Genomic DNA, 141,162 nt, shown 5'->3' on the forward strand with positions numbered 1-141,162 from the left:
TTCCTTACGTCACGGCACACTTGACTGAGATTAGCGAGGTGGCTGATGCTCTTATTAAGCAAGTCTGTCATAAGGAAAATGGTTCAGCGCAGGCTTTGCGGAAAAAGCCACGTGACTGGTGATTCTAGTCCTCGGGAAGGGAGAGAGACACAGGCGGGCGTATTTCAGAAATCACACACGAGGTGCTTATATCAGGCAGCCGTGATGCACAATTCAATTCACGGCCAGCTGAGTCTCCACGGCAGAATTGAGGGAGGCTGTAAACAGAAGGTAAACATGCAACGCTGTGAACATGAATCTGGGATGAAAAATACACACCTGATAAAGTAAATACCGTCTCGTTTTCACAATGAACAGCAAGCCTGCGTTATGTTTTGGCGGCGTGCCCGGGGAAACTGGCCCACTTCTGCGGCGCTCCGGCCTAATTAGCGCACAGGGCACCGACTCCAGCGGGTAACGGGAGCCTCATCTTCCCTGGCTGAACACCGACTGCAGGACAAATTTTCCACATCCGGGTAACAGGAGAGCGGCTCAGCGTTACACGGCGGGCTCAGGTAATCAATGGTCTGATCCCTTGACTTTCCCCATCACCAGAGTGGCAGAAGCACCTGCTGATACACAGACAAGATGTTGACACAAGTGGGGCCGCAGAGAAAATGAAATGGGAGAAATGAATGAAATGGTCTGGTTTTTAGGCTTTGAGGGCTGCCAGGCTCCTCTCAATACGATTATGTGACATTCAAACGCTGAAAGAGCAAACTAAAACATTCAACTGGGAAATTCTTCTATTGCATTTACTGAAACTGTAATCGACGATCAGAAATCAAAAAGACTATGATGAGGTCATGTGCAATGTAGCGGCACCTCTGCAGGCCAATTACAATATTGTCAAGTTATTCCAATGTCGGACCAAGTTATTCTCCAGCATGGAACTTAATCCTTAAACACCGTGGACCAGGGATGGACAAGCTTTTTGACTGGTGGGCCACAATGGGTTCTAAAATTTGGACAGGAGCAGGAGCAGATGGATGGAGTGTTTTGGTGAGCCGCCTTACAGGAGAAAAAGATATCATGGGATATGTAGAAAACTTTGTGTTACAACAAAATGTTTGTCTTTTAAGACCCACGGTATTTTAGCTCTTTATAGAAATAACTCTCAACATCAAAATGAATGAAATGCAGCTATTTAATGACTTACTTACAATTAACATAATATATTCAAGTTCGGCGGGTCGTATTAAAAAACTTAACGGGCCGCATATGGCCCCCGGGCCGCAGTTTGCCCATGCCTGTCCTAAACACTATAGTCGCCTCACAAACTTATGCATTCTTTCTTTCTGTCTCCTTTTTCCCTGAGCCAATTTCAAACATTCTGTAAAGCACTTTGGCAGTCTAACGCTCCGCTTACGGCAAAGCATCAGCGCTTTCCGAGTGGAGGAGGCGTGGATATTTATACAAAAGACGAAGTCTCAGCAGTCGGCAGGTCTTTTTTCGTCCTCGGGTTGTTTAGCGTCAACAGGCACGGACTCGCAGCCAGGCAGCGTTGATGAGGAGCATCTCTCTACACCGACTCTCACTGGGGAGATGCATGTTTCCATTAGACCAGCTGGGCAGCTATGACACTCACTTTGCATCTCCATCAGCAACACAGCTCAGGTTGGGGAGGTGGGGGCGTCGTCACCAGATTCGCTCCCCTCACCACCCGGAGACGTGTGGTGGCAACAGAGAGAAGAGCCGTGCGCAGGCCTCATTAGCACGTCGGCACAGGGACGGTGTAGGTGCAAAGACGGCGAGGACGTTCAGCGTCTCTCTGACGCTCCACCGATCTGTCTGAAGCTCTGGTGGGAATCTGTTGCAGTGGGATATTTTGGAAAAAACATTCTCTCAAGGCACTTCTCCCAGGAGGATGGTGAACTGCCATTTTGTGCTTAGCGTTGAAATCAACATGACAAATAAAGCACCTGGTCCCAAAAATGAAAATGCATAAGCATGCGGCGAGGTTGTTGGTATCTTTTTGAAAGTTGAGAAGTTTCATGAGAGCAGCATTGAAGGTGTGAAGACTAGTCAAGACAAGGGCAGGACATTACACGGCCGCTAGATATACCGGGTGGTTGGAAGGTGCTTTACAATCTCAAACACTCAAAGCATGAAGCGGTTTTTGCAATTTGGGATGCAGCTATTAGGTTTTTCTTTTAGGAGATTTAGGAAAATGCGAGAAAAACTGAGAATCTGAGAAAAATTTTCAGAACAGACGCTTAGAACAGGGTTACTAAGGCACTTTAAGTGTGAAGTGTACAGAAAGGTATTTTAGTCCTAACAATAATGTCAATGTCAATACCACTACAGACTATTGTTCAATGCACAATGTTTGTTTTATTTTTTATTAAACCTGCTACATACTGTATACAGATAATAAGCATGTATTAGATGCTGGACCAAAGTGCAGGACAAGGTGCTGAAATGAGTTGGACGCATCACAAACTTAATAAAAATATACTGGCTGCAGACCCTTCTGCTCCAAATGTAATAACAATCTATTGAGATGTCTACTGTTCATGATTACTAGACTGGCCCTGAAGCCAGCGTGGTTGAAAAGTGAAAGGATATGCTGAGCACATGGCAACAGCACTGCTGCGGCCTCTGAAAAAGCTCCACTGCATTCATTTGTGTGATTGGGCGTTATTAGCTGGAGCGGCGGCGCGGAGTCTCTGCCCGTTTGCTTCGCTGCCTGCAAAACTGGCCGATCGATCGATGGACGCTCGTCAGTAATGCTGCAGGTCATCAATGGAAACACGCAAGCGCATTTATGTAATCAGCCAAATGAGAGTTGTGAGGTCAAAAGGAAGAGGGAAAAAAAGAGAAAGGAAATATCACTTTCTCTTCCGCGAACGCGGCTGAAATAATATCCAGTGAGAGAACCAAGGTGCGAATCAAGTTTGAAATGCGTGAGCTGCTTGCTGGCAGCATGTGGCCTGGTTTCGGAGGGCCGGGCCGGGGCCGGGCTCTGCTTTCAGCTGCGCCCTGGGCAGCGCAGAGGGCAGCTCGTGGCTGGATGGCCGCAGCTGTTTCCGCGCGTTGACATCAGCACCGCAGCCGCTTCTTCTCCGGCCACGAATGCGAAGATATTACATTTCACCTTCTTTGGCCGTCGCTGCGTTTTAAAATAGTCCAAATGTTCCGAATCACGCAGTAAAAAGCACGCGCGCCCCTCTTCACCCCCCCCGAGGCCCACAGCGGGCCCTCCTCAGAGCTGCGACTCGGATCCATCGTCATCTCGGCGGCTATTATTATATATATTATATATTTAGGCCTCGATTGATGTTTCATACTGTATATGGCGACTTGAGTGTTTCCCACGAGGAGTCTCCACTGGGCCAAAATTAGAGAGTTGATTGGAAACTGTTGGTCTGAAGCAGAGTCGGCTGGGCTGCACGACGAATCAAAGTAAACATAAAAACGTTTTAATCGCGTATTAACCCAAAACATTTTCATCAGTTTACAATTTCCTGACAGAGACTCGAGCACGGGACATATTCCTCATGGCTTACTTTAAAAGAAGGAGGAAGAAAACACTTGAAAGATGACTGGAGGAAATCTTAGTCATGGCACAAATGCTCACAGGATGCAGATTGGTCGGGTCAAACAGAGAATCAGACGGGAGTTTTTCAAGGTGGCTCTGCGAGATTTTCCACACTTGAAATGTTGAAAGAAATCTGCGCAGTTTAGTGGATGGGTTCTAAAAAAAAAAAAAAAAAAAAAAAAGAGTGGCAAGATTTTCAGAGCGTATAGACAACACATTATTGTCATTTTTAAAGACGTTTGAGCCAGAAGCCCTGTGGGATTGTGGCCTCCAGTCAAGGCAACAAGGTGAAAACACTTCAAGCTCAAGTGGCTGCTTGATCTGGCCGTGGCCTCTCAGAGCAATTTTGACCCTTTGAACCTTGTTCAATTTTGACGAAGCTCGGCAAGTACGTCAGGACCGGTGGGGAAACACATTTTAATGCAAATATTAAAGCTCTGGGTGCTCCATAGCGCCACCTACAGGCAAAAAAAACAACCAAAATTTTCATGGCCAGTACAAATGTAGTAGAGGCATGGGACCAAAACCCATGCGTGCATGTGATCCTCAGCTACATTTCAATCTCTCAGGCCGAGTCTCCATCTTCGACAGAAAAGGCACAACTTGAGCTTGTTTGCAAGGCTTGTGCAAAATTATGCAAAAAAAAAAAAATTTACCAATTTTTAAACGTTTTCTCCCCCAAAGCCACAAATGTTGGGGGGGCGTGAAAATGTTGTTTTTTTTTATTTTTTTTTATCAAAGATTAAAGATGCCACTAAAATACAATTACGTAATTGACTCATCATTTATCCCTCAGAGACATCATCCTGCCTTTCTGGAGGTTTATTCATGGTCTAGTGTCTACTTTGTCACCCACTCCTTTGAATCGGGAGAGCACAGCACTGCCCCGGAGCCGCTCCGATGGACGGGGGGGAGGCGGGGGACTTTACATTGCTTCTTGGTCAGAGTGCACCTAAAGTTTGACAACAGCGTCACGAGCACCGGCGGCTATTTTAGCATTTTGTTTGAATAGAACTTGCGATTCTGACACGAATTGTGAACCCTACTTACTGGTACTTTCCGCTCAACTTTTGGCACATTTGTAATTGCAGAAATCCGGGAATCCGGTTGTTTGTGCTCTGTGACTCTTTTAGTGACGTCACGCTGAATATCACAACATTCCAGGCCGTTGCGGCACTGACGCAATCCGGGGGTCAATTTTACCCAATTCCACTGAGGTGTTTGACACAGTGCAGGTGACGTGGTGTCATCATTGGCCAGCGTTCACGAGTGGAAGACGGACAAGTTCAGCCTTTCATGTTAAAATACCACAAAGGTCTGTTTTCTTTTTCGAGTTCCCACAACTGGAATTAAATGTTGCATAAAGCTGATCGCACGGCGTTCCGTCCAGTTCACATCAACCTTTTCTTTTCTTCCCTCTTGTGTCTAACTTCAAAACCTAACCTGCTGTCACGCCACGCGTCCGCTCTTACGTTAACTCCTAAAGTGGCTGCTCTTCTTTTTCCCCCCTGCACGCTAACATGAAGGGACGGCAGCTTAATGGCCTTCTGACATAACATCCAACCTTTTGTGGCGGCTATACAATATGTGCATGTTTGCGTGTATGAGCCGAGCTCAGACACCCGGCGAATCTTGCCTGTATTGAGACGACTCGGGGCCACTCGACCCGTCGTGTCCAGTCCATAGAGGAGCCAGTGAGCGTCAACACGCACCGCCCGGCCCAGACACCGACCCTCCCCTCCCCTGCCCCACCCCGTGCAATCGGAGCCCGACTTGTTGCATAAGGTTATGTGGCGTCAGCCCTACAACTCGGGAAGATCGCCTTCCATAAAGGCTCCTCGAGATTCTGACTTTCTGCCATGTGTCCAGCTGGTGGACGGCGGAGATACTTATGCAACAACTTCCTGCAGCTCGTGGGTCTGTGCACACCATGAAAAGGCCATGCCTCCCCCCCCCACCAGCAAGGAGCAGATGGATGCGGATACAGGCCATGAAATATTGCTCCAAATTGTCCCAAAGCTCCTGCAAAGTCTATAAAGCAATAAAAAAGAAACAGGTTACAAAGCGGAATGATAAGAATTGACAAACGGCTGCCTGGAGCCTTGTGTTTGTCGCACCCTAATGAGTTTTCTGGATGGCGGCAAAACGCTGCCTGGCGCTTTCCAGGACGCGGTCAGGTCACAAGATCGTGAGATCTGGCAGAAGAGCGAAGGGGTTCTCCCAAAATGGGGAAGCCGCTGGAAGAACCGTGACGCTCTCTGCCATGTGATTGGTCGGGGGGGGGGAATTGGCCTGTGAGTGTTTTTACGCACAAACAAAAAAATTCTAAAAAGCACAGCAACAATTATATTCATATTTACATTACATACCTTCAAATTCCAAATTGCGTGATCATTGCAGATGCACAGTAACAGGCAGTGAAAGTGGATTTGAATATTCATGTGCATCCTAAGTCTGTTCATGGCTTGTGTTTCGCTAGATGGTATTTGGCTTAAAACAATTCAAAGGAACCAACGTAGTGCTCTTGAAAGTAAATATAATATAAATATAATTGAGCAGTACTACACTAACTTGAATCGGCGCATTGGTTTGAATTTGTGCACAGGAATTGTTTAACCTGGTTGAATCCAACACCTGCTCTACTGTCTTGCATTCACAACATTCACTTACCATTAGAGAGAAAACAAGCCACAACTGTTACTGTCACTGTTAACCCGCTGCACTACTTCAAAACGCCCAGAGACGGAGCTCCTCGCACTGCACCGCACCAAGACAACCGACGGTAAAGCAGGCGGCCTGGATGTCGCCTGTCCTTCCTCTCCTCACACGCCAGTCTCTTCTTATGTAAGTTTGCGACAAAGGCCCTCCTTCCCTAAAAAGAGCGTCTTTTGGTTTTTTGGGGGCTGGCGGAGCACTCTCGCCGCACCACTCTGAGCGGCATTGACTTTCCTCATCCTGGCATGTCATCCACCGCTTTGAGGGATGTGCTGGCGGCGCAGAGTGCTCGGCGCAAAGTGAGGCCTTTGTCCCCGGCTGTTGTCGGCAGCGGCGGCAGAAAGAAGCACTCAGGAGGGAGGCATCAAAACAACTCGGCCCCTCTATTCACGCCGCGTCCCCGGGATTCACGACTCGCCGGGAAGGCCCCGTGTTCACTTGTGCACACTTGCGTAAGGTTGTCGGCCCTGAAATCAACCAGAGGGCCGCTAAGCAAAGTCTACAAGTTGACTTTGAATATATAGCAGCTAGGAATGCAAATCATCGATTCATTCATTAATCGGTAGTTGGTTGACCTTATCGATCGGTTAACGATTAATTGATAAGCGGCGATTTTTCATGAGAACCTAAACTTCACAATGAAAAATGTGTAAGGAACACATTGTTTAACCCTTAAATAATGTTGAGGGATCAATGTGACCAATTCTTACATTAGAGAACAGAAAGAACACGCTAAACATTTATCCTTTGACTTTAAGTTGACTTCTAATGGGTCACATTTCAAAAAAAGTTGTTTAAAAGCAACTTGTTCTAGGCATACAGGTATGCACCACGACATTCAACAATTTTTTTCAATTATTTCAATTTAATCGATTAATTGATAACATCCCTAATAGCCGCTAAAATGCAAACCTAAAAGCGCTTGTCGCTAACTGGTCCCATATAATATCCATTTGCAGGTCCAGTGAAGTGGCCCCGTGCGATTTATGATCCCAAATACATGACACAGACAAACAGTGACGAACAGCATGTTCAGCATGTGGTTTCCTTTTTGTTGGACCTCCTCCACGTTGAGGAGGCAAAACCAAAGTGGTGTCCATCACCTGGAATATCACTAACCTGGAAGGTGTGTCAGTGAGGTATCAATGCCCTTTGTGACATCACAGGGGGCTGCTGAGGAGAAATCATTTCCTTCTTCAATCACATCCTGACATCAGCTGGATAAGTCGGCCTCAGGCACGCCCCCTTACATCTCCTCTAGAGCCTGTAGGTGGGGCTGCCGGTGACACGGACGTAAAAGAACCAAGTAGGTGAAGAAACTGCACGACTTGAAATGGAATTTTTTTTTCTTTTTAGTGCTCATGCAGCAGGCGTGTCCATGTTGCACTATATTACCATAAACTCTTGACTGCAGACAAGTATAAAGGTGCAAAGCCGTATTCATGACTGCCTTTCTTTTTTTTAAAAAAAAAAAAAACCCAAACACAAGCACACAAATTGTGCACTTGCTGTACTTTATTGTGATCAAAGAGTTCTTTTCTGTTTTTGTTGTGGTGCTCAATTTGATTTTAATTAATATACTTCTCAATATTTCAACTCTTATCTTGTTTGAAGACTCTGGGCAGCACCATTGCATGAGAGGCGCTACATAAAACAACACTATACCGTTATTATTAACATTACTGTCATTATCATAATCATCACCATGAACACCAGGGTACAGATGGACTTACTGAACAATAAAACCTTTAATTTTTTTGCCTTTCCATAGTTCAAGTTTGTCATTCCCACCCATTGCAAAAGGTGGCAAACAGAGTGAAGGAGTAAGAGGTAGAGCAAGTGTTCCATTCTCATTGTGAACAGTGTAAAAATTCACTTTTACACACCAAGGGAATGACCATCCAAAGAAGGCAGACTTTAAAAAAAAAAAAGAAAAAAAAAGGCCCTAAACTAAAAATTGAAAACAATAAACAGCAGCTTCTTTGCGGCATCGCTAGCTTTTCCCTTATTTATTCACAATTATAAATACTCCAAACTCGCTAACTCTCGATAAAGGTTGCACTACAGTGTAAACCACGGAGACGATGGGCGCCGGAGGGAGGAGATGGTGGAGGAAGAGGAGGGCCAAGTGTGGCAGTATGCGTCGACGTTGTGATAGTCTCTCTTGGTGAGATGGGAGACAGCCCAGCGTGGCTCGGGCCTTTGAGCCGGAGGGAAACCGCTATGCATAGTGAGGGCCAACAGAAGACACGCGGCTGCCGGACCAGCACCGCCACGCACTGGAAAAAAAAAAAAAAAAAACGGGAATGGGGCTCTCTTGGTCTGGCAAATGACGAGGGTTACGAATCTGGGGAGAAAAACAAACCAGGGCAGGGGCAGGCGAGCGGGAGGGAGGGAGGGAGGATCGCCTCTGTGTCTCGGAGGCCGTAGAAACCTGAGCGACGGAGCCTGACAGCACATCAGCCCAAAATAAGCCTCAGACTGTCGGCTGGCCCAGTGTGAGTGTGAGTGTGAGTGTGAGTGGCTGGGTGTTTGTGGGTCACACTGCATCAAAATAAATACCCACCACTCAACAGCGCTGCCAGGTTGGGACAATGCCATGTTACATTTAAAAAAAAAAAAAAAAAAAAAGGAGATTGTATTTACATTTTAACACATAAATTATTTCCCAAACATACTGTCTGTGTAATGCATAATAAAGACTCTGGAAGTGGAGAAAAAAAGAAGCTACGAGTAGCTCCAAAAAGAAAAGGAAAATTTCAAACAGAGCAATGCAGAAATGAAATCAACTCACGGGTGGAATCGAGAGGAGGAGGAGGAGGAGGAGGAGAAAAACAGACCCGGCAATTTGCGGGGACGATTGGCGAAATGGCACACAGAGGAAGGTGAAGTTGAGAGCTCCATTCTGAGACCCCGGAATTATCATTCAGGGGAACCACAATGGCGACGCCGACTTCCAATAGAAGGTAAAAAACCCATCCGCTAAGACTAGCACACGTACATTCGTACGTGATGCCAAAAACAAAACAAAACGAGAAACAACAACATGAAAATGCGTATGCATAATATAACTTTCATCACACTCACACGAAAAAAAAAAAAAAAAGAAATCCACCTTAACTTTTACGCAAAGGAAGTCCCAAAAAATTCATACAACATGTGTCACAAAGAATTATTGGCTGGCTCTGTCAGTTCTGGACAGAGAGATTGAAGTGAGAGGAAAAAGAAAGAAAAAAATAATAATAAAGAAACATATTTAACAAATAACCCAAAACACAGAAAAACCATGACGTTGGTTCAGTTCTTATTCGTCATGTGGATATTTGCACACACAGGAAGCTCGGGGGAGTGATTTAAACCCTTCCAGTGAGGGTTTGTATTCTAAACCACTCTCCAGTGCTGCTGGGCTGCTGTCAGTCCTTTAGCTCACTCCCCCGCAGTGTGTGGGTGCACCAGTCTGTCATTCCAGTGAGAGCTTGGATTTTTTTTTTTCTTTCTTTCTTTTTTTTCTAAAATTTTTTTTTAAAAGGTAGGCCATTGGTGCGGGTTTTTTTTTTTCCTTTTTTTTTTCCGAGAGGTCCCCCGCCTACCCTGGTGGTTGGAGGGCGGAGCTTGATGGGAGCTCATCAGTCATCCAGGACGACCTTGACAAAACTGGCCACGTCCGTCTCTTTGGCGTCGTGCAGGGTGAAAAAGGGATGTTGCTGCAGCGGAGAAATGAGGAAATGTTTTTTTATTTTTTTTTTATTTTTCGTGGCTTACAACAAATCAAGCAAAGTGAAAGGTAAAGCAAAAAGCAAAGCAAACTACTCACCATTAACTCTGTGTAAGCTGGTCTTTCATTTGGTTTCTTTCTTAAGCTGTAGGAACACAACGAAAAGAAAAAGTGAGAAAAACAATAAACGACCTGCAGACGTTAACGTAAGGCTGCAGCTCCACACAGGCAGCAAAGTCATTGCTTCTCCTGGAGAACACAGATAGAACACTGACCCCTGCTGTTCCAGCTAGGAGAACTGGAAGCACTAAAGGTCCAACATCACAAGCTGCGTTTCCATTACCCCAAGAATATCGCAAACCCAAATATCGCAATAAAAAAACTGGTCATAAAAACACCTACACTTCGAAAAGCCTCTCAAATATGCTTCTGACGCTCTCATGAGGTGGTTTTTCAGACGTATCCATATGGAGGTATATTGCAAAAGTGTCATGGAAACACTTTTTTGCATTTATGCGTCAGCGGACATGACGCTCGGGTTCACGTGACCAGTTCACTTCAAGTGAAAATGGCGCATTATGTTTGGACGAAGGAGGAGATTTTTTTGCAAGTGATCAAAGAGAAAAACATAACAACCATTCTTGACAGCAAACAAACGTAAACAAACAAAAGCAAACGTAATTCTTGTAAATCTCGGTACAAGATTTTTGAAATATAGTTTTTATTTTTGGAAACACGGTAATGGAAAAGCAGCTACATGTTGTCCAGTGTTATATTGTCATTAATAAAATTTTCCAGGAAGTGTGCGCGAAAACACTCGTTTGTGTAATATATATATGTGATGTCACAAAGGGCAGACCCACTGATACGTCCGTATCTAGCAGGTGTCTGCACCTTGTTTTATTTCGCGACGGGCTCGCTCACCACTGGGAGATGAAGTCTACAAACTCGGGGGAGAATCGGTCCGCCGGCAGCTGCGGGGACTCCTCGTCCACCACCTGTTTGAGCTGCTGGAACGGAGTGCCCCACGAGTCGTAGGGGAACTTCAAAATGGCCAGCTCGATCTGCGGAAAGGAAAGACCAGAGGGTCGGAAACGCTGCAAACCTCGTCTGTGCGTCCAAAGGACAGGGAGGGGGTTTACAATACATTGCGTTGGTTCCAGAGGCACCAAATCATGAGCTCTGTGCGGAGAATGGCCCACATACCAGATATCTTCAGACTGGAGATGATTAGAAAACTTCACAACTGAAGCTGCATCACCTACACTACCAGTCAAAGGTTTGGACACACCTGCTACTTCTTTATCTTTACTACTTCCTACACTGTAGATACATACTGAAGACATCAAATATATGACCAACATATGTGGATTAATGTGGCAAAAGAAAAAAAAAGTTAAATACCTAAATATGTTCTGTTATACATATTTTATATGAAGGGTGGCCATTCAAGATCATCTAAAATATAAAACTTGTTTGAGTTACATATGTGTTCATTCATAGTTTTGGTGCCTTGAGTGACAATCTGCAATGCAAATTAGTCATGAAAATGAAAGAAAAAGCATGAAATCAGAAGTACTTCACTGGTAGTGTAGGTGAACTCAGAGGACTCATTAGCTGCACAGCGGAGAAATTAAATGGGCATCAGTGCTTTGAAGAAGACAGAGAGCTTCACTCTGGCCGCCGTGCTGACTCACCATGGTGATGCCGAGGCTCCATATGTCCGACTTGACACTGTAGCCCTTCTGGTTAAGGTCTGGGTTGATGCGTTCGGGCTGAAAGATCACAAAGAGGGAAAGAATCACTGACTTTGCATCCAGAGGGTCATCAACAAGCAGGACACGCTGCTTCACAGAGGTTGGCTTTCACAGGCTCCAACTCTAAACTTCTTACACCCTCTACTGGCACAGGGGAGGCATTACACAACCTCCGCCGGGCTCTAGTCTGTGACTTGGTTCCTCTTGCTGCAGAACAAGGTATTCATAAAATTGGCTTCCTGTTTCAAATGCGACACATTTCTAGCAGGCAGATCGACTGCGTTTCACCGGAGCAGGAAAGACCCAACACAGACACTTTGCTTTAGTCAAAACAGTCTGTGCTGCGTTCGAGCTCTGATTGTGGGATTAAAGATGAAGTTGGGATGAAAATAAGAGTAACAAATCTGTCAGGTAACAAAAGAAAAAAGAAAAAAATCAGTATGATTGAGTGGACTGTGACTTAAGTGCTGAGCCCGGCCAAGTCATTTCCTCTCTCACCAATTTGGGCCAGAAATGACCAGCGATAAATAAAGATTTATCTCTGCCTGGACACGGTGAACATTTTAACGCTTTTAATGATTTTATGACCTTTAATGCTGCAGCTGACTGCAGCATCGAGGAAAGTGCAGGTAGAGATGGGCTTATCAAGTCTAACTGGCTGCTGGAGTGCAGAGAGGAACTAAAACAACCTGAACATTGTGCACTCGCACCAGAGCAACCACAAGAGCTCTCAACACTCAACCACGTTTTTCCTGCTCTTCTAAATACCTGGAATGTCCAAAAGCCAGGACTGGTTATTACTGTTTCATGTCTGCGTGAGCCCCCAACCTACCGCCATGTAGGGCTTGCAGCCTGCATCCAATGTCTTGGCCACCGAGTCCACCAGGTGGCCGCTGATGCCGAAGTCGCACATTTTCACTTGGCCCAGAGTGTTGATCAGAACATTGGAGGGCTTCACGTCTGCACGTACACACAACAGTGGGGCAGCAATGAGAGATGTTGCAAGTAGAGTTAAAATCAAAACAACAGCAGCAGCAGCAGCAGCAGCAGCAGCAGCAGCATTTTGCATCAAAGTTAACGTGCGATTACCTCTGTGTATCACCGACAGCTTACTGTGTAGGTGCTCTAATGCCTTGACAATCTGTGGAGCAAACACACTCTGGTTGAGGAAGAGGCCTAGTTTCACAACAATAAACGCAAGAGACCCAAATAAACATACTTGGAATTGGTGGCCGGCTGACACCTGGTTAGTTGAAGTTACAGTTCAATACATTTTCTCCAGTGCGGCCTGTGTCAATGTGAAAATTGAGGAAATACGACTCCACGGTGCATGCAGCTCACTAGAGCCTGCACCGCACAAACGCTGATGACGTGGCCAACGGCCTCGAACCTAATGAAAGTGTGCAGCGGCCGGTTGTGTGCGTGCACTGTGGACATTCATTTCAGAAACCACGGCTGAAGTGCAGAAAGGCAGCACTTCTTTAAAATCACAGCTGCTGCTGTATTACAAAGTTGCGCAAAAATAACACGTACAATTAAAAAAAAAAAACAACTACAACAATAGCAAACTGTTGAGTTGAGCAAGGCATGATGGGAGATGTGGGTGGTTAAGATTGAAAAAACAAAACAAAAACAAAATCGGTTTAGGATCAGGTTAACTTTGAGAATTCATTCACTGATAGATATTAGAGCTAGAACTCAGAATCCCAGAGAACAAAGTGATGTAGTCTCCATGCAAGGGCAACGACAGAACGTACTGCTACTGTAATCTTCCCCAAGATGTTCTCCTGGATGGTTTTGCCTTTCTCGATGACCTTCTTGTAGAATTTATCCAGAGACGTGTCCATCAGTTCCATGCAGATCCAAACGTCCCCCTGGAAACACGACGCAAAATTTATCCAGCAAGAAGGGAGATTGGCACACACACACAAACACACAGCAACAACTACAGACTATTTACAGGCAGATCCATCAGTATAATGGAAGTACAGAGTTTTGGACACTGGGCTGTGAGATGCTATTAAGGATTATTTTTAATAAAAAAAAACCCAAAATAAAACATTGACTGACCTCTCTGAAGAGGGCGCCATAGAAGGTCACAGTGTAGAAGCAGTCTACCGTCCGCATGCAAATATCCAGGTCCATCAGGAGCCTCTTCTGCTCCAGAGTGTTGACTGTGGCACGAATCCTCTGCAGAAGGAACAAACGCCACAGCAGCCGTCAGTAGCCGGCGTTTCCACTACGCCTGGAATTGCGCAAAACTTGGAAGAAAATTTCGAAAAACCTCTTTTTCAGATGTATCAATATAGAGGTACATTGCAAAAGTGTCATGGAAAAATGTTTTTCGCATTTACACGTCAGCGGACGTGGCGTACAGGGTCACCTGACCAGTTCACTTGAAAACAGCCAAGAGGAGGAGATGGAATATTTTTCAAATCTTTATTTAGTTATCGTCTCGTTTTAGTCAGAAGAAAAAGGTTGTTGACAATAGCTATAAAGAAAATCTTTCGTCAACAAAATGAACACTGCGGTAATGTCTTTTGACGCAGTTCAAACTGTGGCTCCGTCCCCATGTGAGGCCAAATGAAGCAGCAAATCCTTCACCAGCTCACCTTCACAGCCATGATGACCCCGCTGGGCACGTGTCTCATCTTGTCCACCACTCCATACGCTCCCCTCCCCAGCTCCTCAATCTGCTCCAGGTCATCTGCCAACACCACAAAGTTCTGGGCGAGCGGGAGAAAGGAGGACGTTACTGCACATATTCATTACGCTCAACACGTAGAAAATACACACACACAAAAAAAAGAGGGTGTGGATCTGACAGCTTTACCTGGTCTCCAATTTTAACACAAGCTTTTGAGTCGAGGTCTCGAGGGGGCCTGCCGGGTGTGAGGGAGAGAAAAAAAAAGAGAAACAATTATTAACTTAAATGATCCGAGTGTGCACCCGGCCTCTGTAAAGCCATGCAACCTCTGACGCTTGAAATTAGTGGTGGCACAAATTGAGCCCAGCTGTAAATGGACTGCAGAGGCGGTGCATTTCCTACAAAGTTATTATTCCAAAACATTGCCTTACATGAAAAAAAAAAAAAAAAAAAAAAAATATATATATATATATATATATATATATACACATATATATGTATTTGCAACAGCCTGACCAGGATTGACTTGGGGGCAAACTCTGAAATCAATTTAGGTGAATATTAAAAACGAAATATTGGAAAACGCATTGCTTTACAGTTAAGGAAAGTGCAGAGTTTCCCGCATTTTATCATTGAACATGTGATGCAATTTAAATCTTACGTTGCTGCAGGAGTGGGCTGTGCAAAGACTTCTTTGGCCAGCCTCAGCCCAGGGTTCTTCTTCTTCCCTGAGAGACACGAAAAGAAAGAAATAAGTAAAACAGCCTCCCTCGATTGACAAGTAATTGATTGACAATTAATCGATAATCAATTAACTGTTAGCATCCCTATGTGAGACCATTTTATCTTAAAACATACAGGTTTACCATGTGTTCAAATCATCCTATGCAAGCATGCAAATGCAATTGTGACAGATTTGTGTTTAACATGAAAAATGGATTCACGTCTTCACCCAGAAACTTCAAGATAACACATTCCGGACACCAAGTCACAACCACACCTTCACGTTATCACACTTCCGAGTCTGAATCTAATAAAAACCAACTCGGGTCAAGCTCAAAGCGAACAACCCAACTGGACTTCGGGGTCCAGTTATAACCGCACCTCTATGAAACGCAACACAAACACAACAACACGACGGTCAATTCCAGGGGGTTCCTGCCGCTGCAGGACGGCCGCTGCCTGCGATCATGTAAACAAGCCGAGGCCTCGGCGCCTCGGCAAAAATGGACTTTGCTTGTTTCCACCTGCCCTTGTTTGGCCTGTTGATAGGGAACCTGGGCTCCTCTTGTGTTTTGAAAGGCGTGCTGTCTGGGTAAGGATCAATCTCAGGCTGCCTCTGACACGGGCTGAAGCCGATGAGCTGTTATCTAGCTGCAGATTAGGTGTACTCAGAGCAGAATCCCTGCAACAGAGGCTGGCGGACAAAATGACTAATCGACAATGGTATGATGACTCAAATGGCGGTGTGTGTGTGTGTGTGTGTGTGTGTGTGTGTGTGTGTGTGTGTGCGTGCAGAGGACGGGGGTGTTCAAGAGAATCAAGCTTTTCCTTCCTGTCGAGATTTTTTTTTTTTTTTTGAGCCTCCATTGCTGCAATCACAGCCATCTTTTGCAAGTTGTCATATTTGTTTTCCCGCCAACACTGCGACTCCCCTCCTGTGTTCAGTCAGCGACAGTGCTCCATTCATGAACTTCACATTTCCCGGCAGGCCGCCTGCGAGAATTCCCACAAGCCGCCTGGCCAGGATGACACAGCCACCGCGGCCAGCAAGGAAACAAAACGTCTTCTCCCCACACGGCAACCAGCGTGTTCGCTCTTGTTGCAGCAGGGTCGTCACCGGGGAACAGAAGAAGAAGAAGAAGAAGAAGAAGAAGAAGAAGAAGAAGAAAAAAAAATCTCTTAACCCTGTGCATGCGTGTGTGTTTGTGTGTGTGTGTGTGTGTGTGTGTGTGTGTGTGTGTGTGTGTGTGTGTAAGCTTTCGCCCCTCTGGGATATGATGAGAAACAGTTTAGACCTGGCTGGTTATTTCCTGTTCTTGTCCTGCTGCACGCCAGGCTGGGCAATTACACCCCCCCTCTTCCTCCTCCTCCTCCCCCTCACCCGGAGGAGAAAACTGGTTTAATGCGCAAACAAGTGGCCTTCCCTTCAGAGCAGCGGCGGCTCTGTGGGGAAACTCAAAGTGTCGTGGAAACACTTTTTTTGGATTTACACGTCAGCGGACGTGACGAGTTCACTTCAAGTGAAAAAGCTAAATGTTTTGTACCCCCATCCTCAAAGTGGGGTCTCCAGGAGGAGATTTTACGAGAATTACGGCTCACACGTTTCACACCATTCAATGAAAAACGGCTGTAAACTGCAATTGCACTTTGTCAAAATTTTAGAAATGTCGCTTTTATTTTGCGAAAAACTGTAATGGAAACGTAGCTACTCTGGCCTTGTGTTTGCCATTCGCCACGCCGTATAGAGGAAGTCAGATTGAGTAAACCCCCCCCCCACTACAACCACTATCTTGATCAAGCTGGGAAGGAAGTGGGTTCCCCACAAGATTTCTGATTATCCAGCCGACTGTTGAAACATCAGACAGGTCCGTCCTTGCGCTCGGCGTCTCTAAAAATAGCTCCGACATTGAGTGGACAGTCGACGGCGGTCTCATGTGGCCGGCAGCGATTCAAGTGTGATTTACTCACTCACACACACACGCCGCGACAGAAATAGACGTTGCATTTCCTCCGCGTGGGATCAAGTATGAGCGCTCGGGAGCCGTCCGATGACCTGACGGGGGAAGATGAAGACTAAAGGGGCTTTTGTTCATGCAGCGAAATCGCAGTTGCATGCAACTGTGCAGGAAGGAAGAAGCTGGAGTTTTAGCATGCAGCTCAGCTTACCCCACCCCTCCTCCCCGTGCACAGCGCTTTAATTTAGCTCCGGGATGCATTTACAGTCGAGCATTAATGGACTTGCAATGCTGGCGGCCCCTCTCAGGTGGCAGCGACTGCAGGGATACAAATCAAAGGCAGCGCGACTGGACACGTCCGCCTCACAACACAACAACTGCCTGCCACGGACCCCTTTGGGAAATATGATGTCACCACACTGGGCCCGGCAAGCTCACTAGTCGGCTTCATGGGACCCTCGTGGTAGACGGGCCTGCAGCAGCCTACCTCTACTTGCGCCGCAGCTGGCGTGTGTGACAGGGCGGCGACGGAAATAATGACAAAGTTCTCAGAATCCCCTGGAAAGGGAGAAGCAGCCACTGCTGAAGAAATAAATCACTGGGAGCTTGTCTGATAAACATGCAAGATGCAACTGTGTTCTGCAGCCTTCCATTTCCCCTCCGTTGCACAGCGCCATTATAACCTTTGGTTCATTGATATAAACTACACTTATCGGTAAAAGCTGAAAATCCGTCACATATTAGGAGCGGGAACGCTGATAAAAACGTCCGCCGTTGCTTGCAAAAGTCCATTAGCAAGAGCAGCGGCAATTAAAAATGCTCATGTGAGCTTCTGCAGCCAGCGAGCAGGAACACCAAGAACAAAGCAGCTGGCTTGTGTCAAGCAGACGTGTTCGGAACAAGCCCTGCAAAAGAAGATGAAGAAAACCTACTGCTTTGATAAACATTAATGCCTTTGTGCAGCAGACGCTTTGCGGTAACTCAAGCAAAGCTGACTTTGATGCACGTTCCGAGCGCAACCAGCAGCCGTCGGGAAACCAGGATCAAAAAAAAAAAAAAAAGTCCTGTGGAAACCACCTCGCGGTGCAGAAATAACGTCATGCAGACAAGAATTTCTGGATTGTGCATGGGATCAAAGTGCCAATAGCTGTGTGGCGAGTCACCATCAGGAAGCTCCAGCCCTCAGAGTAGGTCCATATAGAGAAAAGGATGAGTCATGCACAGATAATCTTCCTCACCACCCCGATCGAGAGCAGTCAGCGAGAGGAGGGCATGAGCAGCAAACACACATTCGGGCCTTCACCTTGAGAGGCGCGTGCAAAGGGAGGAGGTGAAAAAAACAAAACAAAACAGAAGAAGCAACTTTTAGACAGGACACTTCAGGGCCCCCCCTGTTTTCCCTTTTTTTCCCCCCCTGTGCACAGAGCAGCAGGGTGTCTGCTTGCAGGGAGCGCAAACTGTCAACAAAGAGAGGAGTCTGCGCTGCCGTGTGGCTGCTGCAAGTCAAAACATGCCATGGTAGGCCAAAAGGCTGTGATTGCCCGGGCCAATCTGCACCGCCCTCCCCTCAAACAGCAGTGTGTGTGTGTGTGTGTGTGCACTCCCCACCATAGTAACGCTACTATGATTGTGTAACAGCACAAGCGGTGAACTTGAAATGTAAATTGACATCATCCTCACCACCACCATCATCATCGTCGTCGTGCTCGAGCGTTGTGTGTGACGCAGAGAAAAGAGCCTCGATTCCCCCCCACCCCCTTTGGTTCAGGATGCGCGCGCGCGCGCGTACGTGTGTCTTTTAACATAACAATGGGGCAACAGTTCTCACAAAGCGCAAAGTGATTGACTTACAGTAAGAGGCGGAAGCAAAGCCGAGCAAGGGCAACAACAAAACACACACACACACACACACACACACACACACACACACACACACACACACACACACACACACACACACACACACACACACACACACGGGGAATTCCTAACACTGGGAATGCAAGCGGTGGGATTCTGTTTACCATCCCACCCCCAAAGTTTTTCCTGCGCCACAAAAGAGGGGCTGAAAGCCGATGAGGACAACCGGAGGAGTCGAGGAGGCCTAAGAAACACAAACACCTGTAGTCCCGCTGCTGTGCTTTCTCTTTTAGCCGCCGTGAGAGACAAAATAGCACCGCCACGAGCAGAAGGGAACGACCTGGCTGATAATAACAACCTGGCGACAAAAAGACAAAGGGGGCAAAAAAAAAAAGGGGGGGGGGGGGGGGACGGACGAAAAAGTCCCCCCGTGTCCTGGAAACATGCGTTACCTAAACGCAACACGGGGAAGTTGACGCGGGGCGATGCGCGGTCAATAAAGGGGGGGGGGGGGAGAAGCAGAAATCAGTGGTTTAGCTCCGGGATAAAATACCGGCACACAGTCGGTAGAAAACTTTGCATGAAGGCAAAGAGAAGGAAGACATGCTGGCGGCTAGCCCTCCTCCTCCTTCCCTCCTTCACCCTCCTCCTCCTCTCAGACATGCAGCTCTCCCTCCACCTGGCAAGGTTACGTTGCTCAAAAGTAGCTAGCGTCGACGTCGTCTTTTCACTCCCTCCCCACCCCTCCGCTCACCCCTCCACTCGACCCGAATGTGCAGCCGTACGCGAGCGTGTGCGGTTTTGTTTTGTTTTTTTTTCACTCCGCAAAAGAGTGCGCAAACACTTACCTCCTTTGGACAGAGACATTTCCCCTTTGCTTTGATGAGGAGGGGGGGAAGGGAAGCACAAAGACTTTTGCCTTCTTCTTTTTCCTACTCCCTCCCTCCCTGCATCGAGCCCTACAGCCGCTCACGATCGGAGCAGGCTTCTGCAAAAGGAAAGAAGAAGAAGAAGAGTGGGGGGGGGGGGGGAGAGAGAGAGAGAGAGAGAGAAAAAAAAAACCTCAAACTCAAAAATCGGCCTCCGTGCAGCCCGCGAGCTTCGATCGGCGGCTGAGCGCGTTCAGCGATCGATGGTCGAGCGAATGCACAACTTTAAATGGAGGAGGCGCAGCGCGTGCGGCTCGAGTGAGTTTGCTAACAAAACCTGCACTTTTAGGGTGGCCAAAGTCTGACAGCTGAGGGTTCCAGCGACGACATGGCGTACTTCCTGTCTCGCGCGAGGCATTGTGGGGCGCGTAGTCCTGCGTTTCCTCCGAGTGCCGGGCCTCCAAAATAAAAGCGCAGGACCTCGTCATTTTTCAGTAGTGAGTGACAAATTACCGTGAAACGTAAATTTATTGTCTACATTTATTCCCGTATGTATAGACTAGCAGTCAAAAGTTTGGACACACCCTATGAATTTAATGTATTTTCTTTCATTCTCATGACCATTGACTTTGCAGTTTCTCAATGAAGGCATCAAAACTACGTATTAACACACATGGAATTAGGTAGGAAACAATAAAAGTGTAAAATAACTCAAACACGTTTTATACTTAAATAGCCACCTTTCATTAAAAGCAAATTTAGAGTCATTTAACATGTTTTTATTTACATACACGCAAAAAAGAAATTGCATGAGAAGGTGTGTCCAAACTTTTGACTGGTAGTATATAGCTTTTAATTTCATAACAACAAATATCAGTAAAAAGATGTAAAAACAGCATCATACACACTGGAACTTAAAAGTTGTTTTCCAAAGGGGAGAAATAAAGTCCACGCATACACGTATTTTCCAATGTCTTTTATTATTTTTTTTCTTATTGCATGTCAGGATGAGAGTTACATATCTTCAAGTCTTACACGATCAATTAAATTAAACGGCACAAAAACACGCACAAAGGTGGCTGTGATGCAGGCCTGCAAATAACCTACATTACAAAAGGAGCTCTAGTGATGGGATTGCACTTGCACACATTGTAAAATATTAAAAGAAAAATATGTTGCATGTCACGGGATTTAAGTTTTCTGAACTACAAAAAAAAGCAAAACAAAAAGAATTCTGTGATTAACTTCTGAATTGTAAAATTCATTGAATCAACAGCAAACATGTTTTATTTGAAAGCAAAACTTCTATAGCACCCATGCCAACAATGTATATAGCACCTATGAAAACACAATAATCACCAGTACATAAATTCAAGGAAAAATGGACAAGAAAATTCATGAGAAATGTGACTTTTTAAACCAGTAAGAATGGGGGGAAAGAACTTGGCTAACATTTGGAACACAAAATGAATAACAAAAAAGCAAGAATGGAGATGTCACAGACCTGATGCATAAACATGTGCTGTGATATGAGTTTACATTGGAATATGCATGTGGGATGGTGGTGAGGGGAGGTGTAATGGTGCCAAATTTTACTTCCTGGCGACAAGGAGGGTGTGGTACAGAGGTTTTATGACAATGTGCAGGTAGAGGGAGCTGTCGATCAGGTACTCAGATGACCGGCGCTGCAGGTCTGCATCCAGCAGGAAATCCCCCGCTTCCTCTGTGCTTTGGTGGAAATTGTAGACATGGCGGACCACCACCTTCCCCTGCTGCCTAGCCATCACAATCACCGTCTTCTGGAAACTCACGCCGGCAAAGTCTGGGCTGGAGGTGGCGGGCGTCACGATGATACGAGGCCGTCCTCCGTCGGTACGCGTGGGCTGCATGGCTCCCAGCTCGGTGTAGGTGGACCTGGCGCTGAGCGGCAGCCAGCGAGGGGAGAACAGAGCGTTCCAGGTCACTCTCTTGCTGGAGTCGTGGCCACTGGGTCCCAGCTGGGTCTGGAAGCTGAAACTGCGGTCGTCACGGGTGGGGTTATTGATGACCCAGGGGGAACCCCAGGAGGAGGACAGGTAGTTGCGGGGGGTGAAGATGCTGCAGTTGACGTCAAAGTACTTGGCCAGCTGGATGGGGGAGGCGGAGTGGAACTGGAACGCCAGATAGAGCAGGTCGCGGATGGACTCGTAGTACTTGAGCATGAGGGGGGATTGCCTCTGGAGGCGGAAGAGGTGCTGAGGGGGGATCATGCCGTATCGAACAGCCTTCAAGGCGCTCTCCACCGTGCCGCTGACAGGCTGGTTCTGGTTTATCCAGGCCTCCAGGGCCTCGTACAGCTCCAGCTCGCTCTGCAGAATGAGGTCGGAGCGCTGGAGCAAGGAGAGGAGCAGCTCTTCGCTGATGGAGCCCCATTCTCCGCTCTGCAGCACAGAGGACAGGTTCCAGGACAGGTACTGCAGGCAGCTGTCCCGCAGGGTCATGTCCCCCATTTGTAATGCATAGTTGTACCAGCTGATCACATGGCCTCCAGGCGACTCGCTGGACAGATGTTGGGTCATGTACTGGGTGAGACCCTGTTGCAGGCCCCACACGTGGTACTTGCTGGCTAACTTGTGCAGGGAAATGGCCTGATCCAGCCGTACTGAGATGTCACCACAGTACAGATACCTGCAAGAGTACGGAGAGTCAGTAGACGTGCTAGATTTTAATTCCCCCCACCCATCACTTCTGAGTCACTGTCTCTTGTTTTAACAGTCAGCCCAAAGCAGCAGGTGTAATTTTAGAAAACTTTACAGGATGGAGCGTTCTACTCCTCCAAAGAAGTGAGTCGCAGTGGTGAGTAAACACCGAGAGGCATCCTGCATTCCTCTCCACAGACTCACAGAAATACATTCGAATGATAAACAGTCCCACATTACAACAGAATTCACTTCTCGAAAGCTTTCTGATAATAATGGTAGAAGTCCATCCTTTACGTCTTTTGCTTAATGTGCTAAAACAAGTCGTTCTGAAAATCAGCCCTCTGTGATGTCACAAAGCTCACTCTGGTTGCTGGCAACAGTCCCAGGAAGATGTTTGTTCTGCCCTTTCAGACGACATTGCAGCTGCCTGGTTTGGCCTCTTTCCAGACATGTGAATGTTCAAAAAATGAAAAGCCAGTTTAAGCAGGAAGCTGATGCTGTACATTTTTGTGGGAAGCTGTAAACAGAGGGCTAAATGAACTGTTTTCAGGAGGTTGTATTTTTTTTGAATAACAGATTTTGTACATCTGTACTGTCGGAATCTGACTTGAAAAGCAAAGACCTGAGGATGGACGGTAACTTGGGACTTTCAACTCTGACCCATGACCTCGGCTGGGCGTCGGCCTCACCTGACAAACTTGTCAAAGACGGCGGCGCAGTCGGCCGTCTCGCTCAGAACCACGGCGCTGTTGTTGCGCGTGAGCAGCAGCTCCTCGAACACGTCGCTCTGCATGGTCAGCACCAGGCTGTGGGCCTGGATCACCTTCACCTCGTCCGTGCCGACGGTCTGCACGCGCAGCGCAACGTCGCTGCCGTTGCCCAAGGCCAGCAGGGACTCCATGCGCTGCACCAGGCTCATGGAGTGGTTGAGCACCGTAGCCCCGCTGTCCAGCGCCAGCTCCTGCTTCAGGGCTGCTGTGGAGCAATCAGCAGAAGGTTTCTCATCAGAGACACAATGATCATTATCTCGGAGCTGGAGAAATGAGGCCTGAAATTGCAAAAATAAATGAAACACGTTTCGTGGAGTTGCTCCGAGTGAGGAGGGGGGAAAAAAAAAATCCCAACTCATTATCTCTGCTTGGGTTTTGAGATTTCAACGTCGGCGAGATTCTTCTTCAACTTCAAATCAGATTTGACTCAGCGGGAAGCCTGCGATGCTCTCCGCCGCTCCGGGACTAAACCACAACTGATAGTACACGCGGCTCGGAGAAATGGCAGCCGAGCGTGTATCTTTATTCTGCGGGTATCAATGAGTGGAAGAAGGGAGCGATGAGCCAGGCAGCTGACTCAGACGTTTTCCGGTGCGCCGGGTTCTGAGAGAAGAATTTCAGGCACCGTATTGCAGGTGGCTGCCTGTGTGAAGCCCCCTTCAAGCTCGCACAAGTGCCTCAAACGAGAGCATCACACAGGAAAGACTCACAGGATGAGCAAGTGGCTCCATTCTGCAACCGGCACAGCCATCATTGGCCTATTAGTGCGCTTTAATGAGATGCTGGGAGGGCACACTGGGCTCCCCGGAATGCGTCACACTCCTCCTGCCTCTGCCACAATCAAGCACTCTCACTTCAAAGTAACCCTTTGCCAATTAGCCACCCGGCACCCCTGAGCCGGTGGAGCATGGAGGAGCGCGGAGGAGCGTGGAGGAGAATGGAGGAGAATGGAGGAGCACGTCAGAGCGTTTCCTGGCAAATGGATCGCCCAGCCAACAAAAAAAAGACACCACTTAATAAATAATCCATATGTTTTTAATCTTTCATATCAAAGGACCCCAAATTTAATAAGGAAATGCTTGCTGAAAATTATTGAAATGAACATTTTACGCACAACCCCTTACAATAGAATGGAAGGGGTTTGCACCCATGAGCAAATTTCTAATAAAACATGAACTGCCAGCAGTTGGGACGTAGGCTGCAGCGGCTCCAGATGAGGTGGTCGCATCATCTTGGGAAGAGTGGGAGAAGCCTCGTCTGTGTTCTTGCACTTGCACCGTGCTGCTGAGTGGGCACAAAGCCAGGCAGAAAATGGACTTGCCTGTCTTCCCAGTGCGCCTGGCGGACTGATAGATGAGGACGGGATGAGGATGAGAGGAGAGCGTAATAAACGTCGGTCCCTCTGCCCTGAGGCTGAGCACGACCCGCACGTTTGCGCTTGTGTGTGCCCTACTATCCACCAGCAGTGTGGGAGAAGCTCAGGACTCAAATGCAATCAGTTCAAACAATGATAACAGGTATTAATAATAATTTACATTAAAAAGTGTCCAAGGCTTTGAAGCTGATGTGCTCTTACCTCCTGTGACTGGGACACAGTGGAAGTGGAAGAAGAGGAGCAGGGAGCCCACACAGACCCGGGCAGGGATCCCTCGTACACACCAGCGCAACATTTCCGTCTCACTTGCGTCCTGCCTCTTTCTCTCTCTTCTTTTTTGTCCTTTTCTTTTTTTTTTCTAAGCCCCCCTCACTCACTCTTCTTCCTCTCTCTCCTTGACTCTTTGCCGCCGCCGTTGGGTGAGTGCGCTCGCAGAGAGGTGTGCTGCCTGCCCCGCGTGTGCCACCCCGGCTCCCTGTCCCGCACTCTTTATGTAGGACGCTGGCCTTCCCCTGGCGCATCTCGCAACCCCACGGGCTGCATTGATTGGTGGAATCTGGCAGGGGCGTTGCTATAGCGACAGCTTTGATTTTGAATTTCTCCCTTTTGGATGTAGCGTGGCATTGATCGGTGGCGCGGGGCCAGCCGAGGATTTAATGATTTTTTTTTTCTTTAATATTATTTTAAAAGTCAGGGCAGTTAGGCACTATTAACAATCGATATTCATACACTTACATGTTTTTTAATGGCAGCCGGAAATGTGGCGAGACCGCAGCCTGATTCCCCCCCTTTATGATATCTAGCACAACAGGCGCTACAATATAATTATCCAGTTAATTAATTACAGTCAGTTGCCATCGAGACCATCTGCCAAAAGTAATTGAGGTCCTAATATGTGTGACACAGTTCAGTCAATCAAATTTCATTCTCCATTTTGTTGGGCACCTGTTCCTGGGTGCAATTATCTCTCTGAAGGCACTCGAGTGGTGGGGTTAATCTCATTGCCCCCCCCGCGCTCTCAGTTTAACACAACTCAATCACACCCGTCTGCCAATCAGGACCCAGAGGAGGCCACAGTCCTGCGGCTGAACGTGTTCTTCCAGTCATGGGACACATTCCCCGAGTGAGCGGCGCCATGCCTGACAGAGTTTTGGCTGCTTGCGAGGTCCATACCATGGCAATCGATACGAGTCGCTAAAATGGCCGAATCGAGTCAGAACAGATTGCGTGACATGATCGAATCATACACCCAGCAATAATTCACAGTGACTGGGACAAAAGATGAGTTTGTGATGTGAAATGGCAGCGGGGCAACTCACACACACACACACACACACACACACACACACACACACACACACACACACACACACACACACAGTCTTCCCATTGTGGCTTCGGGACATAAGTGCCATTTATGTCTGCCTTTACTCATCCCCTCAGTCAGCATTGATCTGTCAGGCGGGGGGAGATAGGTCAGTCAATACAGAGATCCCTGCTAAAGTCCTCCCAAAAAACATGACCCCGGCACAGATCTCATGTTTTTCTCAAACGATTGCAGCCGACTGGGTCAAACAGGTCTAGGGTATAGCGCAAGCATTCGCCCCAGCCACTGGGGGAGAAAGGCCTGGACATCATTTTTTTTGAAGGATTGAGGATACAGTCGAGCCCCGAGGGCCTGTAGGCTGCAGTAAAAATGCAGAAGAGACATCCTGGGAGACGCCAACCTGAGCCGCTTCTATGAATAACCTGACAGGGTCTCGCAGAAGCGAGCCGCTGAGGTGCCCTAATGAAGCTGCTGGCCGCGATAATACGAACCAGACACGATGCGGGAGCATCTTTTCAGTGCGAGCCTGCTCTACTTGCTTCGACTTTCTGGAAGTGCATGAGAAGTATATGCAAGGAAATAGCATTGTGTTGAGCCTATTGAAGGCTGCACACACACACAGGCACGTCTATTTGAACATGGCAGTTAAGCCCCACTCCCCATTAAATCATGTTGTTGTTTGTGTGTGTGTTATGGACATGCCCTTCACTGCGGTCACATTGCTTTCTCCTTTGAGATCAGTTAAGACATCCGTGCACAGGACCATGATGCAAATGGGCAGATCGACCAGGACCATTGAGCGATCAATGCACCGCAGGGGGGCTCCATCACGCAATATAAACAGGAGGTTTAATAGAGGCTTAATGCCAGTGTCAGCTTCAGCAAGGTGTCCTTGGTGACCTGGCTGGCATTCGGTACCCAGAGGGGATTGGCTCGCTCATCACTGCTCTAAAACACAAAAAGGGAGGTCTTTTTACGCCGAGTGCATCGAGCAATGATCTCAGGACCCATTTAATACTTGTTTCTTAGTTCCTCTTCCCTCCATGGATGCCTGAGCGGCAGTCTCACATGATTAATTATCAAATTCACAGATCTTCTAACAAACATCCTATTTAGCCTTCTGTTGATAACCCCCTGGGTGTTTCAGCACACATTCCAAGAAACGTAGAGCAAGAAAAGCTAATTGGCAAATTAGTGAACCGCATTATTGGAAGAACACATGGTTGAAGTCAAATTTATCGAGAATCAAGGCAAGGCAAAGTCTAAAAATATTCAGATGAATTGCATTTTTAGGGTTTTCCACTTGTCCAGAAACAGAGCAACAGTCAGAGAATTGTGCGACGGTTGGACTGATCTTAGACTCCTGCAGCCTTCCATAAAATTAACTTTGGAATTACTTTAGTTTGACTGAATTTTGAAGTTTTCTTTTCTTTTGTAAATTATATTATATTGTATTCTTATTACAAATAGCATTTCATTTGAATGAAACATTAACATTTTGCAAATAATAAAAGTAAATGCAATTAAATAGCTAAGCAACAATGAAATCAGTGACAATAAATATGGCCAAAAATATTCACAGAGGAAGACAACAATTTCTACTCCTAATGTGTGTTTTCACTAACCTGACAACTTTTGATGCGAATCAGAATTAACCATCACTTACATTACAACTTCTTGAGAGCAAAAACATCAGCATCAAGATCTAATCTTTGTATTTGTTGCAGCAGTTACAGTGGGTTTTTTTTTTTTGTTTTTTTGTTTTTTAGCATTTTCTTTTTAAGGACTTATGAGGTTAAAAATCAACAGCTGTCAATTATATTATTAATCTAACATCTGTAGTGTAAGTCTGTCTACAACAAATTGATTTCTGTTTTGCGCTATATAACACACCAGCCCAGTCTCCCAGTATCAGCACTTTCCACCAGGTGGCTCTCCAAACTGGCAGCACACACTCTCCCCTTCTGATGTGATGACTGCAACATGCAGCTGACCCAAGTGCCATTCCAGTTTGCAGGGCCCTGCATTTATTTGTTAATGAAAATAATGTGAATAGCAGAATGAAAATTTCCTTTCATTATTTCAAACAGGCACAGGCAAGTCAAGGCATGTAGAGCTCCAAGTTGACTTTTATAATCATCCTGAAAATTATGGTTTATTTTCAACACTACTTCTTTATTTTTAATTGCTTGGTATATTCTTTGAGGACACTGATACTGGTGTAAATGTCTAATTGATATTTATGAAGCGACACTTCACTTTATTAGGGTTCCTTTCCCACTTTGGGTGGTTTAAATGTCGACAAAAGTCACAAAAACACTATCAAAAAGGCACATTTCCCCCCATAAATTACTCTTTGGAAGCACAGACATGACGCAACAATTAGGCATTTAGGAGTTTTGTTGCTATCACCAAACTTGGGAAAATCCTAAATCAGTCATGTCTAAACTCAAACTGTCTGTGATTTAAAACGGTTCAAAGCTCAGGCCGTGTCGCACAGCCTGGATGCTGGGGTGGAAAAGTGTCAGAGCAGAGATGAGTGGTCCCTTTGTTTGGACGTAAGCCGCATGCAGGAGATAAGTAGGCTGGCTGGTCCACCTAATCTCACAGAATATGCAAAGCTGCAAACGTACCGTGGAGCCTGGCCGGGATAGGCGGAGGAGGTGGAGGCGGAGGAGGAGGAGGCTTCTGCAGAAACAGCAGCAAAAGTGTAGCCGACACCTGCTGCACCGGTGAGCCCATCAGTAGGAGGAGGAGGAGGCGGTGGAGGAGAGAACCGTCCGAGACTCTGGCAGGATAGAAACTACATGTCAAGAGTGGATCTACACTGAATGAACGTTTCAACTCTGCCTCAAGAAGATTTGGACAGAATATCACTTTCCACAGCCAGAAGACTGAATCAACTTTCTAGACACCAGGTAAGAATATTTTAGAGGCTGATTTTGTTTCAAAGGTTGCTGGACATATAAAATAATACAAATGACAGCGTGAAAGATCATTCAAATTTGTTTGGTATTTTATTTCTCTCTCATTATTTGACAGCTAAATTATTTCTAAATATTAATAACAGTAATGTATATGTACATATAAGTACATGTATATACATATATATGTAGACATCAATTAACCATTTAAAAGTATGAGAGGATCTGAATTATAACACTCCTCAATTTGGTCACATAAATCCATCCATCCATCCATTTTCAATACCCGCTTCTTCCTGAGCTCAGGGTCATGGGCGTGAACATAATTAATATATATTAGATGTCACATAGATTACAAATGTAGACTTTATGTAACTTTAAACGTTTTTCTTCATTTGACCGCATGCAGACTTTTGGCCTTTGAATGTTGCTTTGCAGTGGCATGCAAAGCCAACTGTTTGCCCTTGGACTCGTGTTACGGGAAATCAGAAATGCAGATCTAAGCTTGTCCTATCCAAATGGTAAATTATTTTCATTGCAGCGTCCTGAAGCCATGGCCAGCGCTCCAAAGGGATGCGGCCCCAGCATCAGCTCCATATATTACAACCTGTGCGACCTCACGGCGGTGTGGGGCGTGGTGGTGGAGGCGGTCGCCGCCGCCGGCGTGGTGACCTCCTTTGTGCTCTTCGTCATCCTGATGGCCTCCCTGCCGTTTGTCACGGACAAGAGGAGGAAGGCCATGGTGGTCCTGCAGGCGGGGATTCTCATCTTTACGCTGGGACTCTTCGGACTCACCTTCGCCTTCGTCGTGTCCCGCTACTCCACCAGCTGCGCGGCTCGCAGGTTCCTCTTCGGGGTGCTGTTCTCGGGGTGCCTCGCCTGCCTGCTCATGCACGGCCTCTGGCTGGTGCTGCTGCAGCGGCGTGGCCGTGGACCCAGGAGCTGGATGCTGTGCTTGGGGACCCTCGGTCTGTGGCTGGTGGAGGTGATCATCAACGCCGAGTGGCTCATCATCACCGTGGTCAGGAGCCGGCCGGCCGCCGCCACCTCCGAGCTGCCCTGCGGCATCGCCAACGAGGACTTTGTGATGGCGCTGATCTACGTGATGGCGCTGCTGCTGGCTGCCGTGTTGGCGCCCCTCCCGTCCCTCAGGCATAAGCACAAGCAGTGGCGGCGAGACGGGGCTTTCATCCTGGTCACGGGTCTCCTCACTTTGGCCATATGGGTCGCCTGGATCGCCATGTACGTCCACGGGAACCGAGCGCTGGGGGACGCCGGCTGGGATGACCCCACTCTGGCCGTGGCCGTGGTGTCCAACGCCTGGGTGTTCCTCCTCTTCTACACCATCCCTGAGATCTGCCTGCTCACCCAGGAGGACCCCAACCAGGAACAGCCGCATGACGGCGATCACGTGTATCCCACAAGGAGCCTGGTCTACGACACCATCCTGAAAGAGCCGCAGGCCCCCCATCAGAATGTGTACATGGAGAACAAAGCATTCTGCATGGAGGAGGCCCCAGCAGGTACAGTGTGCAACATAGGCTGCGTTCAGACTGCAGGCAAATCTGATTCAAATCCGATTCCTTCTCCAATCTGATTTTCAGGGCTGACTGTCCACACTGTTTTTAGCAAGTGTCCAAATGGGATCTGGCTCTGTTCAGACTGGGCCACATTATTGGCCAATCTGACGGGTTGCTGTAGCAATGACGTCGGAGCAGAGGCGTCGTCCAGCGCGTGTAGTTTGTGACGTCATATAATTGCAACAGCGGCGATACATGACCTGGAGCTTGGCTTGAATGGAGCTATCTCCCCACACACCGATGATACAATGAGGTTCCTCCTCTGTCCAGGGACTGCTGTTTTCTACTTCTTCTGTCTGCTCCATTACGTTACAGCTCTGCCCCCTGAATGGAGCCCTCTGGTCTGGCCCATTGGCTCTTGCGTAGCATAGAGTGACGTGACGAACAGTCAAATCCGATCTGTCCTTTTTGAGCTCATCAGACTGAGACACATCTGTCCAAATGCGATTTGAAACTACCTCCAGACGATTTTGCAAAAATCTGAATGGGCTAAAAATCAAATTTTGGCTGGCAGTCTGAACACGCCCGTACTGTGGTCCAACACGATCACTCACACCTTAACTGGTGCGTACAGATGGGTCCCCAGCAATCCTCAATCAAAAGCACAAAATGACTCAGCAGACCTGCACTTTAATTAAATGAGCTGCTGGAGCAGCACACATGATCCCAGTGTGGTTTAACGAAGCAGCAGCATGCACAGCTAAATGGAGGCACTGCTGATCTGCAGTTGCATCGACTGCAAAAATAGAAGAGAAGCTTTTTTTGTTTAAGTTCTCTGGCAAATGCTTTAAAGAGTCAATAATGCTAACAAACTCTACTCTGTTCGATCCTATTTTTTTCTTTAAATCACAGTGTCCACAAACCCAGTGTCTCCATATGGTGCTTTCAACGGACAAGTGCGAAGCTGCGTGTACCAACCCACCGAAATAGCCCTGATAGCCAAGGGACTGACAAAGGTGAGTGTGTGACCGACATCCCACTGTTCGCCTTTAACACAGCCCCACATGAGTCAAATGCCCGTGCATCTCTGCAGATGGAGCAAGAAAGCACAATGATCCCTCGGGCCAGAACTCCATCTTTGAATCCAGGAAGCAGCTGCTCCCTGCCTCGCTTGGATGAACTGGCGCCGTCTTAAGAAATGTTACACTGCGAAAAGCCAAAGTCGATGGTTGCCATTGTGTAAACAAAGCTCCACCGGGGCCGGCCTTCTCCCCAGGGTTCTCCACTGACTGTCTTTCCCTCTACATCGACAAGGGTTGTGTGTCGACAACTGGAATTGGAAGGATTCAGCTGCGTTCAACAGGCCTGGAATATCAAATTGTCCTGTATCATCTCGCCCTCAACCTTATTTATGATCCCAAAAAGCCTTAGGTGTTCCAAATTATGCTCCACTGGAAAATGGAAATGATATGGGGCCTTTGAGCACAAGCCAACTCGGTTCTCTTAAAGCCTCATGTGACAGCAGAATATCCGTTTTTAATTTGGAGAAACTCCTGGGTTGAAGTCATTGCGGTATCGGGTGCAAAGATTAAAGGTCAAGAACTGTTACATGTGTAGCTTTTATTCACATACATGCATACATTGGAATTGATTGATAATTGTCCTCACCAAAATTGGTTTCCGATTTGATTTTTACAGCATTTAGGATTTATAACAATGTAATTTTAAGCCATTAAAGCTGCAGCGGTTGTGAGTCCTGTGTGTGTGTGTGTGTGTGTGAGTGAGAGAGAGACAGACAGACTTTGGGAGGTTTGTCACGCACCATCATGCGAAAGGAGATTTATGTTGCCTTTTTTTCATTTTATTGAAAGCGTCCATGAGGCTGGACTTTCTATGAGGTGTTTTGGCTCCCATGACAGCTGCTGCACACAGCAACACATGGGAAGCTACAATACCGGCAGAGGAAAATGTCAAAATAAATGAAAACAAGAGCAGGTGACGAATATAGTCACTGGACACACGCACCCACGCACACAAACACACAGCTGCGGCAGCCGAGAGACCGGCTCTCTCAATATCTTATGGTCAGCCACTGTGAGCACTCAATCATTATTGAAATGGCTCATCAACAATCAGCGCAGGCATAAAAAGTCATAAAACATAGAACACTTTAATGTTAAATGAGATTTTTTTTTTTGCTTGCAGTGCCTCAGGGGTTTTCAGTCCCTGATCCCTGGTTTGTAAAAGCACGAGTTCTTAAATGTTTAAATGTGAAACTTTCACATTTAAACAATACACAGTGTTTGGGTGTTTGACTCTCAGCTTTATTCACTTTTTCGTGACAAGTGTCTTGATCAGCGTGTGAGGGACCTTCACTTTCAAGTGACGCTTTACCCTGGTCAGCAGTGACTTGATTGGCTAAAAAAGAAGCGAAAGGGAAAACGGCATCTTTCTCTGACAGGCGGCAGCTGTGAACCCCCTGAGAATAACAATGGCTGTCATGTGCACATGGACACGGGTGGTGTTTACATGACCAGTAGTGGTTGAGTGCAGCCCTTTTTTTTTCTTTTTTTGGTGAGGCCTACCAATCACAAGCAGCTGTCCACACTCGCATTTCCCTGTCACTGTGACAACCCCCGGTGAACAAACACAAGTGAAAAAAATAAAAGTCGACCAAACAAGTGGACAGCATGGAGGCGGCAGACCGGAGGACAATTTTTTTTTTATTTATTTTTTTTTTATAAATATCATTGTTGTAAGTGGAGTGCTGTCTCAAAGGCTATTCTTTGAACAAAAGGCTGGTTCTTTTCAGGATTACTAAAGTAAATGGCTGTGTCAGGCTGAAATAAATGCTCCACATTAAAAGGGCCGGATATGATTTATTGCAGGCACGTGGCCCTTAGAGAGGTACAAAGGGAAAACAGGCACTGTTTGAACATTTGCTATTTAATTCCCCATTATTTTGAATTAATGTCTTCTCTTTACTGCTGACGCTGAAAGCCAATTTGTGACAGCATCAATGAAGGGGCCGTAAACTTGTCTTTGTAATGCAACATGGTCCTCCAGACTGAATTTTCTTTTTTATTTGAACATCTGCAACTCTAATACAACTGGAACAAATTTATAATGTGCAATGTTTATTGCACTCAATATAAACATCAGGCTCATTTCCACTGGTCAAACACTGATGGAAATGTTGTAAAAGTCTGCAGCAATAAATTCATCCTGGATGAGGTGCACTTATTTATATACATGTATAAAAGTACAAATAATGAAGTTCTTATGTTCACAGTGCTCTCCTTCCAAAACTAGTCATCTTTCTACAGAAAGACTGCCATCTAGTGGAGCCACAGATTAATCCAATGTTAGGTCGAACCAGGACAATTTCATTTTTCATCCTATGTTAAAAAATGTAACCACATAAAATCCATCATGAGGAAAACACTTGTGTGAATGACTTCTTAAAATAAGACTTTCACCTACTAGAGATAATTGATGGTCCTAATGTTTTTTTTCAATGGCCATGTGAAACCAAGATCAGCAGCTGAATGCCTGATCACTTACCTCACACTGTGGCCTGAGGATGCAAATGTGTGGTTCTTCCTCTGACGGTTCACTACATGATCCTGGTTGGGCTCACTCCTGTGGTGACCCAGTTCCACAGACGTGCCACACATTCAAACTGCTTGTGTTTTTTTTGCCTCAGAATGTCTCAAGTTTCCTTCAAGAACGTCAAGACAAGTTCTTGGGTTTTTCAAGACTTGCCATCCGGTCTCGCTGCAGCTGTTTCTGTTTCTTAAGCTTGCGGTAGGCCTGCACCACGCGCTCCCTCTCCTCCTCCATCATCCTCTGTCGGGCCATGGACGGCTTGTTTGTGGAGCTGACGGTGTGCCCGAGAAGAGAGTTGAGCAGCAGCATCTTGGGTTCCTTCTAGAGGACAGAAGAAGAGAAATGAGACGACCTTCTAAAGAATTCTTCACCAGCACATCATGGTGACAGCAGCAGGGCAGCTTACCGGCGATTTAACCTGAGCTTTCCTGGGTTTGCTGTTCAGAGAGGGCGGAGCCATTGCAACTTCACCAAAGGGAACATTGTCTAACAAAACAAAAGCATTTATTCAGAGTTTAGTTGTGTCTTGTTTACATTTATTATATATCGTAAAGCAGGGGTCACCAACCTTCTCGAACCCGAGCGCTACTTCATGGGTCCTGAGTCACATGAAGCAACCAATTTGCTACACTCTACTGTACTAACAAACTCTCCCACTTATATGTTATTATTATTATTGATACTGACCTATGGAAAGACCCTGATCACATTAATGAGTTCTCAATAATTATCAACAATGACTAAACAAGGTTAGATAAAATTGGGGGGCGTCCCCATAGCACCGCCTCGCCACGCCGCGCCACGGTTTGATTGTGTCCCCACAGCCCCGGGTCCACGAGACCGTGGGCGGAGTTGCGGTAAATACGGACAATGTTTTCGACGGCATAATTTCTGTGCGATACACAACAGCGCAGCGATGGACAAAGTAGAAGTTGTTTCATACCTGCTGCTCGGTCTGTGGTTGCTTTTCTGTTAAAGAAAACAGTTTTCCTCACTGAAATCACAGTTGATCATTTATGCAGGTAACATTTATAATTTCTGGTTTCGTTTTCTGGGAGAGTAAAGGTGTAGTTCAACCTTTATATTTTCACCAAAAGTAAACACGAGACAGATACAATGGGAAATAGCATTTATTTAAAAACAAACAGACAGTAAACACGACTCCTTATTTGAAATAGCTGCCCTAGCGAGCCAAGGACCACTTTATGCCGCGGTGTTCGAGGCTTCCTCGCAGCGAAGAGCCACGTCCTCTCGACGAATCCGTATTTCCTCTCGTCTTGAGACTCCTCGGATTCCCTAACTTAACGCGCCTCACACAGGAGCAACTCGGTTTGTTCCAAGCGCTTGGCCGTTTGCCGCTCGTCGTTTTCGCGAATATGGTTGAACACACTCGCAAACACGGAAGTTCCGTGTCGAAAGAGTTGGCGTCGGTGTCCACTCCGAAAGGGAAAATCGACGAAAACACTGAGCCAATCCAGTGCCCTGCTCGTCGCTACGTCACCACTCAGCTCGCCTCGTCTCGCTTGGACCCTGAGCGCTTGAGGTACCAAAACGGCACCTCCTACAACCGTGTAGCGGCCAGTGGGGCCGCTCTACAACCGTACCGTGGCGAGGCGAGGCGAGGCGGTGCTATGGGGACGCCCCCATGAGGTCCTTGCAGGCACCACGTTGGTGACCCCTGTTGTAAAGCTTGAGGAAAACGTACCCCTTGTAAGCTGATCCAACTTAAAAAGACAATGTAATGTATCCTCTTACCTACAAACATCTCCTTTTCCACCATGGCCTCCTGCCTGTCCAGCTTCTTCTGATGAAGCCTCTGCAGTTTGTATGTGTCATACCTGCAGGGTGAACAGAAAACGTTACCAAAACTAGGACCACTGAGCCCGAGCACCTCATAAACGTCCAAGAGGAAACCCAAGTCAACTTACTCCCTCTTTTTCTCAGACTTCCCCTTCGCCGCGCCTTGATTGTCCATATCCAGCTCGGGCCTTCTCTCCACTTGGTTCTTGGTGAGGAAGAGGACGTGCTTCGTTTCGTTTTCCATGCGTCGCACGTACGCCTTCACGCTCTCTCGCTTCCTCCTCTTGAAGTGCGGGACAGCTATCCCGCCGTCGGTTTGCTCTCTGATGGCTGAGAAGTCGTTCAGGTCACATGCAGCTACTGACACTTGTGTTGCCAACTTTCATTGCTCTCCAGTAGTGGTGAATCACAACTTAAAATAGGGTTTCAAAAAGAATATGCTTCACGTAGTTTGAACTGTTTCGTTCCCAATAGACATTAGAAACAAGCTGAATGTTTAAAATGTATTGAAATCTTTTAATTGAACATATTTTTACACAACAACCGATAAAGTGCAGGATGGATGGCTTTTTACAACGAAATTAGATCAATAAAGCTGAAAAGAACAAGCGTGCCTGATGCATAGCCGACTCTACGCAAGCTACGCAGCTGTTGTGAATAGGTTGCGCAATGGTATTGCCTGCAGCAACGAAGATTACGATTTGATTTCGAACGCAAACTCTATGGAAACGAACGTGAGTTTGCGTCCAAAAGAAATGTACTTTCAAGACAACTCAGACATACGGGACAATTCTGTATTTTAAGGGATGGTTGGCAACTCTAACTGCGAAACAGAGAAAGTGCACGCAAATCATACACTCGGGTGAAGTCGTCCTCACCTCCCTTCGCCTTTTTGGCCTTGGGCGCAGCGGTTTTCATCGCCTCCTTGCTCTTCATGATCTCCTGAAGCTTGAACGGGATGTGTTCGAGGTGGTCCACCTTTGCTTTCTTGGGTTTGGCATCTCGTTTAAGCTTCCGGTCGCTGGAGGCCAGACAGACACCACGAGAATGAGGCACATTTGACGTGGATGTTAATTTATTTTGCGTACAACCGAATCAAAGACCCAAAGAAAGCAAGTTTGTTATGCTAGCCAGTAGGTACTGTGTTAGCTCACGTACCTTCCCTGCTTTACGGCCGCGCTCCCCTCCTTCTCCGTCTTGTTTTCTCTCTTCCTTTTATTTTTTCCCATGTTAGCACTGCTCACTTCGACATATGACTAGTTATTACTGTAGAAGAGAACAACACCAACACGTGGGACAGCGTGCCACTTCCGAACTTTAACCTCACGCAAGTTGTTTCCCCTGTAAACAGAACGGAAGTGAAGAGCTCTTACTCTGTGTCTGTTTCCGGAGTACGTCGGGTACTCTTGTCGGAAAACGAAAAGCTGAGGCTCTCATCATCAAATACTGTCGTGAAACTTACAATTATTATTTTTTTTTTTTTGAGTGTTTTCAAAATTTTCTCCAGCTAAAATTTCACCACTTAACAATAGCGTTATATCTTATATAATAGCCACATAATAAATGTACCATCCTATCAAGTCGACTTCAGCCTTATTCCCTTTTGTATAAAACTATAGGTCGAACTGGAGAGATGTAATTACATCTTACATCTTACCTGTAGTACCCTCTAATCAAACACAAAACGTGCTGAAAAGCACTTAAAAAAAATAATCGTGGCGACATTGAATATTTCCTCATGTAGCAATAAACGATTTTTGCTGAAGCTGTTACGATCATTGTTGCCTTTCCTCACTTTTGCCACAGGGTGACGCTGCTCTACAAATTATCCCTCTGAAAAATTCCTTAGCACACAGGAAAAAGATACCGATATGCTTATATCTAAATAAAGCTAAATATCTCACTTCGACAAATGTTTTTTTTTTTTAAACTTAATTTTAACATTTATTTGTCCCTTTTTATAAAACAAAGAATAATTGTAGATTGGAACAAAAAATATCCATGGTACAAATTCATTGCTTCAAAAACACATTTTTGTAAATATTTTAATACATCACTTCCTCTGTGTTTAAACAATCTTTGAACTTGTGTGCCGCCCAGCTGTACCATTGGCATGAATCTATAAATGATAAAAATACATATATTATTTTTATGTGTTTGCAATATGCTGTGTTGCCACTAGATGCTACTAAATCTTACACGCTGGATGTGTCCCTTCATTCAATATCAAACCAATATGAATTCGTCCTCCAGATTTACATGAAAACCTTATGCCACTGGATGCTCTCCAACAGCCGGGTGGTGATGAACAGAGTCACTATCTGGACCCCCAGAACCACGACTACCACTGTCCCTATCAGGCCCTCGTGCTGCTCCACCCAGCGGGAGATTGCTCCCAGGCATCCACCCAGGAAGATCACACTCTGTGCTGTGAACTCATCCAACGCCTGAGCTCCAACGCCACACTGAGAGTTCCACACTGTTCCATTCTCCAGAGGGTCCACACAGCAGGTGGGAGGGACGCCACAGGCCAGCACTCCAGGGGCTGAGCAGTTGTAATATCTAGGAGGAGAAAACAATTTGTTTTTTTATTTATTTGCATCCAGTCTTCCATGATGATGGCGTTTTAAAAATATGTCTCAAGTTAACCAGCCGCTACTCACATGTTGACCTCCCAGTCGCGGTAGTTGTCCGCACCGCAGCACTGCAGACTTGACTGAATCTCATCCATGATGAACCTCATGTCTAGGTCGTCCTGGTAGCGCGCCACGGCGGTGAGCATTCCTGACCGGAAGTAACTTCCAATCTGGTCCTGCTGACTGTAGAGCACGATGGCCACCAGCACCTGGGCCGTGATAAGCGCCAGCACCACGCAGGAGAAGAGCTTCAGCAAAAAGCTGTTCTCCCTCAAAGCCCCCACGCAGCCCGACAGGCAGAGCAGAGTCACCAGGAAGCCTAGCGTGACAAGCAGAAGCATGGGGTCGCTCCCAATGCTGCCGATCTGCTCCTGGGCAAACGACTCTTTACTGATCAGGCCCCACATCCCCAGGCCGAGAATCAGCAGACCCAGCACAGTGAACGTCAGGTTTCCCAGAAAGAGGATGTACTTGAGGAGGTAGTCAATGAAAGAGTATCTGTGGTAGGGCTGGACATTTCTCCTGGCTGCACGGCTGTTGTCATCTTGTCCGCTGGCAGGCTGTGAGTGATGGGGTTCAGTGGAGACATTCTTTAAATCTTCAGTGCCCTGTCGAATTGGACCTGCCTTTGGAAGCACAGTTATGCATTAAACATCTTTTAGTTTTGAGCCTGCCATACTGTCTTTACTAATTGTTTAATGCCAGACTCCATAGGAGTCGCTTTGCTCAAGCACTTTTGTAAGTACCTCTTTATAGGTTTCCAGATAATGGTGGCTTTAGCCCTGTGTTTGCAGACTCCTGCAATAGCACAGGGATAAAGCTTTGTTGGGCCTTTCACATGTTTGGAAAGGGAATAAATGAAAGAGACACAGAGGGTGGAACCAACCACTGACCCGAGGAGTTGTTACTAGCATGGGTACAATGCTCCTTGTGATGTCATAAAGGGCTGATTTCCAGAATTTTCACACGCTTTCTGAAATAGTGTAGCAAATGGCCACCTATGTTGATAGACTAGAGATGTATTTTTGTCAAAGAAATGTTGCTGAAGGAAACTCGACATAGTGGACCTTGGCATAACAACTGAAGGGCACTCAAGAAATTGGCAACAGAGAGTAACTCAGAAACAAACTCCCCAAGAACCGGGTGGAAACTTTACATAACAGTAGCGGACGCTGAAGACCGAGGCCTTACCTTCGGCAGCAGCGGACTGGACTCATTGTCCGCAGCGTCTGTTCTCAGCCACGGGAAAGCGATCCGAAAGTGTCTCCTCATGTCGGTGAAACAGCTGGGCGAAGATTCTCCTGGGGCCTTCCAGCAGAATGGCAGAGTCCAACAACGAGGCTCATTCGCCACAGCGTGAACAAGAGGAGCATGTGAGCCGAGGTGGAGTAACCACGCAGTGTTGCTGCTGCACGCCGTGGGATTTCTTTATCATGTGAGAGTCACAGTGAGGGGATTATGGCTGACACACACACACACACACACACACACACACACACACACACACACGCACGCACATAGACGGACACACACACACAAACACACACAGAAACAAAAGACCACTACTCACACAAACCCTCACAAACCACAATGTTGATGTTATAATAAATAAATTCCTTTTGATTTTTGTTTAATAAGAACAATCTAATTATTTTACCCCAAAGACGAGACAGACTGAGCCTCGTGGCTGGAAACAATAATGGACTCATTATGCAATCTTTTTTTTTGTTGTTGTTGTTGCAGATGACATCCAGATGTGGTAAGTTCAATTCTCCTTACATGCTGCATAATTAGTTTATCCCCTCCGGCAGCTCTACCTCTCACTCAGGCCGCTCCAGCGTGGCTGCACGGCAAAAGCACAACAAAAACATTGTTATCACCCGCAAAATTATTTTCAAAATTGCACACATAGTTCCTGTTAAGTGCAAGGTGCCCTGTAAACACCTTTCGCTAAAGCAAAGTGGACTTGGCCCATTGGGCCCCACAGCTGCAGCTTTGAACAAAAAAACAGCAGCTTTCTTTTTTAAATTCAGAGAAAGTCAGCCAGCCTCATTAAAACTCCCCACTGAGGGACAATCAATTGACTTTAGCTTTAAGTCAAACGTCCCCCTGATGAAGTCATCACAGAGCAATGTGCCTCTCAATGTGAATGACAAATGACCAAAGAGCAAGATTGAGTGAAGAAACAGAGGGGCAGCGGCCTTGTTGCTTCACCCTCTGACTGTGCTGCTGCTGTCATTATTTCCTCTGAGCTGGGATGAGGGAGCGAGGAAGAATAACAAAAGTATGCAAGAAAAGAAAAGGGCCATGCATATTACTCCAGTTCTGAATAGACTGAATAGACTTCTGCTACCGGTCTATAAGTCACTGAATGGTTTAGGTCCAGAATACATAAATGAAATGCTAATGGAATATAAACCCAGTAGGACTCGGGGAACCAAGTGACGAAACAACTAAGGAGGATTGCAGAAGAAACAATCTGATTTGAGGCTGACTTCCACACAGGCTGACAGGTGGTTGGACACTCAGTTGGTGAAATGACGCACCGCAGGAGGGAAAAGCAACTATCAACAACAAAGTGACTTTTTGTTTATGATGTGATCGTACAATTTTGATCCTATATAAAAAATCAGTATCAAAACAAAGGCTATGTCCACAACCTTAACACAAATAAGCAATAAACTGTTTTGCACAAATAATTTTGTGTCACAGAAAGTATTTTCCACACTATTATGCTGTGGTCATGTGACACGTCACTTGCACAGTATACATTTTTCACCTGGGCTGGAAGTCAGTATTTTTTTTTTTCTCCACTGCACATTTAGAGACACATGGCTTCTCTCACCGCCCTGCTGCTTCTGCACATTTCCACTGATGTAGTGGAAAATAATAAACTGAGGGACCACGGCACGGCAATCTGAGGATTAAAAAGAAAAAAGAAGCTCCACCAAAACCTCTGGATTTTCACTCTGAAACAAACCTGGTAAATATTGTTCCACATGTTAAAATTCATACAACTCTTCAGTTCAACCAACTCTAAAAGACTTTTGTCACGCTGTCACACAGCTGAAGACAGGTTACGCAGGTTGCACGATGCTCTTCTACTGGGTGTCAGGTTGCCTCAGGGAGTTTAAAGTTGGTGCAGATGGCAGCGATTGTTGCCCGGAAAGATTCCGATTCAAAAGTGATAAAATAATTAAATAAATAAATATATAAAAAATCTTCATCAAATCACTCAAAGGGAATGAGGAGCTGCTAAATGCTGTTGATGTATTTTGTTCTGACAAAACTAAGTGGTAAAAAAAAAAGAAAAAAGAAAAAGCTTTGGCAGTGTTTCTCTTTGCGTGACTTACGGCTGCAGATTGTGGCAATTACAGACTGAGGAAAATATGTTTTGAAGAAGAAATCTGTTTTTATAACTTTTAAATTCTCTACTAATCCAGTTGCACAGAGGAACTAAAATATTTTTTTTCTGTATGAGTACCATTTGTTAAGAAAGAGCAAGATAAAAAGCACAGTAGCAGGTAATGTATAAATCAACAAGTTTATCTGTCCTGAGATAAATTCCACATCATTTATTTTGAATGGATACAGCTGCAAAAATGCCTTTTAAAAAAATAAAGGACATTGAATGATTAAATTGTAACTAGACTGCCACTGGAAGTGCACTGACTTACTTTGAGGAAACACACAAAGCTGTTGCTTATCTAAATAAAGCATTCAAATATCACCTTAATCCTGAAAACCAAAGTGGATTTGTCAAAGTGTTGCATTACGTATTTATCTTTAGCGTTGAGATTAAAAGGGCCACTGTGGGCAGCACGTGTCAGATCCCAGATGTTGAGCAGATTGTATTACACTGGCCTGCAGGAATGCGCTTCTGGCGCTACTCCGCTTCATCAAACACCACCTCTGGATGGGAGCACTTGTCCGTTGCCGCTAAAAGCAGCTAATGTGGATGCAGCCGTGGCTTCACGGCGACCACCCACGACGCCTCTGCAAATTAATCAGTCGTTGTAGCGAGTCTGGTTCACACAAATCAGGACTGCACAGACACATGCGTTGGCATGCACTGTTATGAACTCCATGGCTGAGGGAGAAAAAAAAAGAAAAGAAAAATGGTTTATGGTGGCTGCATCACCGAAGTGGGTGGGAGCAGGTGGGCGGAATAGCTGGAGAAGAACAGGGAGGCATTTATAAGGGAGTGGTGCCTGGGTTGCCTTTTCTCTCTGCTGAGGGATTTAACTGCATCCGACCGTAACTTCCAAAGGCTCCCGGCACTGTCACAAGGTATAGTAAAACTGTTTGGACTCTTTCAAGTTTGTTTTTAGACAGTTGGAGTTAAAGCAAACTCATGCATTTCCAAAGAATTATTATTATTATTATTATTGTGATTATTATTATTATTATTATTATTATTATTATTATTATTATTATTATTATTATTATTATTATTATTATTGTGATTATTTTACAAGTCATTCACATTAAACCAACAATATAAGGTGCATCAGTCACAAATCCAGCTGCGGTTGAATAGTAAAATGCATTTTTTTCTTTGTCTTGTATTTTTTATAGCTCCAAACTTAGATTGAGGTTTATTTTATTTTTATTTTTATTTTATTTATTTATTTATTTTTTCATGTTTCTTAAAGGAGAAAATGAGGTTGAAAGAGGTTCTGGCTCTGCTCTGTGTAACGATGACATGTGGCGCACAGAAAAGGAAGCAGGAAGTGTCTCGTTGGGACTCCAAAGGTCAGGAGGTCGATCTGGATTATGCTTCTCCAACAGATTTCATCATTGCATCTACATTTGTATTCAGACTTTATGGTGACACACTGCTCTTTCTCATGTCTGTCTCCAGTGGAATACAGCAACGGCAAGACGTGTTCAAATCTCACCCAGGTGCTGGACAACTGGAAATTTGCCATCGTAACCCAAGTGAAAGACCTGCTGGTCAATGACCACGCCTCCGTCCTACCTGAATATAGCAGGTAGGTGCTCACCGCCTTTGATGGTGACCATAAATGAGAAAAAAACAAGGCAAAAAAACAAGACGTCAGTCTGTTTTGTCCGCGAGATCGGGACTTACGTAACTTCCAGCAATGGTTGCTGTGCTTCACACGTGGCCAGCTCTGCCTCATGAATGACCTAACCACGCCATCGGTGCCAAAGGAATACGGGAAAAGTTGCAGTTGCCAAATTACGTGTGCCTAAGATCTGTGCAGGTCATTGACCTCTTGGTATCTCAGGATTCAGATCCTGCAGCTCCAACAGTCAGTTTGACGCAACGATTTCCCTCGTTTGAACGAAAGCAAGCTGATGACTTGCTGCCCGCTTTCAGGCCAGAAATCTGCTAGTCTGCTGAAGAATTTTAGTTGCTGTGTCTGTCACCCTGATGTTCCCCGTCGTGGCTGTTCCTGCTTAACACAATGTTGTGACTTTCATGCTCACTGCCAGTTTGACTCGGTCCTCAGCACTTTGCCAACAAGCAATGGTTCCATTCCATGTTGAGTAACATTTGAAGGCCCCGAAGGTCTCTGAGCAGTCACAGTGGAATGAATTACTCATTTGTATGATCTTTATTTGTCTGTTTTCTCTGCATGTATCCAGGATCAGGCCCCTGTCAGATGCAGTGGACGACCTTTACAGGCAGTTCAACTCCCTCAAAGAGGATCTGGGCAAACTCATCTCCAAGTTTGACTCTCTGGAGGCTTTTGTGGACGACCTCAAAGACGGCAGAGTCACCCGGCGGCAGGTGCCGAGGCCCCTCCCCTACGTCGGCCTGAGGTCACCGCTGCGAGCACAGATGCGCGCGCCCATAAGGGAGATAACACAGGAACGTGCGCTGACCAGAGCAAGGAGGAAGGGGCCACAGAGGCCTTAGTGCTTAAATCTGTTTGCTGTCTGCTTTGCTGTTTCATGATATCCCTATGTTTTTTTAGAGTAGAATATATCTTCTAACTCTTCCATTTAGAAAAATGGAATGTTTTCTTCCTTTAAAGCTCGTGGGATGACGTTACAAACACTGTCACGTACTGCAGTGGCGCATTGAATAAAAGCTGTATTTATTTCTGCCCTTTTTTTCGTATGTACAATGCTAAATCGACCACAGGGTGGCAGCATTTATCAGGAAATGAGTGTGGGGGCGTCGAATGAGCGTGGCGCTTCTGTTTTTATATATATATATATATATATATATATATATATATATATATATATATATATATATATATATATATATATATATATATACATATATATATATATATATATATATATATATATGTATTACTTCAGCAACAAGTGTATGATAAAATATTGGACATTGATTTCATGTTTGGGAATAAACTCACTACAACACTGTCCAAAGGACTCTTGAGGACAATCATGAACAAATCCAGTAAAGAATAAAAAGCAGTGAAGAAGCATTTTTAAAGGGAGTCATTTACTCCTAATATCAGAGACAACTGTGGTAGGTGGCTCACGATGGAGAAACATCCTGTTATGTACGAAGTACTGGAAAGTATACACTTACAACTGCATGCAAAAGTTTAGATGGTCAAATTAAGTGCATTCTGAAATGTCGTCCAAAGCGGAAAATCCTTCACTTTAGCAAAGAATACCATTTACTGCTAACAGCCAACATGGCCAATATTGGAAATTTCCATCAGTTTGTTTTATTACCAACATTATATTAACTTTGTTACTCAAAAAGGAACAATACGTTTGGCACAATTGAAAAAAAAAAAACAACCCATAAAACATGCTTATATAAGATACATTTTTACATTTCACAGGATGGTGTAATTCCTCTCAGAGGTGACCCTTGACCTCTTCATTTGCATGGAGCTAAATAAACTGAGCAGTGTCCTCCAGGTGCATCCTGGGTGGGAGGAGTGAAGAAGTGATGCTTCACTGGTGGAGGGTGTGAATGCACTTTCATTTAATCATTTCAGTCCAGTCACACCAGCAAACTAACGGTCAACTCTTCGGTTTCTCTTGTAAATCTGTACCAATAAACAAGTTCTTAAGTTTTGTAGTGTATTGTAGTTTTGTAGTATATGTGCATATGTGCATAGTATATGTGCATAATACACACACACACACACACACACACACACACACACACACACATATATATATATATATATATATGTATAAATATATATATATATATATATATATATATATATGTATATATATATATATATATATATATATATATATATATGTATATATATATATATATATATATATATATATATATATGTATATATATATGTATATATATATATATATATATATATATATATATATATATATGTATATATATATATATATATATATATACATATATATATATATATATATACACATATACATATATATATAGTCTATTTTAATATCAACATGGATACTGTTAGAAATCTTAGTTCATGTCAATTAAATGTAACATTAGTGTAATGACCAATTGTTTTAAATGTAAATGAAAAAAAAAGATTGAATTTTGTTTTACTCAAAAAGTCCATGACAGGTTTGTCTTCATCATCATCAACTTTTATTGAAAGATTCTCTAAATGCAGCAGACGCAAAGCTGATACAACAGTGCCACCTAACGGTCACAACATCAATTACAAGCATCGAGTCCAAAGTGGAAACTTGTCCTCTGCAAAGAAAGAGCACAAAGACTAAAGCAGCAGGTTTTCATTGTGCTCCTCTACTGGTCTCCATCGACACACTGGGACTTGTTGATGGTTTTCTCCGAGCCGCGGGAGCCCACAGACACTTTACATGTATAAACCTTGTCGCTGTTCCAGTCTGACGTCTGGATGGACAGAGAGCTGCTGATGTGGAAAGTGCGGTCCGCTTGCTGAACAGCGGTGCTGGTAGAGATCCCAGTGCTCACTGGACTCCCAGCAGCCAACCAGCTGACATCTGCCAAAGGCACCGACTGACTGGACACACAGACCAGAGTGGCTTTGTTGGACTGGAGCTCAGCGCTGGACGGAGGGAAGAGTGTGAGGACAGGAGGAGGGAGGCTGGAGCCTGCAAGTCAGAGAAGTGGCTGTTAGAGCAGCGACACAGAGGCTGACAGGGACTCAGTCACTCACTAGTGGGGGTCCAGCAACACAAACACACTGAGGAGATTGAAAGGAGGCACCGTCACTTCACGCTCACCTGTCAAATGATCATCTAATACAAGGCGTGTGGTTTTATAATAAAACAGTGAACACATTATTTCAAAAGATCCAGGTTGAAAACAAAAACCCCAAGTGATTGATTTCAAACTGAAAAACGACCACAACACTGTGATAACGACTGAAAAAGCATGAAGACATACATTTCATTGTGATTTCATCAAATAGAATCAATGTAAGTTTCAATCTTGTCATTTGACTGATATAAAAATCTCTTGAAATGTTTTTAATATTCCAAAACGCGTTACCAAAAATTTCAAAATCATGTTAAATTACAAAATATTTACTTCAATTTAGTTTTTTCTTTCACAGAATATTCTGCCTGGTCTCAATTTGAGGTACAAAACTCAGTCTAACCTAAAATAAACAATCATTTTGAACAAATAAAGTCATTTAGAAATGAAAATGACAATTTTTCTAATTATATCCAGCAGAAAAATGAACATTTTGCTGTCAAATGTTGAGGTAAAAAGTACTTACTTGTCACAATCAGCTTGGTGCCTTGTCCGAATACCACAGTGATTCACTTTGTACACTTGGCCGTACAAAAACCTCCCAACACACACTGATGAGGGGAGTGGAAGTGAAACATGACACCAACTTTCACTGTCAGCGTCTCCTTCACTTCATCTCATTGTTTTCATGCAGACTCTTGGTGACACAGTGATGATTCTCATGTTGGAGCTCAGTTCAATCCAGAGAGTTCATCACTTTGTCAGACGGTTTCCATAAAAACTGTCAACATATAAAAACTCATGTGACCTGCTTGAATTTCTGAGGTGTAAATTTCCATCAAAAACATTTTTGTTTGTCAATAATTCATTGTGTGTCATCATATTTTATGACAAGATTCCTTGAATAAGATTTGGAATTTTTCTGTGGTAACAGAATCATATTTTTTGTGATCTAACAACTTATAATTATTTTCAGTGGTGATTTTATTTTTGACCTGGGTTGAAAGTTCCATGTATTGAGAATGTATGGTAGCATTAGGTGATGTGTGAGAGTCAGAAAGCAGAAGTTGTCAGTGAGGAGGTTTTTGTCACGGTGTAAATCACTGTGATACGTACTCTTTAGCAGAGTCGTCCCATGTTTGACAGTAATAAACTGCTGAGTCTCCCTCCTCCACATTGCTGATGGTCAAACGATAATCTGTTGTTGACTGATGAGTGGATGTGAACTTTGGAGACGAGAATCCAGAACCATAGCTTGGAGAGCCCCAGCTATGATAATTCCTCAGTACATGCTGAGGAACTCCTCCTGGAACCTGTTTGTACCAGCGAGCAGAACTGCCAGTAACAGTCCCCAGGTTACAGTCCATGTTGGCTGTCTCTCCTGGTGCCACAGCCACAACAGGAGGCGTCTGTGTCACCACCGTGGCAGCACTCACACCTGGAAACAAGAAGATGACATGGAGTCAAGAGAAACACACAGACTGATGAATCCATCAGGAGCTCAGAGCTGCACTCAGTCAGCCTCCTCACATGTTAGAGCAGTGATGAGAGTGCACAGGATCCCCAGCATGTTGACACTGTGTGCTGTGAATGAAGGTGAGCAGGGTTGCAGTGTGAGGAGAAGACACACTGATGCTTATAAAGACACTGAGGACGAGGAGGAGGAGTTTCTTTGTTTCACTTTTTCATGCAAAGAAAATCCTCAGTCAATTTTGTCATTCAGCCATAACCACATTTTTAAATTGTTCCTCAATTCTGAACAATTTGTTTAAAGTTGTAAAGTAAATTGTCTTTGGTAACAATATAATCTCCACAATTATCACTCCCAAACAGACAATACTGAATAGCATTTTAACAAATGAGAAGACTGCAAGTGTGCATGAAAACTTAATTGCATATCTGTAATCATATCACTATAATTTTATTGATCACATGACAATCTATGTGTGCATATGGTGTGTGTTTTTGTTGCATTCGTCAGTGTGTCTTTGCCCTGACTTGGTGTTCAGTCTGTCTACCTTCACTGTGCCTGTGGACCAGTTGGACCAGTCTGACAGTCACTCCCAGTCCAGCAGCAGCAGCTCACTCCACTGGATCAATCTTCTACACTCTCCCTGGACTGACTCCAGACTCTAATCTTCTGTTGAGTCTGATCCTTGGCTTCTCCCACTAAATATGACAAACCTTGAAACAATCCACTTCATTCAGAGTGGCTTGTATAAACTGAAATGAGTTGTTGTCGTTAATGGCAACATCCTATAAATTGAGCAAATAAAAGAAAATATTGGAAAAAATGTTGTCTGAAAAGTAATTAGAACTATTAATCTTTCTTTCATATATTGATGTCCTCCTGCATCCTCTGAATTTTAACAAGACCTTCTTGGTCTGTGGACCACTGTGAAATGTCTCCTGTCTGAAATTGCATACTACACTTGTATGAATATGAAAAAACAAGTTGTTCAATCATTCACAGAGTGTGTGCTTGGTAATTGGTAAATACATCTAGAGTAGTTGCACACATGGTTTTTATTGTGGACACTTGGAGAGTTTGACTGCAATGTCTTCCTCATGAGTCTCTGAGCTTGAGAGGAAAAAAGAGGAACTAAAGAGTGAGGAGGTTTTTGTCACGGTGTAAATCACTGTGATACCGCCTCGTTAACAGAACCGTCCCATGTGTGACAGTGATAAACTGCTGAGTCTCCCTCCTCCACATTGCTGATGGTCAAACGATAATCTGTTGTTGACTGATGAGTGGATGTGAACTTTGGAGACGAGAATCCAGAACCATAGCTCGGAGAGCCCCAGCCATGATAATTCCTCAGCACATACTGAGGAACTCCTCCTGGAACCTGTTTGTACCAGCGAGCTTCACTGTTAGTAACAGTCCCCAGGTTACAGTCCATGTTGGCTGTCTCTCCTGGTGCCACAGCCACAACAGGAGGCGTCTGTGTCACCACTGTGGCAGCACTCACACCTGGAAACAAGAAGATGACATGGGGTCAAGAGAAACACACAGACTGATGAATCCATCAGGAGCTCAGAGCTGCACTCAGTCAGCCTCCTCACATGTTAGAGCAGTGATGAGAGTGCACAGGATCCCCAGCATGTTGACACTGTGTGCTGACAAAGTGAACTTCCTGCTGCCACAAAAGAGGCTCTGGAGGATGAGGAGAAGGAGGTGCTGGAGGAGACATTTAATAGCACAGTGGCCCTGAGAGGGACTGACAGGAAGAGGAGGAGCTTCACTTCATTCCCCAGGGTTTGGTGCATTTGTTGGTTTCACTGTCAATCAATCAAAGCACAAAGTTTGTTCTGTCATCATTACTGTAAAAAGCAAAATAGCCTTCAGCACCAACATTATATTAACATTATTACTAAAACCTGAACAATATGTTTGGAATAAATAAGACAGTATTGAATGTAACATCCCAAGTCAAATGTCACAGTTTCCTGTGACTCCTCTCAGAGGCGACCCTTGACCTCTTCAATTTGCATGGAGCTAAATATACTGAGCAGTATTCTCCAGGTGCATCCTGGGAGGGAAGAGTGAAGAAGTGATGCTTCACTGGTGGAGGGTGTGAATGCAGTTTCATTTTCTAATTTCATCTCAGTCACACCAGCAAACTAACGGTCATCACTTTGTTTTTTTCTTTAAAAATTTCACATATCAAAAAGTAAAAAAAAACAGATTTAGTCCATATTAACTTCAATCTTGAGGATTGTGGATGAAATGTAATAAGAGTGAAATGATGAAATGTTTGAAATTAAACTAAAAAAAACACTAAATTGTGATCTGTTCAATAAAACAAAGACAGGTATTTATCTTCATCATCATCAACCTTTATTGAAAGATTCTCTAAACGCAGCAGACGCAAAGCTGATACAACAGTGCCACCTAACGGTCACAACATCAATTACAAGCATCGAGTCCAAAGTGGAAACTTGTCCTCTGCAAAGAAAGAGCACAAAGACTAAAGCAGCAGGTTTTCATTGTGCTCCTCTACTGGTCTCCATCGACACACTGGGACTTGTTGATGGTTTTCTCCGAGCCGCGGGAGCCCACAGACACTTTACATGTATAAACCTTGTCGCTGTTCCAGTCTGACGTCTGGATGGACAGAGAGCTGCTGATGTGGAAAGTGCGGTCCGCTTGCTGAACAGCGGTGCTGGTAGAGATCCCAGTGCTCACTGGACTCCCAGCAGCCAACCAGCTGACATCTGCAAAAGGCACCGACTGACTGGACACACAGACCAGAGTGGCTTTGTTGGACTGGAGCTCAGCGCTGGACGGAGGGAAGAGTGTGAGGACAGGAGGAGGGAGGCTGGAGCCTGCAAGTCAGAGAAGTGGCTGTTAGAGCAGCGACACAGAGGCTGACAGGGACTCAGTCACTCACTAGTGGGGGTCCAGCAACACAAACACACTGAGGAGATTGAAAGGAGGCACCGTCACTTCACACTCACCTGTCAAATGTTCATCTAATACAAGGCGTGTGGTTTTATAATAAAACAGTGAACGCATTATTTCAAAAGATCCAGGTTGAAAACAAAAACCCCAAGTGATTGATTTCAAACTGAAAAACGACCACAACACTGTGATAACGACTGAAAAAGCATGAAGACATACATTTCATTGTGATTTCATCAAATAGAATCAATGTAAGTTTCAATCTTGTCATTTGACTGATATAAAAATCTCTTGAAATGTTTTTAATATTCCAAAACGCGTTACCAAAAATTTCAAAATCATGTTAAATTACAAAATATTTACTTCAATTTAGTTTTTTCTTTCACAGAATATTCTGCCTGGTCTCAATTTGAGGTACAAAACTCAGTCTAACCTAAAATAAACAATCATTTTGAACAAATAAAGTCATTTAGAAATGAAAATGACAATTTTTCTAATTATATCCAGCAGAAAAATGAACATTTTGCTGTCAAATGTTGAGGTAAAAAGTACTTACTTGTCACAATCAGCTTGGTGCCTTGTCCGAATACCACAGTGATTCACTTTGTACACTTGGCCGTACAAAAACCTCCCAACACACACTGATGAGGGGAGTGGAAGTGAAACATGACACCAACTTTCACTGTCAGCGTCTCCTTCACTTCATCTCATTGTTTTCATGCAGACTCTTGGTGACACAGTGATGATTCTCATGTTGGAGCTCAGTTCAACTCCAGAGAGTTCATCACTTTGTCAGACGGTTTCCATAAAAACTGTCAACATATAAAAACTCATGTGACCTGCTTGAATTTCTGAGGTGTAAATTTCCATCAAAAACATTTTTGTTTGTCAATAATTCATTGTGTGTCATCATATTTTATGACAAGATTCCTTGAATAAGATTTGGAATTTTTCTGTGGTAACAGAATCATATTTTTTGTGATCCAACAACTTATAATTATTTTCAGTGGTGATTTTATTTTTGACCTGGGTTGAAAGTTCCATGTCTTGAGAATGTATGGTAGCATTAGGTGATGTGTGAGAGTCAGAAAGCAGAAGTTGTCAGTGAGGAGGTTTTTGTCATGGTGTAAATCACTGTGATACGTTCTCTTTAGCAGAGTCGTCCCATGTGTGACAGTAATAAACTGCTGAGTCTCCCTCCTCCACATTGCTGATGGTCAAACGATAATCTGTTGTTGACTGATGAGTGGATGTGAACTTTGGAGACGAGAATCCAGAACCATAGCTCGGAGAGCCCCAGCTATGATAATTCCTCAGTACATACTGAGGAACTCCTCCTGGAACCTGTTTGTACCAGCGAGCAGCACTGTCAGTAACAGTTCCCAGGTTACAGTCCATGTTGGCTGTCTCTCCTGGTGCCACAGCCACAACAGGAGGCGTCTGTGTCACCACCGTGGCAGCACTCACACCTGGAAACAAGAAGATGACATGGGGTCAAGAGAAACACACAGACTGATGAATCCATCAGGAGCTCAGAGCTGCACTCAGTCAGCCTCCTCACATGTTAGAGCAGTGATGAGAGTGCACAGGATCCCCAGCATGTTGACACTGTGTGCTGTGAATGAAGGTGAGCAGGGTTGCAGTGTGAGGAGAAGACACACTGATGCTTATAAAGACACTGAGGACGAGGAGGAGGAGTTTCTTTGTTTCACTTTTTCATGCAAAGAAAATCCTCAGTCAATTTTGTCATTCAGCCATAACCACATTTTTAAATTGTTCCTCAATTCTGAACAATTTGTTTAAAGTTGTAAAGTAAATTGTCTTTGGTCACCAATATAATCTCCACAATTATCACTCCCAAACAGACAATACTGAATAGCATTTTAACAAATGAGAAGACTGCAAGTGTGCATGAAAACTTAATTGCATATCTGTAATCATATCACTATAATTTTATTGATCACATGACAATCTATGTGTGCATATGGTGTGTGTTTTTGTTGCATTCGTCAGTGTGTCTTTGCCCTGACTTGGTGTTCAGTCTGTCTACCTTCACTGTGCCTGTGGACCAGTTGGACCAGTCTGACAGTCACTCCCAGTCCAGCAGCAGCAGCTCACTCCACTGGATCAATCTTCTACACTCTCCCTGGACTGACTCCAGACTCTAATCTTCTGTTGAGTCTGATCCTTGGCTTCTCCCACTAAATATGACAAACCTTGAAACAATCCACTTCATTCAGAGTGGCTTGTATAAACTGAAATGAGTTGTTGTCGTTAATGGCAACATCCTATAAATTGAGCAAATAAAAGAAAATATTGGAAAAAATGTTGTCTGAAAAGTAATTAGAACTATTAATCTTTCTTTCATATATTGATGTCCTCCTGCATCCTCTGAATTTTAACAAGACCTTCTTGGTCTGTGGACCACTGTGAAATGTCTCCTGTCTGAAATTGCATACTACACTTGTATGAATATGAAAAAACAAGTTGTTCAATCATTCACAGAGTGTGTGCTTGGTAATTGGTAAATACATCTATATTAGTTGCACACATGGTTTTTATTGTGGACACTTGGAGAGTTTGACTGCAATGTCGTCCTCATGAGTCTCTGAGCTTGAGAGGAAAAAAGAGGAACTAAAGAGTGAGGAGGTTTTTGTCACGGTGTAAATCACTGTGATACCGCCTCGTTAACAGAACCGTCCCTTGTTTGACAGTAATAAACTGCTGAGTCTCCCTCCTCCACATTGCTGATGGTCAAACGATAATCTGTTGTTGACTGATGAGTGGATGTGAACTTTGGAGACGAGAAACCAGAACCATAGCTCGGAGAGCTCCAGTCATGATAATTCCTCAGCACATACTGAGGAACTCCTCCTGGAACCTGTTTGTACCAGGCAGCATAATTCCTGACATTTCCCAGGTTACAGTCCATGTTGGCTGTCTCTCCTGGTGCCACAGCCACAACAGGAGGCGTCTGTGTCACCACCGTGGCAGCACTCACACCTGGAAACAAGAAGATGACATGGAGTCAAGAGAAACACACAGACTGATGAATCCATCAGGAGCTCAGAGCTGCACTCAGTCAGCCTCCTCACATGTTACAGCAGTGATGAGAGTGCACAGGATCCCCAGCATGTTGACACTGTGTGCTGTGAATGAAGGTGAGCAGGGTTGCAGTGTGAGGAGAAGACACACTGATGCTTATAAAGACACTGAGGAGGGGGAGGAGGAGTTTCTTTGTTTCACTTTTTCATGCAAAGAAAATCCTCAGTCAATTTTGTCATTCAGCCATAACCACATTTTTAAATTGTTCCTCAATTCTGAACAATTTGTTTAAAGTTGTAAAGTAAATTGTCTTTGGTCACCAATATAATCTCCACAATTATCACTCCCAAACAGACAATACTGAATAGCATTTTAACAAATGAGAAGACTGCAAGTGTGCATGAAAACTTAATTGCATATCTGTAATCATATCACTATAATTTTATTGATCACATGACAATCTATGTGTGCATATGGTGTGTGTTTTTGTTGCATTCGTCAGTGTGTCTTTGCCCTGACTTGGTGTTCAGTCTGTCTACCTTCACTGTGCCTGTGGACCAGTTGGACCAGTCTGACAGTCACTCCCAGTCCAGCAGCAGCAGCTCACTCCACTGGATCAATCTTCTACACTCTCCCTGGACTGACTCCAGACTCTAATCTTCTGTTGAGTCTGATCCTTGGCTTCTCCCACTAAATATGACAAACCTTGAAACAATCCACTTCATTCAGAGTGGCTTGTATAAACTGAAATGAGTTGTTGTCGTTAATGGCAACATCCTATAAATTGAGCAAATAAAAGAAAATATTGGAAAAAATGTTGTCTGAAAAGTAATTAGAACTATTAATCTTTCTTTCATATATTGATGTCCTCCTGCATCCTCTGAATTTTAACAAGACCTTCTTGGTCTGTGGACCACTGTGAAATGTCTCCTGTCTGAAATTGCATACTACACTTGTATGAATATGAAAAAACAAGTTGTTCAATCATTCACAGAGTGTGTGCTTGGTAATTGGTAAATACATCTATATTAGTTGCACACATGGTTTTTATTGTGGACACTTGGAGAGTTTGACTGCAATGTCGTCCTCATGAGTCTCTGAGCTTGAGAGGAAAAAAGAGGAACTAAAGAGTGAGGAGGTTTTTGTCACGGTGTAAATCACTGTGATACCGCCTCGTTAACAGAACCGTCCCTTGTTTGACAGTAATAAACTGCTGAGTCTCCCTCCTCCACATTGCTGATGGTCAAACGATAATCTGTTGTTGACTGATGAGTGGATGTGAACTTTGGAGACGAGAAACCAGAACCATAGCTCGGAGAGCTCCAGTCATGATAATTCCTCAGCACATACTGAGGAACTCCTCCTGGAACCTGTTTGTACCAGGCAGCATAATTCCTGACATTTCCCAGGTTACAGTCCATGTTGGCTGTCTCTCCTGGTGCCACAGCCACAACAGGAGGCGTCTGTGTCACCACCGTGGCAGCACTCACACCTGGAAACAAGAAGATGACATGGAGTCAAGAGAAACACACAGACTGATGAATCCATCAGGAGCTCAGAGCTGCACTCAGTCAGCCTCCTCACATGTTACAGCAGTGATGAGAGTGCACAGGATCCCCAGCATGTTGACACTGTGTGCTGTGAATGAAGGTGAGCAGGGTTGCAGTGTGAGGAGAAGACACACTGATGCTTATAAAGACTCTGAGGACGAGGAGGAGGAGTTTCTTTGTTTCACTTTTTCATGCAAAGAAAATCCTCAGTCAATTTTGTCATTCAGCCATAACCACATTTTTAAATTGTTCCTCAATTCTGAACAATTTGTTTAAAGTTGTAAAGTAAATTGTCTTTGGTCACCAATATAATCTCCACAATTATCACTCCCAAACAGACAATACTGAATAGCATTTTAACAAATGAGAAGACTGCAAGTGTGCATGAAAACTTAATTGCATATCTGTAATCATATCACTATAATTTTATTGATCACATGACAATCTATGTGTGCATATGGTGTGTGTTTTTGTTGCATTCGTCAGTGTGTCTTTGCCCTGACTTGGTGTTCAGTCTGTCTACCTTCACTGTGCCTGTGGACCAGTTGGACCAGTCTGACAGTCACTCCCAGTCCAGCAGCAGCAGCTCACTCCACTGGATCAATCTTCTACACTCTCCCTGGACTGACTCCAGACTCTAATCTTCTGTTGAGTCTGATCCTTGGCTTCTCCCACTAAATATGACAAACCTTGAAACAATCCACTTCATTCAGAGTGGCTTGTATAAACTGAAATGAGTTGTTGTCGTTAATGGCAACATCCTATAAATTGAGCAAATAAAAGAGAATATTGGAAAAAATGTTGTCTGAAAAGTAATTAGAACTATTAATCTTTCTTTCATATATTGATGTCCTCCTGCATCCTCTGAATTTTAACATGACCTTCTTGGTCTGTGGACCACTGTGAAATGTCTCCTGTCTGAAATTGCATACTACACTTGTATGAATATGAAAAAACAAGTTGTTCAATCATTCACAGAGTGTGTGCTTGGTAATTGGTAAATACATCTATAGTAGTTGCACACATGGTTTTTATTGTGGACACTTGGAGAGTTTGACTGCAATGTCGTCCTCATGAGTCTCTGAGCTCGAGAGGAAAAAAGAGGAACTAAAGAGTGAGGAGGTTTTTGTCACGGTGTAAATCACTGTGATACCGCCTCGTTAACAGAACCGTCCCATGTTTGACAGTAATAAACTGCTGAGTCTCCCTCCTCCACATTGCTGATGGTCAAACGATAATCTGTTGTTGACTGATGAGTGGATGTGAACTTTGGAGACGAGAATCCAGAACCATAGCTCGGAGAGCTCCAGCCATGATAATTCATCAGCACATACTGAGGAACTCCTCCTGGAACCTGTTTGTACCAGCGAGCAGCACTGTTAGTAACACCTCCCTGTCCCAGGTTACAGTCCATGTTGGCTGTCTCTCCTGGTGCCACAGCCACAACAGGAGGCGTCTGTGTCACCACCGTGGCAGCACTCACACCTGGAAACAAGAAGATGACATGGGGTCAAGAGAAACACACAGACTGATGAATCCATCAGGAGCTCAGAGCTGCACTCAGTCAGCCTCCTCACATGTTAGAGCAGTGATGAGAGTGCACAGGATCCCCAGCATGTTGACACTGTGTGCTGACAAAGTGAACTTCCTGCTGCCACAAAAGAGGCTCTGGAGGATGAGGAGAAGGAGGTGCTGGAGGAGACATTTAATAGCACAGTGGCCCTGAGAGGGACTGACAGGAAGAGGAGGAGCTTCACTTCATTCCCCAGGGTTTGGTGCATTTGTTGGTTTCACTGTCAATCAATCAAAGCACAAAGTTTGTTCTGTCATCATTACTGTAAAAAGCAAAATAGCCTTCAGCACCAACATTATATTAACATTATTACTAAAACCTGAACAATATGTTTGGAATAAATAAGACAGTATTGAATGTAACATCCCAAGTCAAATGTCACAGTTTCCTGTGACTCCTCTCAGAGGCGACCCTTGACCTCTTCAATTTGCATGGAGCTAAATATACTGAGCAGTATTCTCCAGGTGCATCCTGGGAGGGAAGAGTGAAGAAGTGATGCTTCACTGGTGGAGGGTGTGAATGCAGTTTCATTTTCTAATTTCATCTCAGTCACACCAGCAAACTAACGGTCATCACTTTGTTTTTTTCTTTAAAAATTTCACAATACAAAAAGTTAAAAAAAAAAAAACAGATTTAGTCCATATTAACTTCAATCTTGAGGATTGTGGATGGAATGTAATAAGATTGAAATGATGAAATGTTTGAAATTAAACTAAAAAAAACACTAAATTGTGATCTGTTCAATAAAACAAAGACAGGTATTTATCTTCATCATCATCAACCTTTATTGAAAGAGTCTCTAAATGCAGCAGACGCAAAGCTGATACAACAGTGCCACCTAACGGTCACAACATCAATTACAAGCATCGAGTCCAAAGTGGAAACTTGTCCTCTGCAAAGAAAGAGCACAAAGACTAAAGCAGCAGGTTTTCATTGTGCTCCTCTACTGGTCTCCATCGACACACTGGGACTTGTTGATGGTTTTCTCCGAGCCGCGGGAGCCCACAGACACTTTACATGTATAAACCTTGTCGCTGTTCCAGTCTGACGTCTGGATGGACAGAGAGCTGCTGATGTGGAAAGTGCGGTCCGCTTGCTGAACAGCGGTGCTGGTAGAGATCCCAGTGCTCACTGGACTCCCAGCAGCCAACCAGCTGACATCTGCAAAAGGCACCGACTGACTGGACACACAGACCAGAGTGGCTTTGTTGGACTGGAGCTCAGCGCTGGACGGAGGGAAGAGTGTGAGGACAGGAGGAGGGAGGCTGGAGCCTGCAAGTCAGAGAAGTGGCTGTTAGAGCAGCGACACAGAGGCTGACAGGGACTCAGTCACTCACTAGTGGGGGTCCAGCAACACAAACACACTGAGGAGATTGAAAGGAGGCACCGTCACTTCACGCTCACCTGTCAAATGATCATCTAATACAAGGCGTGTGGTTTTATAATAAAACAGTGAACACATTATTTCAAAAGATCCAGGTTGAAAACAAAAACCCCAAGTGATTGATTTCAAACTGAAAAACGACCACAACACTGTGATAACGACTGAAAAAGCATGAAGACATACATTTCATTGTGATTTCATCAAATAGAATCAATGTAAGTTTCAATCTTGTCATTTGACTGATATAAAAATCTCTTGAAATGTTTTTAATATTCCAAAACGCGTTACCAAAAATTTCAAAATCATGTTAAATTACAAAATATTTACTTCAATTTAGTTTTTTCTTTCACAGAATATTCTGCCTGGTCTCAATTTGAGGTACAAAACTCAGTCTAACCTAAAATAAACAATCATTTTGAACAAATAAAGTCATTTAGAAATGAAAATGACAATTTTTCTAATTATATCCAGCAGAAAAATGAACATTTTGCTGTCAAATGTTGAGGTAAAAAGTACTTACTTGTCACAATCAGCTTGGTGCCTTGTCCGAATACCACAGTGATTCACTTTGTACACTTGGCCGTACAAAAACCTCCCAACACACACTGATGAGGGGAGTGGAAGTGAAACATGACACCAACTTTCACTGTCAGCGTCTCCTTCACTTCATCTCATTGTTTTCATGCAGACTCTTGGTGACACAGTGATGATTCTCATGTTGGAGCTCAGTTCAACTCCAGAGAGTTCATCACTTTGTCAGACGGTTTCCATAAAAACTGTCAACATATAAAAACTCATGTGACCTGCTTGAATTTCTGAGGTGTAAATTTCCATCAAAAACATTTTTGTTTGTCAATAATTCATTGTGTGTCATCATATTTTATGACAAGATTCCTTGAATAAGATTTGGAATTTTTCTGTGGTAACAGAATCATATTTTTTGTGATCCAACAACTTATAATTATTTTCAGTGGTGATTTTATTTTTGACCTGGGTTGAAAGTTCCATGTCTTGAGAATGTATGGTAGCATTAGGTGATGTGTGAGAGTCAGAAAGCAGAAATTGTCAGTGAGGAGGTTTTTGTCATGGTGTAAATCACTGTGATACGTGCTCTTTAGCAGAGCTGTCCCATGTTCGACAGTAATAAACTGCTGAGTCTCCCTCCTCCACATTGCTGATGGTCAAACGATAATCTGATCTTGTTTGAAGCGTAGATGTGAACTTTGGAGACGAGTATCCAGAACCATAGTCTACAGAACCCCAGTTATAGTTATTCAACACATACTGAGGAACTCCTCCTGGAACCTGTTTGTACCAGGCAGCATAATTTTGGACAGTCCCCAGGTTACAGTCCATGTTGGCTGTCTCTCCTGGTGCCACAGCCACAACAGGAGGCGTCTGTGTCACCACCGTGGCAGCACTCACACCTGGAAACAAGAAGATGACATGGAGTCAAGAGAAACACACAGACTGATGAATCCATCAGGAGCTCAGAGCTGCACTCAGTCAGCCTCCTCACATGTTAGAGCAGTGATGAGAGTGCACAGGATCCCCAGCATGTTGACACTGTGTGCTGTGAATGAAGGTGAGCAGGGTTGCAGTGTGAGGAGAAGACACACTGATGCTTATAAAGACACTGAGGAGGGGGAGGAGGAGTTTCTTTGTTTCACTTTTTCATGCAAAGAAAATCCTCAGTCAATTTTGTCATTCAGCCATAACCACATTTTTAAATTGTTCCTCAATTCTGAACAATTTGTTTAAAGTTGTAAAGTAAATTGTCTTTGGTCACCAATATAATCTCCACAATTATCACTCCCAAACAGACAATACTGAATAGCATTTTAACAAATGAGAAGACTGCAAGTGTGCATGAAAACTTAATTGCATATCTGTAATCATATCACTATAATTTTATTGATCACATGACAATCTATGTGTGCATATGGTGTGTGTTTTTGTTGCATTCGTCAGTGTGTCTTTGCCCTGACTTGGTGTTCAGTCTGTCTACCTTCACTGTGCCTGTGGACCAGTTGGACCAGTCTGACAGTCACTCCCAGTCCAGCAGCAGCAGCTCACTCCACTGGATCAATCTTCTACACTCTCCCTGGACTGACTCCAGACTCTAATCTTCTGTTGAGTCTGATCCTTGGCTTCTCCCACTAAATATGACAAACCTTGAAACAATCCACTTCATTCAGAGTGGCTTGTATAAACTGAAATGAGTTGTTGTCGTTAATGGCAACATCCTATAAATTGAGCAAATAAAAGAAAATATTGGAAAAAATGTTGTCTGAAAAGTAATTAGAACTATTAATCTTTCTTTCATATATTGATGTCCTCCTGCATCCTCTGAATTTTAACAAGACCTTCTTGGTCTGTGGACCACTGTGAAATGTCTCCTGTCTGAAATTGCATACTACACTTGTATGAATATGAAAAAACAAGTTGTTCAATCATTCACAGAGTGTGTGCTTGGTAATTGGTAAATACATCTATATTAGTTGCACACATGGTTTTTATTGTGGACACTTGGAGAGTTTGACTGCAATGTCGTCCTCATGAGTCTCTGAGCTTGAGAGGAAAAAAGAGGAACTAAAGAGTGAGGAGGTTTTTGTCACGGTGTAAATCACTGTGATACCGCCTCGTTAACAGAACCGTCCCTTGTTTGACAGTAATAAACTGCTGAGTCTCCCTCCTCCACATTGCTGATGGTCAAACGATAATCTGTTGTTGACTGATGAGTGGATGTGAACTTTGGAGACGAGAAACCAGAACCATAGCTCGGAGAGCTCCAGTCATGATAATTCCTCAGCACATACTGAGGAACTCCTCCTGGAACCTGTTTGTACCAGGCAGCATAATTCCTGACATTTCCCAGGTTACAGTCCATGTTGGCTGTCTCTCCTGGTGCCACAGCCACAACAGGAGGCGTCTGTGTCACCACCGTGGCAGCACTCACACCTGGAAACAAGAAGATGACATGGAGTCAAGAGAAACACACAGACTGATGAATCCATCAGGAGCTCAGAGCTGCACTCAGTCAGCCTCCTCACATGTTAGAGCAGTGATGAGAGTGCACAGGATCCCCAGCATGTTGACACTGTGTGCTGTGAATGAAGGTGAGCAGGGTTGCAGTGTGAGGAGAAGACACACTGATGCTTATAAAGACACTGAGGACGAGGAGGAGGAGTTTCTTTGTTTCACTTTTTCATGCAAAGAAAATCCTCAGTCAATTTTGTCATTCAGCCATAACCACATTTTTAAATTGTTCCTCAATTCTGAACAATTTGTTTAAAGTTGTAAAGTAAATTGTCTTTGGTCACCAATATAATCTCCACAATTATCACTCCCAAACAGACAATACTGAATAGCATTTTAACAAATGAGAAGACTGCAAGTGTGCATGAAAACTTAATTGCATATCTGTAATCATATCACTATAATTTTATTGATCACATGACAATCTATGTGTGCATATGGTGTGTGTTTTTGTTGCATTCGTCAGTGTGTCTTTGCCCTGACTTGGTGTTCAGTCTGTCTACCTTCACTGTGCCTGTGGACCAGTTGGACCAGTCTGACAGTCACTCCCAGTCCAGCAGCAGCAGCTCACTCCACTGGATCAATCTTCTACACTCTCCCTGGACTGACTCCAGACTCTAATCTTCTGTTGAGTCTGATCCTTGGCTTCTCCCACTAAATATGACAAACCTTGAAACAATCCACTTCATTCAGAGTGGCTTGTATAAACTGAAATGAGTTGTTGTCGTTAATGGCAACATCCTATAAATTGAGCAAATAATAGAAAATATTGGAAAAAATGTTGTCTGAAAAGTAATTAGAACTATTAATCTTTCTTTCATATATTGATGTCCTCCTGCATCCTCTGAATTTTAACAAGACCTTCTTGGTCTGTGGACCACTGTGAAATGTCTGCTGTCTGAAATTGCATACTACACTTGTATGAATATGAAAAAACAAGTTGTTCAATCATTCACAGAGTGTGTGCTTGGTAATTGGTAAATACATCTATAGTAGTTGCACACATGGTTTTTATTGTGGACACTTGGAGAGTTTGACTGCAATGTCGTCCTCATGAGTCTCTGAGCTTGAGAGGAAAAAAGAGGAACTAAAGAGTGAGGAGGTTTTTGTCATGGTGTAAATCACTGTGATACCCACTCTTTAGCAGAGCTGTCCCATGTTTGACAGGAATAAACTGCTGAGTCTCCCTCCTCCACATTGCTGATGGTCAAACGATAATCTGTTGTTGACTGATGAGTGGATGTGAACTTTGGAGACGAGAATCCAGAACCATAGCTTGGAGAGCCCCAGCTATGATAATTCCTCAGTACATGCTGAGGAACTCCTCCTGGAACCTGTTTGTACCAGCGAGCAGAACTGCCAGTAACAGTCCCCAGGTTACAGTCCATGTTGGCTGTCTCTCCTGGTGCCACAGCCACAACAGGAGGCGTCTGTGTCACCACCGTGGCAGCACTCACACCTGGAAACAAGAAGATGACATGGGGTCAAGAGAAACACACAGACTGATGAATCCATCAGGAGCTCAGAGCTGCACTCAGTCAGCCTCCTCACATGTTAGAGCAGTGATGAGAGTGCACAGGATCCCCAGCATGTTGACACTGTGTGCTGTGAATGAAGGTGAGCAGGGTTGCAGTGTGAGGAGAAGACACACTGATGCTTATAAAGACACTGAGGACGAGGAGGAGGAGTTTCTTTGTTTCACTTTTTCATGCAAAGAAAATCCTCAGTCAATTTTGTCATTCAGCCATAACCACATTTTTAAATTGTTCCTCAATTCTGAACAAATTGTTTAAAGTTGTAAAGTATATTGTCTTTGGTAACAATATAATCTCCACAATTATCACTCCCAAACAGACAATACTGAATAGCATTTTAACAAATGAGAAGACTGCAAGTGTGCATGAAAACTTAATTGCATATCTGTAATCATATCACTATAATTTTATTGATCACATGACAATCTATGTGTGCATATGGTGTGTGTTTTTGTTGCATTCGTCAGTGTGTCTTTGCCCTGACTTGGTGTTCAGTCTGTCTACCTTCACTGTGCCTGTGGACCAGTTGGACCAGTCTGACAGTCACTCCCAGTCCAGCAGCAGCAGCTCACTCCACTGGATCAATCTTCTACACTCTCCCTGGACTGACTCCAGACTCTAATCTTCTGTTGAGTCTGATCCTTGGCTTCTCCCACTAAATATGACAAACCTTGAAACAATCCACTTCATTCAGAGTGGCTTGTATAAACTGAAATGAGTTGTTGTCGTTAATGGCAACATCCTATAAATTGAGCAAATAAAAGAAAATATTGGAAAAAATGTTGTCTGAAAAGTAATTAGAACTATTAATCTTTCTTTCATATATTGATGTCCTCCTGCATCCTCTGAATTTTAACAAGACCTTCTTGGTCTGTGGACCACTGTGAAATGTCTCCTGTCTGAAATTGCATACTACACTTGTATGAATATGAAAAAACAAGTTGTTCAATCATTCACAGAGTGTGTGCTTGGTAATTGGTAAATACATCTATATTAGTTGCACACATGGTTTTTATTGTGGACACTTGGAGAGTTTGACTGCAATGTCGTCCTCATGAGTCTCTGAGCTTGAGAGGAAAAAAGAGGAACTAAAGAGTGAGGAGGTTTTTGTCACGGTGTAAATCACTGTGATACCGCCTCGTTAACAGAACCGTCCCTTGTTTGACAGTAATAAACTGCTGAGTCTCCCTCCTCCACATTGCTGATGGTCAAACGATAATCTATTGTTGACTGATGAGTGGATGTGAACTTTGGAGACGAGAATCCAGAACCATAGCTCGGAGAGCTCCAGTCATGATAATTCCTCAGCACATACTGAGGAACTCCTCCTGGAACCTGTTTGTACCAGGCAGCATAATTCCTGACATTTCCCAGGTTACAGTCCATGTTGGCTGTCTCTCCTGGTGCCACAGCCACAACAGGAGGCGTCTGTGTCACCACCGTGGCAGCACTCACACCTGGAAACAAGAAGATGACATGGGGTCAAGAGAAACACACAGACTGATGAATCCATCAGGAGCTCAGAGCTGCACTCAGTCAGCCTCCTCACATGTTAGAGCAGTGATGAGAGTGCACAGGATCCCCAGCATGTTGACACTGTGTGCTGACAAAGTGAACTTCCTGCTGCCACAAAAGAGGCTCTGGAGGATGAGGAGAAGGAGGTGCTGGAGGAGACATTTAATAGCACAGTGGCCCTGAGAGGGACTGACAGGAAGAGGAGGAGCTTCACTTCATTCCCCAGGGTTTGGTGCATTTGTTGGTTTCACTGTCAATCAATCAAAGCACAAAGTTTGTTCTGTCATCATTACTGTAAAAAGCAAAATAGCCTTCAGCACCAACATTATATTAACATTATTACTAAAACCTGAACAATATGTTTGGAATAAATAAGACAGTATTGAATGTAACATCCCAAGTCAAATGTCACAGTTTCCTGTGACTCCTCTCAGAGGCGACCCTTGACCTCTTCAATTTGCATGGAGCTAAATATACTGAGCAGTATTCTCCAGGTGCATCCTGGGAGGGAAGAGTGAAGAAGTGATGCTTCACTGGTGGAGGGTGTGAATGCAGTTTCATTTTCTAATTTCATCTCAGTCACACCAGCAAACTAACGGTCATCACTTTGGTTTTATCTTTAAAAATTTCACATATCAAAAAGTAAAAAAAAAACAGATTTAGTCCATATTAACTTCAATCTTGAGGATTGTGGATGAAATGTAATAAGAGTGAAATGATGAAATGTTTGAAATTAAACTAAAAAAAAACACTAAATTGTGATCTGTTCAATAAAACAAAGACAGGTATTTATCTTCATCATCATCAACCTTTATTGAAAGATTCTCTAAATGCAGCAGACGCAAAGCTGATACAACAGTGCCACCTAACGGTCACAACATCAATTACAAGCATCGAGTCCAAAGTGGAAACTTGTCCTCGGCAAAGAAAGAGCACAAAGACTAAAGCAGCAGGTTTTCATTGTGCTCCTCTACTGGTCTCCATCGAGACACTGGGACTTGTTGATGGTTTTCTCCGAGCCGCGGGAGCCCACAGACACTTTACATGTATAAACCTTGTCGCTGTTCCAGTCTGACGTCTGGATGGACAGAGAGCTGCTGATGTGGAAAGTGCGGTCCGCTTGCTGAACAGCGGTGCTGGTAGAGATCCCAGTGCTCACTGGACTCCCAGCAGCCAACCAGCTGACATCTGCCAAAGGCACCGACTGACTGGACACACAGACCAGAGTGGCTTTGTTGGACTGGAGCTCAGCGCTGGACGGAGGGAAGAGTGTGAGGACAGGAGGAGGGAGGCTGGAGCCTGCAAGTCAGAGAAGTGGCTGTTAGAGCAGCGACACAGAGGCTGACAGGGACTCAGTCACTCACTAGTGGGGGTCCAGCAACACAAACACACTGAGGAGATTGAAAGGAGGCACCGTCACTTCACGCTCACCTGTCAAATGTTCATCTAATACAAGGCGTGTGGTTTTATAATAAAACAGTGAACACATTATTTCAAAAGATCCAGGTTGAAAACAAAAACCCCAAGTGATTGATTTCAAACTGAAAAACGACCACAACACTGTGATAACGACTGAAAAAGCATGAAGACATACATTTCATTGTGATTTCATGAAATAGAATCAATGTAAGTTTCAATCTTGTCATTTGACTGATATAAAAATCTCTTGAAATGTTTTTAATATTCCAAAACGCGTTACCAAAAATTTCAAAATCATGTTAAATTACAAAATATTTACTTCAATTTAGTTTTTTCTTTCACAGAATATTCTGCCTGGTCTCAATTTGAGGTACAAAACTCAGTCTAACCTAAAATAAACAATCATTTTGAACAAATAAAGTCATTTAGAAATGAAAATGACAATTTTTCTAATTATATCCAGCAGAAAAATGAACATTTTGCTGTCAAATGTTGAGGTAAAAAGTACTTACTTGTCACAATCAGCTTGGTGCCTTGTCCGAATACCACAGTGATTCACTTTGTACACTTGGCCGTACAAAAACCTCCCAACACACACTGATGAGGGGAGTGGAAGTGAAACATGACACCAACTTTCACTGTCAGCGTCTCCTTCACTTCATCTCATTGTTTTCATGCAGACTCTTGGTGACACAGTGATGATTCTCATGTTGGAGCTCAGTTCAACTCCAGAGAGTTCATCACTTTGTCAGACGGTTTCCATAAAAACTGTCAACATATAAAAACTCATGTGACCTGCTTGAATTTCTGAGGTGTAAATTTCCATCAAAAACATTTTTGTTTGTCAATAATTCATTGTGTGTCATCATATTTTATGACAAGATTCCTTGAATAAGATTTGGAATTTTTCTGTGGTAACAGAATCATATTTTTTGTGATCCAACAACTTATAATTATTTTCAGTGGTGATTTTATTTTTGACCTGGGTTGAAAGTTCCATGTCTTGAGAATGTATGGTAGCATTAGGTGATGTGTGAGAGTCAGAAAGCAGAAGTTGTCAGTGAGGAGGTTTTTGTCATGGTGTAAATCACTGTGATACGTCCTCTTTAGCAGAGCTGTCCCATGTTTGACAGTAATAAACTGCTGAGTCTCCCTCCTCCACATTGCTGATGGTCAAACGATAATCTGTTGTTGACTGATGAGTGGATGTGAACTTTGGAGACGAGAATCCAGAACCATAGCTCGGAGAGCCCCAGCTATGATAATTCCTCAGTACATACTGAGGAACTCCTCCTGGAACCTGTTTGTACCAGCGAGCAGCACTGTCAGTAACAGTTCCCAGGTTACAGTCCATGTTGGCTGTCTCTCCTGGTGCCACAGCCACAACAGGAGGCGTCTGTGTCACCACCGTGGCAGCACTCACACCTGGAAACAAGAAGATGACATGGGGTCAAGAGAAACACACAGACTGATGAATCCATCAGGAGCTCAGAGCTGCACTCAGTCAGCCTCCTCACATGTTAGAGCAGTGATGAGAGTGCACAGGATCCCCAGCATGTTGACACTGTGTGCTGTGAATGAAGGTGAGCAGGGTTGCAGTGTGAGGAGAAGACACACTGATGCTTATAAAGACACTGAGGACGAGGAGGAGGAGTTTCTTTGTTTCACTTTTTCATGCAAAGAAAATCCTCAGTCAATTTTGTCATTCAGCCATAACCACATTTTTAAATTGTTCCTCAATTCTGAACAATTTGTTTAAAGTTGTAAAGTAAATTGTCTTTGGTCACCAATATAATCTCCACAATTATCACTCCCAAACAGACAATACTGAATAGCATTTTAACAAATGAGAAGACTGCAAGTGTGCATGAAAACTTAATTGCATATCTGTAATCATATCACTATAATTTTATTGATCACATGACAATCTATGTGTGCATATGGTGTGTGTTTTTGTTGCATTCGTCAGTGTGTCTTTGCCCTGACTTGGTGTTCAGTCTGTCTACCTTCACTGTGCCTGTGGACCAGTTGGACCAGTCTGACAGTCACTCCCAGTCCAGCAGCAGCAGCTCACTCCACTGGATCAATCTTCTACACTCTCCCTGGACTGACTCCAGACTCTAATCTTCTGTTGAGTCTGATCCTTGGCTTCTCCCACTAAATATGACAAACCTTGAAACAATCCACTTCATTCAGAGTGGCTTGTATAAACTGAAATGAGTTGTTGTCGTTAATGGCAACATCCTATAAATTGAGCAAATAAAAGAGAATATTGGAAAAAATGTTGTCTGAAAAGTAATTAGAACTATTAATCTTTCTTTCATATATTGATGTCCTCCTGCATCCTCTGAATTTTAACAAGACCTTCTTGGTCTGTGGACCACTGTGAAATGTCTCCTGTCTGAAATTGCATACTACACTTGTATGAATATGAAAAAACAAGTTGTTCAATCATTCACAGAGTGTGTGCTTGGTAATTGGTAAATACATCTATATTAGTTGCACACATGGTTTTTATTGTGGACACTTGGAGAGTTTGACTGCAATGTCGTCCTCATGAGTCTCTGAGCTTGAGAGGAAAAAAGAGGAACTAAAGAGTGAGGAGGTTTTTGTCACGGTGTAAATCACTGTGATACCGCCTCGTTAACAGAACCGTCCCTTGTTTGACAGTAATAAACTGCTGAGTCTCCCTCCTCCACATTGCTGATGGTCAAACGATAATCTATTGTTGACTGATGAGTGGATGTGAACTTTGGAGACGAGAAACCAGAACCATAGCTCGGAGAGCTCCAGTCATGATAATTCCTCAGCACATACTGAGGAACTCCTCCTGGAACCTGTTTGTACCAGGCAGCATAATTCCTGACATTTCCCAGGTTACAGTCCATGTTGGCTGTCTCTCCTGGTGCCACAGCCACAACAGGAGGCGTCTGTGTCACCACCGTGGCAGCACTCACACCTGGAAACAAGAAGATGACATGGGGTCAAGAGAAACACACAGACTGATGAATCCATCAGGAGCTCAGAGCTGCACTCAGTCAGCCTCCTCACATGTTAGAGCAGTGATGAGAGTGCACAGGATCCCCAGCATGTTGACACTGTGTGCTGACAAAGTGAACTTCCTGCTGCCACAAAAGAGGCTCTGGAGGATGAGGAGAAGGAGGTGCTGGAGGAGACATTTAATAGCACAGTGGCCCTGAGAGGGACTGACAGGAAGAGGAGGAGCTTCACTTCATTCCCCAGGGTTTGGTGCATTTGTTGGTTTCACTGTCAATCAATCAAAGCACAAAGTTTGTTCTGTCATCATTACTGTAAAAAGCAAAATAGCCTTCAGCACCAACATTATATTAACATTATTACTAAAACCTGAACAATATGTTTGGAATAAATAAGACAGTATTGAATGTAACATCCCAAGTCAAATGTCACAGTTTCCTGTGACTCCTCTCAGAGGCGACCCTTGACCTCTTCAATTTGCATGGAGCTAAATATACTGAGCAGTATTCTCCAGGTGCATCCTGGGAGGGAAGAGTGAAGAAGTGATGCTTCACTGGTGGAGGGTGTGAATGCAGTTTCATTTTCTAATTTCATCTCAGTCACACCAGCAAACTAACGGTCATCACTTTGTTTTTTTCTTTAAAAATTTCACAATACAAAAAGTTAAAAAAAAAAAACAGATTTAGTCCATATTAACTTCAATCTTGAGGATTGTGGATGGAATGTAATAAGATTGAAATGATGAAATGTTTGAAATTAAACTAAAAAAAACACTAAATTGTGATCTGTTCAATAAAACAAAGACAGGTATTTATCTTCATCATCATCAACCTTTATTGAAAGATTCTCTAAATGCAGCAGACGCAAAGCTGATACAACAGTGCCACCTAACGGTCACAACATCAATTACAAGCATCGAGTCCAAAGTGGAAACTTGTCCTCGGCAAAGAAAGAGCACAAAGACTAAAGCAGCAGGTTTTCATTGTGCTCCTCTACTGGTCTCCATCGACACACTGGGACTTGTTGATGGTTTTCTCCGAGCCGCGGGAGCCCACAGACACTTTACATGTATAAACCTTGTCACTGTTCCAGTCTGACGTCTGGATGGACAGAGAGCTGCTGATGTGGAAAGTGCGGTCCGCTTGCTGAACAGCGGTGCTGGTAGAGATCCCAGTGCTCACTGGACTCCCAGCAGCCAACCAGCTGACATCTGCAAAAGGCACCGACTGACTGGACACACAGACCAGAGTGGCTTTGTTGGACTGGAGCTCAGCGCTGGACGGAGGGAAGAGTGTGAGGACAGGAGGAGGGAGGCTGGAGCCTGCAAGTCAGAGAAGTGGCTGTTAGAGCAGCGACACAGAGGCTGACAGGGACTCAGTCACTCACTAGTGGGGGTCCAGCAACACAAACACACTGAGGAGATTTAAAGGAGGCACCGTCACTTCACGCTCACCTGTCAAATGTTCATCTAATACAAGGCGTGTGGTTTTATAATAAAACAGTGAACACATTATTTCAAAAGATCCAGGTTGAAAACAAAAACCCCAAGTGACTGATTTCAAACTGAAAAACGACCACAACACTGTGATAACGACTGAAAAAGCATGAAGACATACATTTCATTGTGATTTCATGAAATAGAATCAATGTAAGTTTCAATCTTGTCATTTGACTGATATAAAAATCTCTTGAAATGTTTTTAATATTCCAAAACGCGTTACCAAAAATTTCAAAATCATGTTAAATTACAAAATATTTACTTCAATTTAGTTTTTTCTTTCACAGAATATTCTGCCTGGTCTCAATTTGAGGTACAAAACTCAGTCTAACCTAAAATAAACAATCATTTTGAACAAATAAAGTCATTTAGAAATGAAAATGACAATTTTTCTAATTATATCCAGCAGAAAAATAAACATTTTGCTGTCAAATGTTGAGGTAAAAAGTACTTACTTGTCACAATCAGCTTGGTGCCTTGTCCGAATACCACAGTGATTCACTTTGTACACTTGGCCGTACAAAAACCTCCCAACACACACTGATGAGGGGAGTGGAAGTGAAACATGACACCAACTTTCACTGTCAGCGTCTCCTTCACTTCATCTCATTGTTTTCATGCAGACTCTTGGTGACACAGTGATGATTCTCATGTTGGAGCTCAGTTCGACTCTAGAGAGTTCATCACTTTGTCAGACGGTTTCCATAAAAACTGTCAACATATAAAAACTCATGTGACCTGCTTGAATTTCTGAGGTGTAAATTTCCATCAAAAACATTTTTGTTTGTCAATAATTCATTGTGTGTCATCATATTTTATGACAAGATTCCTTGAATAAGATTTGGAATTTTTCTGTGGTAACAGAATCATATTTTTTGTGATCCAACAACTTATAATTATTTTCAGTGGTGATTTTATTTTTGACCTGGGTTGAAAGTTCCATGTCTTGAGAATGTATGGTACCATTAGGTGATGTGTGAGAGTCAGAAAGCAGAAGTTGTCAGTGAGGAGGTTTTTGTCATGGTGTAAATCACTGTGATACGTCCTCTTCAGCAGAGTCGTCCCATGTTTGACAGTAATAAACTGCTGAGTCTCCCTCCTCCACATTGCTGATGGTCAAACGATAATCTGTTGTTGTTTGAAGCGTAGATGTGAACTTTGGAGACGAGTATCCAGAACCATAGTCTACAGAACCCCAGTTATAGTTATTCAACACATACTGAGGAACTCCTCCTGGAACCTGTTTGTACCAGGCAGCATTGTTAGTACCAGTTCCCAGGTTACAGTCCATGTTGGCTGTCTCTCCTGGTGCCACAGCCACAACAGGAGGTGTCTGTGTCACCACCATGGCAGCACTCACACCTGGAAACAAGAAGATGACATGGGGTCAAGAGAAACACACAGACTGATGAATCCATCAGGAGCTCAGAGCTGCACTCAGTCAGCCTCCTCACATGTTACAGCAGTGATGAGAGTGCACAGGATCCCCAGCATGTTGACACTGTGTGCTGTGAATGAAGGTGAGCAGGGTTGCAGTGTGAGGAGAAGACACACTGATGCTTATAAAGACACTGAGGACGAGGAGGAGGAGTTTCTTTGTTTCACTTTTTCATGCAAAGAAAATCCTCAGTCAATTTTGTCATTCAGCCATAACCACATTTTTAAATTGTTCCTCAATTCTGAACAATTTGTTTAAAGTTGTAAAGTAAATTGTCTTTGGTCACCAATATAATCTCCACAATTATCACTCCCAAACAGACAATACTGAATAGCATTTTAACAAATGAGAAGACTGCAAGTGTGCATGAAAACTTAATTGCATATCTGTAATCATATCACTATAATTTTATTGATCACATGACAATCTATGTGTGCATATGGTGTGTGTTTTTGTTGCATTCGTCAGTGTGTCTTTGCCCTGACTTGGTGTTCAGTCTGTCTACCTTCACTGTGCCTGTGGACCAGTTGGACCAGTCTGACAGTCACTCCCAGTCCAGCAGCAGCAGCTCACTCCACTGGATCAATCTTCTACACTCTCCCTGGACTGACTCCAGACTCTAATCTTCTGTTGAGTCTGATCCTTGGCTTCTCCCACTAAATATGACAAACCTTGAAACAATCCACTTCATTCAGAGTGGCTTGTATAAACTGAAATGAGTTGTTGTCGTTAATGGCAACATCCTATAAATTGAGCAAATAAAAGAGAATATTGGAAAAAATGTTGTCTGAAAAGTAATTAGAACTATTAATCTTTCTTTCATATATTGATGTCCTCCTGCATCCTCTGAATTTTAACAAGACCTTCTTGGTCTGTGGACCACTGTGAAATGTCTCCTGTCTGAAATTGCATACTACACTTGTATGAATATGAAAAAACAAGTTGTTCAATCATTCACAGAGTGTGTGCTTGGTAATTGGTAAATACATCTATATTAGTTGCACACATGGTTTTTATTGTGGACACTTGGAGAGTTTGACTGCAATGTCGTCCTCATGAGTCTCTGAGCTTGAGAGGAAAAAAGAGGAACTAAAGAGTGAGGAGGTTTTTGTCACGGTGTAAATCACTGTGATACCGCCTCGTTAACAGAACCGTCCCTTGTTTGACAGTAATAAACTGCTGAGTCTCCCTCCTCCACATTGCTGATGGTCAAACGATAATCTGTTGTTGACTGATGAGTGGATGTGAACTTTGGAGACGAGAAACCAGAACCATAGCTCGGAGAGCTCCAGTCATGATAATTCCTCAGCACATACTGAGGAACTCCTCCTGGAACCTGTTTGTACCAGGCAGCATAATTCCTGACAGTTCCCAGGTTACAGTCCATGTTGGCTGTCTCTCCTGGTGCCACAGCCACAACAGGAGGCGTCTGTGTCACCACCGTGGCAGCACTCACACCTGGAAACAAGAAGATGACATGGAGTCAAGAGAAACACACAGACTGATGAATCCATCAGGAGCTCAGAGCTGCACTCAGTCAGCCTCCTCACATGTTACAGCAGTGATGAGAGTGCACAGGATCCCCAGCATGTTGACACTGTGTGCTGTGAATGAAGGTGAGCAGGGTTGCAGTGTGAGGAGAAGACACACTGATGCTTATAAAGACTCTGAGGACGAGGAGGAGGAGTTTCTTTGTTTCACTTTTTCATGCAAAGAAAATCCTCAGTCAATTTTGTCATTCAGCCATAACCACATTTTTAAATTGTTCCTCAATTCTGAACAATTTGTTTAAAGTTGTAAAGTAAATTGTCTTTGGTCACCAATATAATCTCCACAATTATCACTCCCAAACAGACAATACTGAATAGCATTTTAACAAATGAGAAGACTGCAAGTGTGCATGAAAACTTAATTGCATATCTGTAATCATATCACTATAATTTTATTGATCACATGACAATCTATGTGTGCATATGGTGTGTGTTTTTGTTGCATTCGTCAGTGTGTCTTTGCCCTGACTTGGTGTTCAGTCTGTCTACCTTCACTGTGCCTGTGGACCAGTTGGACCAGTCTGACAGTCACTCCCAGTCCAGCAGCAGCAGCTCACTCCACTGGATCAATCTTCTACACTCTCCCTGGACTGACTCCAGACTCTAATCTTCTGTTGAGTCTGATCCTTGGCTTCTCCCACTAAATATGACAAACCTTGAAACAATCCACTTCATTCAGAGTGGCTTGTATAAACTGAAATGAGTTGTTGTCGTTAATGGCAACATCCTATAAATTGAGCAAATAAAAGAGAATATTGGAAAAAATGTTGTCTGAAAAGTAATTAGAACTATTAATCTTTCTTTCATATATTGATGTCCTCCTGCATCCTCTGAATTTTAACATGACCTTCTTGGTCTGTGGACCACTGTGAAATGTCTCCTGTCTGAAATTGCATACTACACTTGTATGAATATGAAAAAACAAGTTGTTCAATCATTCACAGAGTGTGTGCTTGGTAATTGGTAAATACATCTATAGTAGTTGCACACATGGTTTTTATTGTGGACACTTGGAGAGTTTGACTGCAATGTCGTCCTCATGAGTCTCTGAGCTCGAGAGGAAAAAAGAGGAACTAAAGAGTGAGGAGGTTTTTGTCATGGTGTAAATCACTGTGATACCGCCTCGTTAACAGAACCGTCCCATGTTTGACAGTAATAAACTGCTGAGTCTCCCTCCTCCACATTGCTGATGGTCAAACGATAATCTCTTGATGACTGATGAGTGGATGTGAACTTTGGAGACGAGAAACCAGAACCATAGCTCGGAGAGCCCCAGCCATGATAATTCATCAGCACATACTGAGGAACTCCTCCTGGAACCTGTTTGTACCAGGGAGCAGAACTGCCAGTAACACCTCCCTGTCCCAGGTTACAGTCCATGTTGGCTGTCTCTCTTGGTGCCACAGCCACAACAGGAGGCGTCTGTGTCACCACCGTGGCAGCACTCACACCTGGAAACAAGAAGATGACATGGGGTCAAGAGAAACACACAGACTGATGAATCCATCAGGAGCTCAGAGCTGCACTCAGTCAGCCTCCTCACATGTTAGAGCAGTGATGAGAGTGCACAGGATCCCCAGCATGTTGACACTGTGTGCTGACAAAGTGAACTTCCTGCTGCCACAAAAGAGGCTCTGGAGGATGAGGAGAAGGAGGTGCTGGAGGAGACATTTAATAGCACAGTGGCCCTGAGAGGGACTGACAGGAAGAGGAGGAGCTTCACTTCATTCCCCAGGGTTTGGTGCATTTGTTGGTTTCACTGTCAATCAATCAAAGCACAAAGTTTGTTCTGTCATCATTACTGTAAAAAGCAAAATAGCCTTCAGCACCAACATTATATTAACATTATTACTAAAACCTGAACAATATGTTTGGAATAAATAAGACAGTATTGAATGTAACATCCCAAGTCAAATGTCACAGTTTCCTGTGACTCCTCTCAGAGGCGACCCTTGACCTCTTCAATTTGCATGGAGCTAAATATACTGAGCAGTATTCTCCAGGTGCATCCTGGGAGGGAAGAGTGAAGAAGTGATGCTTCACTGGTGGAGGGTGTGAATGCAGTTTCATTTTCTAATTTCATCTCAGTCACACCAGCAAACTAACGGTCATCACTTTGGTTTTATCTTTAAAAATTTCACATATCAAAAAGTAAAAAAAAAACAGATTTAGTCCATATTAACTTCAATCTTGAGGATTGTGGATGAAATGTAATAAGAGTGAAATGATGAAATGTTTGAAATTAAACTAAAAAAAACACTAAATTGTGATCTGTTCAATAAAACAAAGACAGGTATTTATCTTCATCATCATCAACCTTTATTGAAAGATTCTCTAAATGCAGCAGACGCAAAGCTGATACAACAGTGCCACCTAACGGTCACAACATCAATTACAAGCATCGAGTCCAAAGTGGAAACTTGTCCTCGGCAAAGAAAGAGCACAAAGACTAAAGCAGCAGGTTTTCATTGTGCTCCTCTACTGGTCTCCATCGAGACACTGGGACTTGTTGATGGTTTTCTCCGAGCCGCGGGAGCCCACAGACACTTTACATGTATAAACCTTGTCGCTGTTCCAGTCTGACGTCTGGATGGACAGAGAGCTGCTGATGTGGAAAGTGCGGTCCGCTTGCTGAACAGCGGTGCTGGTAGAGATCCCAGTGCTCACTGGACTCCCAGCAGCCAACCAGCTGACATCTGCAAAAGGCACCGACTGACTGGACACACAGACCAGAGTGGCTTTGTTGGACTGGAGCTCAGCGCTGGACGGAGGGAAGAGTGTGAGGACAGGAGGAGGGAGGCTGGAGCCTGCAAGTCAGAGAAGTGGCTGTTAGAGCAGCGACACAGAGGCTGACAGGGACTCAGTCACTCACTAGTGGGGGTCCAGCAACACAAACACACTGAGGAGATTGAAAGGAGGCACCGTCACTTCACGCTCACCTGTCAAATGTTCATCTAATACAAGGCGTGTGGTTTTATAATAAAACAGTGAACACATTATTTCAAAAGATCCAGGTTGAAAACAAAAACCCCAAGTGATTGATTTCAAACTGAAAAACGACCACAACACTGTGATAACGACTGAAAAAGCATGAAGACATACATTTCATTGTGATTTCATCAAATAGAATCAATGTAAGTTTCAATCTTGTCATTTGACTGATATAAAAATCTCTTGAAATGTTTTTAATATTCCAAAACGCGTTACCAAAAATTTCAAAATCATGTTAAATTACAAAATATTTACTTCAATTTAGTTTTTTCTTTCACAGAATATTCTGCCTGGTCTCAATTTGAGGTACAAAACTCAGTCTAACCTAAAATAAACAATCATTTTGAACAAATAAAGTCATTTAGAAATGAAAATGACAATTTTTCTAATTATATCCAGCAGAAAAATGAACATTTTGCTGTCAAATGTTGAGGTAAAAAGTACTTACTTGTCACAATCAGCTTGGTGCCTTGTCCGAATACCACAGTGATTCACTTTGTACACTTGGCCGTACAAAAACCTCCCAACACACACTGATGAGGGGAGTGGAAGTGAAACATGACACCAACTTTCACTGTCAGCGTCTCCTTCACTTCATCTCATTGTTTTCATGCAGACTCTTGGTGACACAGTGATGATTCTCATGTTGGAGCTCAGTTCAATCCAGAGAGTTCATCACTTTGTCAGACGGTTTCCATAAAAACTGTCAACATATAAAAACTCATGTGACCTGCTTGAATTTCTGAGGTGTAAATTTCCATCAAAAACATTTTTGTTTGTCAATAATTCATTGTGTGTCATCATATTTTATGACAAGATTCCTTGAATAAGATTTGGAATTTTTCTGTGGTAACAGAATCATATTTTTTGTGATCCAACAACTTATAATTATTTTCAGTGGTGATTTTATTTTTGACCTGGGTTGAAAGTTCCATATCTTGAGAATGTATGGTAGCATTAGGTGACGTGTGAGAGTCAGAAAGCAGAAGTTGTCAGTGAGGAGGTTTTTGTCATGGTGTAAATCACTGTGATACCGACTCTTCAGCAGAGCTGTCCCATGTATGACAGTAATAAACTGCTGAGTCTCCCTCCTCCACATTGCTGATGGTCAAACGATAATCTGTTGTTGACTGATGAGTGGATGTGAACTTTGGAGACGAGAATCCAGAACCATAGCTCGGAGAGCCCCAGCTATGATAATTCCTCAGTACATGCTGAGGAACTCCTCCTGGAACCTGTTTGTACCAGGCAGCATTGTTAGTACCAGTTCCCAGGTTACAGTCCATGTTGGCTGTCTCTCCTGGTGCCACAGCCACAACAGGAGGCGTCTGTGTCACCACCGTGGCAGCACTCACACCTGGAAACAAGAAGATGACATGGAGTCAAGAGAAACACACAGACTGATGAATCCATCAGGAGCTCAGAGCTGCACTCAGTCAGCCTCCTCACATGTTAGAGCAGTGATGAGAGTGCACAGGATCCCCAGCATGTTGACACTGTGTGCTGTGAATGAAGGTGAGCAGGGTTGCAGTGTGAGGAGAAGACACACTGATGCTTATAAAGACACTGAGGAGGAGGAGGAGGAGTTTCTTTGTTTCACTTTTTCATGCAAAGAAAATCCTCAGTCAATTTTGTCATTCAGCCATAACCACATTTTTAAATTGTTCCTCAATTCTGAACAATTTGTTTAAAGTTGTAAAGTAAATTGTCTTTGGTAACAATATAATCTCCACAATTATCACTCCCAAACAGACAATACTGAATAGCATTTTAACAAATGAGAAGACTGCAAGTGTGCATGAAAACTTAATTGCATATCTGTAATCATATCACTATAATTTTATTGCTCACATGACAATCTATGTGTGCATATGGTGTGTGTTTTTGTTGCATTCGTCAGTGTGTCTTTGCCCTGACTTGGTGTTCAGTCTGTCTACCTTCACTGTGCCTGTGGACCAGTTGGACCAGTCTGACAGTCACTCCCAGTCCAGCAGCAGCAGCTCACTCCACTGGATCAATCTTCTACACTCTCCCTGGACTGACTCCAGACTCTAATCTTCTGTTGAGTCTGATCCTTGGCTTCTCCCACTAAATATGACAAACCTTGAAACAATCCACTTCATTCAGAGTGGCTTGTATAAACTGAAATGAGTTGTTGTCGTTAATGGCAACATCCTATAAATTGAGCAAATAAAAGAAAATATTGGAAAAAATGTTGTCTGAAAAGTAATTAGAACTATTAATCTTTCTTTCATATATTGATGTCCTCCTGCATCCTCTGAATTTTAACAAGACCTTCTTGGTCTGTGGACCACTGTGAAATGTCTCCTGTCTGAAATTGCATACTACACTGTATGAATATGTAAAAACAAGTTGTTCAATCATTCACAGAGTGTGTGCTTGGTAATTGGTAAATACATCTATATTAGTTGCACACATGGTTTTTATTGTGGACACTTGGAGAGTTTGACTGCAATGTCGTCCTCATGAGTCTCTGAGCTTGAGAGGAAAAAAGAGGAACTAAAGAGTGAGGAGGTTTTTGTCACGGTGTAAATCACTGTGATACCCACTCTTTAGCAGAGCTGTCCCATGTTTGACAGTAATAAACTGCTGAGTCTCCCTCCTCCACATTGCTGATGGTCAAACGATAATCTGTTGTTGACTGATGAGTGGATGTGAACTTTGGAGACGAGAAACCAGAACCATAGCTCGGAGAGCTCCAGCCATGATAATTCCTCAGCACAAACTGAGGAACTCCTCCTGGAACCTGTTTGTACCAGGGAGCATTGTTAGTACCAGTTCCCAGGTTACAGTCCATGTTGGCTGTCTCTCCTGGTGCCACAGCCACAACAGGAGGCGTCTGTGTCACCACCGTGGCAGCACTCACACCTGGAAACAAGAAGATGACATGGGGTCAAGAGAAACACACAGACTGATGAATCCATCAGGAGCTCAGAGCTGCACTCAGTCAGCCTCCTCACATGTTAGAGCAGTGATGAGAGTGCACAGGATCCCCAGCATGTTGACACTGTGTGCTGACAAAGTGAACTTCCTGCTGCCACAAAAGAGGCTCTGGAGGATGAGGAGAAGGAGGTGCTGGAGGAGACATTTAATAGCACAGTGGCCCTGAGAGGGACTGACAGGAAGAGGAGGAGCTTCACTTCATTCCCCAGGGTTTGGTGCATTTGTTGGTTTCACTGTCAATCAATCAAAGCACAAAGTTTGTTCTGTCATCATTACTGTAAAAAGCAAAATAGCCTTCAGCACCAACATTATATTAACATTATTACTAAAACCTGAACAATATGTTTGGAATAAATAAGACAGTATTGAATGTAACATCCCAAGTCAAATGTCACAGTTTCCTGTGACTCCTCTCAGAGGCGACCCTTGACCTCTTCAATTTGCATGGAGCTAAATATACTGAGCAGTATTCTCCAGGTGCATCCTGGGAGGCAAGAGTGAAGAAGTGATGCTTCACTGGTGGAGGGTGTGAATGCAGTTTCATTTTCTAATTTCATCTCAGTCACACCAGCAAACTAACGGTCATCACTTTGTTTTTTTCTTTAAAAATTTCACATATCAAAAAGTAAAAAAAAAACAGATTTAGTCCATATTAACTTCAATCTTGAGGATTGTGGATGGAATGTAATAAGAGTGAAATGATGAAATGTTTGAAATTAAACTAAAAAAAACACTAAATTGTGATCTGTTCAATAAAACAAAGACAGGTATTTATCTTCATCATCATCAACCTTTATTGAAAGATTCTCTAAACGCAGCAGACGCAAAGCTGATACAACAGTGCCACCTAACGGTCACAACATCAATTACAAGCATCGAGTCCAAAGTGGAAACTTGTCCTCGGCAAAGAAAGAGCACAAAGACTAAAGCAGCAGGTTTTCATTGTGCTCCTCTACTGGTCTCCATCGAGACACTGGGACTTGTTGATGGTTTTCTCCGAGCCGCGGGAGCCCACAGACACTTTACATGTATAAACCTTGTCGCTGTTCCAGTCTGACGTCTGGATGGACAGAGAGCTGCTGATGTGGAAAGTGCGGTCCGCTTGCTGAACAGCGGTGCTGGTAGAGATCCCAGTGCTCACTGGACTCCCAGCAGCCAACCAGCTGACATCTGCAAAAGGCACCGACTGACTGGACACACAGACCAGAGTGGCTTTGTTGGACTGGAGCTCAGCGCTGGACGGAGGGAAGAGTGTGAGGACAGGAGGAGGGAGGCTGGAGCCTGCAAGTCAGAGAAGTGGCTGTTAGAGCAGCGACACAGAGGCTGACAGGGACTCAGTCACTCACTAGTGGGGGTCCAGCAACACAAACACACTGAGGAGATTGAAAGGAGGCACCGTCACTTCACGCTCACCTGTCAAATGATCATCTAATACAAGGCGTGTGGTTTTATAATAAAACAGTGAACACATTATTTCAAAAGATCCAGGTTGAAAACAAAAACCCCAAGTGATTGATTTCAAACTGAAAAACGACCACAACACTGTGATAACGACTGAAAAAGCATGAAGACATACATTTCATTGTGATTTCATCAAATAGAATCAATGTAAGTTTCAATCTTGTCATTTGACTGATATAAAAATCTCTTGAAATGTTTTTAATATTCCAAAACGCGTTAACAAAAATTTCAAAATCATGTTAAATTACAAAATATTTACTTCAATTTAGTTTTTTCTTTCACAGAATATTCTGCCTGGTCTCAATTTGAGGTACAAAACTCAGTCTAACCTAAAATAAACAATAATTTTGAACAAATAAAGTCATTTAGAAATGAAAATGACAATTTTTCTAATTATATCCAGCAGAAAAATGAACATTTTGCTGTCAAATGTTGAGGTAAAAAGTACTTACTTGTCACAATCAGCTTGGTGCCTTGTCCGAATACCACAGTGATTCACTTTGTACACTTGGCCGTACAAAAACCTCCCAACACACACTGATGAGGGGAGTGGAAGTGAAACATGACACCAACTTTCACTGTCAGCGTCTCCTTCACTTCATCTCATTGTTTTCATGCAGACTCTTGGTGACACAGTGATGATTCTCATGTTGGAGCTCAGTTCAACTCCAGAGAGTTCATCACTTTGTCAGACGGTTTCCATAAAAACTGTCAACATATAAAAACTCATGTGACCTGCTTGAATTTCTGAGGTGTAAATTTCCATCAAAAACATTTTTGTTTGTCAATAATTCATTGTGTGTCATCATATTTTATGACAAGATTCCTTGAATAAGATTTGGAATTTTTCTGTGGTAACAGAATCATATTTTTTGTGATCCAACAACTTATAATTATTTTCAGTGGTGATTTTATTTTTGACCTGGGTTGAAAGTTCCATGTCTTGAGAATGTATGGTAGCATTAGGTGATGTGTGAGAGTCAGAAAGCAGAAGTTGTCAGTGAGGAGGTTTTTGTCATGGTGTAAATCACTGTGATACGTACTCTTCAGCAGAGTCGTCCCATGTGTGACAGTAATAAACTGCTGAGTCTCCCTCCTCCACATTGCTGATGGTCAAACGATAATCTGTTGTTGTTTGAAGCGTAGATGTGAACTTTGGAGACGAGTATCCAGAACCATAGTCTACAGAACCCCAGTTATAGTTATTCAACACATACTGAGGAACTCCTCCTGGAACCTGTTTGTACCAGGCAGCATAACTTTGGACAGTCCCCAGGTTACAGTCCATGTTGGCTGTCTCTCCTGGTGCCACAGCCACAACAGGAGGCGTCTGTGTCACCACCATGGCAGCACTCACACCTGGAAACAAGAAGATGACATGGGGTCAAGAGAAACACACAGACTGATGAATCCATCAGGAGCTCAGAGCTGCACTCAGTCAGCCTCCTCACATGTTACAGCAGTGATGAGAGTGCACAGGATCCCCAGCATGTTGACACTGTGTGCTGTGAATGAAGGTGAGCAGGGTTGCAGTGTGAGGAGAAGACACACTGATGCTTATAAAGACACTGAGGACGAGGAGGAGGAGTTTCTTTGTTTCACTTTTTCATGCAAAGAAAATCCTCAGTCAATTTTGTCATTCAGCCATAACCACATTTTTAAATTGTTCCTCAATTCTGAACAATTTGTTTAAAGTTGTAAAGTAAATTGTCTTTGGTCACCAATATAATCTCCACAATTATCACTCCCAAACAGACAATACTGAATAGCATTTTAACAAATGAGAAGACTGCAAGTGTGCATGAAAACTTAATTGCATATCTGTAATCATATCACTATAATTTTATTGATCACATGACAATCTATGTGTGCATATGGTGTGTGTTTTTGTTGCATTCGTCAGTGTGTCTTTGCCCTGACTTGGTGTTCAGTCTGTCTACCTTCACTGTGCCTGTGGACCAGTTGGACCAGTCTGACAGTCACTCCCAGTCCAGCAGCAGCAGCTCACTCCACTGGATCAATCTTCTACACTCTCCCTGGGCTGACTCCAGACTCTAATCTTTTGTTGAGTCTGATCCTTGGCTTCTCCCACTAAATATGACAAACCTTGAAACAATCCACTTCATTCAGAGTGGCTTGTATAAACTGAAATGAGTTGTTGTCGTTAATGGCAACATCCTATAAATTGAGCAAATAATAGAAAATATTGGAAAAAATGTTGTCTGAAAAGTAATTAGAACTATTAATCTTTCTTTCATATATTGATGTCCTCCTGCATCCTCTGAATTTTAACAAGACCTTCTTGGTCTGTGGACCACTGTGAAATGTCTCCTGTCTGAAATTGCATACTACACTTGTATGAATATGAAAAAACAAGTTGTTCAATCATTCACAGAGTGTGTGCTTGGTAATTGGTAAATACATCTATATTAGTTGCACACATGGTTTTTATTGTGGACACTTGGAGAGTTTGACTGCAATGTCGTCCTCATGAGTCTCTGAGCTTGAGAGGAAAAAAGAGGAACTAAAGAGTGAGGAGGTTTTTGTCATGGTGTAAATCACTGTGATACGTTCTCTTTAGCAGAGCTGTCCCATGTTTGACAGTAATAAACTGCTGAGTCTCCCTCCTCCACATTGCTGATGGTCAAACGATAATCTGTTGTTGACTGATGAGTGGATGTGAACTTTGGAGACGAGAATCCAGAACCATAGCTCGGAGAGCCCCAGCCATGATAATTCCTCAGCACATACTGAGGAACTCCTCCTGGAACCTGTTTGTACCAGGGAGCATTGTTAGTACCAGTCCCCAGGTTACAGTCCATGTTGGCTGTCTCTCCTGGTGCCACAGCCACAACAGGAGGCGTCTGTGTCACCACCGTGGCAGCACTCACACCTGGAAACAAGAAGATGACATGGAGTCAAGAGAAACACACAGACTGATGAATCCATCAGGAGCTCAGAGCTGCACTCAGTCAGCCTCCTCACATGTTACAGCAGTGATGAGAGTGCACAGGATCCCCAGCATGTTGACACTGTGTGCTGTGAATGAAGGTGAGCAGGGTTGCAGTGTGAGGAGAAGACACACTGATGCTTATAAAGACTCTGAGGACGAGGAGGAGGAGTTTCTTTGTTTCACTTTTTCATGCAAAGAAAATCCTCAGTCAATTTTGTCATTCAGCCATAACCACATTTTTAAATTGTTCCTCAATTCTGAACAATTTGTTTAAAGTTGTAAAGTAAATTGTCTTTGGTCACCAATATAATCTCCACAATTATCACTCCCAAACAGACAATACTGAATAGCATTTTAACAAATGAGAAGACTGCAAGTGTGCATGAAAACTTAATTGCATATCTGTAATCATATCACTATAATTTTATTGATCACATGACAATCTATGTGTGCATATGGTGTGTGTTTTTGTTGCATTCGTCAGTGTGTCTTTGCCCTGACTTGGTGTTCAGTCTGTCTACCTTCACTGTGCCTGTGGACCAGTTGGACCAGTCTGACAGTCACTCCCAGTCCAGCAGCAGCAGCTCACTCCACTGGATCAATCTTCTACACTCTCCCTGGGCTGACTCCAGACTCTAATCTTTTGTTGAGTCTGATCCTTGGCTTCTCCCACTAAATATGACAAACCTTGAAACAATCCACTTCATTCAGAGTGGCTTGTATAAACTGAAATGAGTTGTTGTCGTTAATGGCAACATCCTATAAATTGAGCAAATAAAAGAAAATATTGGAAAAAATGTTGTCTGAAAAGTAATTAGAACTATTAATCTTTCTTTCATATATTGATGTCCTCCTGCATCCTCTGAATTTTAACAAGACCTTCTTGGTCTGTGGACCACTGTGAAATGTCTCCTGTCTGAAATTGCATACTACACTGTATGAATATGTAAAAACAAGTTGTTCAATCATTCACAGAGTGTGTGCTTGGTAATTGGTAAATACATCTATATTAGTTGCACACATGGTTTTTATTGTGGACACTTGGAGAGTTTGACTGCAATGTCGTCCTCATGAGTCTCTGAGCTTGAGAGGAAAAAAGAGGAACTAAAGAGTGAGGAGGTTTTTGTCACGGTGTAAATCACTGTGATACCGCCTCGTTAACAGAACCGTCCCTTGTTTGACAGTAATAAACTGCTGAGTCTCCCTCCTCCACATTGCTGATGGTCAAACGATAATCTGTTGTTGACTGATGAGTGGATGTGAACTTTGGAGACGAGAAACCAGAACCATAGCTCGGAGAGCTCCAGTCATGATAATTCCTCAGCACATACTGAGGAACTCCTCCTGGAACCTGTTTGTACCAGGCAGCATAATTCCTGACAGTTCCCAGGTTACAGTCCATGTTGGCTGTCTCTCCTGGTGCCACAGCCACAACAGGAGGCGTCTGTGTCACCACCGTGGCAGCACTCACACCTGGAAACAAGAAGATGACATGGGGTCAAGAGAAACACACAGACTGATGAATCCATCAGGAGCTCAGAGCTGCACTCAGTCAGCCTCCTCACATGTTAGAGCAGTGATGAGAGTGCACAGGATCCCCAGCATGTTGACACTGTGTGCTGTGAATGAAGGTGAGCAGGGTTGCAGTGTGAGGAGAAGACACACTGATGCTTATAAAGACACTGAGGAGGAGGAGGAGTTTCTTTGTTTCACTTTTTCATGCAAAGAAATCAATCAATTTTGAAGAATCTGTTTAAAGTGATGAAAAACTGTCAGTTTTGGTAAACAAACATTAACTCCACAGTTTTTTAAAAACTCTTGAGTCAATATTTATCAGTATTTTAACCAATGAAGAATCTTTCATGCAAGCATGCCTGAAATCTCAATATAATATCTGTAATATCACAAGTGACCTGTGAATATGCTTTGACTTTTTGTTGCAGTCACCAGTTATCAAACAAGCTAATTAGTCACAGTGCAATGTCCCTCAGTCCTGACTTGGTGTTCAGTCTGTCTACCTTCACTGTGCCTGTGGACCAGTTGGACCAGTCTGACAGTCACTCCCAGTCCAGCAGCAGCAGCTCACTCCACTGGATCAATCTTCTACACCCTCCCTGGACTGACTCCAGACTCTAATCTCCACGTTCTTGGAAAATGAAACGTTGTTAACGAACTGAAGTGTTGAGTCTGCTTCTTGGCTTCTTCCTCTGAATTTGACAAACCTTGAAACAATCCACTTCATTCAGAGTTGTTGATATACAGCGAAATGAGTTGTTGTTGTTGATGGCAACATCCTATAAATTGAGCAAATAAAAGAAAATATTGGAAAAAATGTTGTCTGAAAAGTAATTAGAACTATTAATCTTTCTTTCATATATTGATGTCCTCCTGCATCCTCTGAATTTTAACAAGACCTTCTTGGTCTGTGGACCACTGTGAAATGTCTCCTGTCTGAAATTGCATACTACACTGTATGAATATGAAAAAACAAGTTGTTCAGTCAGTCACAAAGTGTGTGCTTGGTAATGGGTAAGAACATCTATATTAGTTGCACACGTGGTTCTTATGGTGGACACTTGGAGAGTTTGACTGCAATGTCGTCCTCATGAGTCTCTGAGCTCGAGAGGACGACGAAGAAAGAGGAACTAAAGAGTGAGGAGGTTTTTGTCACGGTGTAAATCACTGTGATACGTTCTCTTTAGCAGAGCTGTCCCATGTTTGACAGGAATAAAATGCTGAGTCTCCCTCCTCCACATTGCTGATAATCAAACGATAATCTGATATTGACTGAGAACTAGATGTGAACTTTGGAGACGAGAAACCAGAACTATATTTTGTAGAATTCCAGTTAATGAAATTGACCAGCACATACTGAGGAACTCCTCCTGGAACCTGTTTGTACCAGGCAGCATAATTCCTGACATTTCCCAGGTTACAGTCCATGTTGGCTGTCTCTCCTGGTGCCACAGCCACAACAGGAGGTGTCTGTGTCACCACCGTGGCAGCACTCACACCTGGAAACAAGAAGATGACATGGGGTCAAGAGAAACACACAGACTGATGAATCCATCAGGAGCTCAGAGCTGCACTCAGTCAGCCTCCTCACATGTTAGAGCAGTGATGAGAGTGCACAGGATCCCCAGCATGTTGACACTGTGTGCTGACAAAGTGAACTTCCTGCTGCCACAAAAGAGACTCTGGAGGATGAGGAGAAGGAGGTGCTGGAGGAGACATTTAATAGCACAGTGGACCTGAGAGGAAAAGGAGGAGCTTTGGTTATGACTGGTCATGGCTTGATAGACAGATTTGTTTCTGTCTTTCTTTTAAAAAAAGGAAAAAGAAACCTAAAATAATTAAATTTTTGGTGTCACTTGCGATCAAAAGAAAAAGTTGCCTCTCAACATTACAGTGAAACAGCAAAATCACCCTCATTACTAACATCATATTAACTTTTTTACTTAAACCAAAACAATATGTAAAAAAATAAAATAAAATAAAAAACTTCTACATAAGATAACTTTTTACATTTTACAGGATGTTGCAATTCCTGTTAAAGGTGACATTTGACCTCTTCATTTGCATGAGCTAAATATACTGAGCAGTGTCCTCCAGGTGCATCCTGGGAGGGAAGAGTGAAGAAGTGATGCTTCACTGGTGGAGGGTGTCAAAGCACTTTTATTTAGTCATTTCAGTCCAGTCACACCAGCAAACTAACGGTCATCGCTTTGGTTTCTCTTGCAAAACTGTACCAATAAACAATGTACTCAAGTTATTTAGTGCATTTAAATATATGAAAAAGATTTAGACTGTTTTAATATCAACTTGGATACTTTTTAAAATGTTTGTCCACTTCAATTAAATGTAACATTTAGTGAAATGACCAATTGTTACAAACGTAAGTGAAAAAATTATTAAATTGTGACTTGCTCAATAAATCCATGACAGGTTTGTCTTCATCATCAACCTTTATTGAAAGATTCTCTAAACGCAGCAGACGCAAAGCTGATACAACAGTGCCACCTAACGGTCACAACATCACTTTACATGTATAAATAGACAGATTTGTTTCTGTCTTTCTTGGGAAAAAAAACAACTGAAAACGTAACCTAAAGACATTCTCAAAACAGGCTTTGAAGGGCAGTTGAAATCAAAACCTCATGATTTGCACACAGCTAAATGAAGAGAGGAAACCAGCACCTGCATCCTGTTGATGAGAAACTTGAAACCCACTGTTGGTCCAGTGTTTCATCCCTTACCTGAAAATAATACTTTCAAAATAGCGCAACACCACTCCCAAGTATTCATACAACAGAATGATACCGCATGCTGTTGCGTCAAATTAACTTTCCTACAAAAAGAAGGAAAAAAAAAACTGATTTGAGAAATAAGAAATCCACCAGAATGCAGCTACCTCTCACGACTTTGTCACATCCCGTTGAAGGTTGCTTCTTTGTAATGTCCCGCTGCTCGTTTCCTTCCTTCAAAAGTTAATTCAAAATCCACTTATTAAATACAGTGGATGCAGTATTCAAGAAACTGCGGCAACTGCTTCCTTAATATTGGCAACAGAACTGATGTCAGCATTTGGATATCATTCTGAAGTTGCTAACACACTTGTTGACACCTTGAAAACAAACCAAAGTGTCTGCATTTTGTTTTATGATACTTTACTCCTGTATTTCCCTCTCAGTGCACAGCACCATATAGATGTTGCATGAAGTAATGTGATTCTCAAGTTAGATGCTTATGTGTGACTAACAGGGAAGACCTCGTCCTCACAGAAAACAACCTACATATTTGGATCATTTACCAGTCAATTTGAAGTTCTGAAGCTCCAAGTCTTATGTGGCCTTCAATCTCTCAATTTATTGTGATGCAAATGTGTCACGTGTTGAATTTGTCAATAAAGTTCACTCAGATGCCACGTTGGAAATCGTCTGTGTTCTTCTTTTTCTCATATCATGTTTACACCCACCTCCTATTAGCCAGTGACGACACTCAAGAATGATAAGTGGTGATTGAATGTGTAGGACATGGCATTAAAATGTAAACCTAAAGGCATTGACAAATTTAACTATAACATTGCAAGAATAATCCTGTGAAAAATGGCGTGAGACACATCATGGCATGATGAGATTCAGACTTCACTCATTTGTCTATTTTTGTTTTATATGTTTTCTCGTTGTACTTTTCATTTGTTATTCTTCACCCATCCATATCTGTTTCATACTGTTATTAAGATCAAAACGACATCAGATCAAACTCAGACAAAAGGCCAGGCAGGGTGTCAGCCAATGAACGGCTCAACCTCAGCACAACCTTAAGAAACGCTTAACAACCCTCCTGGGCTCGTCAAGCAGCTCGATTCCCGCGTCAAGCGAACCAAAGTTAAAGCAGAAACCCCGCCAAGCCGCGCGGTGCGATTTTATTTTGAAAGCGGAGACCGGAAGTCGCTTCGCTCTCCGTGGTCCTGCGACTTGACTGTGGTGCAAGATGTCGCTCATTATGACCGTGGCCCAGCTGAGAGCCAAATACGCACCGAGGAGCGACGCGCCTTTTCCCGCAACGATCCTGCAGAACACGCGGCCCCTCGCGTTCACCCCGCAACGAGGGACGAGCGCAGGTTTATCGTGAAGTTGGGAGGACGCCGCGCATTTTGAGCTGTCACTTCGTGTCACTGTTTGAAGAGATAGGGAGGGAGAGAGAGAGAGAGAGAGAGAGAGAGAGAGAGAGAGAGAGAGAGAGAGAGAGGGAGAGAGAGAGAGAGAGAGAGAGAGAATTAAAATGAGGGAAACACGTTGCAGAGAGTGACCGAAAGGGGGACCGCGGAGCGCGAGTCGAATGGAGGAAAACGCTGGAAGAAGGTTCACACGATTCCGCCGACAGATGTGCTGAAATGTCAACATCTGTCACCGGAGCTGCTCCTCGCTGCTCTGCCTTTGAACGTGAGCTGGCGTGAAAAGTGAACAATGATGCTGCGCATTTCGGGGCCGCGGCGCCTCTGAACGGGAAGCGCACCTGAGCCGGCTGACCCCCTCTCGCGTTGCGGGGCAAATTTTTTTTTTTTAACAGCGTTGTTATTGTGCCGCGCCGCCGCCGAGGAGGAGCAGGAGGAGGAGCGGCAGGAGCAGGAGGATGCGCTGTGCCCTACACGTGACTGTCATGTCGTCGGCGTTTTTCAATCCCAGTTTTGCCTTCAGCTCCCACTTCGACACAGGTAAGGGCACCATCGCGCCGGCGATGCGGATTGCAGTAGACTTGGCGCATGATTCCGCCCCCTCCCTCCCCCCAATCACCCCCCCAACATATTTGCTGATGCTTGACAGGGAGGCCGCGCGCTGCCTTGCAGTGCATGCTGACGACTGTCAACATCCTCTCATCCTCTGCATTTCTTCTGCGTCCAGTCGGTGGCAGTGGGGTTTGTTTTCTTGTTTTTTGAAAAGGCATCATGCACACAGACTCTGCACAGCCCAGCATGTCCATTTCCCAGCAGCAGTGTGGGTGCGTGTTGCCATGAAGGGGTGACCTGCTGGCAGAGGTGTGCGGGCGGCTCTGCAGCTATAGGTAGCACCCACCTGATTGGACGCTGCGTTTTTACGTGGCGAGGACGAGACGGATGGAGGAGAGTCCAGGGCCAGAATGAGAGAGTGGAATAAGCAAGACCGTGAAAAGGTCTTTGAGAGTCCTTGCAGTGCTGTGATCAACAAACAGCGGTGAGCTCAGGGTGCTTGAAAGGTCTAACGTGACAACAGATAGGCAGAGCTTCTTTTTTTTTTAATCATTATTAAAAAGGAGGACCTAAGCTGTCTGTTGAAGTACCACCCAGTGACCTCCCACCACCTTCAGGGGTCGTCCAATCACAACTCAGCTATCCTCCAACCCAGGTGTGACATTGCTCCGTGTCAGAGCGATTTGACCCTCGCCAAACCTTTGACTGCAGCCAGATCGCTCAGATTTCATCTCTGAAATCAGGCCCGTCCATCTTGCCACACTCCAGTAGCTTTGACTTCTGACATCTCAGGGGATTACATAACATCAATCTGTTGTGGATTAAGGGGCTGGAGGTGTAAAGGTGAGAAATGACCCACGCCAGGCCTATGGAACCACAAAGGAAGAAGAAGGAGAAGAAGAAGAAGAAGAATGAGAAGAAGAGGAAGAAGAAGAAGCTACTGTGGGTTGTAAACAATAGCTGCTGCTGCAAGATTCTTTTTTCCCCCCTGTGAACGACATGGTTTCGCTTCACTTCCTGAGTGGCTCTTACAAGAGTTCCATTAAGCACCACTGTCCCCAGCGCCCAGCCATGAGCATCATGTGACAGAGGGGGGAAAAAACAAAAAAAATGTAAATAAAGCTTCGGCGCTGAAAGATAAAGGAGCAGCTTCTCCCTTCTCAGAGTCAGCAGTGGACGCTGTGAAATGTGATGAGGTCCCACCAGCAGAGCCTTTTCATTTCCAGGCAGATGAGTTGCTCCCAGCTGAATCATGGAAGAAGTGGGTGCTAAATCTGTCTCCTTGGAACATATTCTAATTTAATTGTCTTGCTGTATTTCCTCCTGGGAAGAGATGAGGGTTTGGAAATTTTCCCACCAGGCTTTGCGATTTCATGTTTTCTCTAGACAGTTGGGCGGGCGGGCGGGCGGGCAGGCATGCTGGTGACACAAGCCTCCGTTCTTGCGTGCTGAATTGGCTCGCGGCGGCAGGTGGGCGGGGACTGAGCGACGGCACACGTTTGCATGTAACGGGAGGAGCGGAAAGAGCCTGGGAACATTGCACCGTGCCATTATGTTGTGCATTTCATATCTGATCAGCGCCTCGCGGGCGTTGCACGCCGTCCTTTCCTAGCGATCTGACCAACTGAGGATCGATGTCACCCAGGCGAAGCGGGGAGGGGGGCGTGTGAGGAGGAACCAATCCAATCATTGCGAGCGCCAAGGACGGGTTGGGGTGAGGGTGGGGGGTGGGCAACACAAGGGGAGGGAAAAACGGCTCCCAGTCAACAATTGCACCCCAGTGGACCGAGAGATGCTCATTAAAAAAAAAAAGAAAACGACCAACCACACACTAGCCACACTCAATCAACACCAAGCGAGGTAAGAACTCGCACGCTGAGGCAGAAGCAAACGATGGCAGAGTCACATCAGCTGCCACATTGCTGGGAGGTGACGTGGGGGTGGAAGGGGTTGTTATGTAAGTCGTCATAGGGACGCATGAGCCGTGGCATGATGGTGGTCTCCAGAGGGAGCAGAAGCCTTCACGAGGCACTTGGTTTGGAGGCGTGTGTGTGTGTGTGTGTGTGTAATGTGTGACACGCTGCACCAGTCGCAAACCGCAGCTTGCACCTGGACGACAGTCGTTTCAGCACCTCGGAGAGCTCCGTCATGAGACGAGGCAGCAGCTGAGCGTCTCCGCTGCTGCTTCTTCTGTGTATGTGTGCGCGTGTGTGCATGTGCGTGTGTGTGTATGTGTTCGGTTGCCTGCCTGCGCGACGGCACCCCGCCAACCCCGCCTGCGTCTCGTGAACAGAATTAATATGCGTCTCTATCGCCGTCGGGACTGACCTACAGGGCGGCGCTGATACGCCGACCACCTGACTCTGCAGCTTTGCGGGAGCCCCTCTTTTTTTTGCACTGCACTGCACCCCCCCCCCCCTCTCTCTCACACCCCCGACCCCCCCACCCCACTCCTGGACAGTCTCGCCCGAAGCCAGTGGGAGGCAGCAGCAGCCGCCGAGTGCACGTCCGTGGGGAGGAAGGGAGGAAGAAATCAACGCACGTTTCCCATCGCTCACATGCGCTCACGGCACGATGCAAAATGCAGCCCAGAGGCTCGTGGTAAAAAAGCCTCCACGTGCCTCAGCGCGCACATGGCGGCCGGCAGGGAACGACAGTAGGGCAAGGACGGCAGGGAGGAAGAGGAGGAGGAGGAGGAGGAGGAGGTGTCTCCTCCCATTGACTCGGTCAGCACAAGTCAGACACCGTTGACTGTTTGATAATTCATCTGTGCATGTGTAACACCGAGCACTTTAGTTACATAAGTGTGGCCCCAGGGAGCGAGACCAAGATTGGACTGGATCTGAGCAGTCAAGGGGAACCATTTACGTCTCCTCTGTGTGCGTGTGTGTGTGGGTGTGAGACAATGTGGGTTTTCCTCAGGCCGCAGTCAGTCAGGACGTGTGTGTGTGTGTGTGTGTGCGTGTGTGTGTGCGTGCGTGCAGGTGCACGCGCGCTTTCACATACTTAATATTTCATTACGCGTTCGATATATTATTAAAGGTCTTCGCTGAGGATAATTTCTTGATGAATTGAAATGTTTATGCACCTCAGAGGCCATTTAGCAACACATCACATGGCTCCTTGCTGAGTGGAATTCTCTCACCCAGTGTTGCCCAACATGGAGGGATGCAGTGTTTAACTTACTGTCTTAACTGTACTTACTGTCTTACGTATATATATACATATATGTATATATATATATATGTATATATATATATATATATATACATATATATACACGCACACATATATTAATGTTTCTGAGGCCAAACTATTATCGTTAAAACAGAGGCCTCATTTTGTGGCAAAATACACTTTATCAATGTTTTCAAACAATAATTTGTGTCTCTGGTATGTCGTGATCTACACAGAAATGACAGCCCTTTGTGAGGTCACAAAGTGCAATAATACGCCTCCCAGGCAAGTGACAGCAACACCAGCAAGGCATTGGCTGCGCCCTCTTTGCTTGTGGAAAGTCCTCGAAGTATCAGTTTTTTGAAGGAGGACAAAATGCGCTGTTTTCTGGAGACCTATGCAGTTTTTCTTTCATTTTTTTTGTCAATAAGTAGTTATGTAAGGCTACGCAGACGGTGTCAGGGTCAATAAATAGCTCTAAATGTCATGTGTGATGGCACCTTTAAAGAGGAGAAGCTTGGTCTGGGGACTTGACGGGGAGATGACGGCTGTGAAATGACCGTGAGGGGGAAAAAAAAAGACACCCACCCGCTCACATTGTAAGCATTTTGCCAAAGAGTGCTTCCAGATTGTCTGACCAGGTGGGACACGTGTGGTCGACCGAGTGAGAGTCTGAGCGAGGGAATGTGCCCAACCATGACACCAGGAAAACAAGGAAGTGCGAGTACGAGGACCATAATGAACGCCTGACAGCTTAACGCGCTAACTTGTTTTGTTCAGGTGTATCACACACACACAGACACACAGACACACACACACACACACTTAAACACGCAGCCTTTGTCTCCATCATGAGACCTGAGCCACAATGTGGTCCCAAGTCTCCGTCCATGCGTGCATATGGTTTTCACATGCATCTAATTTGTGAATATCAGCTAGAAACCTAAATACACGAGCTCTCAATTACTCCCTCATGAGTGGGTGTGCGTGTGTTTTCGTGCGATTGCAGAGCAGTGTATAAACAAAGCCTTCATACACTGCTCTTAGAGATAGATACACAGTTGGAATGGAAGCGCGGGGAACCACCGCAGCCCTCACAGCTGCAGACCGCAACAGCTTCAGTGCGTCGCTCTCTGCTCCGTGGCGGCCGAAGGGCATTGGCGGCGTCAATTTGCAGTTAAACACGAGCTCAGCAGATTTTTCCGGTTCCATCCTACAAAGCGAATTAAACAGCCCGACCGTCATCTCTATGGAAACCAACGAGACCAAGGGGGTTTCTGCAGGCACGGCAGCGGCTGCAGCTGCGGCATCGCCTGCCAGGGAGACTTTAGCAGCACCTCGACGACAGCTGCCTGGCTCTCAGACTTCACAAAGGGATGTGCAGCTGTGTGAAAAAGCTGCATGTTAACCTTGAAAGTCCTTTCGATTTATCCTTTGGAGACCTTTCAATCAGATTCAAACTTGGACCAATCAGATGTATTTCTGCAACTTTAGCAAGGCAGCTACAGCTTCCTGTGTGCAATCAAAAACTGTGCAATCAGAACCACGAGCAGATCAAACGGCTGGATAATATTTTCTCAACATTTCTGACCCTTTAACACCTTCACAATGGAACCAAAAAAGAAAAAAGAAAAGCAGACTGAAAATGAGTTAGTCAACATTGCTATGCCCAAACCTGAAGCCTTGACGGTTTCGCTACTTTAAAATTTTACGCCACAATTCAAATGCCTTTTGCTTGTTTATTTTTTTTCCTAAGCTGCAACCAGGCCCAGTTTGCGTCTCCCAGAAACTGTTGCCGCCCACGTCCTCAGTCAAGTTCCCTCCGCTCCTTGAGAGAGGAGGACAAACAGATTTTCCATTCATTCATTCATTCTGCCAGCAGTATGACAATCTGTCAACAGCTTTTGTTCCACGTTTTGCAGGGGAGACAGTGGATCTGGTTTGCACAAACAATCATCCCATTCAGCAGGATCTCTCAAAATTCAGGAGAGAAAAAGCTGCCGGTAGCAGAGCCAGGTAGCCCCTCTCCTCTCATCACTGGTGCCCCGAATTAACCCTATTTTCCGATGATCGCCTTTCACCTCAGTATCAAACATCCTTAAGCATCATCAAGTGCGCGCATTAACGGCATTAACACACCAAACGAGTTTCCGATGGGCTGGCATCCAGCACAGTGGCTCGACCAGTTCACTCGAGGATTGCAAGATCATGTGACAACCCAGGTGGTTTGGCGCGTATTTAAAGAAAACAACAGAGAAAAAAAAAACTCTTTTGCCCGTCCCAACAGTGTCTCAAGTATCGCTGTGTGTGAAAAATAAAAATAATTATCAACCAAACTGCTGGCATCACACAAAATGCAGTCATTTAAACTATACCTGCATTTTCTTCATCATAGTTTTAGGTTTAAAGTGAAATCTGCTATGTTATTTGACAGCCGAATTGAACAGTGTTGAAGCTGATACGTCACGTTGACATTTCACTGTAAAATCCAGCACATGTAAAACCAAAATCCAGCACATTGCATATTACGATGAAAATCAACCGGATGCACCGTGTTTTCCAATCATTGACTTCCTGCCTGAACGATTCTACCTGCTGTGCGTGACGCAGTCGCGATGCGTGAAGCGTTAAGAATAGAACGGCCACGTATTTTACCAGAGTTTCACAGTTTCGCGCTTATGAAATGCTTCTGAAACGCACCCGTGCCACCCCTGGTGATCAACTTGCACACTGACTCTAATGGCCACGCTAACAGCAGGCGCTTTTGGTGTGAATCGGGGGTTAGTAGGCCAAGCTACTTACATCTGCGCGTTAAAGAAAAGGTCAATAGCCAGTCGATATTCTGATAGTCGCTGCTCCGGAGCATCGGGTCTCAAGTGTCTGGCGTGGCGGGGGAGGGGGGCGGGACCGGCCCGCAAGACTGAACCATGGTAGTCTCCACTCCCACCTAATGACAGTTATCACGGCACTCTGCACGCCGGCGCCACCTTCCGCCGCCCCCACCCACGGGCAGTGCAGCAGCTGTAGTGGAAGGAAATGATACGGCGGGAGGCCAAGCCCCACCGCTAATCTCTCTGTCAGCCCCCATCCATCACAGACGGTGCTTCCTCCTGTGTGCCCCCCTGCCTACCACCCCATTATACCCCTTTGTTGCCCATCTCCACCCCTGAGTCGTTTTGAAGCTCCCGGCGGTGGTTTTCCCTCCTGTTCGTTGTTTTTAAGAGCCGGCGCTGCAGCAGGAATTGTCTATTTTCGTCGGAACGTTTTAGTCAAACCCCCCCCCCCCAAAAAAAAAAAAACACAGCCAGTCACATCATTTCTCAGTCATCATCCGTGTTGTCCTCTTCTGTGGTTCCTATTATTATTCCACTTCCACCACCTTTGCTCACAAAGTCAAATACAAAATCTTCTAAGCGGGTTTCCAGACAGTGACGTCACAATGTGTCTCCAAAAACAGAATGCAAGTCATCAGACCTTCACAACTCTTTTTTGGGGGGGGCAAAAAAAGGTGCTTCAGCTCCATTTTGAACCAACAGCCAATATGGACAACAGCAAAGAAACAGGGTCCCCCCCGCCCGCCCCCCTTCTTCACTGGCTTCCTCCCACCGATGCAGCTCTCGGCTGTGGGTTAATTCTTCTGATTGTCGTTGTACTGACTCTGAGCCTGACCTCTGCTCTATGAGATGTCCACTCCAGTGTCAGCTCCTACACACCTGACCGTCCTGACTAAATGACGGCCGCGTGGGCCTGCTGCCAGAGCGACACTTGGCACAGCCCTGGCCCGGCAGATGGAGAGCCCCAGCAGCGCTGTCCTGAATGCAAAAGCATCTTCAGAGCTCTTCCCCACCCACCCACCCACCCACCCACCCCCCTCTCTCTCTCTCTCTCACTCTATCACTCTCTCCCCCTGCCCCTTGCTTGTCTCTCTCTCTCCCCCTTCCCTCAAGTTGAAGCAAATCCGAGCCCTGCAGGAGCTCAGCAGCGAGTTCAGGAGGAGAGTAATTTAGGCTAAATGATGCCCGAAGGAAACCGCCCCCCCTGCTGACTGCAAGTTGCCATAGTTTAGACGCAGGATGATGTCCATTGCAGTCTGGCTCTGGAGTTTTCCAAGTTGGGTTCTTACTTTTTCTTTCTGCACAAAGACTAACCTCAGAACAGCCCCACCCACCTTATTTTCCACAAGAAAATCTGATTGCATTAATTTGTAGTTTGGCAAAGTGCCAATACAAAATCTTTTGTAGAAAGCCAGAAGGTGTGTGTGGGTATGTGTGTGACGTTGCATCGGCCATGCACATAAGATGACTTTCACATCTTGGTGTAGAGACCACAGGCAAAAGGCCGGCGTCTGCTGATTTTCTAACTGTAGTTTTAACCTTGTGATCATTCCACGTTCACTCCGCAGAGAAAAGCCCCAGCTTTGAATTTGATCCACAACCTCCTTGCTGTGCAGCAACATCGCCAATCACTGGACTACGATTTTCGCCATAGGCCGTGGTGCTCCCTGTCTTTCAGTTTCTATTTTTAGTGCAGTGTTTTGAAAGTGACCAATTGTGGAGGAAAAGACCAACTATGTCAGGGGTCAGAGGTCAGAGTGGGCGGACTGGTTGGACAGACTGGAAAGGCAACAGGAACTCAAAGAACCACTGGTTCCACCTAAGACATGCAGAGTAGCATCACTGAAGCCATCCAGCTGGGAAGCTGTACCTAAGAAAGTGGCCAGTGTTGTTTTCATGCGAGGGAAAAATATACTCCATGCAGTATAAATATTTCAATGAGTGCTCACTCACTTCGGTTGGCTTGAACTGTGTTTTAAGGGACATGATAAAAATACTGTAGCCTGGGTTTTGTGTAATATGGGTCAGAACTGTGTTCCACTTATCAGCTGCCCTGACAGACTGCTGAGTTTCTGAAAGCCGAGGGAAGAGTGCTGCCGTCATGCAAAAAAAAATAAACAGCATTTTGAGAAGCAGCTTTACCACAGAGGAGGAGGAGGAGGAGGGGAATCGTCACTTCCAAATACACAAGGAAACAATCCGACCCGGGAGTGGGGATTTCAGCCCGTTGTTCTTCTGAAGAACATCAGCTGTGTGCCGTGGGGCAAATCTAGAACACGAAAAGCAGCGACTGATGAACTGATGATGACGAAATCCACAGTGGGACTTCAACTTTTCACTCTCTGTGAAGGAAACATAAAAAGCCGGTCCATTCTCCGGTCCGCCCTCCATCTGCCGCCGCCAGTATACTGCTTGAGTTGCCAGTCACATCAGCCCCGAGGCCAGAGAGCATTTCAGAGCAGGACAGTCAATCAAGGTGGACGAGCTGCCGTTGTGTCCAACTTCAGAAGTCAAGCGGCAAGAAACGATTTCTGTTCTCGAGGTGGAAATTCCTGCACTGTCGCTTCAAAACTGACACCGTAGAAAGTGGACCCTGCCTTTCGTGCACGTGGCGGAGATAGCAGCTACGTTTCCATGACAATTTTTTCGCAAAATAAAAGCAATATTTCTAAAATTTTGACAAAGTACAATTGCGATGCGCAGGTGTTTCCACTGAATGATGTCAAGCACACAAGCTTCTCGTGGGCTCTCGTCCTGCGAGACCCCACTTTGAGGAGGATATCCCACAAACATTCTGCGATGAATCTGCATTTCGATGTTGTTTACTGTCAAGAATGGTTGTTATAGTTTTATCTGATTACTTGTTTTAAAAGATATTCCATCTCTTCCTCCGTCCAAACATAACGTGCCATTTTCACTTGAAGTGAACGGGTCTATTTAGGTTTTGTGCAATCCTAGGGGTAATGGAAACGTAGCTATTGACAGCATGGTAGCAACCACACAGACTTTCATACATATACTGCAGCAACAGGATTGCTACCAAAGTTTCTGACATCAGGCCCTCCGGCTCGTCTTACTGACAGACAGGAAAGACAACCGGGTCCATGTTGGCTGCACAGGAGGCAGGAAATAACTAATAATAATAATGATACAAATAAGTGCACAAGTTGCAGCGAGACCTGCTTGTTTGTGATTGGTCACACGCTCACAGAAATAACTGTTTGGTTGTGGTGTTGGACTTGTCATTGTGCGCAAGGCTTTAGTGGAATTACCAGACTGTTTTTTTTTTTTTTTCTTTTTTGCTGAGGAGCTTCCTCAGTTCAAATACATTTGAGTTAACAGCCACAGTTATGCAGAAATAAAAGCGGCAAAAAACACTCAGATTTATGCTCAGGGTTCACAGCTTTAACAGCTCTGCCCTCCACCGTCTCCCACTCATTAAACTATTATCCGGATCCCATTACGTGAGGCAGTGTCAACCTATTGGTAATGAATTCTCGGCGTCCTGCTTCCTGAAGCAGTCTCAGGATTTAATGTTGGACAGGAAGCGGAAGACAATGTTAATGACGACGCTCCCTTTTCTGTCAGCTGCCACTAAATCTGTTTGGAACACAGCATGTCAGTGAGTGTGTGTTCCCGCGTGTGCAAATCACCTTCATCTCCGCCGTGTGAGTGGTTTTTAACGCTTCCGTGGTCTGGTGTTGCAGACGGGGCCCCGCTGAGCGAGCTGTCGTGGCCTTCATCCCTGGCAGTGGTGGCCGTCTCCTTCTCCGGCCTCTTCACCTTCATCTTCCTCATGATCGCCTGCCTCTGCTGCAAGAAGGGCGACATAGGCTTCAAGGTGAGCTGGCTGCTGCCCCCTGCTGGGAGGGGTGGGGAGAGCGCAGGCTGTGCATAGAGGAAAAGAGGGGGTTGGTCAGTGTTGCCTGCTAATGTAACTGGGGGGAATGCATGACAAATAGACTTGGTACCTCTGAATTATCACAGAAGGAGTGGATTTTTAAAGCCAATGCAGAAAATATAAAGTGAAAATAATGTGTCTGCATTTCCCCTGCTTTGGTTTTCCTGCTATAATATATACACACAGCTGTTGTACTGTTATGTGTGCTAGTAGGATGTATTGATGATTCAAGTGCAGCCGTGCCAAGACGTTACCTGATCGAGTGCTGCTCACTCCTTCAGATTCTCACTGAAAAGATATGTTGTTTTTTTTTGATAATTGAAAGTCTTCCCTGAACTGTAGGAGGAAAAGTAAAGTTCTATTTTCACGCAATTGACGGCTGATCCACTAATAGAGCCCGTTTTATCGTATCTAATTCCACAGTGAATTACAATGAAACAACAAATGTTTTGCAATCACTGTGGGCAGCAAATCTTCATTCCAGGCTCTTGCAGTTCGCCGGCAGACACGACACAACGTCCAAACGGTCTCCTCTTTTTTGAATCCGTGCTGTTTGGCTCCGGCCCCTCCCCCTCTCCCCCCCAGCAGCAGCTCACCACTGAGGTGTGCACCGGTGTGGGAATGCAGAGCCGTGCCACTGCACCGGCCAAATAAAGCCTCATTATTCCGCGCCGTCTCTGTGTGCTTCTACTGGAGCGCGGCGCGAGGAGGAGCGAAGGTATTAAGTGCTTTCAAAAGTGAAAGCTCTCCAGGGAGGGAGCTGTGCAACGCTGACTCACAGCCAGGTGCTCGCTTTCACGCTCCGAGAGGAGCGGCAGATGGCGCCGCTGAATGAGGGGCGCACACCATCCCGAACACACACTCACGCATGCACACTCGCGCACACACACACACACACACACACACACACACACACACACACACACACACACACACACACACACACACACACAAACAGCGAGCAATTTAAAGTTTCTGCTATCAACCCACCTTCTGCTCCGTTTCTTCCCAATTTCCCGTCGCTGTTTGTTTTTTGGGGGGGGGGGTTTGGCCAACGGTTCATTAGCCAGTGGATGGACAGAGTCTCCTGTTACAAGGCCACCAGTTCAAGTTAAAAAAAAAAAAAATTAAAAGGAAGAAACACTTTAACCGCCATGGAAGCCTTGATCTAGAGGAGATCTGCTGTGTGGTGTTGATGTCGGACTGTGTGGCCTTCTGGAAACAGAGAGGAAGGAGTCAGCAATGACACAAGGATGGAGGGAAAACAGACAATAAGTGCATGGATGATCAGCCACTGTTGTCTGTTACTGTCCAGTGGACCGGAGGGACTAAACTGCCACCAATGCTGATGACGTTGTCTCTCCGTTTGGACAGCACTTGTATTTTGAGCATTTGCAAAAATGCCTTACCTGAGGGGGACCAGGGCGCGCCTCTTCCTGCATAATTAATCCGGTACGGCTCAGCTTAGTTTTATGCTTTCAACACTGTGTGAGCCGCTTGGACGGGAGCAAAGCAGCGACAGACAGAACAAAGGTGCAAACAACAAGAACAAAACTGAACAGCTGGGGCACTTGTTTAAGACACTATGCATAAAGGCACTTAGATAGACAGATAGATAGATAGTTAGACAGACAGAGAGACAGACAGAGAGACAGACAGACAGACAGACAGACAAATAGATGGATAGATAGATATATAGATAGATAGATTCAAAATATATACATAAAAGATACATACGTCATAGAAAGATACATACAGACATCAATACATATATCCATAGATTTACTAAAGGGCTCAGACTGAGAAGAGTCAGAATGAATGTGAGGCTTTGTGTCGCCAGCCTGAACACTCGCACTAGTGTGTCCCGCCCCCTACGGAGTCTCCGCACCGACGCACACGAGGCAACATACAATGTATGTGACTTATGTACTCGCACAGACGGGCCATTGTCTCCCACCGGTGACTAACTGCAGCGTGTGTCCCTGCACCAGGAGTTCGAGAACGCCGAGGGAGAGGAGTACCAGGCGGATCTCTCCGCCTTGGCCTCGCCCTCCTCGCAGAATGGCCCCGAAGTCTACATCCTCCCTCTGACCGAGGTCTCCCTGCCCGTGTCCAAGCAGCCCGGCAGATCCAGTGAGCAAGCACACACACACACACACACACACACACACACACACACACACACACACACACACACACACACACACACACACACACACACACTTTTACACTGCACTTGCTTTAACCAGCTTTTATCTTTCTCCTCTTCCCCTCCCTTATCCCTCTTACGGTATTGCATGCCTTCGCTGGCGTGTTACATGCAGTGCATGACGAGACGAGAGTGCACGTTTCGCCCACGGACTCAGACTTTTTTTTCTCCTGTCGTCTCGCATCTGTCACCTAGTCTCTCTGGCCAGCCAGGGACGCACGTGTGTGTCATTTAAGGAGTGGGGCCTGCTGCTGCAGAGAAACAAAACGACTCCAGCCTCACCGCTAGTGCACGTGATAATCCGGATTTCAGTAATCATGAATCAAATATGAGTTTTATTCCTTTGTGAGGTGAAACTCTCAGACTTCAGCACCGACGTGCGTCAGTTCGATCGCTGTCACATTGCCTCCCTGACTGTTTTGTTGTTGCGTCAGGTCACTCTGCCCCACATCCAGGTGAAATGTGATGTGTGTGGACATCGTGCACAGCCACATTCTGCCTGCTAAAACACATAAATAAATAAATAATTTAAAAAAAAGAAAAAAAAAAAAAAAGGATGCCTCTCCCTGCATGACTCACAGGCGGGTTTGTGCTGCTGCTCTCTGCCTCTCCAGAAAGGAAGGGAAGCCAGTTTGGGCTCGGCAGCGTCGGATTGGACGCGGCAGCCTCAGGCTGGCAGCCAATCGGTGGCCGCGCCTGGGCCCCTCTGTAGCTACGGCTGTGTGATTGGTCCAGGTGTTGCAGGGCGAGGAATGGCTGAATGGCAAAAAAAAAAAAAAAAAAAAAAGGAAAGGGAAAGATGGTGAGGCAGTGAGTCAGACAGACGGCCCTTTGCTGCTTCTCTTTCCTCCGCACAACGACGTTAACGCGAGCACAACATGCACGTCATAAATTATCCAAACCCACGCGCTCATGAAGTCCAGCCATTCCATGTCAAACAAAAAAAACACACACATGCATACACACACACACACACAAAGAGAGAGAGTCGGCACTGACGCTGCGTATGATGTGTTCCAAATGTGCAAAGCCTGGCGTGCACATCTGTGTGAACGCAGCACAATGTTGGCCATTGAGTCGACAGGCCTGGCCTTTCATTTTGGGACATTTTTTTATTCAAGAGGTCAATGTAGAGCTCTCAAACCCACATAGCCAGTGTTTGAGTGCACGTATGCGTGTGTGTGTGTGTGTGTGTGTGCGTGCGTGTGTATGTGTGTATGTGTGTGTGCATGTTACAGGCCCACTGACGGTGTCCGTTTTCTCTGGGAATGCCGTAGGAAGGACGGGAATGCACGCTCATGCTCACACAGTCCTTATTTTGGGGGATAATGATGGATAAAAATAATAATAAACATTTGCGTCCCATCCGGAGAGATTTGTGGGTAGCTTTGAAGGACGGTGGTGTGGGTTGGGGGGTTAAAAAGGGTCTGAGCCTGTTATCGCTGAGGCAACCTTTGCCCTGCGCTGCTAGCAGGGAGAATAGGCCTTGTTTGTGTGTGTGTGTGTGTGTGTGTGTGTGTGTGTGTGTGTGCGTGCGTGTGACAGTGCGCGGGTACCAGGGGATGCGGCGTGAGCGTTACGAGTGAGCGGACCAAACAATGGGCCCGATTTAGGACGGCCGGGCAGTGGGTGAGCATAAGGCCGGGCCAAAACGTCCGCGGAACGCAGCGGTGGAGGACTGGCATTATGGGCCGAGGACAGTGGAGGGTCTGTGACGGGATGAGGAGAGACAGGGGAAGGGCGGTGGCATGCACCAAGGCCCTGAAAAATGGAGGGGCGGCGGTGGCGGCGGTGGTCTTGAGATAGGGGTGTATGACAGAGGTCTTTTCTGCGCGCTGACAGAGCGGCGTTTGTGTCCCGCCTGGCTCTGGAATGCTGCTGTCCTGACTGACAGGAGGCCATTATGTGGCCCCTCGTGTCACCGCCGGGTGTCTTCAAGGCGCGCAACAGGGCCGGGCGCGTCAGTCGGCACACCACCGACATGCGTGACGGTCACTCGAGTCGCGGCGGCGGCGGCGGCGGCGGAGACAAGATGCACCCTCACTCTCACCTTGGCCAGGGAGCAAAGACTGAGATTCAGATTCGAAGCGGTCGACAACGTCTCTGCACAGGCTCGCACGAAGGACGCTGGGAAAAAAAAAAAAAGAGAAAAGAAGAGATTGCCGCGTTCGCTCGCCAGCTGGAGGGCTCCGGACCGAGGACAGCCCGCGCGTGTTTGTGTGCGTCTCCCAGTTGGAGGATGAGCCGGGACGCAGACGGGGAGAGGCGGCGAGGGCCAGCTTGTTCAGCTGCGCCGAGGGCTCCGAGGGTTAAATCACGCCGCGGTCCTCTCACACACACACTGCGAACCCGCCGGCTCTTTCTCACGTTCGCACAATGAGGCTAAGGCGCCCGGGGGTCAGGGCCCGGGGGCCACGGGGCTCTTTGGTTCTCACACTCTCAAGCAGCACCTCCGACTCACTCGGTGTCACGGCGCCTCAGAGTGGCTGGCCGCTCCGTCGGAGAAAGAAGAGGCCGTCTCCTCCCTGAAGCATGAGGATCCCCGGAGGTATCGAAATCGAAATCCGCTCGCGGCTTTTTTTTTGGTCTTCACCGTCGAAAACTTGTATCTGGTGTTTTTGAGCTCCTCATCACTGGTGCTAATTCTATCGAGCTGGTACGTCGCGAGGACTTACTTGCCCCCTCGGGCTACCCACTTCAAAGTAGCTTACGCAACTTCTCACTGAAAGGATTTCCTGTTGTTGCCTCCACTCAAACGCTCTGTGATGTTCTTTCAGACTCCATCTCGAATAAAATCCCAACTTCCCGCCCCACTTCTGTGGCTCATCTCATCACCAAGTGTCCTCTCTCTCTCGTCTAAAAACTTACAGCTTCCCTTTCTGCTCTGTTCCAGTCCAGCTGCTGAAATCCTCAGACCTCGGCCGCCACAGTCTGCTGTATCTGAAGGAGATTGGACATGGCTGGTTTGGCAGGGTGAGAGAAAAAAAAGTGCTTTTGTTAATCTTTCAGCAATGACAGAGAGAGTCGTCGGATGTATTACGTTCTACAGTGAAGGTCCGTCTGCCTTCACTGTACGAACGTAGCTCTTCGGTTTCACTGCCGAATGCCGAGGCAACGCGCTGATGATCTCACACTAGCGAAGTTTAATCTCTCGCACGTTTGCCAGAGTGTCGAGAAAAGTAGAACGCGAGCAGGGAAATTCTTGCTGTGGCCTTTTACTGCGCCAACACTTTGAAGATTTGCATGCAAACTCATCCAAAATTTGGCACCAGCTTTGAAGGATTTGTGCCTGCCTCTCTCTCTCATTCTCTCTGACATCGTCTGCCTGTTTCAGGTGTTGTTGGGTGAGGTCAGCGCGGGTCTCAGCACCACCCAGGTGGTGGTGAAGGAGCTGAAAGCCAGTGCCAGTGTTCAGGACCAGATGCAGTTCCTGGAGGAGGTACAGCCGTACCGGTGAGTCTGTCGAAACGTCCAGTCAGATCAGATCAAGCTACGACTCAAACCCAAGTCTCAAAAGCTTTCCTTCAGAGAACCAGACCAATACTCACTGATTTAACAACCAAATAGGAAATTCAAACGATAGCTTGCTCATTAAATGGATTGCTTTGTCGACTCAAAGGACTTTCAAGATCCAGAGTCATATAGATTTAGATTTTGGCAGATTCTTCTTGGTTCAGTGATCCCAGCCCTTCAGAATTGGATCGGTTTGTTGATCAGGCGCGGAAGGTCAGCATGTAGTGCTAAGTGTGAAATCCTGTCTCCTCTGTCAGAGCCCTCCAGCACCCCGCCCTTGTGCAGTGCCTGGCACAGTGCTCAGAGGTCACTCCCTATCTGCTGGTCATGGAGTTTTGCCCTCTGGTGAGACACAAAAGTAGCTAAACGTGACTGCAATCGCAGCTTAGAAGAAAAAAAAAAAAAAAAAAAAGCCTCATTGTTCTTCTTCTTCCTATTGTTCTGTGGAGAACAATGTGACATCGGTCTCTCCTGTCTCCTCCTCAGGGCGACCTAAAGAGCTACCTGCACAGCTGTCGATTGGCCGACTCGGACTCTCCAGACCCTTTGATCCTCCAGCGAATGGCGTGCGACGTGGCCTCAGGCCTCGTGCACCTCCACAAATACAACTTTATACACAGGTAACAGCATTCCTGTCATTGGCCATTTGGTTCTATTCATCAGCGTCCGTGCTCATTGACGAAGGAGGATTCAACCCCCGAATGCTTCCTACTCCCCCGTGTGGTCTCCTCCTGCAACAACATCCTGGTGCTGCCTGAGTAACTGTCAAAAAAACTCCAGCATCAGTGATTTTGTTGCAGGGGGGTGAACTCCTCTCACTCTTCCACTATTGTTCACCAAGACAGTGGCACCCAGGTATAAAAGCAGCAGTGAATAAAACAGAAGTTTTTTTCAGTAGCTTGGTTGTCAGTGTTGTTGATTATGATTATCATAAATGACGCAAAGTGTAAATTTACTTTTGAGTGGAAAGTGTCCTCGCATATGATTCTTAAGAAACCGAAATGAGTCACAGTAGTTCTGTTTTAACGTGCGAGATGACCTCTCGTCTGTTTTGGCAGTGATCTGGCGCTACGAAACTGCCTCCTAACTTCAGAAATGTCCGTCAAGATTGGGGACTATGGCCTTTCACACAGTCGCTACAAGGTCAGGACTTTGTCCACCTGCCCTATTCTTCCCCTATACTCTACAGCTTCCTGCTAAAGATGCACTATTGTTTCCGCTTTTCTGCAGGATGACTACTACATAACGCAAGACCAGATCTGGGTGCCTCTGCGTTGGATTGCGCCCGAGCTGATAGATGAGGTCCACGGAAACCTGCTCGTTGTGGACCAAACAAAGAGCAGCAACATATGGTGAGGCATTGAAAGCGTGAGAGAATTTATAAAATAAGAAACTGCTGAAAGAATAGAAAATTTAACATAATTTACCCCAGGTTAATTATTGTGATTTCAATGTAAAAGAGTATATAATAATAAATTCATAATAAAATTAAACATTAATTTAGATGTAAACATGAAATGCATGGCATCGAGAGAGATTCTGTCTCATTTGGCATTAAATAGAATGAAACATATTTTGTTTTCTAGTTCAGTAGATTCCCTAAAAACAGATTGTGTTTACCATCATCACCATCATCTTTTTACTTGTAATTAAATGTTAGGGTTCTTCCAAGTTTTTTGGAGAAACACAACCTCACCAGGTCTGCGATAATCTTTTTTTCTCTCTAATCATGTTACAGGTCTCTGGGGGTGACGATGTGGGAGTTGTTTGAGTTGGGAAACCAGCCGTACAGGCACTACTCTGACAGACAGGTTCTGACATACGCTGTGAAGGAACAGCAGCTCAAACTACCCAAACCCCAGGTTCCCTTCCCGCTGGTGGAGCGCTGGTGAGGCACAGCACCACAAAACTCACAATTACACACTTTATCTACACTTTTGATGCCACGTGTCTCAAATCCACCCAAGATAGTGTTATACTTTATTATGACTTCAGCTCTCACTTGCCATTTAATTTCTAAAATGTCTCTGTGGCCTTGTTATAAAAATCGGTTTGTGCCGCTAATGGAGCACGAGTCCACCGCAGCAATATTTCTCTTGCTACAAAAGGGCAGGTGATCAATACTTTCTCTGAATTTTATGATCTCCTGCGGATGAGCTGGGTGAGTGGACTCACCTCATCCATCTTGAGGTGGGAAGCCAGCCAAAGATTGTTTTTATTTATTTATTTTAAAAATCAATTCTCGCTAAATTAAATGCATTCGGTAGGAGGAACGCAAACATCTTTGAACAATGTCAGCATTTGCACTGTACCTCCTTAATACTCTCTCTGTCTTTGGAGAGTGTCAAGAGCAGCTATTAGGTGTTGCCGAATGTGCTGACCCCAACACTTTGATATTTTGTTGCAAAGCTTGCTGTTGCTCTGATATTAATTCCTCGACTGTGAATTTTTTTTTTTTGTGAATAACCTTTCGTTTTGGCTCTTTTGCTACCTCTGTCTAGGTATGAGGTGATGCAGTTCTGCTGGCTGCAGCCAGAGCTGAGACCCAGTAGTGAGGAGGTCCACCTTCTGGTAACATACCTGTGTGCCAAAGGATCCAGCGAGGCCGAGGAAGACTTTGAACAACGCTGGAATGCCTTGAGACCAAACCTGCTCGGTAGCACCACCCACTCAGCAACATCCACAGCCCTGGTCCTCACACCTACGCCTGCGTCTGCCGAGGACGCTGGTGCGGAACAAACTCAGGCGGTGGAGCTGGCCTCCTCTGCCTCGTCATCCTTCCCCCTCTTAGAACACTTCTCCGACAGCTTCCATTCAGACACAGGGGACGATTTACTCACCGTCACGGAGACCAGCCACGGTCTCAACTTTGAGTACAAGTGGGAGCAGGCCCGAGCGGAGCAGCCCTACTGCTCCTCTTCCACCAGCGGGCCACTGGGCCAGGGGAACCCACATTACCAAGATATCTACTACACGAGCAAAGGAAGCACCTCAGGGGGCTGCAAGACTGACAGCTTGACATCGAGCATATCCCCATCCTACTTTGAGCCAGAGCAGCCAGGTGTGGTCCCGGTGTTGAGCGCCCACAGCCCCTCAGTCAGCAGCGAGTACTACATACGCATAGAAGAACCTGTCGACTGTCACATCAACAGTTTGGATGACAGCGTAGTGGGCTACAGCCCAGGACTTGAGATAAACAGTAGGAAGTTGTCTCCAGAGGGACAGACTGGTTCATCCACAGCACAACCCAGTTCCTACTGGGCAACAGCTGACAACAGCAGGTCCACCGCTTATGATTCAGATTCGAGCCCCACTGTCCAACTTAACATGGAACCCCTGCTTGGACATGCCTCCAGTACCAGTCCGGTAGAGTCAGGCCACAGCAGCTACAACTGCTTCTCATCTAGTCAGGATGAGAAAATCCTCAGCAAACAGTCATCAGCACACAAGCCACATAATCAAGCAGTTTTGGAAACGTCGCCAGACTGCAGATCCAATCTGATCCATCCGGTAGGGTATCTGGAAAACCCTCGCAGTATTTCGCAGGCAGTGAGGAGCCCGAGCCTTGGGTTCTGCGATCCCTACCTTGATGCGAGTACAGGCCGCAGCACAGTTAACGAAAGCTGCCATAATATCATGGGTGCCCTGAGAAAGACAATCCCCATTGTCAACCACATTAGCATCGACGTGGAGACAGACAACGGCCTGCTGGTGGGCCAGCAAAGTGAGGAAGACATTCGGGATGACCTGTTCTCTGTCGGAGAGGCCACCAACTGGACCTCGAACCATTCAGCAAACAATAACAGCTTAAGCTTTGGCAGGAGACAGAAAGGCAGCTGGCATGATAACTATATGGACTTGAGATATACAGACAACTGTGATTCAAAAGAGTTATGGTCTTTAACCAAGGCCACCACCAGAACCTTTAGTAGTTCCAAGGCTTGTAGTGCCATAGAGACGAGTGAAAGATGCAAAGGTACCGACACTCACAAGCCGAGCGAATTGGGCACATGCCTTCAGTTTTATCACAATGACAGTGTGGAATCTGCCACTCAAGTGGGTCGGAACTTAGGTGCAGAAAATCCAAGAGGTACTGATTCTCTTAGGCTGAGGTACACCGAGACGTCGGAAAACAGCAGAGCGTACAACAACGGAATCGGCATGGGCAACTCTGGCATGAGCCTAGTTGAGCTTGGAGACTTTAGTGAGGATGAGGACAATGACATCACAGATATCACCTCTGGGATATTTGCTGACTTCAACCTTGACTATGCAGAGATAGAGGATGAAGAGCTCAGTCCAATCAGGCATCCAGAAAGACCTCATGACATGGCGGACTCTCTCAATCTTTCCTCGTCAATGGCTAGCACTTCTGATCAGGCCTTTAGCCCTGACCCCTTCAACACTGTTGTCCTTCCCAAATCTCTGGACAGTGGCTACGACACAGAAAACAATGAGTCTCCAGAGTTTATCTTCAAGGAGCTCACAGATCCCAGAGGTGCTGAGAGGAACCCAAGAATGGATCAAGACACTGAGCTGGTTGTGCAGGTGGGTTTAGGTGAGGGGGTGTGCACTTCTACCAGCACCCCAGAGCTGAAAGGCCTGAGTGATAAGAACCCATACAGGGACTCTGCCTATTTCTCTGACTACGATGCTGAAAATGAGAAAAGTCCTCAAGAGAAGGGTAATACAATCTATGAAGGGCTGGGTGACGATACCTTCGTTGCAAAGAAATTTAACCCAGCCAGAAACGATGATAGTACAGTCAAAATGCAGTTTGATGGTGAAAACCCTTTAATAAATCTGAGACAAAACAAAAATGACATCTTGGTAAATCTCTCTGAGGCTGATCCCAGTTCACCGCATCATCTTCCCGCCCCTGGTTTGTCAATGCTGTCGCCTTTTCCTCCTGAGATGGGTGGCTGCCTTACTAAAGAGTCTGCCCCAGCAGATGATGACCTTGGGTTGGAGACAGAGCACTCAGGGGAGGAGCCTCCTTCAGAGATCAACTCCTCCATCGGGTCTGAACACTCCTCCACTGTCCAAGAGGCTTCAGGAAACCATGAGGAAGGAAACGGGGGCCCAAAAGACTGCTCCTGTGTCCACTCAAGGCATTCTGGTTCCTCCGTAACCGACTACAGGGACGATCCCCTCAAAGAAAATGAAAACTGTGATGGGTCCACAGAGGAGGAAGAGCTGCCAGAATTCAGTTGCGCACAGGAAGAAGTAGAGAACAGAAGGCAGCCTGTGAGAATACACGAGGAAGATTTTGAGGATATCGATGCGGAGGAGTGCGACTCGCAAGACAGTTTGTGCGGTGAATCCAACGGCCCCATTAACTTCTCGTCCTCCTCGTCCTTGTTGGAGCTGTGTGGAGAAGATGTGAGGGCTCCGCTCGAGGAGGCGGAGGACGAAGACGACTCGGACGACAGCGAATCTGATGAAGAGCTGAGGACCTACAACATCCAAGATGAGGACAGTGAGGAGAGTGAGGAGGAGGTTACAGCCGTGCCTGTTGTGATAAGTGACTGCAGCAGGTCCAGAAACCTCCGCAGCCTGCTGAAGATGCCGACTCTGCTGACCCAATCTTTCTGCAACGAATTGGAGAGGAAGAAGAAAGCGGTGTCCTTTTTTGACGATGTCACCGTGTTCCTTTTTGACCAGGTACGCCGTATTCAGCACCAGTCTTTAAATGTATGAGCAAAGTCTCTTTGTGCACTGTTGACATATATAGCAAACATGTTTTTTTTCTTTCAGGAAAGCCCCACAGGAGAACTGGTTGACTACGCCTTCTCTATGGAGGAGGAGTCCAATGAATACGAGGCCTCAGAGCAAATGACATCCGATAATGAGATGCAAGAAGACCCTGAAACTCAAGTCGAAGTTGATGCCCGTTCCTGTGAAACGTTCTGTGAGTCTGGAAAAACATGCGAGATAAACTCAGAACAGGGTCAGTTTGTTAAAACAGAGACATTCCCATAGACTTGACTGAGCTGACCAGTTGACGCTCATTATAAAATGTTACTTGGTGCACGCAGGTGAGTGGAAGGACGACCTTTTGATTGAGCCTCCCCAGACTTCTTCACCCGACGCCGTCACTGAGCTGCAGACCTCGCCCAAATCAGCCCACGACAGTCCCGAGTCTCCCAAACCTGCAGCTGTAGCACTCAGTCGTTTCATGGTCTCCAGATTCTCCATCACACACGTCTCTGACGCTCAGCCGAGCACGGCCACAGGTGGGTAATAACGATTTCAAGTTAACTTGACTTCATGTGCTGGGCAGGCCACCAGTTAAATAGTCACATGCCAGGCCAGAAGGGGGCGCCGTGTCGAAGGTTGGGGCACTATTCTGCATTTTACGACTTGATGATTCATTTGAAACCTGTGATGATTATTTCCATCAGGCAACAGAGGAGACAGTGCCACTGACTGAGACCCTTGAGGCCCGGAGCACTGGAGAAGGACAAGCCCTGTTCTTTCTCAACAAAATGCGTTGTTATTATATCCTACATGTCATCCAGACTTTTGTTTTGATCAACACATTTTTTTTGGGCCATCCAAACCCGCCACCCCCCTTCCCATCCACTAGTGACCCTCACTATGACAGTGCCTCATCTTGTCGAGAGACCTTCAGTCATTTGCACAATCATTCTTATTTTATTTTATTTTCAATGTATGTCTTTGTGAGGAAAACACTTTGGCTGCTGGTAAGGGTTACCCTATCAGAGGTGACTAAGATGGATTTAGTCACAGATTTTACCAATAACTGGTAAGGTTTTTAAACATGCAGTATAGGCTATTGCTGAAGGGGTCAGGACAAGGGACTGTTGGTCACCTTGGGGGCAAATATTGAAATATTAAGAAAAAATAATGACAGTACTCATAGCTGCCCCTCCGATTAGTTGCCTCGCTTCTTCTGCTTGGCATTGATCTGGCTTTTCCAAAGACTCTCGTGGCTCTCACTGAAGCTGTGGTGGATCCTGCTAGCTCGGATTGTTACGCCGCTTTTCAAAAGGAGGAAGTGATCCGACTTCTTGGTCCAAGTTGTTAAAAAAAAAAAAAAAAAAGAAATCCCCATTTGGGATTTGGTTTGCTGAAGGAAGCTAAAAGAAGCAGGAAGTGTATGTCCTGCCACTTCTGAAATATCACCATCACCCACTGTAGTTAGTGACGGGCCGCGGTGACCGTGTCTCCCTGAAGCACTTTTGTCAAAGCCAGACTGCTCGACATGCCCTCCCCTCCAGCCCTGGAATGAAAATATGTTCAACATGTGAGGCCTCCTTCCTTCCCCTCCGGCCCTCTCCATCTGTGTCCCATGGTGCCAGCTACAGGTCCACTAGCTTTGTTTGCATTACGTTCGCAATGGGAATGACACCAAAGGCTCCAAGAGGTGATCCACCACAATTCAGCAGCGTCATGTTCTTAAATGTTGAATGTCACCACCATCCTTACGCATCTTTTTCTATAAGTGACGTCCACATTCTCGTACATAAGGTATATTCTACTGCATTTGTGCTGAGACGTGAGAGAACAAAGAACAGATGTCCAAATAATAATAAAAATAAATAAATATATATATATATAGAACATCTCCTTAATTGTATGAATGTGTTCCTCAACCTGTAGCGGGTAGCTTTAATTACTACTGCTGAAACAACAGCCCTCCAGTGCCAAATCGGTTTCCATCACGCTCGCCTTCTAAGTTCTGCACGAGGGGGTGCAGAGGCACACGTGGCTGGTATTTTTCTACGAGTTACAAGACGGATCCAGACCTGACAGTCTGCTACTTTTGCCAAATAGAGCTTTTAAAAAACGAGAATCCCTATTGGCATTATACGAGGAGGTGGGGCAGGCTGTTGTGTGCAGCACTAGTAATTGCAAATCGGTGTTGCCATTCTCCTCCCCTCACTCAGTGCTATTGTACGATCTCAAAGAAATAAATAAATCCAAAAACCTTTTTCCCCTTCTTGTGTCTGTGATGTATTTGTTTGGTGCATGAAAACATATTCTGCAAAGGACGAGGCACTACAGACCAAAAAGACGAGAGAAAAAAAAACACAAAAGAGAACCAACGACGTAACTTTTGTGCACATTTATTATTTTGATAAATTTATATGCACTTTCTGTACAGTTCATATATAATACAAACAAAAGTGAGAAATAAACAAGTGAACCTAGATTTATTAAAACAAAAAAAAAAGAAAAAACACAAAATGTTTGAAACTGTTTGCCTCCCAAAGAGCTCTGCAGTAAAGTCTCATCATAAATCACTCAGTGTCAAGGTCTCACCCCTTGGAAAAAGTACATTTCACACTTCAAGCACAGGCATTTCAACTCATTCTCACACCCATTATTTGACATTTCTGCCATTTCCATCACAAACGCAATCTGAAGGCTATCAGGACCCGTCAGACAAAAAAAACCTCTCCAAGGGGAGTGGAAAATACTGAGAATCCATGATTACAAGCCATAATACTGTGCCTTAGCAGACAGGTTACCACTCCCTTAATGCTCAGCGTGAAGAAAGACCCAGTATTGTCATGCGCTCTGCACTTAACTTGAAAACAAAACAAAACTTGAATTTAAAGGAGCAGAAAAGAAAAGGGCAATCCACTATGGTGGAGTTGCAAATGTACTGTACTACAGCTTTCTAAAACTGAATAAGATGAAATAACAAACAAAACTTAAACATATATTAGAAATATCAAAAAAAAAAAAAATACACGTTGAACTGAGAATGATTGAGAAAGCACATAGTTTAGTAGAAGGCACAGATCCCCACATGGAAAACATGGGCATACTGTATCATCACTAGTAAATATAGGGCTTAGCAAAGCATAGTTACAATTTGCTCGACACTGGTGCTACGCTATGCTAGCTACTCTCTCCCGTCGACTTGCCAGCGCTTCTGGCGACAGCGTTGCAATGAAGGCTGCCACCGGCCCTTTTAAAGTTCACCATCATCGCAACTGCTCACGAGGCATTAAACGATCCTCAAAATCAAATTTACACTGTATAGAAGTAGATAAATAATAAGAAGAATGTTGACGGCGTTACCTGTAAAAACTTACCAGCCAAACCTTATCCACAACCGGCAGCGTCTAATAAACTTAGAGAAATTATAAAGTCAAATAGGCTACTGAAGCGATTGTGACGAGTCAAAAGGTCGAGCCAGTACACACACACGCACACAATCCACTCACACTCTTGGGCCCTCCTATGACGACCTCACACTACTTTGAATCTTGGCAGTATTTACACTTTTTCACCCCATCAGAAGGAAAAAAAAACGGGGCGAGGGGGCCCCACAGGTGGACGGCGGGTGCGGGGCAGGACGCTAGTAGAAGATGGGCGCAGATCGGTCGTCGATGAAGGCGGGGCGGAGGTAGACCTCCAGGGAACGGTCACTGCGGGCAAAGGAGGGGCGGGACAGAGGGGGGCACAATGAGAGTTTGGCGGACCTCGAAGGGCGGAGCACAGAGAAAAAAAGGAGGTCAGACCCAAAGAAATGTCCCTCCCTCCCTTCATGGCAGAGCAGTCGGGTGGGTACCTACTGTGAGTTTCGGCAAGCGTGTTGTGAGAGAAGTCTGCGAAGGGCATGCAGGACCAACGCATGCAGGGTTAGTGTTTTTATAAATGTGTGCGATTTTGTGATGTTAACATAAAATAGATTTAGATTTAGTGTGTTTGGGCAAACATTAAGGACCTGCTGGATTGACAGATTTGGAAACTTGCTGATAGTTTTCTTACGAGCAGACCAGTAATTGAAATCATTCATCCAAACATGTATTTTCCTGCAGCTTTTTTTTTTTAATTTTTTTTATTTTTTCCCCCCCCAGGAGAGGTGCGTTTGCATCAGACTGTCCAGTGTGACAGCACAACCGCGCCCCCTGCTGTCTTCCTGTGAAGGCTGCAGCAAGCCGTGCGTCTCTGAATTACTTGTCTGCTGGTAAGAGCCATGAATAAGTTTCAGATGGCGACAGAATGAGCCTTTTGAGGGACATTATGCCACGTCCAGGTAAGCCAAAGGAGCTTTTTAAAAAGGCCTGTGTTTCCCAGCATCCCATCTGCAGCCAGAACAGCCAATGAGAGCACAGAGAAGCAGGCAGCGAGAGAGAGAGGAGATTAAAGGTGATTGGCTGGCCAAGGAAGGCGATGGAGACCAGAGACTTACGGAGGTCCTGTTCGCTCAGAAGCGGGACAATTCTGGACCCAAACTGGAAGGTAAAGAGAACCTTTGGGTTTGAACGGCTCATCGATCAAAACATGCATGACTCACATTCTCTCTTTTTTTTTTTTGTTAGTCTGGTGCAAGATGAACATACTGACGGCTGATAATAAGAACGTTTCACCAGAACAACAATGGATGGATAGTAGAGGTAACACACTTCATGCTCTTCATGCCATAAACAACGTGCGCGATTGTTTTTTTGTTTTGTTTTGTTTTGTTTGCTAAACTGAGGAAATGTATTGCGACCAACAGGCAACTATTCAGATGAGTGATGTGTCGCCCAGAACCCCCCCCCCCCCCAAACACAACTTTAAAGCAGAAAAAATAATCTCAAATGCAACCAGGAAAAAAAATAATCATAAAAGACCAGCAGGCAGTTCCAGTGCAGGTAATCACAATGTAAATACTGTTCACAAAACCACCAAACATCACCACACACGCACTCGGGCGCGCGCGCGCACGCACACACACACACGGACGAACAGGCACGGCAGCACATATGCTATGGGTGTTACTGGGAGGGAGGGGGGGTAGGCGGCATGCTGATCGACATGATGCAAAAAATAAAATAGATGCAGAACAAATTCATTTTTAGGGAAATGTGTTACTTATGTTGCCGAATTGGAAAAAAAAAAAAAGAAAAAAGTTGGATATTTATACATTGCTGACAGCCTCAAATGTCCCTTAATTGGGACAACAAATCCCATTTGCGTCATGCTGGCAATGCTAGCATGTTGTTAGCAAATGTCACCTCTAGATGCCTTTTAGATGACTAGAGTTGGTCATTGTAGACACAGTGCATGTAACCAAAACACTTGCAAGGAGTTACTACACTCTCTTGAAACCAAAAAAGCCATCTAATTAAAAAAAAATGATTATAATTGAAGGCATGTCTTGTGAAGGTCTGGTACAAATTGAAACTTCATTGCCGCTGAAGGAACAGAGTTCTCGTCAGACCAGACTGTTTATTAATATATAGAGATATGTTTTATTTAGAATACCTTTGTAAAAAGTCACCATACATTCAAGGTCAATGTTCAGGATCACATTTCTTCTGGTTTCCCGCCACAGCATGCATAAGATAAACACTTGAACTAACGCGTAGTTTCTCATTATTTATGGAGTTTTCTTTTTTCTTTTTGTACAACAAGGACAATAATTTGCCAAAAATAAAAAGACCAATTAAAGAAAAAAACAATTAAAGAAAAACAACTACAGAGCCACTTAGGGAGTACAATCATAAAAAACACTGAGCTCAGCAGAAAGCCGTGGTTGTAATTGAACTCAAAGAACCAGATCACAGCTATTATCCATGAACAGAAGATCATCGGCCCGTTCACACGCATGGTGGCTTCAGGGAGAAAAAAAAAGAAAAGACAAACTGAAGGTCACATCGGAGCGAGGCATTTTAGTTTGCCAGGAAATGACGGTAAATCAAGTGAGTTGCGTTCTCTTTTTGGGAAGAAAGGTTGAAACTGAAACTTCCTTTCCTCTTTGAAAAAAAAAAAAAAATGAAAACATGTTTCTGCAAACAGCCAGAACGCGGTGCATTTCGGTGGACTGACGCAAATAATTCATTTATAGAGATATATACTGTATATTACCAAAGCGCAGTCTGAAGAGTTTTGCTTCATCGCACGTAAAATAAGTCTTTATAAGAAAAAGGAAAAAGAAAAAGATAAGAAAAGCAAAGTAAGGCAAGTCAGACACACACACATCCCCCGGGACTGGAAATCAAGTCTAGCACTGACACAGGGAAGCACAGCGCGACCTACAGGATTTCTCGGGAACAAGAACACAGAAATCTGCTGCACAGCCTTATTTTTGAACAGAGCTTATAGTTTGTTTTTTTTTTTAACATGTGTGAGTGTGTGTGAGTGTGTGTGTGTGTGTGTCTGCGTGTGTGTTTGGGTGGGAGCTGGGTTACACTTGGCCCACGTGTGCTTTTCAGAAGGCCATTCAAGCCGGCAGCTTGAATACAATGATGTTAAGGAGTCTTTTGGCACTTGTACAGTACATGAACATGTCTTTTTTAATTAATTTTTTTTTTTTTTTCAAATTTGACAAAAGAAAATGACACAACCATGTACATGCATGAAGAGACGAGCAGTAGCAAAGGCAGTCTCTTGTCGGTCCGCGACGGTGGACCGCGATCAGAGAGAGAGTGAGAGAGAGAGAGATTCAGATCGTATTCAGAGTCCGTATCGATGCATGCCAAGCAGGAAGACCCCGCTCTGGCTCTCCTGCTCAACGCAATCCTCCACCCACCAACCGCTACTGTCCACACCAGCACCAGCAGCAGCAGCACCCAGGGACGGACGCGAGGAAGGAGAGAGGAAGGACCCGGGGAGGAAGAGAGGACAGAAAGGAGGGATGAAACTGGCCTCTTCCACTCGGAGAATGGGTGTGTGTGGAGGCAGAGGAGGAGGAGGAAGAGGAGTAGACAAGTGGACAGGTAGGAGGCTAAGAGGAGGTTGGGGGAGGGGGTGAGGAAGAGGCCCCTGTGCTATCCGGAGCTGTCTGTGTCTGTGACTGTGTGTCTGTTCTCACACAGTCGAAATCAATTTGCCATCAGGGCTGTCACTGTGGAACAAAGAGAGAAGGAAGCTTGCCAGGTCGGACACACTCAGAGAGAAATGGAGAAAGACAAAGACAGGCAACAAGGAGGCGCGGTGGAGTTGAGGAGAAGGTGTAGCCGAAGGGCGGGGATAAGCTGTGCCCCGCCCCCACCTGCAGCTACAACTCCAAACACACCTGCCGTGATCAGGAAGATTAGACTTTCAAATTCCCTCATCAACTGGTCGGACTCGCGGGAATCCGTTTGGTGTTGGTCGCACTCGGCGGTGCGTTGGTTTTTGCTCGTTTCGTTTGTTCGGAAAAATTTCCCCCGCAGCCGAGATGTAGTTCTCGTTGTCGTTGATGAGGAAATCAAGTCATCTCCTTCGTTGGATTGATGCTGTGTTAGTTTCAGTCTGTCGGGGGGGGGAGGGGGTGAGTACACCCTGCAGAACAGCGCTGTCCCAGAATAACTGGCTAATAATTAAACGACGCGACAATACAGACATTCAGAGCAGACGAGTGCGTAAAACAGCCTGGAGCCCCCCGAGGCTGACGGGCGGGCGGCGGTGACTGGGATGAAGTCAGCAAGACGACTACTGTCACAACGAGGAGTGCAAACACCACCACCACCACCGCAACCGCACGCGCGCGCTCACACAACACACACACACACACACACACACACACACACACACACACTACATTTCTCACACATTTATATACATGAACAAAAGGATGTGCTCCCTGATTGGACAGAAACAGACGCGGCAGTCGTTCCTAAAACCCTAAATCTCACACTGGCCTGGTGAGTCAGCGAGGATTTGACGGGATTAACTGGCACTGATAATAAAGAGAGGGAGAGGCTGCTTCCAACTACGTCTGTTTCCATTATTTATTTATTTTAATTTCAAAAGCAAACGGGAAGTATTTGTATTGTATTGTATTGACTACGTTTTGCAAAGCCTTTTTCAGTTAATTAAGTTGTTAACAGGCGGAAATGTAAAAAAAAACAAAAAACACCATAGGTTATTTACTGCAAAGTCTTTGCCAACTTCAATCATTCAACTTAATTTTAGATTTATTTTAAGCAGCATCGTGCATTTTTTTGTCTATTGCTCTGAACAAAGGACGTAAATCAACGGCTTTGATTAACCCTGGCTGGATTGATCAAAATTTTATTTAAAGTGATGTCGCATAAAATATAATAGTCTAGAATGATTGTTCTACTTTATGTATTTTGAAATATTGTGTGAAACTTTGTGGTTTGTTTGTTTTTTTAAATCAATATAATCCTATACTTTTTTTATTTTTTTTTATCCTTAAGTCCTATTATACATTTGTTTGGTGCTGCAACATTTCACATTTCACAGTGTTTAGAGCACGTAAAGAGCAAGGTTATTTTTTTTTTCTCACATCTTCAGAAATTGTACAGCAAAAATGGCATCAGTCAGTCATGTCTATCATAATTAATGTTGCGGGGCAGAAAAGTCACTTACCTTGTGGCAAAGCGGCCGTCGTAATCCTCAATAGCGTTCTGGAGAGCCCCCCCCAAAAAAAAATATATATCAGATTTCATGCGTTTCGCCTGCAGTACTCAAAAACAACCACTGGGTGGCAGCTGACACTCGCTCAAAAAACATCCCCTCCCCTCGCTCCAGTTGCTGCAGGATTACTCACATCCCATTAAACAACACGAGGCAGATGGCGGTTTACATGCGGCGGGAGCTCGAGTAACAAGTGTTTGCGTGTTGTTGTGTGGCGGGCGTCTAAAAGCCCGGACGCACCTGCGTGCCGAAGCCTGCCATGCTGTAGGGCCGCGGGCGGCTCTGCGCCAGGCTCTGTGCCAGCAGCCGGGCGGTCAGGCCGTAGTCGGGTGTGGGCAGCGAGCCGTCGTTCTCCAGCAGGTTGCCCGTGCTGCTGCTCTTGCCGTGGTGCAGGCTGGGGAGGGACGGGGGCGACACGGGGGTCGGGCAGGGGTCAGTAAGAGGGGTGGGAAGGTTGTGCTGTGAGGGGTGGGAGCTACGTACTTCACTTTGAGCTTCTCGCTGTCGCTCTCGGGCAGCACGCGCGTGTAGGAGAACGGGAACCAGCCGCGCCTGGGAACGAGAGGCAAGAGAGAGGCTCAACTTTGGCATTTTCGCGGTTTCAGCCGGGGCCGTTGACCTGGCTGAAAGCAGCAGCAGCAGAAGAAGAAGAAGAAGAAGAAGAAGCAGATGAAGAAGAAGAAGATGAACGTAAAAGCCCTCACATCTTGTTCTTTTCGTTCTCGCCGTAGTGCCAGCCGTCACGCGCCTCCGGCACCAGCAGGGTGATGACGTCGCCCTCGGAGAAGCTGAGCAGCGTGCCGTTGTCGCCGGCGGCGTGCGAGAAGATGGCCTGCACGCGGGAGCGCCCGTTCTTCTCCAGGCCCGCCGCCATGGAGCTGGACCTGGGCAGGGTCCTCGTTTCTCCTTTGCACAAAGAAAAGAGACAAGGTCAGCGGATCCGTTCAGCCCGTGCATTCTGATGGCTGTCTATGGGGACACGGAGACACCACTTGAAGTTCTGCAGGTGTGAACTGCTGTGAAGAGTCGAGGGGGGAAATTCCCACCATGGCTTCATCCACAACCAAACATGGATGAGAAGAACCGCAGCAGAACGTGACGTACTGCCCTACAGGAACTGTCTAACTTATTAAGAAATGTTGCTTTTACTTTGCGAAAAACTGCAAAGGCAACGCAGCTGCAGTCTGCATGAAGGAGTAAGAATGGAGATGGTCTTCCAGGCCGTGTTAACATCTCAAATCAAATATCTGCTTCTTAGTTCTTGGATGCGGCCGGCGGTCGGAGAACCAGATCCCAGTTTCCCTGCTGAGACACAGAGGTTCCGGCGCTCTTGGATTTGGACCACCGTCGGGGGCTCTTACCCACTGGGTTCTTGTTCTTGGCGGGGGCAGGCCTGCGCACGGGGAGGGTGTTGGAGTAGACGTCGCTGACCTGTCTCTGGGGCTGCGCCTGGGACGGGCCCTGCGCCTGGGCCTGTGGGGACGAAGGCCTGACCTGGGACATGTTGCCTCCGTCCGTCCAGTACTCCTCACCGTGGACCCCCGTTGTCCCGTTCACCATGGACATGCCGTCGGGGCCCATCAGCCTCTGGAATACAAGGGATTTCCCCCCCCCCCGGAGATTGAAAGGATGTCAGAGCGAGAAGACAGTGCGGCGCTCCTGGATGGTTCTGCGGTGGTGGGACTCACTGGGACTACAGCAGTGATATAACACCGGGCTGCAATGGCCCAAAAAGAATTTCCAGCACCAGGAAGTGACGAATAAACACAAAATCAAGAAAACAAGTGTATGATTCAGAAAACACTGTGTTTCGCGGACGTTGTTTACGTCCTCCTAACAACACGTTTCAAAGTTTAGGCGTTTCCATGGACAATTCTTTTATCACGGTATTTAGGTTTTGCGCAGTTCTAGGGGGGAATGGAAACGCAGCTGCTGACTTCACAAAGGCCCGACTGCCTGAACTTTATGGCCTTTGTCAACATTCTGTACCAAGTTTGAACATTTTAAAGCACTTTTTGTTCAATCTTTGAGCCACAGACGTGTCTGGGTTGGTGCGCGGTGGCGGAGAGAACTGCGGATGACACAACGTCCGCTGAAACTCACCGCTGGGTGTCCCAGGCCGCTGCCCATGAAGACGGCCAGCTCCGGCGGCACGGGGAGGGGCTGGGCCCCGGGGATGGGGTCGGAGATGACCAGGTTGGACTTGGAGGAGTGCAGGGGGCTGGTGCCCCCCAGGGCGGCCGAGCCCATCTGCTGGGCCAGCAGCATGGCCCTCTCGGGCAGCTTGTTGGGGTCAGAGCAGGCCTGCTGCCACACCGGGATCTTCTGGGTGAGGAGGTCTTTGCCCTGGAGTGGAGGTCAAAGGTCGGGGTGCGTGAGCTTATATCACAGAACATGCTCCGGTCGCTCAAGCAGTTGGCCGTCTGGCCCAGCAAGGCCTTCTCTGCTGGCCCTAAACATACTGAGAAAAGCTCATTTTCCCACTAAACACCATAATAAAGTGACTCTCCATAATGTGTTTTCTTCATGTCACATTATCCACCTGGTTGCACTGCTTCCATCATTGTATATTACGGTAGAGTTTTTTATCCAATCATATTTCAGCTAGCTGGTGTTCTGTGAAATCTGCCTGAGGATCACGAGAGGCGGACAGACTTCTTGTTCAGTTTCTGTTGAGTCCTCTCATTCATATAAATAGTCTCTTCGGACTCGTACATGAACCAGCAACAACGCACAGTTTATTGTACAAACTATTGGACAAATTTGCTGACATGGTGAAATTTTGGCAGACTTATGAACATTTTTTTGACGAATGACTTGAAATCATCATTTCTTGACAGTATTGTTGCCATTATGAGGTGCATTAATTCAGCTGGGACTAAGTGCAACGCCACTGCAGGCCCAGACGTCGCTGGTTTCAACTCAGAACTGTTATTCGATCGGTTGGTTAACACTCTTTGTTCTCGAGTAAACGCTTCTCAAAGCGTTCGCCAACCCCCCCCCTCGACCGCTGACCTTTGCGCGGCTATGGCAACGCTGTGCGTGGGCGCCGGCGTGGGACGGACCGGCACGCAACGGCGCCGCCCACAACAGCATCTTGACCGTTCTTCCGCAGGCGGAGCGAGCGGAGAGGAGAGGAGAGGAGAGGAGAGGAGAGGAGGGAACGCATGCACGTGCTAGTTGTCTCGCTGCATTTCGCTTTTCATTTTGCAGATCCCGCGTGCACAAACACACACATACACACAAAAAAAAAACCACAAACACGGGCAACCAGGCAGCCAAACCCGCTGGGAGAGGGTTCTTCAGTTTGCTGAAGGTGAACTCTTCCCACGCAGACCCCCTCTCCCTCTCCCTCCCCCTCCCCCCCCCAACCTCCCCCCCAAACACCTGATTAATGACTTGACTGCACGGCAGGGACAGAAAAGAGGCAACAACACACACACACACACACACACACACACACACACACACACACACACACACACACACACACACACACACACACACACACACACACACACACACACACACACACCTCCTCAGCCCGGCAGTTCACACCCACCAGCACTCCCAGGAGACTGATGTAGTCCATTAGCCAAGAATATCAGTTTCTTGGCTAATGGACATTTGGACATTTGTATCACACACACACATACAAACATACAGACACACGGACACACACATTCACACGCGCATAACGACATGTTCGCCGCCACACTAAATGCCTCCAGCGTCTCCGTCGCGACGGAGGAAGGAGTCGGTTCGCTCGCCGGCGGAACTTTTATTCTGCAGAAGAGCGTGAAAACCAATTTGCAACTCCTTCCCCGTTCATTGCTCGCAGATTTACAGTCTATCCATCTTTCCTTCCCATCTAAGACTTCAGCCTATTGACGGCAGTTTTCTATTGGAGCTTTTTTTTTTTTTTTTTTAGTGAAGTTAACGAGCACGGCGCTAGTTCCCTGCACAGGGAGGGGGAAAAAAGCCGGCAGTCGCCCTGAGGTGCAATGATGGATTGCAGCCTCAGATTCAGCCTGTCAGCCGGGAACCGTGTGCAGTCTTGATGATTTTTTATTTATTTATTTTTTTCCCTACGAGCAGTCGGAGCTAACGTGCATGTACTACACACTTTTATTTGGCTGAGCTGGTTTCTTTAAAGTACAACAGAGATGACAGGTAAGGCGCAGGGGTTTGGGGAGCATCAGCAAAAATCTCTGCTCTCATTTCTTGTTTGGAGCAAATTGGGCAGAACAACAGCAGCTGATAGGCTGGTGAGTGGAACTAGCTAACTAACTAGCAACTGGCCACGTCCTATTAGCCACTGATGTGACTAATTACTCAAACTTAATCAAGGAAACTGCAATTACTTCAGAGCATAAAACTCACATTTGGGCTTTGGCTTTCAGGTCTGTGATTTCAAATTAAAAGCGTGCGCTTTATGCACTTCCTCCAGACTTTTATATTGCCATGTTATAGCTATTACAATCTGAATGTTCTGAGCCCCCCGCCCCAAAAAAATAAAAAATAAAAAATAATAATAATAATACATGTTTAGCACTCTGTTTACAGCTATCTGAAAAAACTCTTCTGACTGACCCTATTTAGCTTTCTGCTCAAATCGATGGTTAGTTTTGCCATCCACATGTTGTCACCAGAGACACACACGGTTAGAAAACCTTGTATAACGCATAATATGGGACGTTTTAGCATAATGTGTCGGTTTAGCATAATAATATGGAACAGAGGAATTTATGTATGAATAGAAACTCACCGACCTTGAAGCAGACAAATATGTGTACGTGTGTGCGTATGCACACACACACACACACACATATGTATATATATATTCTTTAATTATGGCTTCCTCAAAAACATCTGCTAAACATGCCATTGGGACTGACCTTGCCATGGTAGGCGCTGCTGTTCTTGGCCACGGCGCACTGGCGGTCCACCAGGAAGCAGTACCTGCGGCGCTCCTCGGACAGGGCCGTCTTGTAACCCTCGGCGATGAAGGTGTCCAGCTCGGTCTGCTTGCTGCTGATGGTCTCCACAAACTGTTCCGAAACATCCACAGACAAAACAACAGCAGAAGACGTCAGCTTTTGGCACAAGAGCAGCAAAAAATGGAAAAATAATAAATAAATTAAAAAAAACGCGATGTGTGAATTCAAATAAAGCCTCAGCGTTACGGAGATTTTACAACTCGATCGGAGCCGCTTGCCGCAGCACATTCTTGTCCTGCCAATCATCCGCCTAGCGCCACCGGAGCAATTAGGGTCTGAGTGCACCTTGGCTGCAATAGTTGTGTGTGTGTGTGTGTGTGTGTGTGTGTGTGTCTGGGGTGGGGGGGGCTTTGTTCAGTTTCTCTGCTTGTTTTTTTTTTTCTTTTTCTTTTTCTCCACCTCCCCGCCGGGTGCTGCCAGGCCAAAGGCAATTAAGATTAAAGATCCGGCCGTTTGGAGGAGGAAACGCTCACCAAGACCCACTAATCCGCTCTACATCCTGGACAATAACAAACAACGGGGGTGTGCAGGGGGTGAACCGTGGAGGTGGGGGTCTCTTGACACATCCGCCCAGGGGGAAATTAATAATAATAAAAAAAAAAAGGGTAGGGGGAGAGAAATGTCAAAGGGAATTGTGAGTTCAGCGGCTACACACGCTCGCAGTGGGAAGTTCCAGGTGGAGGAAGTGGCTTTCAGGTGTTCTGCAAACCTGCCATGTGAGAATGTACACCACCAGTCAAGGGGTCCTATTTACTGGCTAGAACTCGGCCCGCAGAGAAATCTGCCGCTTTGAAGCTCATCAGTGAGAAACGTTTCCCCGCATCTGGAATCTAAACTATTTTAAGAAGTTATAGATGTTAAAAAAAAAAAAAGAGAGAGAGAGAGAGGAGAAGTTTAACGCAAAAGCCTCAGCCGCACGCAGCAAAGCAACTGTGGGTGCAATAATAACTCCGGGAGATTTCCTCTCCCCATAGACGAAAATAAAAAAGTTACTCTTTAAAGTTACTCTTTAGAATCCCACAATGACTCTCGAAGCAGCTAATGAAGTTTTGCTCCTCTGTGCGAGCCAGATGCAACTTCCTGCGGCGTCGCCGCGCCAAGTGCAGATGTATTTCATTGGGCAACCACCAGAGCACACTGCTTCCCTGCAGCCAGCCAGCCAGCCAGCCAGCCAGCCAGCCAGCCAGCTTTATTGGACTCCAGACGGCTAAACGACGACGAAAACAAACCCTCGGAGGCAGTTTTCATGAAGTGCGCGTGAAATGTGGCGCAGGCGCCGCAGCAAAAACTCAGGGAGCGTCTGTCAAATGACCTGCTCCCTGCGTGCACGAAAAAGGCTGCGACGAGGCACAGAGGAATCCGGCACTGCCGATTCGTGACTGAACAATTCAAAGCGCTTTTAAAAAAGGTCACGGGCAGACAAAGAGCACAGGAGGGGAGGCCCCGGCAAGCGGCAGACACCATTATGTCGCAGCAAACTCAGGTTTCCTCGCAGCAGGACCGACTTGTTCTGCAAAGATTATGAATATAAATGAAACCTGATGCAAATTATTAATGCGGTTTTCGGTGAGCACAGAGCCGGTAATGGAGGGAAAGGCACCTTTGGAACATGCAAAGCACGAATTAGCATTCTGGGCCTCGCCCGGCGGCCGCAGCGTCGAAGATTCTAACTCGAGAAATGTGTCTTTAATGTCCGACTCGCGATTGTATCGGATTCTGTAACCAACCAGCTTTGTTGAAATGAAACAGCTGCTAGCTGCAACATGAAGCCCAGGAAGTAGACGAAGAAGGTGAACAGGAAGTAACAGGAAGGCGTCTGATGATTCCAGTTTATAAATCTTATAAACGTCAACCCAACATCTGTATTTTGATTGGTCAGCTAAAAGTTAAAATTAGCCCACAGAATTAGGTCATGTGACGTGCAACAGTGGCAGGATTCACAATGATGTGAACCTTGAGGAAAAATAAGAATATACACCACCAGTCAAAAGTTTGGACACACCTGTTTCTTCATTATCTTTACTACGCTGTAGATACATACTGAAGACATCAAAAATATGAGCAAGATATGTGGATGAATGTGTTCATTCATAGTTGTGATGCCTTGAGTGACAAAATACAATGTAAATAGTCATGAAAATGACAGAAAAACGATTAAATCAGAGGCGTGTGTCCAAACTTTTGACTGCTGATGTATTTCCCTGTACGTTTCAGAGCCGAGCAGCTCAGTTGCTGTTGCCGTCCCGTCATCATGAGCGGAACTGAAAAGCGCACCTGCGTCAACGCCGCCTGCTCAGATAAGCCGCACGCACGCATGTTGTTGTTGTTGTTGTTGTTGTTGTTGTTGTTATTGCTGCTTATCTACTGCACTTGCACGTCAACCACAAACCCCACTTTTTTGCGCACCGGCTGCTCCAGGTTGGAATCTCCCTGCTTTCAGGGAGATACGAGAGCGTACTGAAGGAAGCCTGATCAAACACGGCGAGATATTAATGCCGAGTCCTGACCTCCATCTTTTCTCTGCCTCCTCCGTCTCGGCTCCTAATAACCACCCGCGCAGCAGCACGAGGAGTTTATCTAGAACAGGAGCCACTCTCTCTACTCCACCTCGGTCGGCTGAAGCAGCAAAATTAGCATTTTGGCAGTGGGGCTTTTTTAGCCGTTAATGAGACGGGGCAAGGAAGCTGGGGGGGAGGGGGGGGTGCATGAAGAGGAGGAGAGGGTGACAAGGAAGAGGGGGTGGAGGAGGAGGAAGAAGAGGAGGAGGAGGAGGAGATGATGATAAGGAGCGTGGGAGCAGCGATCATCTGCAGCCGCTGCCAGACTCACTGCACCCAAACATATTTTACTTCTTGATGAAAAGGCAGGAGATAAAAAGGGAAAACTCATCTGCCTTTAAAGGAAAAAACACACACACACACACACACACACAGTGGTGGTGGAGGTGGACGAGGGGGAGGAAACGTCGAGCTCGCCACTTGCTCAGCTGATTTTTTTTTTCCTTTTTTTTTTAAATCTCGACTGAAACACCTCCCGACAAACAGGCCCGGGGTCGGTCGTTGCCGAGGCCGTTCTATAAGAGGGCGGTGGGGGGCCGAGACGGCCGACGCCCCCGGGGGGAAACAACTCTGCCGGAGACGGGTTGACTTCTCTCTTCTTCACGCCCGCAGCGGCGATACCATCGGGGGAAGTGAGCGGGCTGAGAATGAGAAGAGGGAGATTGATTTTTTTTTTTTCCCTTCCCCTTTGCTCGTCGCCGCAGCTATCGCACTGCGTGTTATGAGTCCGGAGCCTGATGAGCTCACTGCTCTGTGCAGATGGGCCCGATTGAGTTGTCACATGGAGGAGGGAGGAGGGAGGAGCCAACGCCGCCTTCCTGCATGACATTCATATGTATTATTCCTGATTGAAGCCAGACGCTGCGGCAGCGTCTCTAATGTGGTGTGTAATAAAGTGCAAATGAAATGTTTCCAGTTTCCTGTTTTGATAAAAAGTTAGTTTGGCTTTTGTTTTGTTTTTTTTCCCCCTTACTTGATTTTGCATGTAAAACATGGATGTTTTGCAGAATTAAAAGAAAATCACTCTGGACCTAGAATCCAGCATGCTTTCATGTAATGAAATGCAAGTGCCCATTTAAAATACACATTAACAAGACCAAGACCTTTTGGATTTGTGCTACTATTACATCATACATTTAAGTAAAAACAAACAAACAGTTCATTTATGCATATGTGTGTGTTTGTGTGTGTGTGTATGTGTGTGTGTTTGTGTGTGTGTGTATGCTTCTAACCATGTTCCATCTTCTCCTGACCTCAGGGTCACATGGCTACTGGAGCCAATAGCAGCTGAGTTAGATTAAAGGCCAGACTACACGCTGGACTCCTGCCCCTGTAAAGTAAGCTAAGTGGTGTCTAAATCGAGTCACCGAGTCCAGTTGAAAGCGCCATCTACTGGACGTTGCCAAGAACTGACTGCACCTTTAAAATGACCTCCTAGCGTGTCGATCCCTGCACATCCCGGCTGCACCGCGCGAGTCCCGATGATTCACCCTAGGGCGAGGCAGTCAGACTGGAACGTGTGTCAACTCGCAAGTTGGGCGCCAGCAACGGTTTTGCAGCTCGGGTTCTCGAACGCCTCGCCCCTCCCGGCCTGCCAACCACGTCGATCAACTTAAACAGCTTCAAATGACAGACGTCAAAGAGCTTCTCCTCGAGACGCAGTGGAACAAACTGGGAGTGACGGGACGGTCGCATCGACCCGGCCCCCCGGCACGGACACCAGGCGGAGGCATCTGCACAAGCAGCCAGTGGGGGGCGCTTCACCCCACACTGCGCACCAGCCAAAATGAGCCCATCTCGAAAAGCGCGATCCCATTCCGAGGTGAGATCGATCGGTGTTTAGCAGAAACTCTGCAAGCTTCAGTCTGAGCAGCTCTCATCCCTCCAGGACGTCGGGAACGGAAGAGATTTCTTTTCTCCCTTTTTTTTTTCTTTTCAAAGCTTCATTATTCTTTCTCTGACAGCAACACTGGCTTTAACCGATAACATGCCTCGTGGAAGGAGCTTCACGGTCGATTTCACCCCGCCGGAAAAGCGGAAGAAGGATTGAAAACTTAAAAGAACAAGTTGAGTCTGGAGAGGTTGATTAAGTATGAATCAGACTCTACCTGAGCTGCTCTCGCGCACATTGCCCATTTATGGAAGGAAGGGCACGGGGCGGCACCCGGAGCACATCCTGCTCTGCAACAGTTCTCTCTCTCTCTGACAAATAATCAATTTTCTAAGCTGTCGACGCACAAAGTCCATCAGCCGGACTAAAACTATCTGAAAAGAAGACGATAAGACGCTTGTCGGGCTCCAGATTCCTGGTTATGTCGAAAGATTTTTCAATTTCAAAGCGCAAACTCTCAGCACCAGTCGATCTTTACTGCAATTTATCACTGTAGGAAGTCTTCCATGGGTTTCTGACTAAATAAATAAATCAACTTCTGCATGAAACAAAGGGAGGCTGCAAGGGAAAACAGCAACATATGAAGGCTTTTATGCGAGCAGATGCACAACTTGACTGTTCAGCCTCCTATTACGAGAGAATCAACTTCTGCTGGTGGCTTTTATTGTGAAATCTGTAGGCTTCGTGCTACATCCTCCTGGGGAAAAAAATCTGCCGTCAGCTCCTTCTTGCTGACTTATGTTGAAGACTCGCTCACTGATGATTGCTATGTGCCGAAATACGATAGACTGAGCTCAGCACACCCACAAATTCCATCCAAAATTAACTAATTTTCCTTTTCCTTGTGCGGGATGCACAGAGTTTTTGTTTTTTTGCAGACACGCACGCACGCCAAACTCAGAATCAAACCTCCACTCTTTCGCCATCCCACTCAGGGCACCGCCACCGCCGCTGCCTCCGCCCCCACACTCGCCATTATGCGATTTACTTTTGCAAAGAATTAAGTCATTATTTTGCACCAAGACTGATGAAGCTCCGGCCCACGTGCACAAAGCTGCAACAGAACACTTCCCATTTTGTCCTTTCGTTTTGGATTTCACATGCCGCTGTACCCCGGAGGAGTTACGAAGCCGCTCGCGACTGCTTATTTCTCCAGATCCTCGTTCTTCCACATACAATTACGTTATTGCTGGAGCGTGAATGATAAATATGCAGCGTGTTTTTATATTTTACGGCTTCAGGTTGGGCTGCCTCCAGAGGAAGACTCGCCAAAGTGAGAGAGAGGGAGCTGAATGTACCTAGCATGGCAGATGGAACGTTTCCTGTATCACTTGGATTTATTTCACATTTCCATCTGGGAGAGCGATTCGAAATTGGGCCATTCAGAATATTGGGGGAAAAAAAATACATTAAATAAACGGAAAGGCGACTGGACAAACCTTCTGACTGTTGCATTCAAAGCAGGAAGAAGGAAGAAGAATTTAAAGCAGCACTTTGTTTTTCTCTTAAAGGAAAAATGTCACCAAGTGCTGATGAAATCTGAACTACTTGTATCTCCAACACTGTGTTCTCTTGGTACTTCTTCTTCTTCTGGGACTTTAAAGGGCAGCTAGCAACAGTCAGAAACTGATTGTTTATGTAAAACAAAAAGCCAAAGAAAGTTATTTTGCCGTGAAGCTCGCTCAGACTATTTAGACTTAATCACCTGTGAAAAAAAAAAAACTGACTGTCGATACGCGATCAGAGTAAACTAAATTTTCAACTCTTTGTTCACCCATAAAGAAGAGGACACCATTTAAAAATGGCCTGTTACTTCTTCTTCTACATGGTCGTCTCTTTGTTACATTTTTTTCCCATTCTCTGTAGTCAAGATGGATGTTCCAATTCCTCTAAGAATGTGCGTCTGTGGAATCCCAAAGAAACTGTGTGTGTGTGTGTGTGTGTGTGTGTGTGTGTGTGTGTGTGTGTGTGTGTGTGTGTGTGTGTGTGATCTCTAAATCATCTGGTGAGGGCTGCTCTGACGTCAAGAACCTTCAGTCCGGCGTCTCCCACGCTTTGAAAGATCACCTGCCATGCAGCCAGGCAGGCAAACCTTTTTCCCAGGCATCTATTTTGATAATCAAATGCAGTTCTGATGAATGCATAAAAAAATAAATAAAAAAAAACGCCGCCACCGGCGAGCTCTCACCTGCATCTCCTTCTCTCCGTACTTGGACGGGTTCTTGCTGCCCTGGCTCTTCCTGCGCAGCTTCTTCAGCTCGCCCTGGCACTTCTCCAGACTCTCCCCTTTGCTCTTGTGCTCCACCTGGTACTTCTTGAGGGCAGCCTGCGTGGAACAAGGGGCAGAGCACACACAATAAATCACCGGCACAAGTGAAGGAGTCCAGGGCGAAGGGCTGGAGGGCGGAAGACTGCTGCCCCTAACACACCTCACAACACGACAAGCTGCCGGGGACTTTGTGGCCCCAAAACAGCCACTGGGTTTCATGTCGTGTTGGAAAAATGTTGCCCAGAGGTAAAATTAAAGTTGTTTAGAGTAAAACACATCATAGCAATAAATGTGTGAAGGCAAATCGTGAACATTTTGAAATGTTTTTTTCATTTAAAAGGATCCAAAAAAAAAAAAATCACTTAATCCTCTGGGCAATGCTGTGGATTTTCTTTGTATTTCACAGTGAACACAACAGAGTCGGTTGCAGCCAGCAAAGAAGGATACATTAATTAATTAATTTACTAATTAATTAATTAATGGAAATGTGGAGATTTTCAAAAATTATAACCTTTTCAGAATTCTGGGTCATGGTGTACTGAGGACATGCACGTTATTGTATTTTGGCGATATGACAGGACAATCAAAAGGAAAGTATCCAAAAAATTAATTCACTAATGTGTGATTTGTGGAGCGTGCCGAGCTACCGCTCACAGCCGCTCACAGCCAGGGTTTATATATTTATTATTAATTGATTGAATTTGCTTGTTTAATTATTTATTTATGGAGAATAACAACTTTGTATCTGGGCTTCGCCAGTCCTCCCCGTTGCTGTAGTAACTGCGCCTGACGTGACAAAGCTTATGCTTTCCCTCTCCGCCGAGGCAAAAAAAACAAAGAAAAGGGCGACGAGAGCTCGTGAATGAGGCTTCGGCACACACACATTTCCTGCCGAGGACGCCTATAATCCCTGCAAGTATTGTTGGGCTGGAGGAGAAGCTGAGAGAGAAGCTGTTGTTGTCGGAGCGGCAGCGCGACGCCTGCAGTGTTTGGCTTTTCCTCTCGGATAGACGCTGCGAGGCCCGTCAGGACTGGCCGAGCCGGACTGGAAAACTCACATTTGCTTTTACACAGCGTTGCCAAACTATTTACCTGTAATTAAAAATATTCACTGTGTGATTGATCCAGTTTGGCAGTGAAAATTCGCTTTCAAACTCTAATGGGCTCCTCTGTTTTCAGCCTCCTGCTTTGGCTGGAGGTGTGGCCACGAGTCCAAGAAGGTATCAGTGCCCCTGTGTGACATCACAAAGGGACCCACACGCCGTGGCATGCATTTTCTAAATGGTGGTGCAAGCCAAAGAGGGGAAATGATGAACTTTTTTCCCATTTCGGGAGAGTTTATTGACAAGCTTGCGGCGCATGACTGAGGGAAAACCTTTCAGCAAAGTGACTTCTGCGTAATACAGGACCTTTAATTTAACGCTCCGTTAACTTCCTGAGTCAGGAACACCTTTGAAATACTGATAGGTTTCCACATCCCACCTTTAAGGCATGATGCTGCCTTTATTAAATAACTGCAAATGACTCATCCTTGATCACCTGCAAAGAAGCAGCACTTATTTTAATTCCTCTGCACTGTTGTTAATAATTCAGCTTTCTGTTTGCCTAAATAAGACAAATCTTTTGTTCTAGACACGCCATTCCACCTGGCAAAAACACAGGCCCATTAACTTCTGCCACAGGCAGCCGGAGATCTTGATCACAGGCAGCGACTGGCGACAGCTAATTATCTTGATTAGATCTGATTAGGAACACGGTGGCCAGGAAGGGGAGTTTGGAACCAGCCTCCGCAGCCTCCTCTTCACTCGTTTTTACCCCCATTTTACACTTCAGGCCCCTATTCTGACCTTTGTGTAATGACTGAAAAACTGTTTTCAAAGCCTCAGCGGCCCATTGTGTCAGACAAGAGGAGGAGAGTCGGAGACAGAGGGTGAACAGCGAGAGATGGAGAGGTGCAGTGCTGGGAACACACACACACACACACACACACACACACACACACACACACACACACACACACACACACACACACACACACACACACACACACACACACACACACACTCGGAAAAAGCGGCGAGCTTTCCTCCAAGTCTCTCTCTTCTGAACTCAGTCAAAAATTTGGATGATTAATTCACAAAGTCTGAGGCGAAATGACTGCCATTATCGTGGCGGCAGATCTGTGGGAAATTCATTAAAAGTAATGGACGCAAAAACCTCAGGGACACGCCGGGAATAGGCGGCTGTGAAAAGCGGTCGGTGTGTCGAACTAATAAGAGGAGCGTGAGCCCTTTCCTGCCTTTTTACGTATGAATTCACACAGAGAAGAAAAGAACAGAAAAGAAAAACACTTCTTTGCGGCAGAGACGAGTCGGAGGTTCTTAGCGGGAAATCCTTTCTCCTTGAGAACCTGTGCTGACAACATCTGGAGGTTCCATCTAACGCAATTCTAATCTTGCCAGTATGTATTTTGTGTTAATCAAATTAAAATGTTTAAAACAAAATGTTAATCGCTCCTGCGCATTATTTTCTAGGGAAAATGTGTGCTTAGACAATGCAGTTCTCGAAAACCTGCCCTTTGTGATGTCACAAAAGGTACTGCCATCTTACTGACGCCTCACTAAACACTCCCAGCCAGATGTTTCCATTTCTTTTATCCATTGACTGATCTCACCAGACTGCCGCACTGCATCCTTTTGATAAAAATAAACACTCAGTGTCTTATTAAAGGAATATCCCAAAACAAAAACCAATGGCCGAGGAATTGTAATGGCGCGCTGTGGTCTGACTGCCTGCATCGTGGCTTCTTTTTGAACAATGAAGTACGATTACGGCAGCGACATCCCATCCCCCAAAAGGCAACGCGGCGCAGCGCTGATCTACTTGCAGCCCACTCATTCTAAAGATAACACATGTAGACCATCTCCATAGTGCACACACACACACACACACACACACACACACACACACACACACACACACACACACACACACACACACACACACACACACACACACACACACACACACACACAGGGTTCTGTTATTGCATAATCAGTCGACTCTCAGCAGGTGCGGAGACATAAACGACTCCTTTTAATCGCACCCTTTTATTTTTCCCCCAATCAAAAATATTCTTGAAAAATACAACTGATACAACTCTGGTGAGACGCAGGTCCGCTTCCTGTCTCTCTGTTCACTGCCGTGTTCACACATGCAGATGTAATATGGAGCAACACTCACAGTCAGGTAGCGGGAGTCCAGGTCCACCTTCTTCTCCAGCTCGGACAGCAGCTCGTTGTGGAAGGATTTCAGCTGCAGGGAGGAAGAGCACAGCGGTCAGGGTCAGCAATGCCTGATGGGAGTTGCTGGTCAAACACAGGTGGGCAATTAGCGAAACGTACGCGGCCCTCATTAACTCTCGCTCCGGGATTAATATTTCAGCAGGCCAACCCCCGTGAACCCACTGTGAAGCCTGCTGCTGCAGCTCGGCCACGGCCGCGCAGTCACTTGTATACCGACGCCGTCTTTACCCGTCCGTCCGACTGACTGCAAAATAAACTTTCTCAAAATCACCCGTTCAAAACGTGAACCTGGCAGTCTGAACGCGGCTTTTAGGTTGTGATATACGACGATGACATATCGCTGTGCAACAACATGCTTTGGTATGCAGCCTCTATATTGGCTGAACGCTTTATTGGACTTATTGGCCTGAACAGGAAGCAAGAGGATGTGGAGTGGCTGCTCTTCCCCACATCTGCCTCCCAGTCTGAGGGTGTTACACTCACACTCATACCTCACTGTTCTTTTCTTTCTCCAGGAAAATATTAGCTTTCAATTTGCAACTTCTTCTAAAATGCCTGCAGATTTAGCGCACTTTAAAAAATGGTTTCCTTTAAATGCAGGTCTGTATCCCCTTGGCCATGAATAAATATTCTAAATGCATGTGGCCTTCCACTGGAATCACGTTTTTAATCCCCTAACAGAGACAGTAGCTGCTCAGGAAGCTGAGATCGTTTGGAGTGAATAAAGATGTCCTACTACCAAACTACCACTCCTTCATTCAGAGCGTTCTAACATTTTCATTCATCTCCTAGTTTCACTCTGTCACCCTGCAAGATCGGACGCACTTACTTACTATTATCAGTAAAGTCTGCTCCAAAAATACTGGACACCCTATTAGAGCTTTGTCTGCTTTTTGCGACCAGCAAACAATCTGCGCTGCTCACAGGATCCTACTTGACCCCTCACACACAATACATTCTGGGTTCCGAGTGGCTCCCATCAGGCTGCGTTGTCCACGTTGTTGGCCACTTGTGTTCCCACAGCAGTCCTACTGAACACTAACCCCTGCCCGTCTCAACATCATTGTCCAGCCCTTCGACAGACTGAATGCACATAGCGCTTCATTGTGACTCACAGAGCACTTTGTCATTGACAGCTACTAGAAAGTTTTAACTGAAGCACTTGTGAATGTTTTGTGCTCTCTGATGTTTGTCTAATGCTGCCCATTATGCCTTTTAAATTGCCGCTGAGGGACAAATGAAGCGATTAAATGATTGATTGATTGATTCATCCTCCAGCCAAATGATTTGAGACTCCAAGAAGAAAAGATTCCATTGTTTTTGTTGACAACAAGGAGCTCCAACTATGAGCGAAATCACACACACACACACACACACACACACACACACACACACACACACACACACACACACACACACACACACACACACACACACACACACACACACACACACACACACACAGGACACGTGAGCACATATTACCCAGAATGCTTAACTAACTCATTCCACCTTCTGTGTTAGCAGATTGGATTTAGCTCCACTCAGCACATTTGTTCTTGCAACACAACCTCGTGTTCGTTTAATTAATATGTAGTGTGTGCGTGTGTGTGCACCGCTCACAGGGAAGGCCTGTGTCACGGCCGGGCAGATTTGTTGCAGAGCCTCACCCCGCCACATTAAAATGTATTATTGTTGCACTAAGTCACGAAAACAAGAAAAGTGAGTGGGGCACTGTAAACTTTATGCAACCAAACTTTTTCTGTATGAAAAAGAAACCGTGCCACAGGTGTGGCGATGGTGCAGGAATACCAACCATCTCCTCCAGCTGCACTTGGATCTGTCTGTGGACCTCAGCCATCTGGAACAGCACATCGCCTGCACCAAAACAAAGAGGGAGAGAAGAAACGCGTGAGGAGCGCTACACAACACAAGGCCTCCTTTGCACAATGGCACGGTGGAAACGTGGGAAAGGAAGAGCAAGAACAGAAAAGGAAAAAAAAAATAAAATCAAAACACACACACACACACGCACACACACACACACACACACAGGAGAATCCTCCGGCGTGCAAAGCTCATGCAGACACGGGAAAATATAAGTGGGACAACGAAGAACACGATGAGTTTGTTTCTGGTACAGGACAACAGAAAAAAATAACAGAGCACGGGACAAATAAACCGAAGGCTAGAAAGAAGAAACCTCGGCTCTCACAGCTTGCAGGTGCCGAGTCGTTACTGTTTTGTTTTTTTGTTTTTTCATACATGGATGAACAAAAAGTGACATGAAATCCAAGCGGAACGTGACCGGGGAGGAGTCGAGGAGGGCCATGCAGCTGGTAGGAGTGTATGACATGTCCATATACCTACAGGATGCCTCTTCTGAATGTGCAGTGCAGTGTCAAGAAAAGGAACACAAAAAGCGACATTGAGCCAAAGACAGAGAGACAGACCTGGTGGAGAAATGAGACACACACATATTTTTCCTCAGGGTCCAAAGCCCCTCGGTGTGGAATCGACCTCACGCCTCAGAAACACCGGCGGCTGCTGAGTGAAAGCATCAATTTGACAGCATCATACTGGGTTTGAAATGGACGGTGCAAATCTTACATATTCTTTTAAATTTAGACATTACCTTAAAAATCCCCAGTAGATTTGCACGTATTGTAACACGGCGGATATGTGAAATTTCAAGTGCTTCTCATGCATGAAAATCACTTTGGTTAAATTTGAATATTTGAAATAAGAGGAATGCTTGGTAGGCAATGATAAAAAAAAAAAGAAAATCAAGTGGTTTCAACATCAGTGGTTTCTATCGAGGGGCTTTGGAGCTGTTTCAAAAGACAGCGTGAACAATGCAAACTGCTGTAGACAGGACCAACACTTCATCAAATAAACAGACATACATATTATGCATGGGGGAAAGAATGAAGTGCATCCCAGAAAATGTCTACTTGGGCTTTTTGTTCATGTTTTACAACCCATCAACCATGTGAGGTCACATTTGATACACTGTTTTAATTAGATTTTTCAGCCATCTGTTGAAAATAACTTTCTGGAATAATAAAAAAGGGGCGGCGCACCAAGCAGCAGCACTATTTATCATCTTCCTGAACAAACACTTCAAATATTTGCTGTATCATTATTATTATTTCAGCCGTGTGAGTGCAGTCACCAGCCTGTTATTATTTCAAAATGCCCCAAAAAACGACTTTGTTATTCGAATCTCCCTTCTCGTCGCTCAAAACAAATGTTTTGATCCGCTCCAAACTCCTCCGTTCAACCTTTCGGCGAACACTTGAATTGAATTGAAAACTGAAAAAAAACAAAAAACAAAGAGCTCCATCAGAACTGCTTGATTACCACCAAACCTGTCGAGGTGTTAGTCACCAGAAAGCTGAGGGCAGCAGAGTTTATTCATAGCTTTAATAACGTCATTAGCGGCAAACACAGTAACCCATGACTCCTCTCCTGCCCGGGGCTGCCAGGTATTTCGCACCACGTACACTCGACCCACTGATCTCACGCCTCGGAGGAGCGGGGGCGGAGCCTGAGCGTCCTGTCGTCTCCCCCCAGCAGGAGCTGCTAAGCAGCTTACAGATACTCATCCCTGGTCGCGGCCCTTAGCAGGCTTAGACGTTCTGTCCGCAGCTCCAACTGGCTGCCTCACTTAACAAATGAGCAGCCGTCACTCCGAAGAAACACGCAGGCACACACACGGGCTCGTGCACACGCACAACTAATCTGGCAGGGAGACGGGCTGCTCGCAGAGGAGGACGGCAGCAAGGTAAAGAATGAATGAATGTGCAAAATAACCCGACTTGTCATCTGTGTTCAGCAGTGCACGACATACCATGCCAACACACAGGGAGAGTGCGCATGTATGTGTGTGTGTGTGTGTGTGTGTGCGGTGGTAGGGGGGAATATTCACACTTTGGAGATGCAAATAGTTGCCATGGCAACCTGGATATCGTAGCACACAACACACAACAACATCAACAACGGTGAACTGGCTTCTGAAGCCTTCAGGGCCAGTCGGGCTGCGGAGACTCGATCAGGAATCCATGCCGAGGCGAGTGGGAGGGGGCAGGGGGCGCTACATGGATGTATTGTAAGAACTGGATACTGGACTGGCAATAAGGCTGCGAGCCCAGTGGCCACTCGAGGTACTACAGGAAAGAAAATCCAATGGGCCCAAAAAGCATTTCCCACATAGACCGCAGTACAAAAATAAACTTTAAAGCGGCTGACGGGACGACTGTGACCTGTAACTGACGTTGTCCAGAATCGTTCTTATTGGCCAAATAGATCCTGTGAGTTACAGAGGCACGATGGGAAGTGGCACTACTGTGTATGCTCTATGGGCCCATTAATGCGTAAGTCGAAGACTTTTTCGGCGGATGCGCTGGGTGAGCAGCTTCATTGAAATGAATGAGCCGCCATCTTGGACTCTGGGGGCCTGCGGGGCTGCGACAGCCGGAGCAATTTGGAGGTTATGTCTCGGCACAGAAGATCTTTGGCAGTCCGGCAGCAAACCTGCTGCTGACTTTTGCGGAGAAGCCGCCGCCGGTCCGAAGACGACATCGATACAGCTGGGTCGATACCCGAAGTGACAAAGGGTGGGGGTGAGGTGAGGTGGAGTGAGCACGTATGACACAAAGACACACACACACACACACACACGCTGAGCAAAGCCTCAAAGTCTCGTCACTGTTGAATCAGGATTTCCAGGCCCGCCCCGACCCCGCCTCCCGCCGGCTGAGAGGGAAACAATCGCTGCTCTGTGGTTCAGGTGAGCTCCGCTTGATCCGCACCTGCGGCGGAGCGCGAGCAGCCACACGCCTGCGAGCCCAAATCCACTGAGTCAGGGGGGGAGGAAAAAAACACAAAAACCAAAGACACACACACACACACACACACACACACACACACACACACACACACACACACACACACACACACACACACACACACACACACACACACACACACACACACACACACACACACACGGCTCCCCGATGTATGCAAGCATGACATCAGCTGGTGGAGCCGAATCGACTGCTTGTGTAACGGAGGCGATGCTACGCCCACACAGGTAGAGCGGAAAAAAGGGAGCACAATAACAAGAATGTGGGCTACACGGAGATGGGAATGAACTATATGAGGCAAAAATATATATAAATGGAAGTTTTCAACATTGAGAGAAGAAGAGAGATGGAGGGATGGAGGGAAGGAGGAGGATGGAGGTGGATGGAGAGAGAGACACTGAATCACTGCTGAAGGTCAGGCTGAATTCACTACGGGTTGTCATGGAAGCAGGATAATGCCGGGGTCGTTTCCATGGGAGAAGTTGTGAGACGACGGCCGGCGGCTGCAATAAAGTGCCGCCGCTTAAGAGAGCCGATAGAGCGCCAGCATCAGCAGTCCACAGGGGGCGCCAGGAAGTGGGGTCAGTCCCGCCTGGATGGCTGTGTGTCTGTGTGTGCGTGTGTGTGTGTGTGTGTGTGTGTGTGTGTGTGTAAACTAAGTAATAACTAAGTAATAAAGTAATTGTAAGTAATTGTACTGGTGATAAAAATAATGATCCATTATATATACACTCACTGGTCACTTTATTGGGACAGTCTACTGATACTGGCTAATCAAGTGAAGTCTATATACAAACACTATATACACACACACATACACACACACACATCCTGGTGCTTGTGACCAGCGGTTATTTGAGGCCCTGTTGCCTTCCTGTGGTCTCAAACTAGTCTGCCCATCCTGACCTCTGACCCCTGATATCAACAGGGCTTTTTCCATCTGTTGCTCAGTGGATTTTTTTTTCCTTTTTGAGCTGGTGGTTAAAATTTCAGTCAATCAGGAGCTCGTCAAACACTCAATTAAATCGCCTTCCTTCCCAATTCTAATGCTCGGCTGTGAACTTCAGCAAATCTCCTCAAAAATAACTCTTCAAGCATCCGCTGGGGATTCACCATCCTCTCAGATGCTACAAGCT

The 141,162-nt window shown here is 45.3% G+C and overlaps 9 protein-coding genes and 6 pseudogenes across 20 annotated transcripts in view; 3 read left to right on the forward strand and 12 right to left on the reverse strand.

Moving 5' to 3' along the window:
• Positions 1-8,024: 8,024 nt before the first annotated feature.
• Positions 8,025-19,936, reverse strand: LOC142887026 (dual specificity mitogen-activated protein kinase kinase 6-like). Its single transcript, XM_076024345.1, has 12 exons — positions 19,801-19,936; positions 15,076-15,142; positions 14,601-14,649; positions 14,380-14,493; positions 13,838-13,957; positions 13,525-13,641; positions 12,857-12,908; positions 12,600-12,727; positions 11,708-11,785; positions 10,935-11,074; positions 10,110-10,155; positions 8,025-9,999 (listed from the first exon to the last, which is right to left on the reverse strand). The coding sequence occupies exons 1-12, from the start codon at positions 19,817-19,819 to the stop codon at positions 9,922-9,924; spliced, it is 1,008 nt and encodes a 335-aa protein (XP_075880460.1). The 5' UTR covers positions 19,820-19,936; the 3' UTR covers positions 8,025-9,921.
• Positions 19,937-20,808: 872 nt separating this feature from the next.
• On the reverse strand, positions 20,809-34,116 carry btbd17b (BTB (POZ) domain containing 17b). Of its 4 annotated transcripts, none has more exons than XM_076024342.1 (4): positions 29,694-29,817; positions 28,608-28,762; positions 23,192-23,477; positions 20,809-22,488 (listed from the first exon to the last, which is right to left on the reverse strand). In XM_076024342.1, exons 2-4 carry the CDS (start codon positions 28,714-28,716, stop codon positions 21,414-21,416), a joined length of 1,470 nt encoding a protein of 489 aa, XP_075880457.1. In that variant the 5' UTR covers positions 28,717-28,762; positions 29,694-29,817; the 3' UTR covers positions 20,809-21,413. The 4 variants fall into 4 exon arrangements, with proteins under 4 accessions (XP_075880457.1, XP_075880458.1, XP_075880456.1 ...); XM_076024341.1 differs by lacking the exon at positions 29,694-29,817 and adding an exon at positions 33,983-34,116 and having other exon boundaries at positions 20,820-22,488; positions 23,192-23,474; XM_076024340.1 differs by lacking the exon at positions 29,694-29,817 and adding an exon at positions 33,983-34,116 and having other exon boundaries at positions 20,821-22,488.
• LOC142887025 (G-protein coupled receptor family C group 5 member C-like) lies at positions 28,747-32,171 on the forward strand. The gene is made up of 4 exons (XM_076024344.1): positions 28,747-28,892; positions 29,440-30,421; positions 31,331-31,434; positions 31,512-32,171. Exons 1-4 carry the CDS (start codon positions 28,806-28,808, stop codon positions 31,611-31,613), a joined length of 1,275 nt encoding a protein of 424 aa, XP_075880459.1. The 5' UTR covers positions 28,747-28,805; the 3' UTR covers positions 31,614-32,171.
• On the reverse strand, positions 32,721-37,189 carry ccdc137 (coiled-coil domain containing 137). 2 transcript variants are annotated; one of them, XM_076024348.1, is made up of 6 exons: positions 36,986-37,189; positions 36,706-36,848; positions 35,956-36,157; positions 35,783-35,865; positions 34,434-34,513; positions 32,721-34,345 (listed from the first exon to the last, which is right to left on the reverse strand). In XM_076024348.1, exons 1-6 carry the CDS (start codon positions 37,054-37,056, stop codon positions 34,151-34,153), a joined length of 774 nt encoding a protein of 257 aa, XP_075880463.1. In that variant the 5' UTR covers positions 37,057-37,189; the 3' UTR covers positions 32,721-34,150. The 2 variants fall into 2 exon arrangements, with proteins under 2 accessions (XP_075880463.1, XP_075880461.1); XM_076024346.1 differs by having other exon boundaries at positions 32,721-34,348; positions 36,986-37,188.
• Positions 37,190-37,830: 641 nt separating this feature from the next.
• tspan10 (tetraspanin 10) lies at positions 37,831-39,949 on the reverse strand. Its single transcript, XM_076024349.1, has 3 exons — positions 39,655-39,949; positions 38,491-39,089; positions 37,831-38,389 (listed from the first exon to the last, which is right to left on the reverse strand). The coding sequence occupies exons 1-3, from the start codon at positions 39,733-39,735 to the stop codon at positions 38,083-38,085; spliced, it is 987 nt and encodes a 328-aa protein (XP_075880464.1). The 5' UTR covers positions 39,736-39,949; the 3' UTR covers positions 37,831-38,082.
• Positions 39,950-43,120: 3,171 nt separating this feature from the next.
• Positions 43,121-44,622, forward strand: LOC142886557 (uncharacterized). The gene is made up of 3 exons (XM_076023567.1): positions 43,121-43,218; positions 43,328-43,457; positions 44,077-44,622. Exons 1-3 carry the CDS (start codon positions 43,125-43,127, stop codon positions 44,348-44,350), a joined length of 498 nt encoding a protein of 165 aa, XP_075879682.1. The 5' UTR covers positions 43,121-43,124; the 3' UTR covers positions 44,351-44,622.
• Positions 44,623-46,001: 1,379 nt separating this feature from the next.
• Positions 46,002-49,724, reverse strand: LOC142886574 (immunoglobulin lambda-1 light chain-like; annotated as a pseudogene).
• Positions 49,725-50,445: 721 nt separating this feature from the next.
• On the reverse strand, positions 50,446-57,235 carry LOC142886575 (immunoglobulin lambda-1 light chain-like; annotated as a pseudogene).
• Positions 57,236-57,962: 727 nt separating this feature from the next.
• LOC142887029 (immunoglobulin lambda-1 light chain-like) lies at positions 57,963-60,155 on the reverse strand. Its single transcript, XM_076024350.1, is given in 4 exon segments — positions 57,963-58,463; positions 59,096-59,141; positions 59,683-60,002; positions 60,095-60,155. Coding segments are annotated over 4 exon segments (735 nt in total). The 5' UTR covers positions 60,135-60,155; the 3' UTR covers positions 57,963-58,134.
• A 5,297-nt stretch (positions 60,156-65,452) lies between these two features.
• LOC142886576 (immunoglobulin lambda-1 light chain-like) lies at positions 65,453-69,174 on the reverse strand (annotated as a pseudogene).
• Positions 69,175-69,890: 716 nt separating this feature from the next.
• On the reverse strand, positions 69,891-75,149 carry LOC142886577 (immunoglobulin lambda-1 light chain-like; annotated as a pseudogene).
• A 713-nt stretch (positions 75,150-75,862) lies between these two features.
• LOC142887030 (immunoglobulin lambda-1 light chain-like) lies at positions 75,863-79,760 on the reverse strand (annotated as a pseudogene).
• A 538-nt stretch (positions 79,761-80,298) lies between these two features.
• On the reverse strand, positions 80,299-82,496 carry LOC142887031 (immunoglobulin lambda-1 light chain-like; annotated as a pseudogene).
• Positions 82,497-89,760: 7,264 nt separating this feature from the next.
• On the forward strand, positions 89,761-113,764 carry aatka (apoptosis-associated tyrosine kinase a). 3 transcript variants are annotated; one of them, XM_076024356.1, is made up of 14 exons: positions 89,761-90,152; positions 99,883-100,016; positions 102,068-102,209; positions 105,179-105,258; positions 105,620-105,738; positions 106,056-106,143; positions 106,285-106,418; positions 106,857-106,941; positions 107,029-107,150; positions 107,537-107,686; positions 108,300-111,462; positions 111,556-111,709; positions 111,837-112,034; positions 112,203-113,764. In XM_076024356.1, exons 1-14 carry the CDS (start codon positions 90,071-90,073, stop codon positions 112,229-112,231), a joined length of 4,680 nt encoding a protein of 1,559 aa, XP_075880471.1. In that variant the 5' UTR covers positions 89,761-90,070; the 3' UTR covers positions 112,232-113,764. The 3 variants fall into 3 exon arrangements, with proteins under 3 accessions (XP_075880471.1, XP_075880470.1, XP_075880472.1); XM_076024355.1 differs by having other exon boundaries at positions 89,763-90,152; positions 111,556-111,748; XM_076024357.1 differs by lacking the exons at positions 89,761-90,152; positions 99,883-100,016; positions 102,068-102,209 and adding an exon at positions 103,800-104,833 and having other exon boundaries at positions 111,556-111,748.
• Positions 113,765-113,874: 110 nt separating this feature from the next.
• LOC142887035 (BAR/IMD domain-containing adapter protein 2-like) overlaps positions 113,875-141,162 on the reverse strand; it is a 224,197-nt gene continuing 196,909 nt past the window's right edge. For 2 of the 6 annotated variants that reach the window (XM_076024363.1, XM_076024358.1), the window contains 11 exons: positions 136,972-137,033; positions 135,094-135,165; positions 131,770-131,907; positions 125,031-125,183; positions 122,236-122,478; positions 121,494-121,719; positions 120,837-121,038; positions 120,616-120,684; positions 120,373-120,526; positions 120,085-120,122; positions 118,089-118,306 (listed from right to left, as the gene is read on the reverse strand). In XM_076024363.1, coding sequence (XP_075880478.1) covers positions 118,222-118,306; positions 120,085-120,122; positions 120,373-120,526; positions 120,616-120,684; positions 120,837-121,038; positions 121,494-121,719; positions 122,236-122,478; positions 125,031-125,183; positions 131,770-131,907; positions 135,094-135,165; positions 136,972-137,033 — 1,442 coding nt within the window. In that variant the 3' untranslated portion in view covers positions 118,089-118,221. The other 4 variants (XM_076024362.1, XM_076024359.1, XM_076024360.1 and 1 more) reach the window with 4 other exon arrangements.

This window comes from Nelusetta ayraudi, unplaced genomic scaffold, assembly GCF_046127955.1.
Source record: "Nelusetta ayraudi isolate G7.1 ecotype Tasmania unplaced genomic scaffold, CSIRO-AGI_Nayr_v1 ptg000016l, whole genome shotgun sequence".
Classification (NCBI taxonomy): domain Eukaryota; kingdom Metazoa; phylum Chordata; class Actinopteri; order Tetraodontiformes; family Monacanthidae; genus Nelusetta; species Nelusetta ayraudi.

What these genes read in the sequence shown, in the direction of transcription:
- LOC142886557 (XM_076023567.1), top strand. Translation starts at nt 43,125, where the DNA reads ATGAGGTTGAAAGAGGTTCTGGCTCTGCTCTGTGTAACGATGACATGT. An exon ending in GTCTCGTTGGGACTCCAAAG is followed by an intron (nt 43,219 to 43,327) that starts GTCAGGAGGTCG and finishes GTCTGTCTCCAG; the next exon opens with TGGAATACAGCAACGGCAAG. An exon ending in GTCCTACCTGAATATAGCAG is followed by an intron (nt 43,458 to 44,076) that starts GTAGGTGCTCAC and finishes GCATGTATCCAG; the next exon opens with GATCAGGCCCCTGTCAGATG.
- LOC142887025 (XM_076024344.1), top strand. Translation starts at nt 28,806, where the DNA reads ATGAACGTTTCAACTCTGCCTCAAGAAGATTTGGACAGAATATCACTT. An exon ending in ATCAACTTTCTAGACACCAG is followed by an intron (nt 28,893 to 29,439) that starts GTAAGAATATTT and finishes TTTTCATTGCAG; the next exon opens with CGTCCTGAAGCCATGGCCAG. An exon ending in CATGGAGGAGGCCCCAGCAG is followed by an intron (nt 30,422 to 31,330) that starts GTACAGTGTGCA and finishes TTTAAATCACAG; the next exon opens with TGTCCACAAACCCAGTGTCT.
- aatka (XM_076024355.1), top strand. Translation starts at nt 90,071, where the DNA reads ATGCGCTGTGCCCTACACGTGACTGTCATGTCGTCGGCGTTTTTCAAT. An exon ending in GAGGAGGTACAGCCGTACCG is followed by an intron (nt 105,739 to 106,055) that starts GTGAGTCTGTCG and finishes CTCCTCTGTCAG; the next exon opens with AGCCCTCCAGCACCCCGCCC. An exon ending in AAATACAACTTTATACACAG is followed by an intron (nt 106,419 to 106,856) that starts GTAACAGCATTC and finishes CTGTTTTGGCAG; the next exon opens with TGATCTGGCGCTACGAAACT.
- ccdc137 (XM_076024346.1), bottom strand. Translation starts at nt 37,056, where the DNA reads ATGGGAAAAAATAAAAGGAAGAGAGAAAACAAGACGGAGAAGGAGGGG. An exon ending in GCGGCCGTAAAGCAGGGAAG is followed by an intron (nt 36,849 to 36,985) that starts GTACGTGAGCTA and finishes TCTGGCCTCCAG; the next exon opens with CGACCGGAAGCTTAAACGAG. An exon ending in GGAAAAGGAGATGTTTGTAG is followed by an intron (nt 34,514 to 35,782) that starts GTAAGAGGATAC and finishes TTGTTTTGTTAG; the next exon opens with ACAATGTTCCCTTTGGTGAA.
- btbd17b (XM_076024340.1), bottom strand. Translation starts at nt 34,095, where the DNA reads ATGTGTGGCACGTCTGTGGAACTGGGTCACCACAGGAGTGAGCCCAAC. An exon ending in TCCTCAGGCCACAGTGTGAG is followed by an intron (nt 28,763 to 33,982) that starts GTAAGTGATCAG and finishes CTATCCTGCCAG; the next exon opens with AGTCTCGGACGGTTCTCTCC. An exon ending in GTCTTTGACAAGTTTGTCAG is followed by an intron (nt 22,489 to 23,191) that starts GTGAGGCCGACG and finishes GTACTCTTGCAG; the next exon opens with GTATCTGTACTGTGGTGACA.
- tspan10 (XM_076024349.1), bottom strand. Translation starts at nt 39,735, where the DNA reads ATGAGGAGACACTTTCGGATCGCTTTCCCGTGGCTGAGAACAGACGCT. An exon ending in CCAGTCCGCTGCTGCCGAAG is followed by an intron (nt 39,090 to 39,654) that starts GTAAGGCCTCGG and finishes GTGCTTCCAAAG; the next exon opens with GCAGGTCCAATTCGACAGGG. An exon ending in CGCGACTGGGAGGTCAACAT is followed by an intron (nt 38,390 to 38,490) that starts GTGAGTAGCGGC and finishes TTCTCCTCCTAG; the next exon opens with ATATTACAACTGCTCAGCCC.
- LOC142887026 (XM_076024345.1), bottom strand. An exon ending in GTGTTAAAATTGGAGACCAG is followed by an intron (nt 14,494 to 14,600) that starts GTAAAGCTGTCA and finishes CCGCTCGCCCAG; the next exon opens with AACTTTGTGGTGTTGGCAGA. An exon ending in GGGTCATCATGGCTGTGAAG is followed by an intron (nt 13,958 to 14,379) that starts GTGAGCTGGTGA and finishes TTCCTTCTGCAG; the next exon opens with AGGATTCGTGCCACAGTCAA.